This window comes from Ochotona curzoniae, unplaced genomic scaffold, assembly GCF_017591425.1.
Source record: "Ochotona curzoniae isolate NIBS_2020 unplaced genomic scaffold, NIBS_Ocur_1.0 scaffold_3835, whole genome shotgun sequence".
Classification (NCBI taxonomy): Eukaryota; Metazoa; Chordata; class Mammalia; order Lagomorpha; family Ochotonidae; genus Ochotona; species Ochotona curzoniae.
In genome coordinates, this window is record NW_024467114.1 from 14,401,725 (window position 1) to 14,545,903 (window position 144,179).

The following is a 144,179-nucleotide window of genomic DNA, read 5'->3' on the forward strand; positions in this document are numbered from 1 at the left end:
GCACAATCCTGTGCCGCAGGTGCGTCTTCATCAGGGCCTTCTGCTGCAGCTTGAGCAGCTAACACTCCTTCCTGCCACAGGCCCTGCTCAGCCGTCACCGCTGCCTCGCCTGCTGGAAGGACGTGTCCAGCAACTGGTCCAGGTCCAAGCCACGATGGGCAGACTTGCGAAAGGTCTTCCTCTTCCTCTGCCCTACTTCCGCCATTTTGTTGGCTTCCCGGAAGAGGCTATAGTGTATTTTAATTTAACTACTTGTATTTTTGACTTAAGCTCTCTATCTACCTTAAGCTTTGGCATAAATAAGACATCTATTTTTCAAAAGATTAGCAGGCCATAAATTATGTCTACATCAGGAATTCTTAAGATTTCATCACACTTAATGTTACAAAATTTATTTATTTTTAAAAAGATTTATTTATTTTTGTTGGAAAGGCAAATTTACGTGAGAGGAGAGACATAGAGGAAGATCTTCCATCTACTTGTTCCACTGCCCAAGTGGCCTCAATGACCAGAGCTGAGCTGATCCAAAGCCGAGAGCTTGTTCCAGGTCTTCGACTTGGGTGCAGGGTCCCAAGGCTTTGGGCTGTCCTCGACTGCTTTTACAGGCCACAAGCAGGGAGCTGGAAGGGAAGTGGAGCAGCTGGGACATGAGCCAGTGCCCGTATGGGATCACAGTATATACAAGGAAAGGACTTTAGCCACTAGGCTATTGCAAAGTGCCCAATGTTGCACAATTTAATTCTGTCTTGTTATAAGAGTTCACAATGTTTCTTTAATAGTAACTTCTACCAATATATTGTACAATTTGTTTCCAAGTTTCCTTTAGAGTCTTTTACAACATTGTATTTCCCTGTGCTACAAATGTTGCTACTCAATGTATATCTGTGGAATAAATGAATGAATTGAATCACCTTCACTTAAGGCTTTCTCTATTATTGGTATATAGTTTAAAAAAAAAACAAACAAACTATTATGGGGTTGGTGTTGTGGCAAAGCTGATTGAGCTACAACCTGCCATGTTGGCATCCCGTATGGGTACTAATTTGAGTTCCAGCTCCTCCACTTAGGATCCAGCTCCCTGCCAATGCTCTTGGGAAAGCAGCAGATGACCGCCCCCCCCCCATGTGGGCCCCTCACCCATGTGAGACCTAAGAAAAGCTCCTGGCTCCTGACTTGAGGCTGGCCCAGCCCAGACAGTTGCATCCATCTGAAGAATGAACCAGTGGATGGGAGATCTCTTTTTGTCCTTCCATCTCTGCAATTCTGTCTTTAAAATAAATCTTAAAGAGGAAATACTATTTCTTATTCTAACATTTAATAGATATGTGAATAATGCATGTGAATAAATGTGATATTTAAACTGTTAGCAACTGCCTTATCTGGTTGCACACAATGACCTTATGTTTTTAAGCTTTATACATTCATCTTAAAACACAAACTCTCTGGGATCGGTGCAGTGGTCTAGGAGGTAAAGCTGGCACCTCTGACAGTGACATCTCACCTGTGTGCTGGGTTCATGTCCAGGCTATTCCAATCAATCCAGCTCCTTGCTCTTAGCCCAGGAAAAGCAGCAGAAGCTAGGGCAAATGCCTGGGCCCCCACCACCCACGTGACTGATCTGAAGAAGCTCCCGGTCTTTGGCCTGTGTCCGTTATGGCCATCTGTGGAGTGAACCAGTGGATGAAGCTTGATTTCTTTCTCTCTGTAACCCTGATTTTCAAATGCATGTAAATCTAAAAAAGAAAGAAATTGAATTCACTAATTGGATGCAAGAAATTATTTCACTTTCATGTGATGCATTTTAAAAATTATTTAGTTTTACTGGAAACTCAGATTTACAGAGAGAAGGAGAGACAGAAAGGTCTTGGTTCATTTCTCATGTGGCTGGAGCTGAGCCATTCTGAAACTAGGAGCCAGGAGCTTCCTTAGGGTCTCCTGCGTGGGTGCAGGGTCCCAAGGCTTTGTGCCATCTTTTACTGCTTTTTAAGACCTCCAGCGGGGAGCTGGATGGGAAGTGGAACAGCCAGGACAGGAAGTGGTGCTCATATGGTAGCCCAATGCGTTGAAGGCAAGGATTTGGCTACTAGGCCATCACACCAGACCTGTGACACATATTCTGAAGGAAAAAACGCACAGGAATTTCCCCCTGGATGTGTTCCTTCTCCTTTTCTGTTACCAATATTACTGCTGGGTTTTATGTCTGTGCAAATGTCCATTCTCAGTATAATGGTTAGTTAAGAAATGAAAACTTTTCTGTTACATTTGTAATTTTGAAAACGGCAATCAGAATCTAATGTGATTGTCAGGTTACATCATTTAGTAGGAAGCATTTTTTCTGTTCCAGGATATTTTCAGAATCTAGTTTATGGAAGAAGGTGTCATAGCTTACTTTTCTTGGTAGTGATTTAAGACAACAGAGAACCCTTTGTGGACAGCTAACTGAGCCAGTCTGTAAAACACAAAAACCAGCAGTGGTGGGGGAGGGAGGCCAGGTAACAGGTACCAGCATATAGATAGGGTGAATAAGTTCATTACAGGAGGATGATCACAACATCGTATTGCATATTTTATAAATACCCAGAAGTCTGAGGATACGGCAACGCAAATTACACAAGGGTCTATAAGTACGAAACGATCACAACTAATTAACATGCACATCAATTATAACAATGAAAGCCACAAAAACCAGGAACAGAAAGCCTCCTCCCTGGGCCTTGGACTAAGGGGCGAAATTAGCCCGGGAGGAGGCGGGGCTGCGGGGCTGCGGGGCTGCGGGGCTGCGGGGCTGCGGGGCTGCGGGGCTGCGGGGCTGCGGGGCTGCGGGGCTGCGGGGCTGCGGGGCTGCGGGGCTGCACGGCTCTCCGGGGCTGCACGGCTCCGGGGCTCCAGGGCTGCACGGCTCCGGGGCTGCACGGCTCTGGGCCGCGCCCGGCCGCCGGCTCGGGTCCCGCAGCGCTCGCGGCTCGGCCGGCCCGGCTCGGTGTCTCGGCGTCCGCTCGGTTCGCTCCGGCTGCTCCGGGGAGGCAGCGGGAGGGCGAGTGGGGCGCACGCGCGCTCGGCCGCTGCGAAGGCCGCGCTCAGCCTCGTGTTTTCACTTCCTTCTCTTCCGAGCTGTATCCGGGTCGCTGCTTTCCCTATTGTCTCAGGCAACCGGCCTGGGGCCGTGTACCATCTGGGGGGCGTCTTCTGTGACTTCTGCGGCAGGCTAATAAAGATTTTCTTCCTGACATTTTTTTCCCCCCGTTCCAGTCTCAACGGGGGGTGTGTGCACTCCCGAGGCTGCCTCTGGCCGGGGCGGGGCGCGCCGTGGGAAGGGACCCGAGCAGCCGGGGCCGAGCCAAGTCTTGGGGGGCGGCGGGTGGGCCCCGGGCCGGACCCGGCGTCTTTGTGAGCCTGCCTCCGCGGCCTCAGCCCCCGGCCCGCCGACGCCTGGGCTCCCGCAGCCTCTCTCTAGGTCTCCTCCCAACGACCAGCCGCACGGATTCCTTAGTAAGTGTGCTTGAGGCCCGCGCGGGGAGAGAGCTCCACTGGAGCGGGTCGGGGCCGGGGGTCGTGGGGATGAGGGGGACCGGGGCCCTGGGGCGGGTGGACACCCGGTTCCGCGGTCCTTCCACGGGCCCGCGATGAATGCCCTGCCCTGGGAGTTGGGTTTCCTTTCTTCGGGTTGCCAAGGTGTCCGACTCGGGGAGTGGCAGGGACAGCTCGGGGGTGGGGGGCTTGGCACGGAGAGGTGGGCTGGGGGCTTGGCGGGTGGGCCCCGCAGGGACAGGCGTGGGCCGCGCCCCCCGGGGTGGACTTGGGGCTTGGCGGGCCCGCGCGTGTCCGCACCCCAGCCGCACCCCTGCGTGCAGGCCTCCACGGGGCTCTCACCTGCGGGGACTGTCCTTGGAATGACGCTGGCTGTTTCTCTCCTAACAGTGGATCGCAGCTCCAAGAGGAGGCAGGTGAAGCCCTTGGCAGCTTCTCTCCTAGAAGCTCTCGATTACGATAGTTCAGATGACAGTGATTTTAAAGTTGGAGATGCTTCAGGTAAATGCTTCCTTCTCTTTCCCTGGCCCGGTTTTCCGGAGTTGGGCTCGACTTTACACCTTTTTTCCCCTCTCTTTAAAGAATCAATTGTGAATAAAACACCCATGTAAAAGTGAAAGCACATACACTTCATTTGTTTTGTCCATTTGATTTCCCATAGTTTCCTGAGATCTGTCACTCCTAAATCCTATCATTGCTTCTGTTTTCATTACTATGGAGCCAACAATAATTAGCGGGCAGGGGAGGGAGGACTTTTCCTTTTGACAAAGATGCCAGGGCAGTTTCTCTATTCTAAACCTTAAAATATGTTTCTGCTTATTTCCATGGACAGGGGAAAGACTGAGATAAATCCCAAAGTAGAATAATACTGGGCAGTGATGTGGACTCTACATAGCCCTAGGTAGATGGGCTGTGATGGGGAGGGGGGTTGTTTTTTTCCCTTTATTCTCTAGAATAAAATTGATCCAAGTACTTTATGTTGTACCAGCTGCTGGAACTTGTGAATCTGGGCCTTTTCAGATATCTCTGAAATGTCTCAGCGTGCATGCTTGCTCGTTTTTTTAAGATTTATTTTTTATTGGAAAGTCAGGATTACAGAAAGAAAGAGACAAAGGAAAAGATCTTCCATCTGCTGGTTCACTCCCCAAGTGAATGCAGCGAGGGGGCGGGGCGGGGAGCTGAGCTGATCTGGGTCTCTCACGTGGGTGCAGAGTCCCAAGGCTTTGGCCCATCTTTTACTGCTTTTACAGGCCGCAAGCAGGGAGCTGGGTGGGAAGTGGAGCAGCCTGCATACCAACTGGTGCCCCTATGGGATGCTGGCACATGCAAGACGACCTTAGCCACTAGGCTACCGGGGCTGGACCATGCTTGCTCATTTTAGCGATTTTAAAAACAACTTAAGAAAGATGATTTGCTTTGTATCAAACTGGGGAACAGAAATATACTTTTCCTTTTTCTCTTCTAGTGAACATACCTTATGCACATATTATAAAGTTTTAGGAGGAATTACATAAAATGGTTTAAACATATGTGAGAAAAAAACACATGAACTTACTCAATATTCTGCATCTTTTGGTGGAAACAACTGAAAAATAGGTGCCTTTTAAATTTTATTCCTTTGATAGTTTGAAAATATCCTTTAGAGAACTTTCTATGCTTAAAGAACATCTCTTTTTTTCCCCCCATCTTCTTGCCTGTGTGCCTCCCCCCCCCCCTTCTGTTGGAGAGAATAGGGAGGGATGAATGGATTATATTGTCTTACTGTAGCTTTTTCATTAATAACAACAAACAAAACTTGTACTGTGGTTCAGTTGGAACATTTTGTTTACATAATATCATTTTTCTTTTACAATAACTATGTTAAGTTTTACTCAACTATGTATTTTTTGCAAATGAAAAGGGTAACAGTTTAAAGAACTTGCCTAAGGACACTTTTAAGTGTTGCACATTTAAGTGTTCACTGATTAACAAGAATGGGAGATGTAATCTTAAACTGATACTGCGTGGGTGTCACAGTTACAAACCAATTGACTCCAATAATCCAAAGCTGCTAACTTTTTCTTATTTACTTATTTATTTTTTAACTTTTGTCTCTCAACTCTGACCTCAAAAAACTCTTAGTTTATTGAGACTTAGTATTTCCCAAGAAAGACAGGGAAGGGATAGGAGGTAGAATTCTCTTACTTCTCTTGGTGAAGACCTGGGCAGATAATATCTTGGCTCGACTGTAGTTTTCAGTTTGTTAGGTTTGGGGTTGTGGTGTGCAACAAGAATAACTGAGCCTCAGAAGTTTCCTGTTTTTCAGATGCCATTATTGGAAAAATTATATAGCCAATTTCTGTAAGTGTTTCATAATTATGGTTCTGGTAATAAATTCTCACTGTGTATTTTTGTTTTTCCTTTCTGTTTATTGAGATGGAGTCATTCTTGGGTATCACTTCTTTTGGCAATCAGTTAAAAAAAAAAGTAATGACATGAACTGCTCTCCTAAAATAATTCATGGCATCAAGCTAATAGAGACTCCTGACCTTGTCATTAGACATAACGAGAGTTGTGTATTATTTGTGAAATGTAATAATATAAATTTTGTTAGCTTTATATATCTCCCCTGAAAATGTCCCATATGTGTTTTTGTTCCCTGTTGCTCTGTAATACTTTGTCAGCTGTACTCATAGTTGACCTTCACAGTCCCTGTGTAGCTTAAGCGATGGTTAATAGGAAAAAGAGGTTTAATAGAAAGTAATTTTGTTTAAAATAAATAATAGCAAGTAGAAATTGAACATTTTCCACTCTTGCTTTAGATCCTCCCCATAACTGAGATAACAGCCTGCTTTACGTTACCAATGTTTTCTGTTTGAATCCTTTGTTTTTCCTCTCTTAAAAGGTAAGTTTAGCTAGGCCTTTACAGGAAATAGGACGTTAGACCAATCATTGGCTTTCATACATTTTGAAATTGGGTAGTCCCAACCCTCGTTATGAATAGAAAATTAAACTGGAGATGGAGAAACAGCTCAAAATGTCCATTTGATAGTATGTTCTCTCATAGCAACCTCAGTAAAGGACTTCCTGAACAAATCGTTGACTTTTTAGGACTTCTGTTAAGGCAGCTAGAGTGGTTGAGCTCAATTTTTGATAAATGTATTCTGTGTGCCCATTTCTTATCTTCATCTTGAACTTTCGAAGATTAACACAGTTTATATTTTGGTTTAGCTTTATATACAAAAAACACCAAACAGTTATCAACATGATACAAAGGAGGATATGTTATTTGCATTTATGTCTTCAAAGGCATAGAGATTACAATAGTCCAGATTCATCTTGGATTAGTCCATCAGGGAACTAAATTGAGAGATATTTTAGATTTAATGGCAGTGTTGATGAGGAAAACCTTAACTGTTCTAGGTGTGGGGGCTTGGAAATGTCATTTTTTATTTATGGATTAAGATTGAGTAAAATAATAGAAAAGGTAGATTTGGGTAAGTAGAATTATGTCTTAGTGGAGTCTTATACAAGTGTAATTACTAGATGAAATATTTCTCAGCCTTGATGTTGTGGGCATTCTGTGTTGGATAGGTCTTTGTGTGGAGGCTTCTCTTGTGCATTGTAGGATGTTTAACAGCATCCCTGTCCTTTAGTCAGTGCCAGGGGCATCTTACCTCCCTGTCCACACTGTTCTTGTAGTAGCAGTTGTCTCCAGATGTTGCCAGATGTCTTCTGAGGGAAGCCTGTCCCTATTTGAGATTTACCCAGCAAGTGTAAGAAGATACAAATGGAACTGGGGTTCAGGAGTGGAGGGCGAATTGTGTTGACTGATGACTTTTATCATGAGGTATGCGGAGTTAGAGAAAAATGGTCCCCAGGGGTTAATTGAATGACCAGTAAACTAGTGATTTGTCTATTTTCTCTTGTGTGTACTTACGGTGTGAATACCTATTGTGTTAGATCAATAAATAGAAGGATTAAAGTTGGTGAAACTTATGAATTAAGATTGTTAATTTTGCAAAGTAAATATAAAATCTGAATTAAATCACCAGTGTTATAGTTTAGTATTTATCATGGGGAAGGCTTAAGCATTGGTTGCTAATGGTATTGATGGTTATTATTACACTAATTTTGTGTTAATATTTTTTGAAGATTCTTGTAGGTTACTATTGCAATTCTGCTAGTGTAATAAATAAATTACATAACTTGTAGTTGAAATAGTATTGCTTGGAGAAACTTTGGTATTATGTACTTGAGCAAGGCTACCTTTTATTTGGCCAAAAGAGAAGTAAAATTTCAATTATAAAAATATTTTAAGAACAGAATCAAAAGCTCAACTTTTAAGAGTAATTACTTGTCATTGGGATCAGCAATCAAAACAAAATTGCAAAAATCTATGACAGTTTGAAAAATTTACCAAGTAATAGCAAAGTTGAATCAGTCTCAGTTTTGATCAGGTTTCCATACTTTGGCACTAGTTTATCATACTTTTGTATTTATTAGTAAATTTTTTTTTATTGACACAAAGGCTTTTAGATAAAAATCCAACTTTAAATAAATCTTTCTTTTTTAAAGATTTATTTATTTTTATTGGAAAAGCAAATTTTGCAGCGTGAAAGAGACAGAAAGATCCTCCATCTGCTGGTTCACTCCCCAAATGGCCACAGTAGCCAGAACTGAGTCAATCCAAAGACCAGAGCCAGTAGCTTCTTCTGGGTCTCCTATGTGGATATTAAGGGTTCCAAGGAGTTGGACCATCTTCCGCTGCTTTCCCAGGCCACAAGCAAGGAGCTGTATGAGAAATGGAGCAGCCAGACCGTGACTGGTGCCCATATTGGATGCTAGTGCTTATAGGAAGAAACAATTGAGCTATCACAGAACCCTGATGTCCAACTTTTTACTCTTGCAATTATAGCAGTGCTGTGTTTCAGTTTTCCGTAGTTCCTGTGCACAAGGACTCTTATGCCTTCAGACTGTTTCGTCAGCTCTAGTTAAATGTCAAATCCTAGATAAACAAACAAATAAATAAATAAATAAATACCAAATCCTTATTTTAAAGGAGCTAGCCATTATTATTTTTTACCATTATTTTTCATTGGGAGGTTGTGTTTAATGATTATCTGGTTTAAAAATCATAAATTTTTAAATGAGTTGTAGCGTGCTTTGACTGAAATCATCTTCTGTAAGTCATACTCGCCTCACACTTTTTAAATCCAAGGAACTAAAAAAAATGCTGAAGTGTTTCTTCATTGGGCACAAACTTATTTGATGGAAAAACTTAACTAATATGAATGAGTTCATAGTTTTATTTTATATTCTTTAAATATTCATGCCTTTCTCTGCAGGAACAATGTGTTTCATTATAGATGTAATGCCATAGAGTTTACTGGATGTTCATGCCGTGCTTACCATATATGTCATGTTAACCTTCCAAATTCTGAAAACAAATCTGGATTCTGAAATATGTTTGCTTCTAAATACTTAAGATGAGATGTCTTGTCCTGCATGATACTGCTCTTGTGTCCTATGCAAGATTGTTTGGGATGAGAATGTATTTGAAGAATATTCTTAACTAACTGTGGCTCTACATGATAATCTTGAGAACATCCAATAGCTGTTAAGTGTTAATAATTATTATGTGCTTCAATTTACAGGCTACTTTTATTAACTGCCATTTATATAGGACATCTGGGGTACTTTAGATACTAGGTATTAATTACACCTTCCTTCGCCTTTAATGTCTAGTTAGATCTTTTTGAATTAAAGGAAATTGAAATGGCATGGGGACTGAATTTTCCCATCATTTGTTATTTTTTCCTTGATTGTGCTGATGATTCAGTATCCCGTAGATTTCATTGCTGGTATTTGTTGCTGAAGACTTGACTATTACTGTTTCCCCTCCCCCATCTCCTCATGTTTGCTGCTCTTTTCTTGTTCCTATTTATCCTTCCCTCCAAATATTTTTGAGTTTTATTTATTTGAGTGAGTTTATAGAAGATTAGAAACTTACTGAACAATGTTGTGTTTCTCAACAGAACATTATCTTCACAGATCTGTTGAGAAAGAATGAACCACGCTAAGCAACAATGGAAGAACTTTGATGGGAAGTTTATAGTCCTTGTAAAAGCTGCTTAAAGCCACAACCTATTTTTTAGGATTGACTCCTGGATGGATTACATTTCCATAAGGGCAAATTCATTTATTCAATAGTTTCTCCAGTTCTCTGGCTTATGGTCTAGAATTTTAAGAATATAAATTTATTTTATTGAGAGAGAAATAAACAAAAAAGGGAGTGTTCCCAACTCGTGGTTTACGCCCCAAATGCCTGTGATAGCTGGATACTTCATGGCTCATACGCATTTTGATTGCTAGGCCAATGGCCTGCCCCTAGAGTTTTTGAAAGTTTAGGTGAATATTCTTTTACTGGTACAAACTATATCCTAGTAAGTAGGAAAAGCAATAACTTGGCTTGGACCATCTATGCCAGGCCACTGCTTTGCCTCTTTTCACTCATATATTTGATACTTCTCAAATCTATTAGAATTTATAAAAGTACAAATAAATGTCTGTGCTTATTTTGCTTCATAAAAATTAAACTTAATGAGGTAAAGTGTTTTTCAGGGGCAACTATATTGTCTTTTTTAAAAGTATTTATTTAGTTGAAAGAGTTGCAAAGAGGATATGGGGGAGAGAGAGAGATCTTTGTCTACTGGCTCACTCCTCATATTGCCACATTAGTTGGTACTTGACCAGGCCAAAGCTAGGAAACTGAAACTCCATCTGGGTTTCCCGTGTGATTGGCAGGGGTCCATGCACATGGTTATCTTCCATTTTTTCCTGGACTATTAGCAGGGGACTGGATCAGAGAGGAGCTTCTGGGACTTGTACTGGTATTCATATAGGATGCCATTGTTGCAGGTGGCAACACAACCTTCTGTATGGTACTGGTCTTGTCTATTCATTTATTTATTTAATATAAACACAGAGCTGGAGAGAAGGACACACAGACATACATGTAGAATCTTAGAATCATGTTTTGGTTGTGACAAATGTGGCATTTCTAAGATTATGCTTTTTTAAAGGAAGAATACTTTTTTTGTGTATTATATACTCACTAAGTTAAAATCAAATGCCCAAATTTTTAAAAGCACCTTTGCCTTTAGAAAATATTGCATCAATAATTCCAATGTAGTGTGAGATATGTAACACAAAATACTGTTCCTCTCTTCAGAGCACATTTTAATTTTGAGTTGCATATATTCATCTTCATTAGTGCTATCGAATTAAACTGTTTACCAACTTCATTGATTTATTTAATCAGATGGGGAATGTCTACCATTCTTTGACTTGAATTTGTTCATATTGTTTTGCAAGTTATTCACCAATGTTGGTGGTTTCATTTGTCAGCGTTGTGTGTGTGTGTGTGTATGTACATACATATGTGTGGTTTTTTTTTTCTCATGTTTTCGACAGATTCTGAGGGGAGTGGTCATGGAAGTGAAGATCCTTCAAAGGACAGTGGAGACGGCTCCTGTAGCGATTCTGAAGAAAATGTTTTAGAGGAAGAAGTGAATGAAGATGCCAAAATAAAGGAAGAACTTAAAAGCTGTGGAGATGATGAAATAGTGTCATCAGAAAAACAGTTAATTAAAATGGAAAAGAAGGAGGAAGAAGAAAATGGAGAGAAACCTAGAAAGAAAAAGGAAAAAGAGAAAGACAAAGAGAAGGAGAAAGAAAAGTCAACGGCATCGGACAGTGTGGCTGCCTCTACTGCTGCCGCTGCTGCCCCAAGCACGAGTCCTCCTGCTGCCCACACCTCCCCTGCCACCCCTGCCACGACCACCGCGGCCGAAGAGCAAGTCAGCGAGCCCAAGAAGTGGAACCTTCGTCGAAACCGGCCGCTGTTGGATTTCGTGTCCATGGAAGAGCTAAACGACATGGATGACTACGACAGTGAAGACGACAACGACTGGCGGCCGACGGTCGTGAAAAGAAAGGGGAGATCCGCGTCTCAGAAAGAGGGGAGTGATGGGGACAACGAGGATGATGAAGATGAGGGAAGTGGGAGTGATGAGGATGAGAATGACGAAGGCAATGAGGAAGATCACAGCAGCCCCGCCAGTGAAGGGGGCTGCAAGAAGAAGAGTAAAGTTCTTAGCAGAAACAGTGCTGATGATGAGGAACTGACCAATGATAGCCTGACACTATCTCAGAGCAAGAGTAATGAGGTAGATCAACCCAATTTTTATGATATCTGTCTGTCTGGGGCAAAGGGAATTCTCTAACTCTACTGGTTATATTAGGGGCATTCCTTGACATCCTGTTTTACAAACACCTGTGATAGCGAATGAGCACCTTGCAATGTAACATTTATTCATTTGGTCAAGATCCATGCGCCACCGTTCTCAAGGCGCTCGCCAGCCGTCTTCAAGGCATACTAGTTAGAGATTTTTTGTTTTATACCCAGAGTTTTGGGAAATAGGAGAGTTTTCTAATCCCTTTTATTACCTTCACAACATTCCTCATAGGACCGCTGGATGATGCTGAGTGAAGTATGAAGCAACCTAGTTATGTCCGTATCCTCACACACATGCACAGCTTTAGGATATTTTTCGAGCAGGGCAACAAGCAACTTAATGATTTCCTGTAACTCGTATAGATTCATTTCAAGGTTAATTCCTGTTCCATTATTGCAACCCTCATCACCAGATTATTTGGTTTATTTATTGGGAGTAAATGTGAATTATGCATACATACGGTTAGTGAATAAGTTCTGTCTCCAAAGAAATGAAAAAAAAAAAAAAGCAAGCAATTCCATCATAAGACAAATATTTCTATCATAAAACAACAGTAATGACTGAGTGCTTCCACTTGGAGTTCTGCTGCTGAAAGTTAGGTGTGTCCATTGGGTCCAGAGATGCAACATGCAAGATTCTTCAAACACTTTTGTGTCCCTTTGTCTGTGTGTTTATGTATATGTTTTTCTGGAAAAGATTGTCTTGTTGTCTTACATGTAGATGTATCTGTTACATCACATGTGAAACTATGATAATTAATTCTGTCATTTCTGTTAATATGTTTATAGTCATCAAATTTACCTCTTTACCAAGCACTGTTATTTCATGTCACTAAAATAGATTAATCTGATAGAAATTTTTCTTTTTTATACTTTGTTCTTTCACATTTTTCTATTTTAATTAAATTTTATGTAAGATTTGGCCATTTTATTACCAAAATAACAAAGTGGCTCTCAGGGATAATATGTTAGTAATGATGAAACGTAAGTTTATATCTTGGATTATAAACTTCTAGATTTGCCCTTTTCATATGACAATGTTGCCTGCCCTCCAGGCTATCCTAAATCTTATCTTTATCTATGGAAGAATTATCATCTGGGGTAGAATGGTGTTTTTAACGATTTAACCTAGGCTGTTCCATATTAATATGCTGATTGAAAGAAATGGGTATGGAAAGCTTTAGTTGTTTCTTTTTAATTTGAGCATGCATTCACTTTATTTTATAATGCTTAATACTCACTCTTTATGTCTACTGAATACTCTTACTTTTGCCAACATCATTTTCTTCCATTTTATTAGGCTGATATTCACAAAGAAGTGTGGCTGATTAGAGGCAGTGTAGATTAGATTTATGCTGAGGTGTCGGAGAAGCCAGCATGTTTAGAAATTTGACATATAAAATGTATATAGTTGATTGTTAATTACCCGTAGATCATAATATATTGCTTAAGAGGTGGTAACCTAATGTTCGTGATGCAGACTTCAATACGTAAAGAGACCTTACCTGGTTTGGTTAATAGACCCAAGCATTCCAGGAATTCAAAAGTGTTTTTCTGCATATAGAAAGTTAATTTTCCATTTTCTGACATGACTAACGTTCACACTCTTCTTCAGTTTCTAGATCATTTTAGTTCTATTTAAATTACACCAAATATTTTGATACCAGATTTTAATTACCAATTGAGATTATTATATTTCTAAATTTCCAGTTCATGTGATTGTGCAAAACATGATGAATGTTAATCTTTGTTACATTGTGGCTTATGTTTTTGTTTCTTCCTGAATACTTCAGGAAGTGACAATCACTAAGCATTCATTAGATAATTAAGTGTATATTTGAGTATATTTAAACTTTTTGTTATATTCTGCTCTTATTGTTTTCAGATTCTACCTTGAGATTATCTGAAAATGTGGCTATAGAAACACATCCAAGAATTAGATCACATTTAATTTACAAGCAGATAGGCTGTTTTCTTGGTGGCTGGCAAGTGAATTAATGAGAAATTCTTGTTGACCATCATTTGTAGGTAAATGGTGCCAAGAAATCCAGAGTTTTAAATTTTGAGTAGGTCCCTTTTTTTGGCTACCTTTTTTTTTTAAAGATTTTTTTTTTTAATGTTTATTTTAAAGGCAGAGTTACAAGAGCAAAAAATGGAAACAGAAAATGAGAGAGAGGGAATGTTTTATCCAGTGCTTCATTCCCCAAGTGGCCACAGTGATTGGAGCTGGGCTGGTCTGAAGCCAGGAGCCAGAAGCTTCTTCCAGGTTTCCACGTAGGTTCACAGGCCCAAGCATGGGTTCCATCCTTCACTGCTTTCCCAGGAACATTAGCAGGAAGCTGGATTGAAAGTGGAACAGCTGTGACTTGAACTGATACCCACATGAGATGTCGGCAATGCAGGAGGAGGTATACCGTGCTATACCTCAGCACTGCCCCTTATGACTATTGTTTTAAATGTCTTGGTTTCAGAATCCTTATTAAAAATTGTGAGAATCTATATTATTATATGTAATGCAGATTATGTATGTTGATGTATAATTTTAAAAATAAAACAGGAATTTCAAAGAACAAGACATATAGAAACACAATTGTCAAATTGATGACAATTTCCCATTTCATGTAGCTTAGAGAAAGGCTTCATCATATATCCAGGGGAGTAAGAGAATGAAAAAGGATAATAACACCCTAATATCATTAACAAAATTGTCTTTTGTACTCCCTGATGGAGAGTTCACCTTGACTGTCCCGTGAAAACGACTGTTTTATAAATGAACATTGGATAACCTACATTTCTGCAGATGGACAGCTGTCTGTGCCAATGGCCTATGGGGTTTTCTGAGTTTAGTGTAATCTCAGTAATCCCCTTTGAATGTGGGTGTGTGTCTTTTTTAGCCTTTTTTTCCCCCAAATATGGATTCGCTTAGATTATTTAACTTTTTGAGGTAAGGTTTTTGAGAAGAACAATTGTAATATTGTTCAGAAAATAGGTTCTATTTTCCAGCCTTGAAGCTTGAATTTTAGATTAGAATTAAAATGACAGAAACCCATGCCAATAGAAATGGCAGTTTTGTTTTGCAAAAAGAAAAAAAAAATCCTTTTCATAAAGAATATTTAGCAGTGGAGACAACTTTGTGTTACTGTTTTAAAATATAATTTTATATTCTTAATAGAGAGTTGGTTTTTTAAAAGATTTATTTACTTTTGTTGGAAATTCAGATTTATGTGAAAAAGAGACAAAGATTTTCTATCCGCTAGTTCACTCCCCAAGTGGCCACAATGGTGGGAGCTGAACTAATCTGAAGCCAGAAGCCTGGAGCTTCTTCTGGATCTCCCATGTGGGTGCAGGGTCCCAAGGGTTTGTGCCGTTCTCACTGCTTTCCCAGGCCACATGCAGGGAGTTGGAAGGGAAGTGGAGCAGCTGGGATATGAACTGGTACTAACATGGGATTCCGGCGCATGCAAAGTGAGGGTTAGCTCGTAGGCTGTCACACCAGGCTGAGGTTTATTTGTTTATTTTTTAAAGATAGTCACATTGAATTAGATTTAATGGTACATCTACCAGCAAAAAAGTCAACTGAGTATTTAAACACAAGGAATGTCTTTGTTACAAAAACAGTTTGCTATCTTCTTTCTTAATCTGATTTTTTAACCTAGATGTGATATTAAGAAGAGAAAAACTTGTTTGGACTTCTTCTCTGAATGAATATTTCAAGTGGTAGTGCCTATTGAGGCTTCTAACTTTTCTATAAACTATTGGTGGTGTTTCTCTTTTGAACCACATGCAAAATGTACAGGGAAGCAAAGGGAACTACATGTTTCAATGCCCAGCTATGCAAGAAATATTCTCACATGTCTGGCTAATTCTCATAATAGCCTTGTTTGGCTTTTTTTTTTTTTTGGCCATCATGTGAAGTTGCAACATTGAGTGAGCTGGGGGACGTAACACAAGAATGCTTGACTGTAAGTGAAATCTACTTACCTTCGAAGCTGTGAAAATCTGGGCAGATTTTCTTTGCCTGTTGTACCAATGTAGGATGAAACAAAAGATGTTTCATTTTTACCCTATTTTCTAGGTGTTTGTTCACTCTAAACTATTTTATTTGATTTTTCTAATAAAGAGAAACAAAATATTAAACTTTGAAGTATTTCCTCCAGAGAAATGAGGAATGAATTTTTCTTACCGAATTTCGCATTTTTTTTTCTGGTTTAAGATTAGTTGAAAAAATTTGTTATGCAAAAAAATGGAAGGAATTAATAGTTTTGATTTTGGATGTGACATGTCTTTGTGAATCATTGTTGCAATGATGGCTTTAAATGCTTTGTTGCTATTTGTGAAGTTCATATATTATAAAAATAAGAAAAACTAATATAAAACCAAATATATTAGTAAATCTATGGTATGGAACTAATTCCTTAATTTTTTTTTCTGAACATGTTTAAGTTGCTAAATTATATAGACTGAAATGCTTTATGATGTGTAACATTAAGCCCACTTTATTAAATATGATGATTCGTTTTCCTGTTAACTTACATGAAGCTTAAATTCACAGTACAGAAATTGTAATGAAAACAAGCTGACTTTCCCCCTTCCTTTGTCTATTACTACCTTTTCCCCTCTCCTTACAGCTCTAGATGTCCAATACATTGCTGACATTTCGTGATTGAAAACCTAACAGATTACCCTCGCTTTTCTAGCCTCTAGCCATCCTGAATCCTATTTTAAGCTCCTTTCTGTCCTTGTCTACACAGCCCTAGCTGTAGAGGCATTCATGGGTCTGTCATCTAGTAGTGGCTAGCCCTGTATCCGTGACTTTGCCAGGCTTTAAGAGAATGTAGAGTTTAACTGCTGTATGTTATCCTTATCATTTATTGCTTCTTGTTTTGTATTTGTGTGCCTCGTATTTCCTGGGCAAAAATATAAGATCACAAATTGTAGGAATCATGTGTCATGTTTTTTGAAACCCGTGTATAGGAATGTTAATTACTTGTGAATTAATTTTTTTCTTTCTCCTGGTTGAAGGGGCGAAGCTGACTGGCTCCACCAATAAGTTATTTTTATGCCTGCTTTCATTTTCTAAAGGAGGGATACCATGGAACTAGGAGAGAAGGGTACTTAGAATGCTGTTCGACAAGGAGTTGTGCTTCTCAAATGTGGCAGACTTTGAAGTTACTGAGAAAGTGGAGAATGTGACATAAATTTCCAATGCAAAAATGTGTTGAACTAATTGAAAGTGTGACTTTCATGAACTCTTAATGTAAACGCATGATTTTTTGATATGCTTTAATATTTTGATGTTAGGACTCGCTGATTCTTGAGAAGAGCCAAAACTGGAGTTCTCAAAAAATGGATCATATTCTGATTTGCTGTGTTTGTCTTGGAGATAATAGTGAGGATGCTGATGAGATCATTCAGTGTGACAATTGTGGCATTACAGTACATGAAGGTAACTGCTCTATTTTGTCTACAAACGAAACGGCCGAGTTATTCCACCTTCAAACAAATAAAATCACTTCTTTTACATTTGTGCTGTCCTGAGGCTTTTCTACAATAATTCATGATGCTTCATCTGAAATCATGAATATTGAATTTTTGATGGATAGTGAGTTATTTTTACCTGAATGCAAAAATGCATCTTAAATAGATGCAATTATTATTATATAGAGATCACAGAATTTGTTTACAGATCATTGTTACAATATTCCCTTCATGGAATTATTATTTGTTTGAGGTTTATTTATTGGAAAGGCAGAGTTATGGCATGGGAAACCAGGGGAGAGAGAAAGGCCTTTCATTTGCTAACTCACTCCCCAACTGGTTACAAAAGCCAAGGCTGGGCGAGGCCAAAGCACGGAGCCTGGAGTTTCTTGCGGGTCTCTCATGCGGGTAACAGGGACCCAAGCACTGGAGCCACCTGTGCTGCTTTCTCGGTGCATTTGCAGGAGGCTGGATTGAAAGCAGAGCAGCAGCGACATAAGCCAGGCCTTATATGAGATGCTAAGCTACAGTGCTGGCCTCGCCTTTATTGAATTATGTATTTCTAGTTTTTTAGTGAAATTTAGAAGTAAAAAAAAAATAATGTTGCAGTCTAATAGAAAATATTAGTTGAAAAGTTAAATCTACATCTATTGATATCATTTTTGAAATCTCAAAGAATTTTCAGAGATTATCTTCTAGAATATGAAGTAGGAGCCACTGTAATATATTGAAAACACTCTTTTTCCCATTAATTTAAGACAAATGTCATGTATTTTTTGTGTACTTTTATGTATTTTTTAAAACTTTGATTTGACATAATTTGACTTACTAGAAATTTTTCAGACTAATAGAATTTTCATGTGCCTTCACTCTGACTTACTGTGATAACATTCGACTGTGTTTTATTTGTTCTGTCATATAAAAATTTTCTCTCCTCTCTATGTCAGTAAACTCTAGACAGACATAATGTTTTTAACCCCAGATACTTCAGTGAATATTTCTTACCCAATTCTCTTAAACAATTACATACTTAATCATAATCAGGAAGTCAGCATTGACAGGATATTACATTGCTCATCTACAGACTGTACCCCAGTTATTTCAGTAATGTCATTTCTGGCAAAACAAAATCGGGGCTCCTGCACTGTGTTCAGTTGTGGTGACAATTTGATTAACTTTAATCCAGAAGGATTCCCCAGTACTTGTGCTTCCTCCACTGATAGTTTGAAGACAATAATCCAGTTTTTTCTTCTTCTGTCCCTTATCCCCATATTTTCTCATGTTTGGATTCATGTCTTTGCTGTTGGCAGGGGTGACATAAGATTTCTGTTGTGTTCATATTTATTTCTGCAATTGTCGTGTTATTATTTTGTTCACTTGGTTGAGAAATTTTCTTCCTTGTCTTTCAGTATAAAGTTTTACTTTTTTTAATCAGGTAATTTCTTCCTGTCAGGATCATAACTACTATAACAGAATTTCCATGGCCTTTCCCTTTTCTCCTTTTTTAATATTTCATCCCTCCTTTCAAAATAGAACTGGCAGTTTTCTGGATTTGTGAGACCCATGGGGCCTGTCTTCATGAAATCCCCTTGCCTTCAGAAACAGGTGCCTTCTTGCTGACGAAGTCTCCTGTTACTCATTCATTTGTGTTCTCTGAGTAATAATTTGTCGAGTGTCCTCTATAAGTTAGTCACTGTATAATCTGTTTTTCAGATTTGTTTTATTTGTTGGTGGGTAGAATTACAAAGAGTGACAGGGAGTGACAGGGAGTGACAGGGAGAGACAGAGAGAAAGAGAAATCTTCCATTCGCTGGTTCATTTGTGCAATGGCAGGGGCTAGGATGAAGTCTGGAGCTTCTCCCAGCTGTATGATGTTATTGAGAAGTCCAAGTGCTTGGGCCAGCCTCTGCTGCTTTTCCAGGTGCATCAACAGGGAGCTGCATTGGAAATGGTGCAGCCAGATCATGAACTTGCATCCATTTGGGATGTTCACATTGCAGGTGGTCGCTTAAACTACCAAGACACAATTCCAACTCTGGCAGTGTATAAATTTTAGGCATGTGAAGCAAATTGCTTATGGAGCTTAATGTCTAAGACACAAGCAGTGAGCAAATAAACCAGTATATGGCTATCAGGTGATAGTCTAAGGAGAAAAATAAAGATAAGAACCCTAGAGAATCCTATGGATGGGGATGGTTGGGTGGGGTAAAGAAAGTTGATGCTTGTATTGATAAAAGATGGTAAGGAAAGTCCTCTCTGATAAGGTGATATTTGACCAGTGACTTAAGAAATTGAAGGAGTAAGTATGTTAATATTTTGGGGGAAGAAGACTCTAGACAATAGGAACAGGAATAGTAATCTTTGAAATTCATGAATTGGGCAATACTTGTGGTGTTTGTGTAATAGTACAGAGGCAGTATAACCAGAGCTGAGTGAGCTGGCCAGTGGTCAGGGTGATGGGAGTAAACCAGGTGGGGCCTTACAGGACATGGCACTTGGTCTTTTATGTGTGTTCTAGTGCTTGGGACACAAGTGACCTCAGAAACTGCTTAGTGGTCAAGAATATATTATTCTCATTTCTTTTTAATGAGAACTGATATTTTAATATTTCTTCAAATCATAATTTTTGGGGACTTATAAAGTTTTTCATTCCTTCGGTGCATTTTCAATGGATTAACACTGTCTTAAAATATTATTTAGTTTATTATGTTTGCCTCATTAGGTGAAAAAAATGTTTTCACCTGGTGATATCAGTTTTTGTTTTAATATCACTGATAGAAACCATTGATTTTTCAGATTTTTTTCTGTCTCCCTTCCTTTTCTTTTTTTTTTTCTTTAGTGATATTATATGAGTTGAGAAGAATCGTATGTTAATCATACTTTCTGTTTTCTAGGTTGTTATGGAGTTGATGGAGAGAGTGACTCCATAATGAGCTCAGCTTCTGAAAACTCCACTGAGCCTTGGTTTTGTGATGCCTGTAAATGTGGCGTTGCTCCCAGCTGCGAACTGTGTCCTAACCAGGACGGGATCTTCAAGGAGACAGATGCTGGAAGGTTGATGTCATAATTACGTGGGCTGTGTGTGTTACAACATGTCTGCTCTTGACTGTTCTTCCATTTATGATATTGTCACCTGAACACTTTATTTCTTGGCTTCTTTCTATCTTCTTTACAAATAGTAACTGACCCTGACCAGAAGGCTGCAAGTAGGATGGGGAGGAAAAAGGCCCCATTTATTATTAGACATCTTCATTTATCTTTACATCCATCATCCCATGAAGTCCCAATAATGACTGTGGTGTGGCAAGTGCTACAAGATTTCCCAATTTATAATACTGACTTAGACTCAGATCACTTAAGTATTTTAAGTAGTTTAAGGCCACAAGCTGGTGACTGGTCAAATTTGAGCTCAGATCTATCTGATATCAAGTGTATCATGGGGTAGAAACCATAAAATGATTTTAAAAAGAGAGAATTTAACATAATGGATTATTGGCCTATGATAAAAGAGTAACCCTGAAGATATAAAAGATCTATATACATATACTAGAACTGAAGGAATTATCTCCAAGAAATGACCTCTTCCCTGAGCCTGGGGCTCAGACTGTGTTGGAAAAATTGTAATTACAGCTTTGCAGGTGGCAGTTAGCTTGGAGCAGGCCTGGGCAGGTATAATGTGTAGAGCAAGCTGGGACACTGCTTCCACGCCTGGAGTGTGTGGCGCCTGAGTGGACATAGAGAATGGCAAGGAGTGCAGGGTCCCTGGGGTGGACGTACAGAATGGCAAGGAGTGCAGGGTCCCTGGGAAGCGTGTCCGCTGCTGGGACCAAGCTCAACTACATGAGCTCTGTTTCCGTTGAGAAGATCCCAAATCCCGCAGTTCCCCCCAGCCTCCCTGCTGAGTATCCCTAGGAAGGAGAAGTGGTGAAGGAGCTCTCCATTGTTGCAGGAAGGTGTTTTATTAAAATAATAATAATAAAGTAGAGTAAAAAAATAAAATAAAATGACAGTACACTATCTGATAATTGACATGATCTGTGGTTTCTATCATAGACATCTTGAATACTGCTCATATTTATTATGTTTGAATGACTTTGGCCCCAAAGTAAAGAATCTATTCAAAAAACTGAAAACAAAAACAGTACTTTGGGATGTATCGCTTAAATTATGATTCTAATTTATTTTATTGTAATTTTAGGCAACTGATTTAACCTTTTTATCCCTCAGTTTCCTTAACACTGTTGAGTTGATTGAATGAAAAGGTTCATGAAAAGCAGTTAGCACAGTTTCTGGGATATTGTAAGTGCTCAGCCGATGTCTCCTGCTGCTACTGCTGCTACTTCCGCCTGAGATTTTTTTTTATTACTAACATGCTCATGAATTATTCCTGGTAACTTCTACTCCTGACATTTCAACTGTAATGTGTTGTGATGGACAAGTAAGGCAGCTGTGGGGAAAACACAGCTTCTTTTTGTGGAAGAGAATTTGCATACTTCTTTTCTTGTTGATAATTTTAAAAACTCTGAAAGTGTTATGTCTTTTTTTTTGTTTCTTTTTTGAAAGGCAGAATTACAGAGATAAAGAAAGATTTTCCAACTACTGGTATACTCACCAAATGGCTGCAAGGGCAGAGCTGGGCCAATTGGAAGCCTAGAGCCTAAAGTTTTTCCAGTTCTCCTGCATGTGTGCCGGGCCCAAGGACCTGAAGTGCCCTGTATTGCTTTCCCAGAGCATAAGCAGGGTGCTGGCTCGGAAGCAGAGCAGCAGGGCAGTGCATCAGTGCCCTTATGACATGCCAGCATTTTAGGCAGTGGCTTAGCCTGCTATGCCATGATGCCAGCCTCAAAAGTTTTATGTCTTTTTGTGTTTTCATAGTCCGTAAGAAATATTGTAATGTTGTTTTTGAATAAACAGAAAGCAGTTCTTAACTATGTAAATATGCTGTGATGTATATATTGGCGACTGTGTATATTAGACGCATACATCAGTGTCCCTTGATGAACTGGCTGGCAAACAAATCATTTAAGTTCACTGAGCACTTTGCGTTGATTTCTACAATCTGTATGCTGTATTTTGATTCAAGTCATGGAAAACCAAAGAAGTTTGGCAAGCCTTTGAGTTTTTTAGCTTCAAGTGGAAAATGGGGGGAAAGAGAGAGTAACGTATGGAAAGAATAAAACAGATTTTGAACTTGAATTTTATCACATGGGATTCATCAGACTCTAGCCCCTCGTCACTGCTCCTCTGTTTTCTGAAGGGAACTACAGTTTCCACAAAGCAAATAAGGAGGTGTGACATGAAAAGACTACTAGAACGTACTGGCCATTCCGTTTTCATTTCATTCCTTAAGGAGAGTAGTTTACCTCCTCATATACATCTGATTATGGGAGACCCAATGTGCTTTACTGGCTGTCCTATCTGTTGGACTATGGGATAATTGCTTTTATTTTTTAGTTCAACTGAAGATGGCATTGAACTTGTGCTCAGTTTTATCTTCTGCTAGCCTTCTTAATGTTTGAAAATAACTCAATTCTCTGAGCCTTTTTCTTAGTATGAAAAATGAGGGGAAAAAGTCTCCCACAAACAGGAATCTTTCAGGTTTTATCTTCCTGTAGTTAACATTTCCTGAGCTAAGCTAGCTAACCTGCTACGATGTTACAAGCATGTCACAGGTATCTAAAACTCCTAAAGTGCCATCGGGGTGCGCTGTGCATGGTAAACAAGGTTGGTGGTGGAATAAGGGAATAAGGTAACAAAAAAAGAAAATGCTCTAGAAGTAAATTTGTCTTATGCTAAAAGCACCGTAAATTCAAGATCCGTTGAATTTGTTTTATGCTAAAAGCACTAGAGATTCGAGATCTGTTGACTTTGATTGAAAAGTCAAATTTAAATGACTAATTTAGTATTCATTCTGAAATGAGAATCTTTTCCGAAATAAATTTGTATTTAATTGCTTTACTAAAAGCCTTGAATTTAAAATGTATCAAGTTTTTGTGGTAGAATGGCAGTTTTTTTGTGAGTGGTTTTGTATGCTGCTCAATTTCTGCTCCTTTACCCAATCAACTTCTGTCATCATAGCATCAAGCAAAGTGGATGATGAAATAACAAAAAGATTTTAATTTCCTGATGATTTGTTCTACTTACAAAGTTCTGGAGTGTGTAAAGCCAAACTGATGAATAAAAGCTGATATGAAAGAGGACTAACCTTAGTAGCAAAGGTTGTAGAACAGCTGTCACTTTGAATCCAGGTTCCTGCCAGTGCATCCTGGGAGCTAGCAGAGGAGTCTGCCGTGCCTGTGGGATACCTGGGTGGACTTCCAGCCTTCTGGAGCCACCCCTGGCAGTCAGCATTCGGAGAATGGAGCAGGAGATGGAAGATCTCTTTATCACTGTTTTCTAAGTTGTTGAAAATAATTAAACAATCTTTTAACGAAGAGCTAAAATCATCTGAGCTGTGATTTTTACTGACTTTTGTTATCTGTTTTAATGAAGGATTCAAGTTAATGTTCTCACAGTTGTAGTGGTGGGAAGTGGTACACTTGTGTGCCAATCACACTGAAATGGCAGGCTTAAATCTGTTGTGTGACTTGTAAGTTAGAACGTTTTCAGAAGGTCAGTGTAAAGCAAGCAGGCAGCTGCTGGGTTTATCAAAGATAAACTCCTGTGGACTACAGCAACATTTAATATATCAGTGGAGCATGAAAAAACGTGCAAATTAAATTGAGAAAGCAGTTGCTTGTTGAAGATGTGTGTCTTTATTTTGAACTCGATAGGCTGCATTGGGGAAGTTGGATTAAAACATTCGCGGTCAAAGAAATGTCAAATCCTTGAATTTTTTTTTCAAGTAAGAAAGATAATTTCGTAGAAGATTTGTTAACTATTTTCTCCATTGTTTCTATAGAAGAATTCTTAGTCCTTTACATCACAAAAGCCAAAACCTTGCAGCATTTCCAGCCCCTAGAGCTGTAGGAGAGCAGTACTTGTTAATATATTCATGAGGTTAAGTGGAGACTTGCCATCTCATTTTTACCACCCTTGTTACGAGAGGTGGTACTAATCTGGTTAAATTTTGGTGATTGATCCCATATCATTTTGTTGCCATAACAAATAGAAAAGGCAGCTGAGACCTTAAAAATGGATCAGAGCCATTTTAGTAAAATGAACTGTGAATCTGCTTGTTTTGTTTTTGTGTTGTATTGAAACTGAGCATTCTTGCTTTAGTCATGCAGTGTCCCTCAGACTTAAGAAGAAGTACATATGGAGCATATAAATTGTGGCTCCTAGGTTGTATGGTGAACACATGAATGAAAGTTTGACTTTCTTACATAGCTGTAACTTTTCTGTATAATCAGTTCTAACATACAAAAATGAAGGTCAAGCCACACACCAAAGTTCTTGAAATGTTCCTTTGAGTGTCACTCAACACCTCTTGGAAAGGATTAACAAGGAAGTGCAATTTTACAGAATTTCTTTAATTTTCAAACTGCTTTCAGTAATGTAAATACTCTCCCCTGCATGTGAAAATGTTTCTTTGAAGAGTATTTTTATGCATATATATAAGAATAAGGGATCATTGCCAAGCACAGCCAAATTTTAAGTGAAAAACAATTATAGTTGTTCACTCTGTTTTTGGAAACTATTGGAAAAGTAATGCTTCTTTTTCTATGATGACATGTCACTTTTTTATTATTAATTGTCATTCTATAGGTGTTCCATTACCTTTAATTTTGTGTTTGAAATTAAATTTTTAATGTCTGATCACAGAATTCTTTCAGTAGTGTTTTGAGAAGGCACATGTTTTACAAGTTGGTTTTCTGTCTGGAAACTTTCTGTAAAGTGTTAATGACAAAATCATATTTTTTTGTCCCTATAGATGGGTTCATATTGTTTGTGCCCTTTATGTTCCTGGGGTAGCCTTTGGAGATATTGACAAATTACGACCAGTAACACTGACAGAAATGAATTATTCCAAGTATGGTGCCAAGGTGAGACAAGATTTCTTTCTTTCTTTCTTTTTTTCTTTCCTTTCCTTTCCTTTCCTTTCCTTTCCTTTCCTTTCCTTTCCTTTCCTTTCCTTTCCTTTCCTTTCCTTTGTTTCTTTCTTTCTTTCTTTTCTCTCTCTATATATTTGTATATATATCATTGTTGACTATATTGAAACACTTATTTATAAGTCCTTCTTAGCACTAAATTATGTGTGTTATTTGTAGTTTTCCTGGAAAACAAGAAATGAAGAATTGCTTCCATGTATTGCTAATTCACTCCTAGCCACACTTTCACTCCCCAAATGCCTGCATCCATTAGGCTAGGCTGGGCCCTTGGAGCCAGCAGCTGGGGTTGCATTCCCTGGCTTTCACAAGAATGGCCAGGACCCAGTTCTTGACCCATCACTGTTGCCCCTAGGTTCTGCATTTGTGGGAAATGAGAATCAGGAGCCGGAGCCAAGCACCGAGCATGTGCCTGGGGAGTGGGCGTGTGAATTGTTCCCATCCAAGGATTCCTGATTTATAATACCCTAAGAGGGAGCAAACGGTTGATTCTATTTTTATTTGTCTGACCATTGGCCTTTGCCTAGTGCATAGACCAAGGTCTTACTTAAAATCAGTTGAATTAAAAATAAACCTCCTTTGCATTTATCCTTTGAGGTGGAATTTATCAAAATTATTGCAAAGAGTTCACAAAGCTCCTTTATTTTACCCAACTTTCAGGGACTCATTTTATCTTCAGGGTTACATAACCTTCTGCCTGGAAAATGGTTCTCACCCTTGTTTATAAGTCAGTGTTTAGACACTGAGCCCTTCAATTGTAAATGCACATTTATTAACTTAGGCTTATAATGACTGCACACAGCTCTGGAGCACCTAAAGCTAATTAAGCTCTTTAACATACTGGATATGAATATTAAATGACTGCATGAATGAATATTTTTAGGTGACATAATAAGTCCTCAAATTTATATGCTGCTATTATTTGCTAGCGTGGTCATATAAATGGAATTTTGCTTTATTACAATTATCTAGATAATTCCTTTTTCCATATAAATATTTTTAAGTATGTAGAGAGTAATTCTTATGAGCATCCAGACTCCCACCTGAGGATTTTCCTGTTATCCTGATGTAGGAGTGCAGCTTTTGCGAAGACCCTCGCTTTGCTCGGACTGGCGTTTGCATCAGCTGCGATGCGGGCATGTGCAGAGCCTATTTCCATGTGACCTGTGCCCAGAAGGAAGGGCTGCTTTCAGAGGCAGCAGCGGAAGAGGTGGGTCTATGTAGGCCTTCTGTTGTTAAATATCTTCCTAAGACATCTCATGACTGCGTGCCATGTGACAGGTATAAATCATTGAAGAAGTTTCAAAGCTGGTTAGCTTTTGAAAAGCCTGTTAAATTTGTGAAATCCAACAGAGAAGATGGACCATAATCTATGGCATTTTAAAGCATTAAAGTGTCAGCTGATTGCACAGGAATTTCAAATTATATATGAGTAACTTAGCTGTATTTCTCTGAGTGAAATCATTACCATATGTCTGTTATTTGTGTTACTGTCTAATTTTTTTCATTTGATTCCTTATAAATTCTAGATTAAACAGAAAGTTGTTTGTGAGCCTTATAAGACTAACTTTTGAGGTTTAAACTATTCTTATAACAATATAATGTTATTTACTTTGAAACTCTGTGCTCTCTTGAGTAACAGTGGATATCTAGGAGAGTACATACACGTCTAGAATGTAAGACATTGAATGTAAAGAGTTGAGAATCTAGCAGTCTTTTATGTCAGTATTGAGACATAATAGATTTTTATTAGAAAAACAGTGCCATTGCTCTCACTAAATCTTGTAAATAAACTGTCTTTATGAAGTGTATGATATGTGATAGTCTTGCTGTTATTAAATAAATTAATGATTATTTTCAAAGTCCAAGTTTTAATTTACAGCATGGTAACTATGTTCTCAGTGTCATATAACATGTCTAATAGGAAACTATTATCTTAGTAGGTTATTAAGTAGTCAGGAAGCAAGTAATTAAAATAGGATGAAGAACATTTGTTGAACAAAATTTGAGGGATATAGTTTGTGAATAAATGGACCTTTTTGAAAGTAGTGTTTCCATTTAAAAAAATTTATTTATTTGAAAGGCAGAGTTAAGAGGAAGGGATGGAGGGAAGAGAGGGGAGAAAGTGAGAGAGAGAGAGAGAGAGATCCTTTACTGGTTCACTCCTCAAATGACTACAGCTGCCAGAACTGGGTCTGTTTGAAGCCAGCAGCCAGAAACAACTTCTAGGTTCCTTCCATGGATGCAGAGACCCAAGTGCTTTGTCCATCCTCTGCTGTTTTTTCAGCCGGACTAGCGGAGAGCTGGATCAGAAATGGAGTAGCTAGACCTCGAACTAGTGGCTGTATGGGGCGGCAGGGACTGCAGGCAGTGCTGGCCCTGAAATGGTATTTTCAATTATGTATCTGTTTTTGTTCAAATCTCTGATTTGAAATTGTTACTTGATTATTGATGAAGGGTATTAGATGAACACGAGGCATTTTCATGGCTGCTGGCAAAGGTACAGATATAGCTGTACCAAAGGCTTGTGTGAGTTACTCATGGCGACAGTTGATGGTGACTGATAGAAGTGCAGAGTGTCAACCCAAGGCTCAGAGTTCCAGGAGAGTTCCAGTGGGATGCTGGCTCTGGGTGTTGATAGGCTAGGGTCAGTTGTCTAATCCTGGAGCTTTTTAGGCATGAAGGCTCTTTAGTACCCCTTCCCCCGCCTTTTTTAAAGATTTATTTTTATTGGAAAGTCAGACATACAGAGAACAAGAGAGACAGAAACAAAGATCTTCCATCTGCTGATTCACTCCCCACGTGGCTACACTGACCTGAACTGCACCCATTTGAAGCCAGGATCCCAGAGCCTCCTCTAGGTCTCCCATGAGGGTCCAGGGTCCCAAGGCTTTGGACCATCCTCAACTGGAGCCAGATGGGAATTGGGGCTTCCAGGATTAGAACCAGCGCCCATATGGGATTCCAGTGTGTGTAAGGTGAGGGCTATAGCCGCTAGGCTATGGCTCTGGGCCCCAAAATTTGCATTTTTATACACAGTACTACACTGAGAAATTTGTGATATAAGTTAGATAAAAAAGAAACTATATAGTTGCTTATCTTGACTGCTTTTCCTTGGAGCTGACTTATCATTTTGCTAATAATCACATTGACAGTAATATTTTTGGACTTCACCTTTGCAAATTGTTTCTGTTTCTCATATAGTATTATTTTTTGTTCTGTTATCTTTAAATGAGTAAAAATGAAATGTACTTTAAAGTAGTGTTAGTTCCATGAAAGATGTCTGGGTTAGAGTCATGTTCATTTGAAATTTTACACTAATAGAAAGTAGTAAGAGAGATGCTTAATTTTTTTTTTCTTTTTTTAAATAGACAGGGTCCCTCCTGCCACTTTTTCTTCTTCCTTTTCCTTTTTTTTTCTTTTCTTTTATGCTTCTTTGCCTTTCGCCTTCCTATCTCTTCCCTTCCTTCTTTCTTTAAGATTTATTTGTCTGAAGGCAAAATGACAGTGAAGCAGAAGCTGAGAAAAAGCAGACATGTTCAGTCTATCACTTCCCTCCCCAAGTACCCAGAGCGGCCAGGAACAGGCTGAACCAAGGCAGAAGCCGAGAGCTCCGACTGGCTGTGCTGTGTGACCGGGGACGCACATGCCTCTGCAGTAGCATGCACTGCCTTCCAGAGGCGTTTGCAAGGAGCTGGTTCAGAGGCAGAAAAGCTGGGACTGCAGGAAGGGATGCTGGAGCCCCACGGAGGGGCTTGCACTCCTGTCTCCCTACAGCCGCTGCAAAGATCTGCCCTTCTTTGGAGTCTGTCCATGCATTGTTAGGAACTTGAAATAACTCCTTTAAGCAGGCCTACAGTTTTTAGATATATTTTTGTTTTGCAGTTTGAGTAGATCTAGATTAAATAATTAATGATAGTTTTTCCTCAAAGTTGTTAAAATCCCAATTGTTTTATGCAGTGGTTTAAAAAAAAATAGAGGTATATTCAAAGACCCTTAACAAAGAGAGGAGCATTCATTTGATGTGGTTATATCAAATTAAGTTTCTAAAGCAGTAATCTTTATCCTTATGTGCAAAGTTTATTTTCATAATTTATTATAGAAGTAACCAATACTAGGATATTTGTCCAAAAAAATAAAAAAAGCAAATATCCTTTTGGGTTAGTTTTTGAATGAGCCTTTGAAATAAAAATATTGATGTTTATTTCTTTGGTTTTGTAACAGGACATAGCAGATCCGTTCTTTGCTTATTGCAAGCAGCATGCAGATCGGTTAGACAGGAAGTGGAAGAGAAAGAACTACTTGGCCCTGCAGTCCTACTGTAAGATGTCTTTACAAGAGAGAGAGAAGCAGTTATCACCAGAAGCACAGGTACGGGATTTATGTAGAAACACATATGAGTTTTCTGTTTATATTGTTGATTTCCACCCTCATATGTATTTGCCAGTCTCAAGTGAATAGTAATTGTGGATTTGTAGGATTGAGATTAAAGAAAATGATGAGTATCATTAGCTATTGAGCGTCTTGTCATCTGGTTGACGAAGCAGTCTTTTGTCACGGCATTGTCAGTGCAGTATGTTGATCACATCCTTGTTTTCATTCTTTTTTTTGAAGCTCATTTATGCAAAGGATCTGATCAAGTTTGCTCCTTCTTTAAATGTATTATGCTGCATGTTGAGTACCTCTGGAGACTATTGGCTGTTATTGAAGAGAATGTTATCTTGATAAACTTAGATTTCTATTGACTCTGGTCATAAATTAGTACATTTATTACTAGGGATAGGTCTAGTTTATTATAACTCAAGAATTATACAATATACATTAAGGAGCTTTGATACTAAGGGTACTTCAAAAGGTTAGTGGAAAACTTGAAATAAAAGACCAGGTATATTTTGGGGTTGAACTATTTTTAAATTCATACACGGTGTTTCTCATACATTTTGCTTGAACTTTCTGAAGTGCCCTCATATAATTTGCTTTAAAAATAGGAGATTCTGGCTGTTTTTACCTTATCTAACTATAGAAGTTAAAATCACAAGGAGAATATATATTCTGTTTTCTTTTATACTTGCTTACATTTCTTTTATAGGCAAGGATCAATGCCCGGCTACAACAGTATCGTGCCAAGGCAGAGCTGGCCCGCTCCACCAGACCCCAGGCCTGGGTTCCCCGGGAAAAGCTGCCCAGGCCCCTCACCAGCAGCGCTTCAGCCATTCGGAAGCTGATGCGGAAGGCTGAGCTGATGGGGATCAGCACAGACATCTTCCCGGTGGACAATTCCGACACCAGTTCTAGTGTGGATGGGAGGAGGAAACACAAGCAACCCGCGCTCACTGCTGACTTTGTGAATTATTATTTTGGTTAGTATAGTCACTGATATTTAACCTCTTCACTGGGAACAGTTTCCTAATGAAAATATTTATTATGTTTTTAATTCTTAGAAATTGGTTAGCCATGGTGTGTGTATATAAAAACATGCATGTTTTCTTAATAAGTGGTGGGTTTTTGTGAACTATTTGGCTCATGTGTTTTTTAATATATTCACAAGTGTTTAAACGATGTGGGTTTATCCTTGTGCTTCTCGCCATGGTTGGTGTTTTCCTTTGGGTATATTGTGTATCAGCTTTTACTTCCTACTAAAGTAAAACTGGATATTTAATTTAAATAGAGAGAAATATGCGCATGATTCAAATTCAGGAAAATATGGCTGAACAAAAGAATATAAAGGATAAATTAGAGAATGAACAAGAAAAGCTTCATGTGGAATATAATAAGGTAAGCTGGTTCCAAAACTAGCAATGTGAAAGGAAGAAAATCTTACCAGTTACTTCTTTTGTGATTTCAATAGCATTTCTATATGTTTTATTTTGAAATTCTAAGTATTTTATGTTCTTTGTTTCAACTCTGTCTTCTCTATCATCTCCGTCTCTGACTTAGCATCTTGTTATGTGCCAAGTGTAGTTGTGACCTCGTGACTTGTATTAACTGACATAGTCCTTGTCTTACTTTTGTAGGATGGGCTGGAATTCCCATTCTCAAAAGAGGGAAACTGAGTCTTACACAGATTAAGTAATTTGTCTAGGCTCACGTAGTTGAGAAGTTGAGGTTTGTGGCTAACCCACTGGACTTTTTTTTCTTATTTCTAATCTTAGTAAATAACACTGTAGAATTTCTCTAAATTTGTAGAAAAATTTAAAACCTAGTTTTAAATAACTGTTAATGTTGACATGTATTATTAACTTACTTTTGATTAAAAAGTAATTCCTTACATTTTTGTTGTACCTCTTCATTCTAATAAAAAGAGATATATAAGAGAAATACAATTTACCTGAAAAAGCAAGATGTGACTATAATCAGGTATTGTGTAACATGAGCATTTTAAACTGGTATAATTGTGGGAAAACATGTTAAACGACAACATTCGGTAAAAAGTGAGATTCTGATAGTTGGTTATGTTGTAATGAAGAGTCCTAGGATTAAATTCAGATGACCTAGGGATTCTTGTTCGTGATCTTGACCAATTGACAGAACATTAAGATCCTGTGTTGTCTCAATGGGAGAAGGTGGAAGATGCATCTTGGTAAGGATTAACTATAGGATGTGTGAAATGATACAGCCAATTTTAATGGAATGTATAAATCTATATATTATTAATAAAAATAGCAGCATATACCAAAAATTTATTCACTGTTGGTACTGTTAAATAGTTGGACATCTTCTCCAGTGATATAGTGTGAGAAAAATATCTGAAATTTACATGCAGATACTCTATTGATAAATTATTTACATTTTCACCCATTTTAACAAATTTGGTAATTTATTTTCTTCACTTTTCAGCTGTGTGAATCCTTAGAAGAACTACAAAACCTGAATGGAAAGCTTCGAAGTGAAGGGCAAGGTATCTGGGCCTTACTGGGCAGAATCACAGGGCAGGTTTGTTATTTTCTATTTGCTAAACTGTTCTTCAATTCTTGCTCTGTATAATTTTCAAAATTACATTTCTCACAAACTTACTTTACTAACTGAAAAAGTCAGTTTCGTCAGGCCCTAATCCTCTGAAGTAAGCAGTTTTTCATGATGTACGTTTAGAAAATTAGAAGGCACCTACTGAGAATGTGTAGCTTAACTTGGTTATTTTAGAAGCTGTCATGGTTGCTAAATTTTTGTTTGTTCTGGTTGACCCTCTGTTTATGATGAAACGAAGATTTATAGCATGAATTGCTTCTTTCCTTTAATTTAGTTGTTTTACATTTCTTGCCACATTTTTTTTCTTTCCTGTTCTTGTGGTATACTTAGATCTCATTAAAAATTTAAAACATAAAAAGGTAAATTGGATAGATTCGTTTTCCTGTTAACTTGCTTTTCAGCCATGTACCGCGTAATGTATGAAACTTCATTATTAAAGGGCAATTTTACTCCTTCAGCAGTGCTCTTTATTGCAGTTATAAAAAAAATTCAATCTTTGAGCATTTGTAATTTGTTAAATTATCGTTGTTGAAAAAAAAGCACTGCAAAATAAATTTCTTTGAATGCTGCTTTTGTAATTGATCCTTTAAAATTTTTTTTCAAATGCTTTTAGTCATATTTCTTAAATGTGAGAGCGCTAATCTTTCCTTTCACTAAAAAATTAGTTTTCTCCATGAAGGAAGCCATTCAAAAGGCAAATATTTCCCTTTGTATATTCTCAGAGGTTTACAAATTAATATAGGTATTTTATGAAAAAAATACATCTAGATGTGTTGTATTATTCCAACTCTGAAGATGCTTCTTGTGAATGGTGTATGCTTAGCTTGTGTTGTAATTGGTTTATTTAAACAGTGAGAATGAATAATCAGTTCTTGAAGGATTAGTCTTTATTTTCATTGATAGGTTATTGATGGAGTTTTTGAAGATCATGTTTTCTGTTTAGTATTTGCCTCAGTTTAGTTGTCAAGCTTGCATTAGCTTTTGTCTTGATTTGCAAGTTTGCCTCTTGAGAACCTTCTGTGTAGTGTAAACCATAATCTATCTATAAAAGACATTTTTATTTATTAAATGACTTTTAACAGAGGCCTACATATTTTCTTGTGCAAATTTGTAAAATACAAAACAGAAATAGAATTCATTTTCATGATGCTTTTTTTGCAGTTGGTTGGACAGATGTGAACCCATTGGGCCACTAAGAAACGACTGTGATAGATGGCCGCTGTCTCAAAAGCCACTACACCATAGATTACCATGAATCCAAAGATAATCTTGTCTGCTCTGTGGGAGAGTTTGGTCCAATAAGATAATTTTTCTAATTAACCTCTGGCGTACCAGTGTAGCTGGAATGTTGAGGAAAAGAAACAGCCTCAATATTCTTTTTATTGAGTATTCTGTTATTTTTTTAAACTCCACTCATGCTTGTCCTCATCTTCCAGATTTTAAAGCTCAAGTTTAATTTTTGTTATGTTTCAGTGTACCACTGCAAACTGATGAAAGTATAGAACAATAGGTTTCTGATAAAAGTAAATGTTAAAAGTCATTTTGATCTTTTTTTTACCAGCATAATTGCCAATAAAATAGATCCCACCACCCCTTCCCCTGTCAATCCCAGCATATCCAATAGTGGCAAATAGAGGAAAATTTTTGCTTTTTCTGCCTCACAATAATATATAATGAATTTGTTCAAATTGATAGAAACTGAACATACCAGCAATTTTACGAGCACCCAAGGAGAGAAAACCAAGTAAGAAAGAAGGAGGCGCACAGAAGACGTCGGCTCTTCCTGCAGTACTCTATAGGCAAGTCGTGAAATGAGAACAGTCACTTCGGGTTTCTTATAAACTAACGCTGTCAGGAAGAAGAGAATGAATTATACCTGCACAAGAGTTTAAGTTAAAGGCATTTGAAGTCTATCAAGTAATTGGGGATATTTCTATATATAATACTGTAATTATTGTATGAATGACAATGGTATAGTAGATAAATAAATATGTCTTATTTTATCGAGTAGATTCTCAAGATTTGTTTGTGTTCTCAGGGAGTGATGGTTACCTTTTATACACCGTGATTCTGTTGCTGCTGTGGGAATCTGTTTCAACTTTGTTCTGCCAGACTCAGTTGCAATAATTATGTTTTCAGAAGTATTTTTGTAGTTTACTTTCTTTGCTTAATATTTTTAAAGTGTTCGTTATTACAGTGATTAATCAGTAATTAATCATTAATAGCTCAGACTTTAAATAAGTTAGGATCTCATTTTTCTTCATTGCTTGGAAAATTTGGACTTTGAGCTTTGTGATTACATTTTTGTATTTGTGTATAGCTTGCATGTATATTTGCATATGCTTGTATACTCACACACATAGGTACATATATTATACACACTTATGAAAATAGGTTTTCTTCCAAGCTATTTTTTTTTCCTTGGGCAAGGATGGGGCAAGGTGTTGGAGAAATCATGGGCAAAGTTCACTATTAGTGCACAGTGTGAACATTAGTATGTTCTCTTTTCAGCTTTGCTAACCATAGTTGGTTGGTCATATCACTTTACTAAGGTTCCTAACCTTCATGACTGTAACTCACTTTTGGGTAAGAAATATATTAAGTGTTATTTAATTTCCACTTAAATTTTTATCTTACACTTTTTGAACATTTTTCATAATTTTTTCCAAGGTCTATTTTAAAACATCATTATTGTTTTGTAACTGTGCATGGTTTCCTTTTGTAAGTTCTCCACCTGATTTTTCTTGCTCTGGGTTCTCCCAGTCTAAGTACATACTAGACTTTAAAGTCATACTGCTTACATTCTCAATTAAACTGCCTTTTTGTTTAGTTTACTGAAAACAAACGAACAAACAAAAGATAATAGTGACTTCTTAGTCTCTCCAATGAAGGACAGTGCATTGCTAAGAATGAAATTCTAATTTTTGAAAGATTTATTTCTATATGTGGCTGATGTATGTGTTGAAATAATTTTGAGTAATTAATTTTAGAAAATAAACTAAATGTTGTTTATGAAGTACCTTAACTTCTTTTCTGGTTTTATGCAAGTATTAAGAAATTTGGAAATTTTTTTTTTCTCTCATAATCTCTTTTTCTGGGGAAAAAAATGACCCAATTTTAAACAGGTTTCAAATAACTAAGATAAAGATCATACTGAAAATAAATATACAGATACCCTTTTCTGAGAAATTGAACTAGCAATATTTAAATTTATACTAGATTCAAACTGTGTTTTAACATTGTCAGAAACATTTTAAAAGAAAATCTTGTTACTGACAGTGCAAGAAAATATGTGCTATAAATACACATCTCTACTGAATAGTTAATCAAGATGAAAACTTTAAAATTTCAAAATATGCTAGACATGACCTGTTTTACTTGATAATTATTCTAATTTGTGCTTGGTATCTTTTTCAAAGTTGTGGAATCTGTAAGAAAAACCATGACCAGCATCTGCTTTTGTTGTGTGACACCTGTAAGCTTCATTACCACCTCGGCTGTCTGGATCCCCCACTCACAAGGATGCCACGCAAGACCAAGAACAGTTACTGGTAAGGCAGATGGAGAGAGCACACAGTTTGGAACTAGTTTTGTAGTTTCAGCTCTATAGAATGAAGCCTTAGAACGACTCGTAAGAAAGGGTTGGTGAATTGGGAAGTTGAAAAGTTCCTAAATGTTTATTATAGTGGTGAATGATTAGAATAGGGAGAGGCTTTTTGAAGTGAATTTTCAAATAGTTATGATTGTTTTGGCAACTTAGCAAGGATTTCCTACTTCACGTATGAATTATTCGAGTGTATTTATGATTCTCTTTTATTGTTTAGAATTTGTCAAATGCCTTCCTTTTGCTTCAAAATCCAGTGAATTTATCAAAAATAGCCTCAGCAGTCATGCTTACAATTGTGATTTAGCGTATTACTTCAGATTTAATGTCACTGAATGCTTTTTTACGTCTTATAATTGTCATTTGTGTTGGGTATATTTAAATTCGGCCATTTCTTTGTAACTCTAGAAACATTTGACAAGCATTTCTAAATTATTTTGTTAACTTAGGCCTGTTGGATCATTATTGCTGTCTGCTAAAAGCTTATAGTAATCTAAAATGAGTTTCACTCTTTCATTAATTTCAGTCCTTGGGAAAGACAGATATTCAGATTCCTTATAGAAAGCAGAATATAGAAAATGGAAAACACTGGGATGAATATAAACTTTTTTTCATGCAAAATCTTTTTATGTTTTGGAAAAGAGAGAACCCCAGATTATGCACTGGTGATCCAAAATGGAAGAGTGTGTGCATTCCTTAAAAGTTCAGTATGTTTCTGACCTCATTATTTTATCTTTTTTTCCCCATTGTTTTTTCTCTATTTTTGTTAATCTTTACATAGTTAATTAGGTCATAAAGGTTCAAGGGCTACAGGAAAGTGGGTAAGACTATTATTTCCACAGTTTTTTTCCTGTATCTGGGATACAGGGGGGATGGAGGGAGAAGCTCCACCCAGTGTCCCACCAATCCCAGGTCCCTGATGTGGGGCATGCTCCGAGGGTCTTGTTCAAGTGGTTTTGATAGTTCACCAGTTCTGAATTGCTGCCAATCTCGCCATTCCAAGCACGACGAGGTCACAGCAGAATCCACCGATTGACATAGTCCATCTTAGAGTCTCCATTTCATTATTTTATCTTTTAAGGATATCTCATTGTATTATGATAAAGCTGACTTTTTGGCTTTAACCATTTTTACAGAATTCCTTATGGTGTTTATCAGTTTGTTTTGAGTTACTCAGATTCGCTTGTTCATACATGTATAATGGGTGTATCTCTTTTGGCATTTATTTTCTTTAGGAACTTGTAGAAGTTAGAAATTACAGCAGTGGCTTAGACTGCCATCATTTTAGTAAAATGTCTGGATGGGTTTCCTGTAGAAAGGTTGTTGGATAGTCTTTAGAATCAGGGTACCGTGTTATGAAGTTGAACGAGGATGTATGTTTGTAGTTCTTTTTTAAAATGAGGTTTTGTACCTTCCCAATACTGCCTTGTCCATAGGGTTTCCAGTATGTGAATTTCTGGGAGAACTTCAAATGAAGGAGTGTAGACTAACGTGTTTTAGTGGAAGCACTCCCCAAAGCCCTTCAACTCCTTGGGGCAGTGTCATTAGATACAGTGGTTTTTAGTAAAAGCAGAAGCAAATAATGGAAGAGTGAAGTGTTCAGTCCCCTTAGTTTATAGTGAGCAGATTCTTTTGACCTCTAAAATCAATTTAGCTTTGATTAAAAAAATTAATTCAGTGTGTGTTAATTTTGACCATTGCAACTGCTCTGACCATTGCAACTGCTTGGGGAGTGAACCAGCAGGTTGAAAATCTGTCTCCCCTTCTCTGTACATCTGACTTTGCAATTAAAAAAAGACCAGTTAGTGAGTTACTGAAAGAAGCCAGGTATGTCATCTGTCTTATGAAAGATAATAACTTTCTCCTAGAAAGGTCCCTGATTTGATTGGGCAGACAGGCCATGGCTTTGTCCTGGAATATAATTACTTAGTGTTTTGTGTACTGATGCTTGTATATACCTTACAAAACGCTTTACGTTGGATCTGTAGTGCCTGATACATTGCTGCAAAACTGGAAGGTAGTAATGTGTCTTCCTGTTGTTTAAGTTTTTTTTTTAAATTTTATTTATTTTACTTAATAAAAATGCAGAGAGAAAAGCAGATCTTCCATCTGCTAGGTCGTTCCCCACATGACCACCACCACCAGAGCTAGGCTGGTCAGAGCTGGGAGCCAGGATCTTCTTCCAGGTCTCCCACATGGGGGCGGCGCTCCAGAACCTAGGTCATCCTCTGCTGCCTTCCCAGGCTGCGAGCAGCGAGTTGGATCGGAAGTACAACACCTGGAACTCAAACTGGAGCCCTTATGGCCTTATGGGATAGCAAGGCCTCATGTGTGGGACTAGCTCACTACACCACCATATAGTTCCCCACCAACTCTGTGGCTTTTAACGTATTGACGGAATTATGTGGTACACTCTTGAAATAGGAGTGGATAAATTCTGCTTTGACAGTTACATTTTCTTTTGGTCTCCTTGGTGTTTCAGTATTTTGTGATAGTCAGAGCATAGCGGTTCCATTATCTTGGTGTTCCAGCGAGTTTGTCACACAAATGCATGACTTCTGGTGGAGATGTGAGTGAACGAAACTAGAAAATGTTTTGACAAAGGCAATAGCTATACAAAGAGAAACAAAAGGAGAAATATTTCTTTCTTTTTCTTTTTTAAGCAATTCATCAGAAAGTGGTATTGGTTTCTATACTCCAAGAATTCCATTAATTTAAAAACGGATGTGAACTTATTGAGAAACCTTGGCCACATTTTACTTAACTAATGGAAATGATCACTTACTATTTATTACATAGTTTAATACCATAAAGATAGGCAATTGATCTTTTTGTAATTAGATAATTGCTGTAGACATATCTAGTTTTATTTACTAATAGCATCTAAAATTTCTAGTTTTTCACAGTTTAGTTTTTTTTTTTAGATTTATTTGCTTATATTGTAAAGATAGATTTACAAAGAGAAGAAGAGTTACAGAGAAATATGTTCCATCCATTGGTTCACTCTCCAAATGGCTGCAAAGGCCAGAGCTGAGCAGATCTGCAGCCAGGAGTTAAGAGCTTTAGGTCTCCCATGCCAGTGCAGGGTTCCAAGGCTGTGTTCTATAGCTTTCCCAGGCTACACACAGGGAACTGGAAAAGAAGTGGAGAGGCAGGGACATAACCTGGGACCCAAATGAAATCCTGCCACTTGGCAGTGGAAAATTTGCCAGTTGAACCATCGTGTCATGCCCTAGTTCTGTTTTTAATTTCAAAATATGTTTATCATTTAAGTTCTGAGACTGTGTAAAATTTTCTGGTGTTTTCATATGAGAGGTTTTGTTTTTTTTATGTTCGATATATTTATTTGTTTCAAAGTTAAGAGAGACACATTTCAAAGTTAAGAGAGACACAGAGAAGTCTTCCATCCTCTGGCTCACTCCAAATAGGTGGTATGGGAACTAAATGGAACTAGATATGGAAAGCCAGGAGCCAGACACTGCATCCTGATCTCCATGTGGGTGGGAGGAACTCCAGTTCCTGAACCATCTTCCTTGGATCCAGGGAGCTGGATCAAAGCAGAATAGCAAGGTCTTGAACCAGCATTTCAGTGTTTGATAAGGGTAGCCCAGACTGCGTGGTGCCTACTTTAGTTGTGTTTTTATTTAATTGGCAATCTGTAATCTCAGGAATAAAGTACTTAATCACTCTAGCAATAGGTACATCAAAGTTTTCTAAGTAGTACATGACAAAGCATTTCCTTCACTGGTCAATAATTTCTTAGTGTTAACAGTTTTGCTGATTTGCTATGCTTAAATAATGGGCATTCAATATCTAAGTATTCTTCACACAAAAAATCTAAATTTTGTGTTGATAGAAACTGGCTGAAATTGAAGACAGTAGTTAACATGACGGTATTACAGAATGTTATTGGGAAGATGAATCTAAAAGATAAATTTATTTAAGTCCAAAATTTTTTTGAAATCCACATACAGTTGTTTCAAAATACATGCTTTCCATAATGTTTCTGAAAATGTTTGCATATAAGTTATTTTTTTTTCCCTTTATGTAGGCAGTGCTCAGAATGTGACCAGGCAGGGAGCAGTGACATGGAGGCAGACATGGCCATGGAAACCTTGCCAGATGGGACGAAACGATCCAGAAGGCAGATTAAGGAACCAGTGAAATTTGTTCCACAGGATGTGCCACCAGAACCCAAGAAGATTCCAATGAGAAACACGGTAATGTATTCCTTCTTCAGCATAATCAGGAAAAAAAATTCTTAAAATCTGAAATTCAATAGGGAGAGAAAGACAAAGTGTAAATAAAAACCAAATAAAGAGACATGTTTTACTATTGGTTGTTCTTCAACATTTATTTTTCTGTATTATGAAACGTAGTTTCCCAATAGTTTACAGTTTCAATGTTTAGTTGAAAACAAAATAATATGATGATCACTCAGTGTGGTGGTTTAAAAGAGAGACCATACCCAAAGCCTTTGAAGCCCCTATAAATTTCTCTCCAATCTCATCCATATCCATCTAGTCTAGGGGTTACAACCTCTTTTCTCAGCTTTTCTCAATTTGTTTTTAAGATTGTAGCGAAAATATGTTGTTACTTCATATGCCTGTCTGTACAAAGGTAGTCCTCTTATGAAACATGCTTTTTCTAGTTTCTTTATTGTTTAAATAAATCTTCTTAGCCAGTATTCTCATCTCTAACCTTGAAGGTTAAGGAAGATTATGAATACTATGGTGCTATTTATATGCCCATATTTCAGTAGTACTTAAAAGAAGACCCTTTAATAGCTTAACACATCATTATATGTTTTTGTCATCTGTTTGCTTTTTTATTCTAGAATTATGATAGTTTAAGCTTTCTTAGTCTGTCTCCTTTCATCCTATTATTTTTATCCAGCTTTCTTGTTTATTAGTTTTATAGTTTTTGCAGATACTGGTGGCTAAAACACCAAGAAAGAATTTTATGGCCAGTAATTTGTGGAAATGCAGTATGATTATTTTCTTACTTGTGGAAATTCAAATGTGTTGTGATAATTCAGAATGTCCTGTTTTTTAGTAGCATGACTGTTTTTTTCCAGCAGTATCAAAGAGTAGCATCTTGACAACTGGTTGTGGTATCATGGTGGGTTGTGTGGCACCAGATTTTGAAGTGGTGCCTTGGAGCCCTCGGATTATTTGCATTGGGATTATTTGTGGGTTTTATTGAGGTGTAAACTTTGGATCAGCTTAATGCTAGTGATTTGCAATTTATGAAACACAACTGAGCAGATTTTTAGATGCTATCCTTATTTAGAATATATGTAGGTATATATATTTTAACTTCTTGTTTATTGTAATTTTCTTTAAAGGGCAAGGAAACAGAGGGAAGGAGGGAAGTGTGGAAGGAGAAAGAGATAGAAATACACCGTCTATCCACTGGTTTGCTAGAATTTGTGGATATATCATGTAGCAAAACTTTGTAGAAATGATTAAAGTTAGGGACCTCAAAGAGAGGATGTGTGGGGATTACCTGGGATTATCTATGAGGGAACCATCTAATCAAATGAATGCCTGACTGGCAGCTGTCAATAAGAAGAGAGGCAACCACAGGCAGCAGCAGGGCAGAGCCAACATTGCTGCCTTTGAAAACTGTGGAATGGGGTAGCAAGCCAAGGCGTGTGGACATCACTGTTTTATGTTGCAGCTTCTCACAACTGTGGTTAAGTTTATTGCAATTTAATAAATGAAGGCACAAAAGACCATTTATATAATATTGTAATAGTAATTTTTCTTTAAATAGCAAAGTCAGTAGTTGTGTGTTCAGATAGTAAAAAAGAAAAGGGAGTGGCAATTAGAACCACATACAGTGGAAAACACTTGTTTTGTTCTAATAGTTGAAGCTGAGTGATTGATTACTGCTGATACTGTCTATAAACTTTGCTGTAAAATTTACTGAAGCATTCATGATTATTACATTAAGACCAATTTTGATAAATGGATTAAAGTTGACCTTGAACGACTTGAGCAGTGTATGAACTTATGTTTCACATTAGTAGTATTGCTTCGGTAGAGGGCGTGCCTGGAGGCTCAATGTAGAAATAAAAAGTCCAAAAGAGAGTACAAAAGCAAAAGCAAGTTTATTTGGAAAGAAGCAGCAAAAGCTCCCTTGTGTGTAAGAGAATCTGGGAGCTGGGAATAGGGCAACCAAGTTAGGGCTGATCTCTTTCTGAGCTTCTTCTCCTTTCTGCCTTCAGTTAGTGCACACAGTAGTTCTTTTTAGGGTTGGTTCCCCTAAAGGACTGGTAGTTGGCTTCCCCAGAAAGGTGAAATTTCCCAGGGTAGTTGAAAAAAAATTTTTTTTTTAAATTTTCTAACCTTCCGTCAGTGCTTCTTTTCCCTACAGTTGTTTCTGCTGTATTTCTAAAAATTATTGATTTAATGATTGCTGGGTGTTTGCAAACTCATGGGCCTGAACTCTAGTTACACAAGAACTGTTCCTGTTTACTTTCAAGGAAATTGGACCCATTTTTTTCTTTGTGTTGATTGTATTTCATGGAAGAAACTATGAAATTATTGTAAGGCTAGCCCAGGAGACTTCTGCTTAAATACCTTGCTATTTAGATATTTTCTCCATTATTATTATTATTCATGTGGAGACTTTTTACTACCTTTTAGTCTAGGAAATTACTTTTGAAGAAAATATAAAGTAGCTTACCTATGTCCCCTTTGAAGTTACTTTAAAATTGATATTTGTGCTTTTGGACACATTTTGTAATAACTTTAATGTAACTTGAAAGCTTTCAGATTTTTTCCTCTTTTTCTTCATATTCTGTAATCTGGAGATTTTTCATCTTTTCATATAAATGTGAAAGGACTTGCTGGGGCCCCTCTTCCATAGCCATACACTCACATGATCTTTCTTTGAAGTTCTGACTTTCTTCCTACTCATCCATTTTTGTTGTGTTTTATAGAATTTGCTGTTTTGTGGGATAAGATCAAACAATAGTCCAAATATTTTTTAGCAATTTGGGCTGGAAACAATATTGTTTTTTCATGATTCACTATTTTTGTTCTTAAAGATTTATTTATTTTCACTTAATCTTAGCCAAAAGGCCGAGAAGTGATAAAGATTTATTTATTTTCAATGGAAAGGCAGATTTACAGAGAAAAGGAGAGACAGAGAAAGATATTCCATCTACTGGTTCACTCCCCACAATGTCTGATGCTGAGCTGATCTGAAGCCAAGAGCCTCTTCAGTCTCCCATGCATGTGCAGGGTCCCACGGACAGCATCCTCCATGGCTTTCCCAGGCCACAAGCAGGGAGCTGAATGGGAAGAGGAGCAGTGGGGACACATACCGGTACCCATATGCCATCCCAGTGCTTGCAGGCAGTGGATTAGCCAATTGAGCCATTGCACCGGCCTGATGCACTAATTTTTTAATATCATTATTTGGAAAGGGATTTAAACAGATGTTTAATCTGTTTTACATTTTACCTAATACTGTGAGTTTTTAGCCTGTTCATCTTTGAGAGAGAAATTCAAGTAATTTAGAATCTACTTCCATCACATTTATGTTTGAATTAATATTGTATGCTGCAGAAGCTATTTAAGTGTTAAGATGTGAGGCCTCAGAGTCTGAAAGCATGAAATGTTCCAAATGTGTACTGTTGGGTGCTAGTGTAGGAACAAGTTAAACTAGTGAGATTTACTGACATGACAAAACGTTACTGTATTTTGTATCTCCATGTCTTGTTTTGCTCATCTGTATGATAGCCTTTTGAGTTGTTGCAATTATGAAAAAGAAAGGTGGTTGATGAGGGTTGTGGGTGTCCATCAGCTGTTGTCACATTAAGCAGGTACTGAACAGATTACATAAGGTCTATCATAAATTCTTAGACGAAACTCTAGCAGACAGTGTTGTGGTGAGCTAAAACATCCTTAGCTCACTTTGCCTAGAGATCTGGAGGAGTTATTTTGTCTGATATAATCTTCAGAGGCCAAGAGGCTTCTTTTTTGCTTTTTTTGGCAATCCACCATCTTATTTATTTCTTGAATTATGAAATAAAGAAAATGAAAACAGATGTAGCTTCAAACTTTAACTTACTTTACATATATTGTTTTATATTTATTGATATTGTGGGATTTATTGCATGAAATGTGTATTTGTATATTTCTATCTTTCGATTTTGGTTACAATAATTTACAGTAATAGTGAAATCAAATTTATTATGGTTTTCTTTTTGTTATTGCATGTATTTTTTAATCCCCATAATAGGGATTAAATTAGGTAAAAATAAACTCCACAGCCAATTGGCCAGAAGGGAGACACTCTTGTTTGCTGACGAACAATCCATCTGTTTTTTGCCAAAAGCCAAAAAAAACAGATGGCACTTGTTCACGCCTTATCTGTATATCACAGAGACCGTTTTTCTTTGCATACTTTATGACTTTGATGTAATGATTTAGTTTCAACATAATTTTTATAATTTGAGAAACCAAATCTACATATGTATATGTAGATACATAGATAAAATGAATAAACTTTATAATAAAGCATTTCTGCTTACAGAAAGCTTCTGGCATTTGTTCTCCACTGTGCAGTTTGACAGATTTAAAAAAAAATCAGATTTTTATTTAAAAGGCCAATTTTACAGAGAGAAGCAGATGGTCGTGGTGGTGGGGGGTCTTTCATCTGCTCACTCACTCTCCAAATGGCCACAATGACCCAAGCCCAGCTGATCCAAAGCTGGGAGTCAGAAGCTTCCAGTGGGTCTCCCACGTGAGTCTCGCTCAGGTCGTAAGCAGGGAGCTGGATTGGAAGTGGAGCAAGCTAGTTGATGAGCTCAAGGCTGAGGATTAACCTACTGTGCTGTTGGCTTGGTCCCCTGATAATCTTTAAGGTTTGATTTAGTTTTCCCAATTGACGTTGAGTTTGGAATTTTACCTGTGAATTAATCTGTTCTTATATATAAATGAAATAGGGAAGCTTTTCTTAGGACTCATCTCATGAAACATGGCCGACTTAATAATCATTGATGTGTAAACATTGATTTGCTATTAAAAAATTCAGTTGTACATTCAAAAAAAATGGTGAGTAAATAGGTGAAGCATTTTTAGTGATATCAAAGATATATGGGCACTAATTGTCTAATTTTAATTTATTTCTTTTCTCAAATGAATTGTTGTAAATACACTTGGGAATATTATTATGTCTTAACTTAATTGTAAATTAAAATAACCCCAGCTCTTAAAAAAAATAGATAGATTTAAGTATTTAAGTATTATACATTATTAAAGTGATGTCTAGGTGCTGAAATAGTTTTAGTCTCTTTCAGTACAAATCTGTTGTCTGTAATGCTATGCCCGTCTCACCTGTCAATCATTTTCCTGCCTTTTCTCCAGTCAGTGTATCGGACACAGACTAACAGTGACGTAATATCAGCTGATGACATTTTCATTGTTCTGTAGACAAATAATAAAAATTAAAAAAAAAAGACAACAATTGGAATGTGTCAAGATTTGGAGTATTTTAAACTTCCGTTTAGCTTTTTTTTAGCTTACTAATTACTTTTCAAATGTAGCACAATTTGAAATTGAGCCCTTAATGAAGGAGTCATTTGGATCTTCTATTTAAGGTATCTGTATTAGTTCTAAAGAATGTGTTTGTTAGGTAAAATTATTACATCTTCATCATGCTTTTCTTCTCCTGCTACTTTGTTTCCAAAATAGTTTATATCAGCTTAAATATTTATCAGTGAATGAGCACCAAATTGTGAATATTTGTTAAATTAGCCAAATACATGTGTTTCTTTGAGCTTTTTTCTCTTTTTGTTTGACACAACTTTCCTGTCTGGTAGACTCCTGTGTCTTTCGATCCATTTTGGTGTACCTTATTTGCTGTGGTCTTTGACTTCTCATGGTTACAGTTTTGCGACTTCATTAAAACTGAAATAAACAAATGGTGTAACTCAATATCTTCTTGCTTGGAGGATTTTATATTTTGAATAGTTTGGATTAAGTCCTCTTGCTTTTTCCCTTGGTAATATTAGTGATATAATAAATACTAACAGAGTGTGTCCATCACTTTCATTAATTCTGCTTATCTTTTCTTGGACTAAATTATAAATCTTATATTTAATATGGAAGGGAAAAACCAGTGAATTTAGAATTTGAACAAACATATTTGAGGTTTACCTTTGTGTCTTATTAGGTATATCAAATTAGCAAATCATTGTATCATCTCTGGACTCCTTTATCATAATTCTAAGATGATTTTATTTCATATTCTTGTAATTTTGTGTCTCAAGCTGGAAATTATATTTATGTTGCTTGCGTTATTTAAAAATACTACATGAATGTATCCATTATTATCCCTTGCTGATAAATGCATTTATATTAAAATGATTGCTTTAAACTTTCCAAGTCATACTTGCTCATTTTAATTCTAGCATTTCAATAAAATAAATACCTACTCACATAGAAGGAGTTTTTAAATATAGGAGAGATGCAACTGTAGCACTGTGTGATAGAATCCTTAGTTGTCGTATTGTCATGTCACTAATTGATATATGGTATGAAACAAGCACCACTCGTGGAATCACAGTTGGTGTGTGTTAGATATGTTAAGTTTGAGTGTAAAAAGGTGAATATGCTGTGGTCCTTAGAAGTTTGGTGATGAATTATATCAGGTGACAGAAACCAGGGCACTAAAGGGTAAGAATGTCATACAAAGGGAAGAAATGAATATAGAAAGAGCTAGCTGTAAGGTTTCTGTTAGAACTTGTGGAAGTATTGTCAGCATCGAGGACTGTTCCATATTAGTGTTTTTTATTTTTCTTAATTGATTTATTTGGAAGACAGTATTACCGAAGGAGGGAGGGAGGAGGAAGAGGAGAAGAGAGAGAGAAAGGGAGAAAGGGAGAGAGAGGAACAAACTTCCTCTTGTTTCACTTCCCTGAATTTCACAATAGCAGGCGCTGTGCTTGAATTCGGGCTATGGGTGTCTTAACCTGTGTATTAATCTCTAGCTGGACACCCAAACTGACTCTTGATAATCTAAGATATGATTAAACAGCATGTAATTAATCATTTTATTAAATAGCATGACACTGGAAGAATTAAAATGATAGAACTTAAGAAAACCTATATATTAAAGTGATATAACTTAAGAAAATCTATATATTAGAAAATAATTGCACTAGCAATTACTGAGTAGTGATTGTAACTTGTGAATATTCTGAGATCTCAACTGTTAAAGTCATTTCTGAGAATTGTACCTGTTTTCCCATCTGTAAAAGATGGTGTTCTGCATATAGGGATTGTAAATCTATGGAGGCTGTGCTGGGTAGGTGGAGATTTTGATTGCATTGACTGAAAATGCGACCATGCTTCCATTCCTTTATTACCATGCACACACATGGACCAGTGGTCAGTTGATGCAGCTTGCCTCCGGGTTTAACATTCTAACCTTTTACGTGTCATGACAATCATGAAGTATTGAGAAAACCTTTCAAGATAATGTTACAGAATTTATTTGTCCGATAGTTCTGTTAAAATTCTGCAAATTATATATAATTTGATTTGATTTACAATTTTTTATGCAGGTTGTAGAAAATGCATAGAGTAATGCAGTGTTAACTAGAAATGTTAACTTTCCAACAGTATACCTTAAGCAGTAACATTTGACAGACAAAATTTAATTGTATTATTAATTTAACATTCAGTATTTTTGTGGATTTTCCTTTAGAGAACCAGAGGACGAAAACGAAGCTTCATTCCTGAGGAGGAAAAACATGAGGTTGGAATAAGTTAAGCACTTTGGACACAGTCTCAACTTTGAGTAACTTTCTTCCTTATAATTGTCTCCCTTATATTCTAATTTTGTTTTGTTTTGATTTGTTTTCTTTTCCTCATGTGGCAGGAAAGAGTTCCCAGAGAAAGAAGACAAAGACAGTCTGTATTGCAAAAGAAGCCCAAGGCTGAAGATTTAAGAACTGAATGTGCAACTTGCAAAGGCACCGGGGACAATGAAAATCTTGTCAGGTATGTTGGATACTTGTCTCTGACTTTAAGGGAATTAAAGTTCCATGTTCATCATTTTCTCATCATGGAGGGAAAAAAACATAGTATACGAGCTGTTGTTAAGATCTTAATAAGTAAGCACAGTACGTTATAGAATTCATCTACTTATTAACCTGCCACACATAATTATGTCATAGTTATAGATGTAGTAAAATTGATAATCTTGCTTTGAATACAAGAGAATTTTCTCTTATAAAAGGAGTGGACAATAATACTCTGTATGCAGAGGTCACAAAAAAAAAAAACTTCTGAAAATTTTGTGCTAGGATCACTGTATTTGATCTCATAAGACGCTAGTCACTCAGCTCTGTAGGCATATGAAGAAAGTTGACTTTTTATTAACAGTAATGAGACCGATACGCAAAAAGCCCATCTGCACTTCCTTAGTACCAATCAGACCACATGTATTAAATGCTTCTCTCTTATGAAATAAAGAAAGGTGAAAAGGTGGCTGAGGTCGATTTTGGTTTTTGTTTAATTTCTCTTTCTTTGGTTTGTTTTGGCACTTTAAAAAACATCAAACATGCTGCTAGCCCAGAGTCACATCTGAGTCCACACGTTGGCTGTTCGTGATGGTTGGTGACTGTTAATTTTGGTCATTCGCTTCTTTTGCTGCGATGAGGAAACTGTTTGGAACACTGAATGAGATTGGGGAATGAGTTGGTAAACAAAAAGAGCTCATTTAAAAGATGCATTAGTCTTCCAAAGCGCAATTGCACAAAGTTCATAGTATGGGAGGGAACTCTTTTAACCGTTGTCATTTGGTAAAACTGTGTTAAATTGGCTGAAGACACAGAAAGGAAGCATTCCAAGAGTAATAAAGTTATATTGATAAAATAAATGTATCAGTATGCTGTAAGGTTTTAAATATTTACTCCCAAAATAATGTCAGTTATTTTAGTCATTGATAAAATAAATTCTATTTGTCTTAATTTCTCAAATAAAACTGTGCATTTAAAAATTTTTGTGAATTTTAAATATTATCACTGAAGATTAGGAGAAAATAATTATTCTAATCAAGACAGAAAAGGCTTTAACAAAGTTTAGGAAGTCTATATTATTTGGACAGTATTCTTTTGAAGTGATTTATATAGAATGTTATAGTTACCATCTTGAAGATTAAATTTATTTAAAATTAGCGTAAGATAATAGCAAGTTCAAGAGTTATATGTGAATAATTCTGTTTACATGGTATTTTTTTAATATCAAATTAATGTCCCAAGCACCAGCAAAATAAAGACAAATAAATGAACAAATAAATGAACAAATAAATAAAGAAACAGTGTATAAGCACAAATTCTTATATTATATAAGCACAGATTCTTTACAGAGAAGTTCCTTCCATTTTGAAATTTGAGTTGAGGAACTTGATCCTTCGCAGTTATCACAGAGAGCTTTAGAACCAGTGCTCTACTTTTAAAGTGTTTGTGCCCTCATGTGCCTGTGTTATGTCTGCCCTTGGATGCTGGGTTCAGTCAGGCCTTTTTACCATGGAATCTACATGTTTCTACTAGGTTCCCCGCAAACACACACTTACTTTAAATAACCTAGAAAATGACTAGAATTTATATTTGAAAAATTATTTCATCATATATTTGCAACCTGTTAAAGTTTAAAAAAAATTGTCGTATAAAAATGGGTACCAGTTTTCATCTCATCTGTCTCAGGTTTCTGAATAGCCTTTCTCACTGATTTCATTATTTTTTTTTCAAATAGAATTTTAAGTCTTGATTGCATGATTACACCTTCTAGAAGGTAAAGACTTTTGGTATAACAGAAATTATGAATATAAAATGTCCTTTTTCTTGGTTTTGTTGTAGGAACTTACTATCACAAATTTTTCTGAAAATGCTTTAAAGAAGTAATGAAAAGGGAGTTAAATATTTTTACTTACATTCTTGAAGACAAGATAAGCTGGATATAAAATATTTCTGTAGAATATTTCATGGTTTTAATGGTGTCTTAAAAAATTATAGCTTAAGCCCTGTTGCTCTCGTATTAAGTGAAAATTTTGCATTATGTAGAATTTTATGTTTAATAAAAATAACCTTATAGCTTTATATTTTTATCTTTTGTAACATCTCATTAATTTGGTAATTAGCACCATTATTGCTTGAAAAATCTACCCCTCCAGGTCCACATTTTTATGATAACATTGCAACTTAAGTATTATATTAAATGCTACCTCTTTATGACTTTAAGAGGCTTTAAATAAAGCTTAATTTTTTTCAAAGACATATTTGATGCTTGGTCAGGTACATAACACAAATTGTGTATGATTATTAAATCATTTGAATCCTGGCAAGTAATCTTTTATAGAATATGCTTTAATGAGTTTATAAGTTTCTTTGAACTGAGGCACGGAACACATTAGAACCTCTTCTGGAGCTCTGACTTTTAAACCACACTTCTCTATGTAATTCAGGCTACACAGAAAAATGTCTCATTTATTTTCATTGCTTTTTCAGTTATTAACATATGTAAATTTACATTTTTTTGTGTCTTGGGAAAGTGCATGCATTTGATCATTAAAGTGTAAGTAATGGGTCCTTGTTATGTTTTGCTTTGTTTATAAGTTTTTTTTTCAGGTCTGTGACAAATAATTAAGCGTTTCTTTACATCAGTTTCTCTTCCAATTTGATGTGACTAAAATCTGTGCTCCATACTGTGCAAGCTGCGAATGCTTGCCGAGTGGCGGTCGAAGCCTTTCTCTGTGAGACAGTAGGACAGTACTGTTACATACCAACCCACAGATACAAGGATATGTGTGTGTTGAAATAAGGATCGCAGCTGATAATTACAGTAGATGCTTATTTTTACCTCTTAGAAAATATATGTAACTTGCTTCTATATATGATTATTTTAGAATACAGAGAACAGTTCAAGAACAGTTAGTGTGCATTCTTTAATATGATTATACTGGACTGTTTCTCCTAGATGTGAGAAATATGAAAATTATCAAAATCTTAAACAGAAAAATAATTTGTAGTATCTTATGGAAATAAAAAACATAGAGGTTGCATTTGTCAGTCAGTTAAAATGTGCCTAGGAAGTTCCAGTTAAAATACATATTATGTTATTTAGTACAATTTAAATGCTGAAGCCTGTATTGAAACTTTTTGTTGGAATGATTTTTTTTTTTTAAGCAATGCATTAGTTTGCAGTAAATGGTTTTGGTTGGAGGTTATGTGTCCATTTGTTCATGACTTTATTTTTATTTCCACAGCTCCTGGCACATTTAATACTCAGAAAATACTTAATAAGTGAATAATGATAAATCAATGATGGTGCATAAGTTCAAATAGGGAATGATTAATTGATCTTTTATCAAATCACCAAAAACTCTCACCATTATAATCCAATCACAGAGCCAGATGAGCAGCTAAATATAAAATAAATATTTGAGGAAGATGTTCAAAGGCTTTACTAAAAAAAGATTGATTTTAGTAACTAAAATATAATGAATGACTTGTTTCTTTTTTTAGCCTGTCTATTAGATGTAAAGTTAGAGCCACAGATTTGACATTGGTTGCTGCATCTGTGTAAAATTAGAAATGAAATCATTTCTCTCCCTGAATTTGTTGGATTTTCAAAGATAGATTTTAGATGTAAGTCAGACTCTTTTCTCCTTTTCTTTAAAATCAAATTAGCATTCAAAATTTTTAACCTCAAATACAGTCTTTACTGTGTAAACTCACTGTGGCACATTTTGTTATCTAATAAGAGATACAAAGGAATTCCGTACACCTGAGAACCTTGGAATACATATACTGTCTCAGGTGGGATGCTTCCCTTTATTTTGCAGTGTGGTCACTTACCAGAATGAGCGGTGAGTCTCCTTCACAGCTACTTCCACATTATTAGCTGCTTGCCACACCTGCTCTTTATTGGAGCAAATGGCAGATTACATCAATTTTGAACCACTTTGGTTTCTAAATAATATTATTACTGCTTTTATTTATTTCTCATTTAAAAATATTTTTAGTTCTCTCAAGGGCAGAGAAAGAGAGAGATAGTGGAAGGCACACAGAAATTTTCCATCTGCTGGTTCACTTACCAAGGGAAGAACCTGGCCAAGCCCAGGAACACAGAAGCCCGTCCAGGCCTCCCCAAAACCGGGCCTGTTGCTTGCCGTTTCCCAGAGTGCTGAAATTGGTAGTGGAATTGCTGGACATACGGCAAGTCTGTGTTTAGATGTTTAAGAAATCTGTACAGTGCTTTCCGCAGTGGCTGGACTGATTTAGATTTCCACTAAGGCTGTAAGGCATTTCCCCACATCCTTACCAGCATCTGTTCTGTGTTTTTGCGGCTTAGCTGTTCTGACAGGGATTAGTGTAGTGATATCTCATTATACTTTTGATTTGTTTTTCCCTGACGCTTAGTGAGCATTTTCTCGCGTAATTCACGTTTGCCGTTTGTATTTCTCCTTTTGAAAAATGTCTGTTGAAGTGCCTTGCCCATTTCTCAACTGGATTGGTTGTTTTTTTGTTGTTAAGTTTTTAAAACTTGCTGATATATTCGAGATATTAATCCTTGGTTGGGTCTGTGGTTTGCAAATATTTTTTGCTGTTACGTTGCATGTCTCTTTCTTGTTTTCTTTGCTATGCAAAAGCTTCTGAGTTTGATAAAGTTCCATTTGTTTAGTTTTGCTTTTGCTGCTTGAAATGTGGCGGCCTTAAGCATGAATTCATCCCCTATACCAGTGTCTTGGAGTGTTTCTGCTACATTTTCTTCCAGCAAATTCATAATCTTAGTTCTTAAATTTATGTCTTTGATCCATCTTGAGTGAATTTTTGTAAATGGTGAGATCTACTAGCAACTTTTAAGATAGGTTTTACTTTGTCCTGTTTGTATTCCTAAGTCATTGATTAACATTGTGCCATTATTTTTTATAGGATTGAAATTATCTTGAAATTATGATCATTCTTTTATTAATCTTAGAATAAATGTCCTTAATCCAAAACACTGAACAGGGATGCTCTCCGTGTTAGCTAATGGCTTGCACACTTCATATGAAGTCTTATTAAGAAAACTTTGGAGAGATATTTAATCTAACTACTTTTAATGTTAGATTTACTATAGAAGACAAAGCTAAATTAATATATTATAGTATACCTGATTGTTTCTTGGCCTTTTGGCTAAGCTCAAGCATCTCTGAAAACATATGGGCATCCATAGGCCAAAAAAAAAAAAAAAGTTTTAAAGTCTTAAGGTTTACATCAAAAGGAAAAAAATGTTCTTCATTCTCAATGCAGTTGATGGAGTACTAGAAATTATTTGCAAACTTAAGCAAAGAAATAGAATCATAACCTTTTTGATATCTTATTATCTCATGTAAAAAAATTAATGCGAGTCCTTTTTACAATACAAACTGGGTATCAGTTTTCTAACATGCTTGAAAGCACAGGTGTTTTGGTATTTTATATTTTTTAGTGAGATACCTTGGGGATTGTTGAAGAAAAATTTTAATTTCTTTCTGTGTTTGACATTTAATTTATATTAAAAATAACCACTACAGAGCAGTTGCATTTTCAGAAAATTCTGATAGAATTACCAAACAAAAGCACCACTTAATATTTAAAAGTAAAATGAATTAGATAATGTTATTCTTTGTTACAATCTGAAATATTGAATATATTTTATCCCTATTTTAAAATAATACAGGTTTTAATTTTATTTATCAAACAGTTGCTTCTAAACCTTTGTGTAATCCTTACAAAAATAAATTACATTATGCAATATTCTCTAGTTTTGAAAGTTTATTGTACTATGCTTTTTGAAATCTGTTTATTTAGTGTGTTAGTCTTAATAAGCGACATTTGTAGTTGAATCATCTTAGCAATAGAAGTAAAACTTGTAAGATTGCTAATATTTAATATTTAATATGAATAGTGATCGACTATGTAAGTAAATCAGCCTGAAACAAAATAAACAGAAGTATTTCTAATTAGAAGGTGAGTAGGAAAAATCAATGCTAACAGGCTGTTAGCACTGTATAATAATATATAATAATGTATAATAATACATTGTTATGGCTGATTTTCTTAAGCTATTGTTAATTTATTCTAAAGGTAAAGTTTTATGAGAGGGGGATTCTGTTCGCTCTTCAAATGACTGCATTGATGAGGGCTGAAAAAGCTGAAGCCAGGAGCTAGAAATCCCATGTGCTCTTCCACCTGGGCGACAGAGGTCTCAGCATCCTGGCCATCTTTCTAGATGCATTTGCAGGGAGCTGGGTTGGAAGTAGAACAGCCAGAACTGGAAATGCCACGCATATGGGAGGCCTGCATTAGAGGTGATGACTTCACTCGTTGTCCCACTATTCTAGCCCCTTGCTGATAGTTAGGAGTGAAGCTAGGATTTAAAATGCACCCTCTGATATGGGGTGCAGGTTTCTCAACTGGCATATGAACTGCTAGGGCAAACCCTGCTACTAAGAGGACTTCTAATTTAGAGAAATGTTAGTGGTTTAGTGGGCTAACCTGCCACACGGGATGCCCATATTCCTGGATTCTGTTTTTCCTCTGCTTCCTGTTCAGCTTCATGTTATTGTTATTATTGTTTACATAGTTGAGAGGGATGCATGCCCAGGTGGACCCCTGATTAGGGTGGGGCATGTGGAGGTATGGAGGAAGGGAGGTGGCTCATGCTTCAGTTCGGTTTATTCTCCTGATCTGGAGAAGTAAAGATGCTATCAAACTATATCAGTCCCCAGGGACTTGATGATGCTTTAGAGACTGTGAGATGAGGAAGAGTGTTCCGACTCTATTACTTCAGTGGTTTTGATAGTTTTGAGATGTCATTGGATTTTTTGCACCAGGGTTGAGATAATCAGAGGTCTGTTTGCTGACCAAGTCCACTTTAGTGCAACACAGACCAAGCACATTGCTGCAAACCTTGTTCAGGAGAGTTGTCCAGCGTGTTCTACTTTCCATCCTCTGACATGGCACCCCACATCCTCTACTGGCCTAGATGTGCTGGCTTCCATGTCCCCAAGTACATCTGGACACACGCCCTCTGCACAGGCATCAGTAACTGGGGAGACCAAGTCTGAATATATGTACTCCAAGGTTGGAGCATATATCTTGTCATTTTCCTCTAGCCCAAGTTTGAGTGCAATTGGGGAGTCCTCCCAAGAAACCTCACCTGGAGTGACCTCAGGCTTAACTCTGTGTGTTCTAGCTAGTGCAGGGTCAGGTTTGGTCTGCCACCTGCACCAATCAAAGCACATGTTGGTAGTTGCAGCTGCCTTATTTATTCTACCTCCAGCCCCATCTCTCATGCAAACCAACTGGTGGTGCTGCAGCCCAGCCCAGCCCAGCCCTCCAGAGGCCTAGTCTTCATGCACACCAGCTGAAGCCAGTAACCCTTCACAGGCCTGCCCTGAGCTCTGGCTCTCGTGCTTACCAGCAGGAGCTGTATCCTAGCAAGGGGGTTCCTGAAGTCATCCTAGCAGGCCTGCTCCAAGCCCTGGATTGCATGAACTGATGTAGCACTTGCCTTTGTGGCCATCTGGGAGGTAAACCAGGAGGTGGATTCAATTTCTCTGTTTCTCTATTTCTCTCTCTCACTCACTCACACACACTGTTTTTCTCTCTCTCTGAATTTGTCAAATAAATAAATCTTTGAAAACTGGGGTAAAAAGGCTTGGGAGAGACCAGAAGACTAAAACTGGAAGGTTGAATTCTTGATAATGCTTTCCCAGAAAGACGCTTTGTAACAGTCACAAATGTGGGTAACTCTTCTTGAAGCCAGTTCTCATCGATGAAATGAACATTGTCTTAGCCTGATTTATTTTTTAAATTCTTATGTTTCATGATTTTGCAATACCAGAGATTTCAAAATAGTACAGAAAATCTAACTACATTATATTCTGGTGCAGAAAATGTTCAAATCTGTGCACAATATTTTTAATGATATGCATGGAAAATTGGAAGACCCTTGGACTGTAGGAATGAAAAAGAGAGAAATTTATAAATAAAATATTATCAAAATTCTGAGTCACAAATAAGCTTACCTCCAACATGATATTTTCAGTTATATTAGTAACTCCTAATATTCCTCCAATTTCAGTTTTAATTGTGTATATTATAGGCCATAACTTACCAAAAATATGTGAAGTAATAAGTGAGTCATCAGCTTTTAGTTATTTTAAGTCCAAGAGATGGATTGTGGTATAAAATATTTTCTTTAAATCTGAAGCATTTCTCTTTGTAAAACAAAACGAATTGACCTCTTAGAATAAAATGGCTTATATTATCTGAGCAAGTATTTGTAACACTTCTCGTATTTAATCTCCACATAACTACTGATTATTTTGTGTATATGACATATGATTCCTTTTCTTTGTCATTTTTATATGCCCAAGTCTATTTTGCAAAGCAGTTGCAAGGAGTAATCACTCTTATCCTAAGCTGAGATGAAGTGAGGTTACTAGTTTCCAAATTGGCTCTTTTTATTACAATGTCCTTAAAAGGATTTCAAAAAAATATAGTGTGTGTGTACACATACACACAGAGCAGGCTCATTTCAAAGGGGTTTCCTTTCATTGTGTTCTTTCTTTCCAGACTGAACTCATATATTGTTAAGAAAATACATAATCAAGAATTAGGTTGACATTGTGAGATGGCTCAGTAGCTGGCTTTCACCATTGCACATAAACAGAGTGGTTATTCTAAATCAGAGCATCACTTTCAGTGAGATAACCACTAAAATTGCTGCACCGTGGTTTCCCGAAAATGCCATAATCCTTCAAATGCCACATTAAGCTGAGAGAGAAAACCATCAGGAGAGCCGGCACTGTTACACAGAAGGACGAACCAAGTGGAAAGATGCTCTAGAAGAACAGTAACCTTTCCTTCGATGTGTGCATTCCCCATTACATTTTTGACACAAAATGTTGCAAAATGATTTAATAGTGGCATTTTGTTGTGCTGACTTTCATTTTCTTCATTAAAAAGGAACTAAAGCTAGAATAGGAGTGTGCAGGAAGAGTAACCAAGCCCTGAATTCTATAATAGGAATCTCTTCTCAAAAAAATTGATAAATGATTTTCAAAAGGTGTCTTTTCCTCTTTTGCATTGTATTTTACCGTCATATATAAAGTCATTTAGCTCTGCTGTCAAACATGTTTGTTTTAAAAAGTTTCCCCCCATGTTCTTTCTCCTTTTGTTTTTTCCCCCTGGTAACCTTGTTCAAAATGCTAGGCTAATCAGGTGTTAGTTTCATGTAACTCAAAGTGTGCTATTTTGGGTGAGCACTTGTGTGTGTCTTGCTAGATCTAATTGGACTTGTACGATGAAACAATAGCCCCAATGATCTAAAAGATGAATGCTTGTGGACTGTGGAAGAATACATTTCTATTATGAATGAATGTCTCATAGTTATCTATCTACATAGATTTATTAGAAATCTTACCTGTACCATTGAAAACAAGTTTCAGAGTTAAGGAGAGTAGCCCATAAAAGTATAGTTTGTCGCAATACTTTTGCAGTATTAGGTTTAGTATTAGATTTAGTATAGAGTACCTGGGTATAGGCCCTGTAATTAAAAAAACATTTGAAAAATCATGAGAATTTATTTTGCAAATATATATTTGTTAGCATGCCACTTTTTAGAAATTAATCATACAATGAAAATACATCTTTTGTCTCCCATAGGGAAAAAAAAAATTCCCGACAGACTAGCTGACAAGAGTATTCATGAAAGTTGCAATTACAATTTAGAGAATGGGAATGTAGCTGGGATTTCTCAATGAATGCGCCACCAGTGGTTCCTTTTCATGCAGCTGAGTTACTCTTTCAGTGAGAGACTTAATTGTTCTTCATGAACTCTGTTTAAGTTACATAATCTTTTTAAAACAAGTACTAACTTTGCTATTTTTCCTAAGTGTCTCAAAATAGAAAGTTTTGCACTTTGTTCAGGAGTTCCCTGTCTTCATTCTATCTTATTTAGTTACTTGGAAACAACTGTCTTGCCAGTCCAAAGAACTGATTAGTACAATAAGAAGTATAGATAAAAGTCCTGGGGGGAGAGGGGACATTGTTAGTGTTATGATTGGAATGTGCCCTATTGAGCAAATCATTGGAGGACCATCAGATACAAAATATTAGATTTTGATTTTACAGGAAATTCCAAAGATTTGAACCATATATTTTATTCATTGATCTCATTTAATAACAAGTTGTATTCATATATTCTGTTTGTGAATGGTGCTCCAACAGCAATGAAAATGATGTCTTTGAGACTGTTATCATCCTCCGCAGAGTGCTGCGAGGGATTTGACCCAAGGTGTTCGCAGAAAATGCACAAGAGGTACTTGTTATATAAAACAAAAAAGTATCCTCCTCCTTTAGGAAATGATACTTATGAAAGATAATGGAACCCTCAGAGCCAGGTATGAAAATTAAAGAAAGGTCACTTCTCTGGAGTGTAATTAGCCATGTCAGCCTCATGCAGCATGTCACTAATGTGTGTAAAGTAACAGCAACTACAGAATTGTTTCCAAGGGGATATACAGGAATTAGTACACTTTTTTTTTTAAGATTTTTATTTTTTATTGCAAAAATAGATATACAGAGAAGAGGAGAGCCAGAGAGAAAGTTTTTCCACCTGCTGGTTCATTCCCCAACTGGCCACAATGGCCAGAACTGAGCTGATCTGAAGCTAAGAATCAGGAGCTTCTTCTGAGTCTCCCATGCGGGTTTCAAAGGCTTTGGGCTGTCCTCAATTGCTTTCCCAGGCCACAAGCAGGGAGCTGGCTGGGAAGTGGGGCAGTCAGGATACCAATTGATGCCCATATGGGATCCTGGTGGTTGCAGGCGAAGACTTAAACCGCTAGGCCGTTGCGCTGGGCCCTAGTGCAAGCTTTATTTAACATTCATAATAGTAGTCAATGTAATGGTGAGAACTATGTGGAATTAGCATAAGTGCCTAATAATAGGGAATGATTAAGTGATTTACAGTAAACTGTGATTTTCCCCTGCTTTTAGACTACTTACGCAGTCATTTAAAAAGAAATCAGCTGTCAGGAAATCTTCATGTAAATTTAAATAAAAAAAAATTTTATGAACCTGATATAATTTTTATAAGTTACTTTACTTCAACCTCGTCTGTAGTTTTATAGATGCTTGATAAGGACTGTCTTATTTTTATAATTGGATAAAAATATTTGCAAAAAATTAATAAGTATATGTGGAAATCTGATAGGAAAATTTCAGTATTAGATGAGTAGGTATATCAGATTTAGGAAACCTAGAAAATGACTGAGCTGGAATCTCAGACTGCCTTAGAAACAATTTAGTAAAGACATACATGCAGAGCATGAAATAAAACAAATTTTATGTCTTAAATTACACAATTCATAAATTCTATTTTTTTAGTATTTCAACACTCATTTTGCATTGTTTGTAGTTAATATACACACTAAACACACTTTCCTCATTTGGTCAGTTCTGTATACCAGTGTTTAGTACCTTTTTTAAAAATTAAAAACATATTATTAGCCTTTTCCTAGTCTGATATATCATAAGTATAAGAGATAGCTAGTTTCTGAAAATTTTGTTTAAGAAGCAGAGTTAACAGAAAGAGAGAAAAAAAAATTCTCCACTGGCTTCAACAGTTGGGGCTGGTCCAGGCTGAAGTCAGGTACCTGGAATTCCATTCTGGTCCTCAGCGTGGGCGTCCAAGTACTTGAGCCATCTAGCAGCTTTTCCAAGTGTGTGACAAGGAAACTGGTTTGGAAGTGGAGCAGCCGGTACTTTAACCAGTACATTTGTATCCCCCATCTCCCCATCCCATTTCTATTGCCTCACAACTGCCTTCAAGGTTGGAAAGCTACATAATGATACTAAAGATACTAGTTTTCAAGATTCTGAATAATGAAAATTCTTCATTAATATAGACACCCAGAAAATTTTTAGCCAGTTGTAAAAATGCATGGTAGCCAATAAAGCCAATGGGCCTGGGCGGTCATTGTGATATAGCAAGCTCAGCTACTGCCTGTGATTCCAGCATGCCATGTGGGTACTGCTTCAAGTCTGATTGCTCCACTTCCAATCCAGCTCCCTGCTAATGACTTAGGAAAAGAAGTGGATGAAGTGCGTGAGCCGTGCCACCCACAGGGGAGGCCCAGAAGAGGCTCCTGGCTTCTACCTGGCCTAGCCCGGGCCATTGCCACAGGTTGGGAAGTGAACCAGCATGTAGAAGATGTATTGTGTCTCCCTGTCTTTCTCTCCCTATCTCCTTCCTCCTCTCTCAGTTTCTGTGTAATTCTGATTTGCAAATAAGTAAATCTTAAAAAAAAAAAAATAAATGAAACACCACCAATGGGCCTCTGAAAAGGATGGTAGGTTATATCAGGAGAGAAGAACAGGGCTAGGCATCAGAGGAGAGCAACTGCATGAACATGAGCTGGGAACCCAGAGGTTCTGCTGGGGTGCTAGTTGGACTGAAGCAGAGACGTCTAGAAATGACATGGTCTCAAGACAGCAGACTTTGTGGTTGTATTTACTCAACATAAGTAAGATATGAAAGGCTGCTTTATAAGATGCTGTTTTTCTTATAGCTATTACTGTTTGTTAAAAATATAGTAACAATAATTATAAAACTAAAACTAGAAAATTGGGGGTTTATATTGATAAGTATGAAATATTTTCTTCTTATTTCCTGTAAATCTGCCCCTTTAAGGAAACAAAATTGATTTTGCGTACAGTAGGTCACCTTTACGCACGGTTTCAGTGACCTATGAATCATCATGATCTGAAGATGTTCAACGAAAAACATTTAGAAATAAGCAATTCAAAAATTTGATGTTACCTTCTGTTCTGATTAACATAATTGTATCCACACTGTGCTCCCAGCTCAACTGTATCAGGGTGCTTGTATTCAGGTAACTCTTACTGTGCTTGGTGATGACTTTAAAGTGTGAGAATAGTATTCTAAAGGAAGCGGGACGTAAGTCATGGAAAGGCAGGTTAAGCATGCTAGTTGGTAGTAGAGGTGCAGGGCATGTTAGAAAAAATCTTATGGGGTTTGTCAATAGCTCTAGTTTCAGACATCTTAAAATATATTGCTTGGACATGAAGGAAGGCCACTATATAACCATTCATATGTTTTTGCTCAAGTTCAAACAGTATATTCAGGGATTTGGGGCTGGCCCTTTCTGTTAAAGCCATTATTGCTTTTACTCTTAACTTTTTTTTTAAAGCTTAGGATATAGTGGACTTCTCTTTGTGAAAATGTAGCACTAAACCATTTTTTCAGGTAGCCATTTATACAATCAGCCATAATTTACTGTAATATTTCCCTACTGATGAAAATTCTTTTTGTGTTTAATTTCCATTCCATGGTGATATCCTAAAGTATATGCATATTTAAATTTTTGTGGGTAATATTATTTCATTTGTCACTGGCATGAATGTGTGTGGATGTTATTAAAGAGATTTTTGTTAAACTAATGGGTAGAAATTTGTATTCTAATTGTATTTTCTAGCTGTGAAGTTTAATAGTCATATGTTGATTAGCCATTTGATTTTTTTGTGAATTGACTTTCCATATCTACTTTTTTTTATATGTTACTTTTTTTTAAAACAAATGGATTTCTCATGTCTTTGTATAAGTTGTAAATGTTTTCTCTCAGCTCCTTGGTTTTCTTGTTTCTTTGCTGTTTTAGCTTTCTTTGCCAATAATATGTTTTACCAACTTGAAAGTTTATGTATTGTAATACTTAAATCTTAAAAAATAGAAAGCAATCTAGTATTATTAAATATACAACTAATACACATTGCTTGGGCATGAAGTACATATTAATTACTTTTGGTCTTTAGATAATATATATGCAGGTTTTCTGAAGTATTTCAAAAGTGGTTTGTAAATTATGTATCTATACAACAAAATGCTATTTCATCTTACTACAAGATATATTTGATTAATTTAAAAGCTGCAGGTGAAAAAGACTGTTTCAGACTTGTTACTTTCATTATTTTTCATTTGTTTTGTTTACTTAGTCATTTATTTGAAAGGCAGAGAGAGAGAACTCTCTCACCTGGTGCTTCATTCTGCAGACCCAAGCAGCAGGCCTGGGCCGGTTGAGCCTGGAGCTCGATCTGGACCTCGCCCATGGTGGCAGAGAGCGAAGCCATCACCTGCAACTCCTAGGATGCACATCAGGGGAACTGGAGTCTAGAGTGGAGCCAAGATTCAAACCCTTGTAGTCTGATATGGGATGTAGGTGATACAAGCAGAGTTTTAACCACCATGCCAAAAGCCCACCTCAGAAGTCCTTACTTTAAAACAAAGCTGACTACAACTTTTTGTGCAATGTTCTAGTCTTTGAAGATGTTACATATGTAGTTGATGTTTTCAAAGACAAATATTATTGTTTCACTGGTGGAAGATACTGATGACCTCTACTTAAAAATTTATTTGTTTTTATTGGAAAGGCAGATTTGAGAGAGAAGATCTTCCATCTGCTAGTTTACTCCCCAAGTGGCCACAGTAGGTGAAGCTGAGATCATCCAAAGCAGGAGCTAGCATCTCCTAAATGGGTGCAGGATCCCAAAGGTCTTGGACCACCCTGCACTGCTTTCCAAGGCCAAAAGCAGGGAACTGGATGGGAAGGGAGCAGTTGGGACAAGAAGCAGTGTACATTATGGGATCCTGATGCTTACAAGGAGAGGAATAGCCAATTGAGCATTCATACCTGGCCCAGTGATCAACTCTTAATTGCTAAATTCAGTGGCCTTTAAGTATTTTAAATACTCATCCTCTTTGACTTCATGTCAGCATTAAGCATTGGCAACCAACAGTCCTCCCTAAAGCTGTGTTTTTTTAAAGTCACATTTTTAAAATTCCTTCACCTGTTATGACTGAACTAATTATGTTGTCCCAGTGCTTTAGTACCTTCCTCTAAAAACTGAACATAATAATTTCTGCCTCTGTAATTGCTTTGAGAATTAAATTAATATGTATTCTTAAATACACAAGTTAATTATCAGTTACATAACGTAGCTAAATGACCAATGATTGGATTAACATATGTGTTGAGGGTAAATTCCTTATGCACGTTCAGCTATTCTGTCCTGGATTGATGCAATACCAGCATCTGAAGTTTAGATATATCTATTTTCTATCCAGTTATCTTAATAAAATGTGACCCTGGTGCTGTTATACTTGAATTTGTCTTAAAGTTTCCTGTGTCTTGTAAGATAAAACTGGATGTTATAAAAGAGCTTGTAAGGCCCTTTAAAGCTGGTCTCTGTTTTTTGTCTTTATTCTGAACTACTCGCAGCTTCAGAATATTTATATATAGATCTTTACAAGCTAGTTTTATAATAATAGAATTTAACAAAAGGAAATATTCAAAGAAAGGAAGAGTATATATTATTTTAAAATGGTAAGTTTAATTTGTAGTAAGAATATCTTCTTCACCACGACCATACAATTCCCAAACTAAAAATTACTTGAAACAAGGATGTTTAAGTAGCCAAGGTACTGTTTATCTTCTGCAGATTGTAAGAGTGCTGCATAGGAATGAAAACATTTATCTTAGAACAAAAATGTGTGTTATCAAATTGTTATGTTATAGATGGCTTGATACTGGCAGGGAAGCGTATGGCTTTGTTTTAAGGATGTTAGATGAGTAAAATGTCTCAAGTCTTACAAAAGTTTGAATAAGTTGATTTAAGTTTTGAGAAGGTGTTTTTTTTTTTTTTAATTGGAAGGGCAGATCAGATTTATGAAGAGACACAGAGAAAGATCTTTCATCTCTGATTCACTTCCAAAATGTCCACAATGGCCAGAGGTGACCCCATTTGAAGCCAAGCACCAGAAGCTTCTTAATGGGCCTTTCTTGCGGGTTCAGAGTCCCAAGGCTTTGGGCCACACTCTGCTGCTTTCCCAGGACGGGAAGTGGAGCAGCCAGGACGTGATCTGGTGCCCATATAGGATTGTGGTGCTTGCAAGGCGAGGATTTAGTCATTGAGCCATCACGGCAAGCCCACAATGAATTGTAATTTTAAATAGAACCTGTTTTGAACATACATGCACAATCGTAAATGTTTAAAGATTTTTTTAATTGGAAAGGCAGATTTTTAGAGAGAGGGAGATACACAGAGAGAAAGATTTCCATCCATTGGTTCACTTCCCAGGTGCTGCAATGGGCTGGAGCTGAGCTGAGCCAGGAACCATGAACTTCTGCCAAGTCTCCCATGCAAGTGGAGGGTGCCAAGGCTTTGGGGCATCCTCCACTTCTTTCTTAGATCACAAGCAGGGATGGGATAGGAAGTAGAGGAGCCAGGCCACAAACTGTCACCCATATGAAATGCTGGCAGATGCAAGTCAAAGATTTAGCCACTAGGCTGCTGTGCTAGGCCCAATCTTAAGCATTTTTCAATGGCTGATTAGTATGTCACTGTGTATAACATGAGAAACCATGTATAACCTTTGCTTAGGAATTATCATTTACTTAGGAAATAAACATCAGATTGTCTCTTCAGAGACAGAATGTAACTTATGTATTTGTTTATGTATCTAATTTCGATTAGATCACCAGCGAACTGAAAAGAGCATCATGAAGTAGACCAGCAGTGTTTGATGACAACTTTCTGTGTGCCTTGTCACCTTGAACTTTCCGTCCTGACACCAGGTGTTTCCAGTCTCATGAATTTTTTTTTTTAAGATTTATTTATTTTGATTAGAAAGGCAGATATATACAGAAAGGGAAACAAAGAGAACAACTTTTTTCCATCCCTTGATTCACTGCCCAAATGGCCACCAATGACTGGATCTGTGCCTATTCAAAGCCAGGAGCCAGGAGCTTCTTCCAGGTCTCCCATGGGGGTGCAGAGTTCCAGGGCTTTGGCCCGTCCTCCACTGCTTTCCCAGGCCACAAGCAGAGAGCTGGATGGGAAGCAGGGCTGCTGGGACAGGAACTGGTGTCCATATGGAATCCTCTACTCCTAAAACTGTATTATGAGTATTTGAAACTTGTTCTTTTTATATAAACAAGTTAAAATATTAAAAAAAAATGCTGACACTCCTAGATGGCATAATACTAATGTTTAAGATATTTTTTAAGTAAGGATGTCTTCCTTAATCATATGATTTCCCTAGTCTTGCAGAGTCCATTTTAGTGCTTCTATTCTTCCTAAATATTGGCTTCTGTTGGTAGACGTTCTTGTAAAATTAGGTTGAAGACAGCCTTCTGAGGACTGACCACGCTTGCTGAACTAAAGAGCAAGATCATGCGTGTTCGTTATTTATTAGTAACTCCAGCCAATGAAAAGGTATTCATTTTTACCCTGCGATTTTTCATTTTTTACAAAGACCTGAAGATTCCACTCTGTGGGGAATGAAATTGGCTCTCTTTTCCTAGTCTTTTACAGATATGTCATACAGCAGGTTGCTTTTTGACCTTTGACTCTGCTATAGGAGTGTGATTGCTGTAATATTTTATCTAAGAGGCAAATTACATGACAGACTGAAAACAATGGGCCTGTAAATAACCAAGCATTGTTTGAATATATGGGTTTTTCTTAATCCTGTTTAAAAGGAATTAAGCTTCCTACAAAATAGACACAGTGGGAAACTGAAGGAGATGTTGTTTTTAGAGCCCACCAAGTTCTGCTGACGTTTCCTGTAAAGGGTTTCCTGGAATTCTGACTTATTTCATGCCTACCACAAGAAGCCTCATCTTCAGGTGATTTTAGCCAATTCAGTTGATTTTATCTTGATATCTATTTGTTTTATTGATAGTGTTATGTCTAACAATGGTAGGCCTGGAGCTGTGTGTCCTCTTTTATTTATATTCCCACATTACAGCGACAGAGAATTATTCTGATATCTAGAATAGATTATACATCCTGTAAGTAAAAGTGGATGTTGGTAGATTCCAGGTTGTACCAGTACCAAATCTATTATAGATATCCCTAGCTGAATCTCCTTATAAAGATGGATAGATTTATCTAATTCATTCATTTGTTCATTCAGTCATTTAAAAAGCAGTTGTGGGTGGTGGAGAGGGACAAAGATATCTTCCATCAATGGCTCAAACCCCAAATGGCCACAATGGTTGTGGCTAAGCCAGGCTGAAGCCAGGAGCCTTGTGCTCTGTCTAGCTCTCTGCATGCTTGCCAGGGGCCCAGACAAATGAGCCATCTTCTGCTGCTTTCCGAGGCTCATCAACAGAAGCTTGGTAGGAGCACTGCTCATCTGGGATGCCAGTGTCTAAGGCAGCTGCTGAACTTCTACATGGCAACGTTGGCTCTTGAATTTCTCTTTGTTTTTTCTTTTCTTTTGGGTATATTTAAACATTTATTCCTTTATTTTAAAGATATTTTTGGAAGGGTACAGTTATAGGAAGAGTAAGAGATAGGAAAAGATCTTCCAGCCATTAATTCACTCCCCCAATACCTGCAGTGGCTGGGTCTAGGCCAATGCAATGTCACCAGACTGAAACTCTATTTGAGTCAACCCCATCCATGGCACAGGTCCGAGTACTTGTGCCATTTTCTGTTGCTTTTCACAGAAACATAACGTATCACAAGTGGAGCAACCGACATTGGAACTGGCAATCATGTAGGATGGAGTTACAGATGGCAGCTTCCATCTGCTGGTTCATTCCTCAGATGAGCACACCAGCAGGTGGCAGACCAGGCCAAAGTCGGGCAGTTTGAACTTCATTTGCATTGTCCCCCATAGCTGCAGGGGTCTCCAGCATGGGTGGCATGCTGCACGTGGTCCTGCCAGGCTCTGCGTTAGGAAACAGCTGAATCACTAATGGGAGCCATGGCTTGGAACGGACACCCAGATAAGGGAGGCAGGCGTCCTAAGGAGCTACCGCAGACCTCCCTGGACATGTGTGCTTGTAACACATTTTTAAATTAAGTTTGATTATTTTATGATATAGTTCCGTAGTCTGGGATTTTTATATTTGTTACTTTACACAGATCGAGTTCCCTTGTTCTGAGGGGCCAGTTGAGTTTACCATTATGCAGTTTAATTTCTTGGTGAAATGTTAATTCATGGCTAGAGGAGAGTTTCAAAGATTCAGTTGCTCAAAAACCTACCTCAGTTTTAACCCTCCCCAGCAATATTCCTACCGTGTTCTTATGCCACAATTGTTCGAGTGCTTTTCCTTATTGAAGATCCATTGTTAATGCCAGAAGTAGGGTCTAGATTCATTCCAAGTTAAAAGTTCGTCTTCCATTCACATCCTCAAAGTTCATTGCTTTTATTCTTTGTATCTAGCACAGGAACTGGCTCAGTATCATTGCAAGGAATAATATTCAATAAAGTGCACACCCAATTCATGGCACATTTGTCTCTCTCTCTCTTTTTCCTTTTTTTTTTTTTTTTGTCTTCTTGGTCATCTTTACCCTTGAACTATCAAAGCATCCATCATGTGAAAATGAAGTCTTTAACATTTAAATATGACTTGCAAAGATGATATGTTTGAGTGTGGAGGAGGGAGTCTATAGTAATAGGTACATGACTGTAAACAGTTTTAGTTCTGAGAAATAAAGTGTTAATTTACTAAAAATTAAAATGTAAGTAGAAACATTTCTCTTAAAAGTTTTGTTTGTAAATAACATGCAAAAAATATTAAAGCTTCTGTCAGATCTTATGGCATCTTAATGTCATTCACAGATCTTTAATAATTGTCAAACATTTTTTGAAAGTCTAGTTACTAGATATTACTTGAAAGCTGAGAATATTAGAATTTTTTGGTAACAATTTTCATCAAAAACATTTCTTAATATTTGTTCTCTCCCTCTTACCAAAAAATGTCTTTTTTGTTAAGATTTTTTCATCACAAAGATTTACAGAAAAAGAGACGGAGATCTTTCATGCACTGGTTCTTCTCCCAGATGACCTTAGCTCTGTCACATGTTCTTAGTTCCTCTAACCTCCTTGTCTGGTAACAGTGGAGACAGTCTGAATTGCAGTCTCTGTGGGAAGTTCACTGGAGTCCTCACTGAGTCCCAGAGCAGGGTGGGTGTCTCTCTTCATTCCCTGCTCTGTCCTGCCCATCATGTTACTGCATTCCTTAAGTACCATCGTTCCATCTTGGAATAACAGAGAGGCCTCAGTCTAAAATTTAAAATTTATGTTTTATATCCTGTTTTGTTAAAGATGTATTTGAAAGGCAGAGTTCCTGAGAGACAGCAGGGGATGGTGAAAGAACTCTATTTCAGTCTGCAGCTTCACCCTTGCGATGATCACAATAGGTGGAGCTGGGCTGGGCTGAGTCTCGGGGTCAGGAGCCCCTGTATGGGTGCAGGAGCACAAGACTTGGCCCATCCTATCATACTCTGCCAGGCACATCAGCAGGAAGCTGGGTCAGAAGTGGGACAGCCAGGACTCAACCTTGTGCCCATGTGGGATGCTGTTGCTGCAAGTGGTGACTTTATCTACTTTGCTACACCACTGGCTACTTAGCTGTCCCTGTACTAAGAGCACTGTTACCTTTTTGCCTTTTACCTGGGTTTGTAAAAAGCAGTGCTGAGTAATTTAACCTAAGTATCTTTAGATTTAAAATGATGCTTCATTGTACATCAGGAAGAGATTAGAGTCTAAGAAGAAATTAGAAAATAAAGAGTGTTATGAATAAAATTTGTCCTAAAACTGTTTTGTAAAAATGCTTTCCTAATAATAAAAATTGGGAAAGGTGCTTACTTTTCACAATCCTCATATTTGGGTGATGAAGGTAGCCCAGCTACAATTGAATTTTTCCTACTAAATGGGTATTTTGGATAAACTTTGAAATAAAAGGAGAATATTTTGTTCTATTTTCTTGCTTAACTAGAGTGATTAGGTGTTGCCGTTAGACACAGGCATCGCAAATCTGCCTTACACAGTCAGTGTGTACTATATGACACTCATTGTGTAAGTCACAGTAACAATAAGTGTTTAATTGTATGATTTGTAAATAATTTGTATTATGTCATCAGTGTTTGCACTTTAACTTTTTTATTTTAAATAAGTATTTACAAGTCATCTGTGTTTAAAGAAAACAGAAGCCTGAATATAATACATAGTGAAGTGTGGTGTCTCTAGGAAATGCAGTTTTAGCTGAGGCGAACAGCATAATTTGATGCACATATAGGAAGGAAAAAGTTCTTATTCAATTATTTTCAATAAATATTTTTGTAAAGTTGTATCGATTTTCCATTGTAGTGTATTAATAGTATTACTTTATACAAGGGAGTGATTATTATTGGCACATATAGATTATAAATCATATGAAAAGACAAACTCTGCTGCTATCTATAATTCCAATTTTCCATTAGCTAATTAAATAGCCTTATTAGTAAAAATCTCTAATTTTTTCATCTGTAGACAAAGGGCGTTTATGTCTTCTTTTTAATCAAAAGAGTTTCCAAAACAAACAATATGCAGTGGTGAAATGAGTTTGAGTGTGAAGTTTGAAATCGATAGCAGATTTCTGTCTGTAGGGAAGAATATGTAAGATTCTCATATTTTTTAGCACTGTGACCGAACCCTAGGGAAACATTATTTTTTTAAAGTCTTTGGGCCCAGGAATTATACCAATGATATCTCCTTACTCCATCCCAAACTCTCCCAACTCTGTTTAGCCCTTTCATTTGTTGACTGTAAAATATTCACATCTCCGTTTTAGAGTTGAAGTCACTAAAATATAAAGATGCTAAACTGATATGAAAACAAATTGCTCCCCTTACCTGTTGATTACATTATACAATTACATATTAAAATGTGGTTTCGTCCTTTTTAGATGTGTATATGCACACGATAGTAGTGCTCACTAAGTCTGCTGGCTTAGTTGCCGACCTGTTATGTGCCCGTCAGTGTACTGTTGTTTTCCATATTTTATCTCATTTAATCCTCACTAGTTTCTAAGTTAGATGTTGATTTTATCTCACGAGTGAGGAAACTGAGAGCTACTTGCTTGAGATCACATTCTTGGAAAGCAACTGAGTTAAAAATTTAAACACAGGCAGTGTTGGCTCTGTAGCTCATGCAGTAATGATTAAATATACTGCCTCTTCACCCTACACTGCCTTGGCGTGCTTGACTTTGTAGGGGCAAAGTAGAACTTCCCCTTGTCAGGCACTTCCCACTGTACCGAGGCAGGATACACTGATTGTCACTGGCATGTGCATCAGTGAAGGCCTTTTTTTGATGTATTAAATTTTAAATAGGCTTGCCAGGTGTGTATAGAGAATTACAAAGTCAAGATATGATCTGCGATTTAAAATACACGGTATCCTGTCGTGGGATGATAGGAGCCTAAAGAAACCATATGGGTTGTTCTGACACTAAGAAAACATGGAATATTAAATGACATTTAGGATGGAACAATGGATACTTCTTTAAATTTTTTCAAACTTGAATTACATGTTTTATTTAACTGAGATTTCAAAGTAGATTCCCATGATACTTAACATATCTCTATTCAAAGCCATGTAAGTTAATTCCGAATATATCTTCTCAGTTTTCTGGCTTTTTCACATTATTTGTGCAGGCTAGCAAGAATGAGTTGCAGTTTTATTATAAGTTATATGGTTGCTTCCTCTGGCATTATGCTTCTTCATTAGTGTTTAACGTGTAGATGGTAGGTAGAGCATTTCTCAGAGTCGGTGTGACCTCACTAGCCAACACGAGAACCAGCTCTTCCTGTTCTCACATGTTGACGAATAGAGTATCTCCATGAAAACCACACTTCCCGCTGCACTCCCGTTCCCGTACCAGTTGCTTTTGGTTTCTTTGGAGCTTCAGTAGTTTTGCATGGCTGATCCCTTCAGTATTCTGTTTGTGTGTGTGTGCCACTTTTCACTTTCTTTTTCTCAAAGGAACTTAGAAGCATTTAATCACATCTCTCTAATAGTAACATGTAAAAAAAAATGATTCTTCTCTATGATGTGTGACTACTTCCCAGTTGTACCTCATCTTCTAGATCTAAGTATTCAAAGGAAATGGTGAATGTTTGTGTTTACTACTCTAAAAAAAAAAAAACCCTGTTAACTTCTAGACACTAAACTTCTAAAATTTCTGTTCTGAAAAAGATACAAAGGCAAATAATCAAAACTAAGCATTTCTGACATATTCTTTTTAGGAAGAAAGGTGGATTAGAATAACTTGAAAATTTTCTCCCTAATGCTATATTAACCAGCCTTGTTACAGTATGATTTGCTTTGGTGTTTTAGCAGTCACATGTGTTCTGAATTATTCTCAGAGCACCAGATTCTTTGATGAGAAACATGAGCTAACTGCTCTGTTTGAAGAATAATTTTGACCAAATATGTTATGTTTCCCTTTATAAATACTTCATCATTTATTGATGTATGAAAGTGTATATATGTATATAAATATATTTTACTTAGTTTTGACAATCAGACATTAATAATAATAATAATAACAATAATAATAATGGAGGCAACTGCTTCATCTGGTAAAATAGTTCCATTACAACAAATAAAGGCTACACAAAATCGTGGCATTTAGTTCTAGGGTGTCTGCTCTCTGGACCTGATCATGCTGTTTGAATCTATTGTAGTATTGTTAGTATGTTTCATAAGACATCGTGCAGAGCTGCTGTGATCTTTAAATGTTAATGTTCTTTTCTTATCACTTTACTGTGTAGATACCCTTCATGAGACCCAACTCTGCCACAGCTCAACCTCGGAGGCAATCCTGGAAACCTCTTTTATAAGAGTGATTTTTAAAATGTGGATAAAACTCTCAATAGCGTACATAAAGTAAAGGAGAACAGCTATCTTGTCCTTTCCATAAGCTTATCACTGCAGAAAGTTGCCTTTGCTTGTCAGGTTTGAATAGAACATAATTGATTGGTTTGTTGTTTGGACTGACAAGGCAGCTAGTCTGCCTTTGTGAATTTTTTCATCTACCTTTTTTTTCCTTGTATTTTGCACTAATCAGAAATATTTGGTATGTGCATTGCTGAAAAATATCTTTGGAGAATTGTCCTACTAAGTAACGCCTTTTCCTCTTTTGGCAAACGATGGTATACAGTGTTTGAACTTATGGAAGAGTGAGTTATGGGACTTTAACACAACACGCTGCTCCTGTTGCTGAACGATATTAGTAGGAAACAAGAAAGACAATGCTTTCCAACTGTCTGCTGATCTGTTTCATCTTACTGCTACATATACATATGAAATGCTGCATTACAAGACAACTATAGATTCTTAATATAAAGGTCATACCTATTTATAACATTCAGCAAAATTGAAAGATCGGTGAAGCATATGCCATTGTTTTTGTCTCAATTTTAGCGTAAAAGCACTAATAATATTAGCATGACATTTTTACAACTTCAGATTTTAAGCTCTTCGATACAAATATACATGTATTCATTTTTAGAGAATTTTTTAGTAGCAACCAAATTTATTCAGTCCTAATTGTTTTAATATGAACTTTCTCTGTTCAGTAGAATTGTTTTTCTTGAACATAAATATGTCATTATGAAGTAAACAGAGACACAAAGCTTACTGACTATCCAAACTGCCACCTGAAAGATCTTCATCAACATCTGTATCTTTGCAGAGATTTACAGAATTAAAACTTGGTCCTAATTAAAACTTAATTCAGTCAACGACAGAATGATGTTTACTGTTCCGTCATTCAATCTTGAACTGGTTTGGAAGAGATTCTCTTGTGAAACTGAAATGCACATATACATGTAAATTGTCAACTGTCTCTTGGAGTTTCCTGACTCACAAATGTGGTTTTGAACCTTTTTCCAGGTGTAGTGATAATTGAAAATAGATTAAGTTTAGAAGTAGAGTATTCAGCATTGTACAGCTAAAGCAAGTTATAATGGTATGGTTGCTGTGTTCCAGTAATCTGTTGTCAGAGTAAGAACCACTTGATCAGAATAGTTTAGCAAAAGTAAAATATGGATGAAATTACACATGATCTGAATAATTTCCATAAGGATAGCATAGTATTGGACATAAAAAATATTTTTTACAAAACCAGTAAGCTGTTTTTTCCCCTTAAAGAGTAAGTGTTATTTATCACTGCATAGTCTTAAGTGAAAGTTGATAATTCTTACTGTAGCTGAACTCCAGCAAATTTTAAGAATCATTTTTTTGGATGAAATATGCTAATACCTTAGGTCTGGACTCTCTTTTAATATAAAGGAGAAGTTACTAGTGATCATTTCATCTTAGGATTTTTTGGGAAGCAGTTAGACCAGTGATTTGGGTGCCATTTTGAATTACAATTGTTTTCACCTTGGTTCCAATTAGAAAGCAGTATATCAACATTCTGCATTTTCATGTTTTTTATTGGCAGAAATGTTTATTTCATACGTGGTGCTGTCACTAAGAATCTACATGATTTTACAGTACTGATTAAAATTCATAATTTACAAGAAAATGTGCACTGCCAAGGTATAGTCAACTGAAGGACTTTTGAAGAAAGTAGAATAAAACACGTTTTGCTAATAATGTGCACACTTTTATATTTCCAATGTGTAAAATTAATGCTTGTCCATAGTTGATCCATTTACTATTCAGTTAGTGTGCACGTGAGAAAATGTGTACTTATTGGCTCCTATCTTGCAGGTTCATGTAAGAGTAAATAACATATCAGTTACATGATGGGTATTTGTCGCGCTGTAAGAAAGCAAAACAGACAAACAAAAACAGTAAAACTTTAGGAAGGAAACTTCATCTCCTCCTTAAATACAAGAATTTTGTAGTATGAGTAGTGGTTCTCAAGTGCAACATGAAATTATTTTAAGATTTATTTGTACTTATTGGGAAGGCAGATCTACAGAGAGAAGGAGAGACAGAGAAAAAGATCTTATATCTGTTGGTTCGCTCCACAAGCGGCTGCAATGGCCAGAGCTAAGCTGATCCAAAGCCTGGAGCCAGGTGTCTCTACTGGATCGCCCACCCAGGTACAGAGCCATCCTCTACTGTTTCCCAGGCCGCAAGCATGGAGCTGGATGGGAAGCGGGGCAGTTGGGATACCAACTGGCGCCTGTATGAGATCCTGGCACATACTAGGAAAGGACTTCAGTCACTAGGCTACCACTCTGGGCCCCAACATGGAGTTTTTTTAGAACACAAGTGGTTGCCCCATTGTCTGTTGTCCTTCTTGACCATAGGATTCCCTCCTGCAGTGGGACTATTTAATCCAGTATGTCTGGATGAGGTGTGGAAGTGTATTTACATCCCTGGCAGCTTCTCAGTTGATGCTGATACTGCCGGTCTGGGATACTGCTTTGAGAACCATTTGTGTTTAGTATTGTGCTTGGCCTTGACTGCTATGGGAGCGTTGTTTTAATCTTCTTAAAAGGGTCCTTAGATTTTAAACCATATGAGCTTTTAGATGCAGAATAGTTTGTTTCAAGTACAACACATACAAAAAATTTATTTTCATGAATTCCACTGAAGGTTTATTTTACATGTGGAATAGAAACATTACTGTTTTAGATGGAAGAGAATCAAGGGATGCAGACTTTGTCCAGACACTTTTGTTTAAGAAGCAAAGACTGGAATTTAGAATTATGTTTGACATGAAAACAGTTCAGGCCTAGACTTTATTCATAACTTTAGAAATTAAATTTATATAATACTTACATATTGTGAATTGCTGGTTTCTTGAATGTTTTATAGGTATGTTGTTAAAATAGATTGGTGACTGATAATATGGTGTGACTGATAATATTTATGCTCATTGTCCTATTTCCCTGTCTTTACCCTCTATTGTGTGATGAAAATCACTTAAACACTGAAGAGTGACATTATTTCATAAAGGAAACCCCCCACTGTCTATTGTATTCCTATGTTCACAAAACCCTTTCAAAGGATTCAGAAAGGCTGCACAGCAGAGTAGGATATTTGAAATATGAATTTGTCTTTAATTTTCTGAAATAGTTGAACTTATTTAAGAGACTAATGTTAGAGTTGCCTGGCATATGAGAACAATTTTTTTTTTCCTACCTGTCTGAATCAGCAGTTTGTAAAATTATAGCATTAAGGATTGTGATTGCTAAGATAGGAGTGTTCTGCAGATATCTTACAGAAAGCGTTCTTTGCCTTAGTGTTCATGCTAAGACTTTGTGTAGGCCTGCCAGTAAGAGTCACTGCCATCCAGGGTACATGAAATGTAACGACATTGTATTTTCTTGCTGGGCTTTGTAAATAAAATAAGATTGACCCCAGCCATTATTTCACTTATCTCACTTACATTGTAAAACAAAAATCTGCGCTATTAATTAGAGCATAATCAGTTAATTATGAACAGAAAAATGCAAAGTTTTGTAGCACCCATGCCCAGCAGGTTGTACTATTGGAAAAAAAAATGTCCAAGGGCATGAACAGGTGGAAGTCAAGTGTATTAAGGAATAAAGCAGACGTGTGTCAGGTATGAAAATGTCTAATCATTTCTCATGCTGTGAAGAGGTGCTTGAGCTTACTACTTTTTTATATATAAAATGTTCGATTTCTTGATTTATTTTTTATTTCTACTCTGTGTCTGATGTGTTGAGTGACTCTATCCTCTAAGTGACTATTAAATATGGTTCTGAGTGTGCATAACTGTCCATGTTCTTTTACACATTATATACATTTATATGCAGAGAATACATCTTATCTTGCCACTCATTTACTCATTTCTGCTTGTGATAATGGTGTTAATAGGTTCAAGTCTTTCATATTAGTCTTATATTTGTGAAATATTTAAAGATATTTTCTGATTATTTTGTGAACAAAATGCTCATGTAGATTGCACTAAAATTGTGTATTATAAGGAATAAAATATTGTACTAATTGATTTGAAGTGTTAATCTAAAATTGGTAATGAAGAGTTTTGTGTAAGCTTGTATTATTCTAAGAGTGGTTTAACTCATGGGCTACTGTTCAATAAAAAAAAAATCACTACGCATTACGAGATTTTTGTGGGTGCTTAAGCTGCCAGTGAGACTGTTGTTTTAGTAATGCTAATAATCATGGCCAATTTTTGAATCTTTTGTATGAATTTTTTTTTTTTGTAGAATTGAAAAACTTTGAAAATTCAATTGACCCATCCCCTTGAAACTTACTTTGTTTTTCAGGTGGATTAATGTTATAGTGTATATTTCCAGAATCAACTTACTGTTTTATTCTGTGTAAGCTTGGTGGAGATCTAAGTAAAATTTTCACTGGTATATGGTCGACTTCGTTGTGAAAACGTACACCTGTAAAATCTTACTGTGGATTTTGCTTCTTCCTGAAGTTTCGCTTATCATCTAACTGTTAAATTGTGTGCGTAGGAGGTACACTTAATTGCTTCAATTGGTTTTTGAAGATGTTATTTAGTGCGCTCTCCTAATGATATTATCATTAGAAATTAAGGAATGAAAACTTTCTGGAATACTGCTTCTTAGGCAAAAGAGGAAATATAATTGTTTCTTTTTGTCTACAATATTCTAAGTGGTCAGGTAGACACCTGGCTGCCTGTTGTATGAATCATGGCACGTTTGAAGGCCAGTCATCTTGTTCCTCTTCTTAGTCTAGGATGCTATGCTTAATCATATGCTAAGTAAGTACTAAAATACTTAAGTAGTATGTTTATTTGATTGCTGCATTTTATTTTCAGTGTGTGAAAAATCATACTTAATCAATATATTTATAACTGATGTGAGTCTGATGTCCACATTATTGTGTTTGGTAAGAATTTAATAAAACAATGTTTCATTTTATTTTCTAAGTGAAATACATCTTATGTCATTTAAAGCTTTAATTTTAGCATGCTGCATAATGTCATGTAAGATAAAGGATACTTGAAGCATTCAGCTTGGATTTTATTTTAAAAATGCAACGTTCCTTTGCTGACTAGTTTTATATTTTTAGCACTGTGAAATGCTTTCTCTTTATCTCATATGTGCTAATGGTATAACAATGTGTATTTATTATATAAACATTTAAAAAGTTATTTAATAAAGTGTATTATGCTCATCATTATCATTTGAGTCAAAGACCACTTTTACATAAGTTTTTAAACCTTTTTTCCACAATTTTGATAAATGTACACTATTTATAGCTGCAATGATGTTTTTCCAGGTATAATTAAGAAACAGAGGTAAAGACTGCAAATAAAATTGGTCCATATTACAGCTTTTAGGTATCAGATAATTAAAGGATTTTATGTGAGTTTCTGACTTTAAAGTTTTTTCAAACAATTTAATGTAAAACCTAGCCTGAATTTGTTAACTAACAAGATTTGATAAAGTTTCCAAAGTGGCTAAAGCAAAATAGTGGACTCAAGTATTTCATAATTTTGACCATCTGCATTGTTCCTTAGATCAAAGGTTCTCAGTGGTATTTCTTACATTTCCCCATAGTATTACAGTTCTTGTAAATTCTACTAGAATTCATTAGTGTCATTCAGAATATTTTTCTTACCAGCATCTAAAGCTATGGTTTTTAAAATGCAGTGTTCTGTGATAAAAAATACAATCAAAATTATTTTTTCACATGGGATTAACTTTAGAAACCTGTAGAAAGAGAGTATGTATGCATATTTGTTTGTTAGCAAATCTTTTGAGTTCAAGATTGGGTTATTTCTTTTGGATGTTAATAGTTGTTAATGGTATTCAACTACTTCTTTTTACTATTTAGAGTTAAATTTTTTATTCATTGCTGAGTAAGATATTTTATAGAACTTTTCTATCACACCTAGTTATTTGGAAACATAACACACTTAGGCGTTACACCTGCAAATTTAAGTCTTTTTGAGAGGCCTGATTTATGAAGAAAATGAAAAATTAGATAATTTTAAATTGCATATGCTTCAAATTATCTTCTGACAGAGCTGGCATATAAAATCTTTATTTTCCTGTTTTCACAGTCTTGATTTGAATGATAGCATGGTTTTACAAGTAAATGGAAGTTAGTAATAGACTGGAAATTTGACAGTTTTGCAAAGTTGTTCTTAATATATTAGCTGCAAATCCATCCTTACCAGCAAGCATCATCCTTGTGCTTGAAGGTCATAAATAATGAGTATTGGTTCTTTTTCATATTTATCATGATTTTTGCCTGGAGTTATTCCCTAGAAATCACAATTTGTAAAGGTTACTATGCAAGCACAAAATAAAATCACAGTAGTTAGGTTGGAATTTGACGTGAACCAGGAAGATGCTAATATTCTAAGTCTGTTTGTGTCAAAAACTTAGATTATTAGCAATTGAATCCACTTGGAACTTTGCCCATAAGACCTTGAAGTAATGGGGGGAAAAGATGATAATCAACAAACAAAGTTGAGCCAGCCAGTGAAATTCCCTCCCTCTTTCTCTCCCTCCCTCTTTTCCTTCCTTCCTTCCTTCTTCCTTCCTGTCTTTCTTATCAGTTTACCTACCTAACCTCAATCAGTTTTGGTAATCTGCAATCTAAATGCACAAATTAAGTTTGGATAAATGGTGTTTAGATAATTACAGTGACAGTATCAGGAAGCAGAGGCTAATAATTTCCCACAAGTAAGGAAGAGCCTGAAAATTTTCAAACATTGAATATATGAACTCAAATGAAATACTAATAGTGCTTCATGTAGGAAAGATAGACATTCGTGTATAGCAGAATCTGTATTCAGGCTGAAGACTGTGAGATGGCAAAAAAACAAAACAAAACAAACAAACAAACAAAAAAACAAAAAAAACCACCCTGTGATTTATTCTAATACCGTATCCAATGTGATTGAAATATTAGTTTTCATGCATGAAAGAGATGTGAGAATCAGCCATCTGAAATCTCAGCCTGTTAATATACTTAGAAATACTTGTGCTATGTGGATTCCAAAATCCTCATTTAATGTAATAGAAATTTTAGCTGCTGACAGGTGAATAAGATGTATTGAGAAAGGACATAAAGTTGTGTGGACTTAACATTTGATCTCTACACAGCAACATATTTGTTATTTTCTATTACATACCTGGGACAACAGGTATTTGAACATTTCAGCTATTTTTGATGGATTATTTTTAATATTTTATACTAGTTAAAGTGCTAAGTTTATTTTTCTCTTCTTATGGTTGAAGGTAAAATAAACACTTTTTTCCAAACTTGTATTGAGTTAAATGGTTTTTGGAAAAACACATATGCTTACTTTACTCCTAAGTAATAAGCTGTAGAAGAAGTGTGTGAAGTTTTGACGTGTGGTTATGTTCAGATAATTTACAACTGAATACATTATATGAATTTCTGAAATATCCTGTTTCCCAAGTGAATCCGAGATATTGAGTTTTTGTAGCATTATACAAAACTTTAATTAAACATAAAATTTTAGATACTGTGATCATTTGTTAAAATCTGTTGTTTTTCTCTGTGTGCTATTCACACAGCAATAATTTCTTCCTTTTTCCTAAAAGTTAATTGAATTGTAATTTTGCATTTTGTTTAAGTAACATGTGTCTTACACATTTTTCTCCTGTAAGATTGTTGGGTTTGTTGGCTGGTGAAGTTTTAAGTTAGTACGATAAACAATATAGAGAATCTGAACATTTGTAGAGAAGTATCATTTACTTTTAAAAACACACAAAATGAAGACTGTTACACTTCTGTAAGGTATTTACATCTTTGTCATGTGTTAAGTTTTGATCTTGTTATTCCAACTAATGCAAAGTTCTTTTTACAAACCATTGAAATAATACAGATTCTTCTTCATTGTCAGCAGGATGAGATTGTCTGAAACAAAGAATAGGTATGGTAGTTTTCTTAGATTTTGTACCTTCTAGGTGACAGAGATACTACCAAAACATTTATTAGTAATTATTTTTAATGTAGGCAAATCAAAAGCACTTTGAAAAATGACATCAAGTTTGAGAGACCAATATTCTTGGGTGGTTTCTTATCCTTTTGTGTATTTCAGTATTCTGTGATTTAACATGTATCATTACTTTATATAGGTTGTGTCAGCAAGTTTATAATTTATTTACTGTGTAAAGGAAGATGAAGTGTAAGTTAATAACATTGATTACAACTGAGTAGAATTCCTTACAGTACCCAAATTTTTAAAATAACCACAATGTGTTGCACTGAATTCATAACCTTGAGTATTACATAGGTATCTTATCTTATAATAATATATTATTGTATTATGTTATTAAATGCTGTAAAATTATCTGATAGGAAATGATTATTTATGTTCAAGACTGAAATGGTTATGGTTGTTTTGAGGACAAGTGAGTATACACTTGCATTCATTGTCATGCTTTCAACAGTTATGCCATCACAGTGGATGGCTACTGTTTTGTCAACTGAATTGTAGTTGTATTTTTTTTTTCTCTAAGGCTTTTATTACAGGTTAAGATTGCGTCTCATAAATATTAAAGCAATGAGCTAATGAACCAAGGATAGAATTAACTGTGCTAAACCTGAAATGTGCAAGATTTTCTCTTTGATTTTGAAGCAGCTGGTTTTTATATTATTTAGATATGCCATACATTTATTTATCCTGCAGGTGTGATGAGTGTAGACTCTGCTACCATTTTGGCTGTTTGGATCCTCCCTTGAAAAAGTCTCCTAAACAAACAGGTTATGGATGGATATGTCAGGAGTGTGATTCTTCATCTTCTAAGGTAAGGGGAAAAACATCTGTGGGAAAAAAGCTGCTTCCCTGAAACAAAATAGCTTTTCCATATCACACCATCAGCGTTCCAACTAAACAAGTTTGGAATCTGTGTGGCCCATGCTTTAATTTGATGCATGTTAAGAATATATCACTTTATTCTGTTACTTTATGGAAAAAAAAAAACTTAAGTGATATAAATTTCCTCTGGGGAGAATTTTTATTTAATGTTCACTACAGTGCTGAAACACATTTAGTGGTGCTTTTACAGCCACAAAAGTAACCATGTGCTTGTTTGCCACACATCAGGAGTGGCAGGAACACGCCCCCCTGGGTCATACTAAATTAGGTTAGCCAAGAGAAAAGCCAGTAAAATTCAGTTGGTTTTGCATATGGATCATCTGAAAATACACTTGGAATTGAAATTCTTGTTCTGTAAAACAACTAGATTTCGTGCCTTAATTAGTATTTTTAATATTTGTTTTGTTTTTGATAAAGTTGTTTAGTGATTTATGCCTGAAAGAAACTTTTATTTAGAAAATCATCATGATTCACAATTTAAATGATAGCATTTTTTAAACTAAATATTTATTTGAAAGACAAAAACAAAAGGAAAACAAAAATATATTTTTGAGGATATAAATATATTTAAGGATATATGTATACACACACACACACACACACACGAGGGGAGAGAGAGAGTCCTGCTGCTGGTTTCCTCTCCAGATGCTTACTGCTCATGAATTCCAGGCTGCTCCTGAAGACAGAGGCTCAGTCCTGGTCTCCTGTATGGCTGGCAGCATGTCAGAGCTGCTAAGCCATCCCCACGGCCACCTGGTTCTGCGTTAGTAGGAAGCTAGAATCAAGAGCTAGGGCTGGGAATCCAACTCACGCATCTCTGCATGGGATGGACGTGTCTTAACCATCAGGGCTAGTGCACATTTGAATTGCACGTTTCATTAAAAGTGTGAGTGAATAACTAGATTTTGGTGCTTTGACTCCTTTAACAGAAATATTGAATATGTTTGAATGAAGTCATTTTGGTCAGCTGTGGCTTAATCAAGGTGTTCTTTCTTAAAAAGAAAATGAGTTAGGAACTATTACTGTGGCCTAACAGGTGAGGCCATTGCCTGCAATGCTGTAATCCCATGTGGATCCCATATGTCTCACCAGACGGCTGCAGTAGCTAGCCAGAATTCCATCTGGGTCTCACATGTGGGTGGCAGGATCCAAGTACCTTGACCATATTTTGCTGCCTTCTTAGGCAAACTAGCAGGAGACTGGATCTGAAACAGAGCAGCTAAGAAGAGTTTGTCCAGGTCTCTTGTGTGGATGGAAGAAGCTCAAGTAACTGGACCATCTTCTGCTACCCTCCTAGGTGCATTAACAGGAGGTTGGACCTTAAATGGAGCAAGAAGGACTCGACCTGACATTCCTATAGGATGCTAGCATCACAGGGGCAGCTGAATGTGCTGTGCCACAGTGCCATCCCCTCCTTGCATGGTTTTGATTTGAACAATGGATGATGATGTTAACTTTAACCACATGATTGTGTGCCATTCTTCTATACTTAGGAAAGTCACAATATCCCAAATGGGTCCCATTTTGCATCCTGCTGCTCTGCTTTCCATCCAGCTCCCTGCTAGAGGTCTGGGCAAAGCAGTGGTTGATGGCCCAAGTGTTTGGTCTCTGGCACTACATGAGATTCCCAGATGAAGTTCCAGGCTCCTGGCTTTGGCAACCATCTGGGGAGTGAACCAGCTTATGGAAGATTTCTCTCTCTACCTCCAGTCTCTCTATGTAACTTTGTCAAATAAACAAATAATTTTTCTTTAAAAAAAGAAAAGAGTGATACTCTTCAAGAAACTTGAGACTACTTATACAGTCTATTCCTCATCAAACTTTCATGTTCTGTTTTATTCAGTGGTTATAATTTGCAATCTTCAGTGGGTTGCATTCATTATTATTTTATTCAAATCACACCAAATTTGGTTACTGAAAGCCACTTCAAGTTGGTTTCAGGTTCCTCCAGATATGATTTCATTAATTTTTCAATATTTGCGCATTGAAAAATTTTCTAGCTTAAATTGTTCCCCTCTCTTCCCCACTTTTTGAGTCCATCATTTCTCCAAGGACCATGGTTCCTTTCAGTCAAGAAGGGTGTTTAGAAACCAAAATATTTAGTGCTCATTGGTACTGGGATGTTGGTTCTCCTTGTTCTCACTAGACAGCCATGAGGACTGTATAGATGCATACACACACATACACACAAACACACACACACACCTCTCTTATTTCTATGCTATCATAAATATTGAAAACTACTGCGCTTCTATCCCTTTTCATTTTTTAAGTCATTACCAAAAAAACACACCTCTATTACCTTTAATATGTGTTCTTCTGTGATCACGCCCTGAATTTGGAAAAATGTATTCCCACTCTCTCTCCCTTCCTCACATGGATACCTATTTGGTTGAAAGTCTGATGATTTTTAGACTAAATTATTCACGAAAAGAAGACAGAAGGTTGAGGGAGAACCTTTACACAGATTTATGTATGAATTTTTTTGAGCTCCCCAGCTACTTTTTGTGAGTAGTTGAGACCAGGAACTACCAATATACCTATTTTTCAAACTCTTCAGTTTTCAACAAATTTCAACAAATTAGCATTTCAAATTTGCACTTTGCATTTATATGTAACATATTAAAGTAGACAGTAGAGGTAAGGTATTTTTTTTTCAAAATTAAGACATGGTTCACTGTTTATTCTTTTCTATGATATACTTGATACAGATCTCGAATTTCTGTCTGCCAAAACTCCCCAAATGAAGATAACTTGCCTTGACATGGTTGAAGGAGCATGTGTAGATGTTTATTTTAAAGCTGCTTGCACCAAATCATTATGCTCATCACTGCTGCCGAGGACTTAGGTGTCCATCTTGTCACTTCACACTGACTGTGCCACTTACTCCCATGAACGTCTCATCCTTGCTTAGGCTCTGTCCTCTGAGAAATCAGTCTCCAGAGCCTGCCGTTATCTCACTCCCACAACGTGCCCGAGCTTGGAGATTGCCATTCGATTCACTCTTACTTGATCTTTTAAGTATACAGATGTTTTGAGTAGAAACATGTACATTCAAATGCATGGAAATCTCATCTGTCTCATGGAGGGTATTTTCTGGAACTACAAATGCATGACACACTAGCTGTGGCGAGTTTTTTTTTTTTTAATTAGAAATCTCTGGATATAAGGAATAGGATTTTAAAACTTTGTTTTATTTTCCACATTTCTGCATTGACTAATTGGAATGCTAAAACTGATATTTTGAAATGACATACATAAATATTTTTTTTTCAGATAGAGCAGACATTCAGAATTGTGCCTCTTTAAATATTGAACAGAAAACCTCTAAGGAGTATCTCTCCACAATACATTAAACAAGCATTTAATTGAACCTCGGCTTACTGAAAATTGAATGTCTGGATTTTATGTATTGTGAAGATTTATGAAAAATATAAAATTTAAATGAATTATCCTTTAAAGTTCTTTTAAATTTGAAGCATGTAAATGACCCATAAAAAAGGACTTTTGAATATTTTAACTGTGCGTTTGACCTCGGGAATTTTATATGACATTAGATTGTATTTAAAGTTTTTGATTTGAGCATGGTTAACAGAGAAGTTATTTACATGTAAAGCCTATTTGTGTAACAACCATTAATGCTTATAAAAGTGTGTTTTCTCAGCTTAACTGAGTTTTGCTTCTTTAGTGATATAGGCATATGCTAATCTGGAGTAAAGTTGCTTGTACTGTTTCCTGCATTAGACTCTCACAAAACAAACCGGTGGTTGCTTTCACACTAACTGAAAGACATGGTCTTCTTCAATGATAGCTGTGGTTTGAAACTTAAATTTTAGACTTTTCTCTTTGATCCACTAAGTAAAGTAAAGTTCACAAACTTCAAATTTGATTGTTGATTCTAAGATCTTGTCCTAGACTAAATGCAGACTACTGCCAGTAGCTCCAGTATGTCTCTGGCAGGCAAAAAAAAATTTTAATAAGTGTGTGTATGAATATTTCCTTTCCCTGATTTCTAATTGAGTGGTATATTTTGTGATTAGTAATAATGATTTATCAGTAACAGTTCCTGTAATTATAGTTACAACTGTGCTTTTAAAAAGGTGTGCTGTTTCTTAGACTGAACATACATTGCCTGAACTGAACTTACTGTTTAACTGTTGTTTGTAGCCCAGAGGCCATTTACTTGATTGTCCTCATTGTGTTTTCTGTAACCTATCCCTAAGCAATATTTTTATAAGGTAACAAGTTTCAGTAAAATATATGTTGCTTAGTGCCCTTCTGAACAGCAGAGTTGGAGTCAGTACTGATGTTTGGTTCCATAACCTAAAGCAGTTTTAATGAGGACTGAGTGATACATTGACCATGTACTTCAAGAAATCATGGTCACAGATTAAGAATCTTTTTGAAAATGTGATTTATTTGTTTCCAATAAAATTAGTTGATGACATACAAATTTTGCTATGGTTCAATATTGTATTCATTGAAAAGAATAATTGAAATCTCTGAAAATAGATCATTCTGTAATAATTTGCCATTTCTTAGTTACATTTATATAAACTTGAAAAACCAAACCACTCTCTAAGGAGGCGTGTGGCCCTCAGTGCTGTGGATACCATATGACGGAGACCGAATCATGGCTGAGCTAAGCAATCAAGTTACAGGGGTAGGAAACCATACACAGAAGTGCCTTTTGAAATTCACCAACTTGATACTCTTCATTAGCTACTTAAAAAAATGTTTATTTAATTTATTTGAAAGTTAGAGTTTATGCAGAGAGATATCTTCTATCCACTCATTCACTCCCAACTGTCACAGCTGAGCTGGTCCAAAGCCAGGAGCCAGGAGCTTCCTCCAGATTTCCCAAGTGGGTGCAAGGTCCAAGGACTTGTGCTATACTTTGCTGCCTTCCCAGGCTACAAGCTGGGAGCTGGATCAGAAGTAGAGCAACCAGCGCTTGAACTGGTGCCTGTATGGGATGCCAATGCCCAAAGCGAAAGCTTAGGCGATAAGCCCTGATGCCAGCCCCCTAAGGAGACTGATATATTGATGGAGAAGATATATTGATGATATTCCAGTAAAAGTTCATTATGCAGATATGATTAAATAAATATAACATTTCATGCCTAATTTAAATTAGAAAATGTTTAGTTATCCTTTAAATGAAATCTTGTTTTTAAAATACATAAAATACATACTTTTCATTTTTTTCCTTTTTTCTTCTTATTTCTACACTACTTTTCTAAAGTAAATTAAGGTCAGGGTGAAATTACCTATATTTTAAGATTTTTTTTTTAATTTCTTATCAAAAAGATGAAACAATCATTGTGGAGTACTTGAACAATTTAGAAAAAATAGGAAATGTATTTAAATCATGTGAATGTGTAGCATTTGAACATAGGATATGGTTCTGTATCTTACTACAACAAAGTTTTAAAAACTTGGAGGCATATCATACTCTGGTATGAAATGATTTCCTGTCATCTAATTGTATAGATGAAAAATTTCCATGCTATATACTTATCTACTTATTATGTGTTGTACAGTATTCCTTTTAACAAATATTTCTCATACTACCATACTACTATTGCTAACTATCAGTCAATGTTAATTAGGGACTGAAAATGTATAATTCAATCTAATCCTTACAATAGCCTTTAAGATAGTTAAAGTTCTCATCTCACTTGTACAAATTAAAAATTATGAGACTCAGAGAAAGTTACTTAGAAAATAAATGGTAGAACATTGATTGAAACCTATATTTTGGTTTTTTTAAAAAATTATTTTTGTTGGAAAGGCAGATTTATGGAGAAAGGGAGAGACAGAAAGATCTTGCACCTGCTGATTCACCCTGCAAATGGTTGTGATGGCTGTAGCCGAGTCTATCTGAAGCGAGGAGCCAAGAGTTGCTGCTTTCAGGTCTCCCGCAGAAGTAGAGGGTCCCAAGCTTTGGGCCGTCCTTACTGCTCCCCGGGCCACACGCAGGGAGCTGGAAGGAAAGTGGAGCAGCTGGGACACCAACCAGCACCCATCTGGGACTCCAGCGCTTGACGGGGAGAATCTAACCATTGAGCCACAAGCTGGGCCCTCACACCTATATTTTGGCAAATAGCTTTTACATATGCATTGAATTAGGCAGCTTCTATTCCTTTTTGCAAGAGGTTCTCCAGTTAGACTTTTGTCATAAGATCGTTTTAGGTTTTTATAAAGTAGAAATTCAGATTTTTCTTTTCAATACTATATGAAGTAGGAAAAAGGACAAAAAAAAAAAAAGAAAAATATTTGTATTAGGTAAGATATGCTTTGGTCTTCCTAATGGGTAGAGGGATAAAACCTCTATCCACTGTTTTAAAACAAAGAAATTGCTTCAAGATGACCTTGTTGTAAGTGAAATATGGAAAAGTAGACATTGGTAATGAGAACTCCTTGACACTCTTTGTCAAGTTCTGTGAAACAAGCCTCGGTGCTGGGGAGGGGTGCGTGTCAATGAGGACCATTTATGTAGACCCAGCACCTAGCTGGGGGGAGTTGAGGGAAAGGAATATAAAAGTGAGACTTTTTTTTTTTAAATTTTGAGTAGAGGCCCTGTGTTTTAATTGAGTCATAGGTTACTTTTTAACATGTGTCATGAGTTGTCAAGTTTGAAAACCTGTAATATGAGGCGGCGCTAAAGCCAGCTACATCCAGTCTCTGTATGGATAGTTTGACTTTCCTGATTTCTTCAGCCATTTTGTGTACATTCAGAAATATTTTATATTGTTTCAACATCAGCATTCTTTTACAACAATAGCTCTTCTTATTTGAAAATAATACCTTATTTTTATGAATGTTTAATACTAAGTGCAATGCAATTTATATTCATTTGGATTAGTTCCTTTGCTGACAATGTATTATTCTTGTTACACAAAAAGTATAAAATTACTGTCTTATCCCAAGAAAAAGTTAAAATAATTATTCTATCTCATTGAAGAATAAAATTCTTTATGTAACTATATTTATTTATTCTACCATAATGTCAGCTGTGACCAGTTTAGCAATCTTTAATGATTTCACACTTCTACAGCTTGTTTCAGCATTTTGTTTAGTCTTTTAGCTCCTGGACTGTGTTTGTATAATAAATACAAGTTCTAGTCACATAAGATGCCACCTGTGTTAATGGTTCCTCTGAAGGTTTCTTAAAGTTTTGTGGTGCAGTGTGATACCTTCGTTCAAGTTGATTTTCCATTAAATGTACCTGCAGTAACGGCTGCAGGTGATTATATGCTTCACTGGTTTGAATCTTTTTAAAGTATGCCAACAGAGGTTATCATTTTTAAGTATCACTTTGAAAACTTCAAGCTCTATGAAAGCATTTTTTTTTTCCAGCAGCGTGTTCACTTCTGTGCTCCTCAGGGCTGGACTAATCTCAATTTTCACAGACAAATATGTTTCTAGGATCAGGTTTCTAAATTTAGATTATCATTTATAATCCGTTTCTAAAGCAAAGGTGTGTATTAAGCAACTGAAAGCAACTCATAATACTGTCAGCATTATTTTCTTAATCTTGAAGTTTCAACAACCAACAGTTAATTGTTACTTCATAAGGCAATGTGAAAGTTACCCTAGTATTTATCCTAGTATTCTTCCCATTTTAGGGATGGAACTGAGGTGGCTATTTTTAGAAACCATTCTTTACTCTTTTATGCAAAGGCAAAGTATTGTAGAAGCCAGACTTTCCTCTGCCATTCTCTTCTCTGATAGCTTCTTTTCAAATTTGATTTCAAAGCCACAACCTATGTACAGCACAAAGATTGCATTGAGCACCACCTTCATCTTCGATTTCTTTTTGGAATACTCAGGTTTATTTCACATGAATCTAGGAGGGAGAGGAGAGACAGAGAGGAAGATCTTCCGTCCGAAGATTCACTCCCCAAGTCAGCGCAACGGCCGATGCTATGCCGATCCGAAGCCAGGATCCAGGAAGCTCTTCCGGGTATCCCACACAGGTGCAGGATCCCAGGGCTTTGGGCCACCCTCGACTGCTTTCCCAGGCCACAAGCAGGGAGCTGGATGGGAAATGGAGCTGCCGGGATTAGAACCAGCGCCCATATGGGATCCTGGCGCATTCAAGGCGAGGACTTTAGCCGCTAGGCCACGCCGCCGGGCCCAGATTTATTTTTTAAAATAAGATCTATTGATTTTTTTTTTAAAGATTTATTTTTTTATTATTTTTTCATTGGAAAGGCGGATATACAGAGAGGAGGAGAGACAGAGAAGATCTTCCGTGCGATGATTCACTCCCCAAGTGAGTGCAACAGCCGATACTATGCCAATCCGAAGCCAGGAGCCTCTTCCGGGTCTCCCACGCGGGTGCAGGGTCCCAAAGCTTTGGGCCGTCCTCGACTGCTTTCCTGGGCCACAGGCAGGGAGCTGGAAGGGAAGCGGGGCTGCCGGGATTAGAACCGGCGCCCATATGGGATCCTGGGCGTGCAAGGCGAGAACCTTTAACCACTTGCGCCACGGCGCCGGGCCCTATTGATTTTTATCTGAAGGGCAGATTTACAGAAAGAAGGAGAGACAGGAAGAGCTCCTCCATCATCCACTGGTTCACTCCCTAGATGACCAGAACTGAGCCCATCAGAAAACAGGAGCCAGCAGCCTCTTCTGGTTCTCCCATGAAAGTGTAGGAACTCGAGACTTCCAGCCATCCTGTGCTTTCCCAGGCCACAAGCAAGGAACTGGACTGGAAGTAGAGCAGCTGAGACATAAACTGGCACTCATGTGGGATACCAGTGCTTATAGATGGAGTATTAGTCTATTGAGACACTATATCAACCCCAAGTCACAATGTTTCTACCCACTCGTTTTTTATTCTTAATCGTCCTTTTATCCATTCCTTCAAACTCTTTTTGCCAGTTCTTCAACTCTTCCAAAGACATCCATATCACTTTCCTCCTCCTGATTTTATCTCCCTCCCCCTTTTTAAAAGAAACTATGACTTGGTATTTTAATGTACACTTTTAAAAACATCAGTCTTCTATTATAGCTCCTCAGTTCTGCCCACCTCAAGTGTGTTGATTTATTTTAGCTGTTCTTTTTTTGGCCAGAAGTAAGTGGAGAAATTTATAGACTTAGATTTATTACAAATCCATGCCTCCTAATTTAAACCAGTCTTCTTTGCTGTCTTTTGTGAATTCCTTATCAGGCTTTTAAATAGCACTTATATCAAATCTTGGTCAGATTTCTCCAGTTTACACTTTTATTCCTAGTACCCTCACTTTTTCAAAGATGGCTTTGTCTTTTAGGAAAAGAGAGGCATATTCTTATCTTTTCTCCTTCCTACCTTCAAAATAGTTTGTTACTTTTCCCATATCAGTCTCCCTGTTTTCTTTCTCAGAAGAAGAAAAAAGAAATGTCAGGCAGTAAATCCATTCTCATTTGTCTCAACGTTCTCCATGCTGATTTCCGTAGTGGTTGTACTAGCCTACACGCCCACCAACAGTGAAGGGTTAGTAGAGTTCTGAATACAGGCCAGTCTCACTGGGGCTAGGTGGAACCTCAGTGTGGTTTTTATTTGTATTTCCCTGATAAGTTGGGAGTCTGAGCATTTTTTGTATGTCCGTTAGCCATTTGAATTTGTTCTTTTGAAAAATATCTGTTCATTTCCTTCCCCATTTCTTCACAGTTCTGTTGAAGCTCTTTGTCATTCCTGGATGATAGCCCCCTACCTCCCATCCTCCCTCACCCACTCTTTGTTCTGTATTCGGGATAACATGTTTTTAACATGTTTTAATCGTACTTAATGATCCATCCAATAAAGCATTCAAAAGGTAAAAAAAAAAAGCATCCCAGTTTAGTAGGAACACAGGCAAAGACTGTTCAATCACAGCAGTTCACTCATATTCAGTAAATTTTATTTTAAAAATAATCACAGAGTTTGATAATCATTAGTTTTAATAACATAACATTTTAAATCATGGGTTTGACAAAGGCATAAAACAAAGATTGAGCAAACAACATTTGTGGTAACACTAATACCCACAGGCACGAAGAAGAGCAAAGTCCGATAACTGATACCTCCCCCGAAGTGAGAGCTTCAGTCTTTGTCCTAGGCTCTCCAGTGCCTGGAAGATGGAGAATCCGTTTCTCTTCCTGTCCGGACATAGAATTTGAAATAGGTCTTGTGGTTAGATTGAAACCCATTTAAAAGACTTCTGTGGAAAATGTTCTAAGCTTAAAATTACCATTGTATTATTGTATCTATCTAGTTTAAACACTGAGTACATCCTACATGCTTAATCCAAGAAAGACCTTAAACTCTATTATTAGAAAGCATGTGAGGATTTCCCAATTTTCTTTAATTTTTAACAATATATCTTAAAATATCATGGAATTTTATGTTTAAAATAAAAATGAAGATGAAATATCATTTAGATTGCTTATAAATGCTTAAAAGATAAATGCTTCATTGTATAATAATGAAGGTTTCATGAAATGGCGCGATTATGATTTTGGTTTTCTTCTCTTTAGACTAAGAATACCTTGGCACTTTATTTTTCATTTTTTAAAAAGGTTTATTTATTTGTTTATTTACTTGAAAGGTAGAAGGAAAGGAGATGAAGCGCAAGAGAAAGAGGAGATAAAGACTTCCCATCCACTGTCTCACTCCCCAGGTGGTTGCAATAATTCGGGCTGGGCCAGCCAGACACTAAAAACCCGGGGCTTCTTTGGTGTCTCAGCCCGGTCCATGGGCTCAAGCACTTGACCTGCTTCCTCTGCACGCCCAGGTGCATCAGAAGGGAGCTGGACTGGATGTGGGGCAGCCAGGTCTCAAGCTGCTGCCCATAGAGGGTGCTGGTGTCACAGGTGGTGGATTTACCGACTACACCACAATGCTGCCTCCTGATGTTGGATATTCACTCAGTTGGCTTTCCTGCTACTTACATGGTTATGGTTGTTTTTTTTTTTTTTTTTTAATGATCTAGTTGGAGTACTTTACAAACGAGGAAAGTGAGACCCAGTGGAATACACTCAGGGTAACCATAGGTTTTCCCAGCTAGATGGTGACAGCTTTGGGTCAGTTTCGATTTGTGCTCTTTTGTAACATTTATTAGTCTACTCTATGATTGAGTACTTTGGAAACTTCCATAATGTTTTTATTAAATCTGTTCAACTTTTGACTGTATCTTGCCAATAGGATGCTGGACATTTTACCATAGTCTCTACCCACAGTATCACGATACACTTAAGTAGCAGAATGTTCTACCTGAGGCTGTTGCTAAAAGAGCAGGGGTGGGAGGGCAAATCCCTGTGTCTATGGTGCTGTATCATGAAGAGTAACAAAATATATATTAAAGCACATACAACATAGAAACTTTATTGCTAAAGTAGGTAAAATAATTTTGCATATATACATATACATAGATATATGAAGCACACACGGGTGTTTGGGTATGGCAACGTGTGTTCCTCTCAGTAAGTATTGTGAAAGACTGAAAGCAGTCTTGTGTCGGTGTGTGTGTGTGTGTGTGTGTGTGTGTGAGTGTGTGTGTGTGAGTACTTGCGCAGACACTCGCTCATGCGTCTGTCCACCAGCAGTGGAACCCGCGGCCTCCAGCTGCCAGTGCCTCCTGACATGTCCCAACCCCGTTTCCTTCCTGCCCTCCTCAGCGTCCCTGATTGCTGCTCTGATAAGGAGAATGCTGCCTGGGAAGACCCCCTCTTTGACTTACTCCTAGTTCTTTCCGTTCAATAGTCTCCTTGAAGAGTGCGACTCAGAGTCAAGTCATCCAGCTCACTGTGAAACTTGGGCAAGTCACTTAACGTCTCTGTGCTTTAGTTTCCTCTTGTTAGTGATTAAAACAACAACAACAACAGATCAGTGCTTCCACCTCAGACATTTTTAGTCGGCTTTTCTTTTTCCTGGTGTTTGAGTCTAATGATGGTGGTGTGAGTCTAACCGGAACCTAAGCTACACTTGTGTTGGCTTGCGCGAATCCACAGGAAACAAAAAATAAAACTGTTCTCATTAAGATAAGTTATTGGTAACACATGTGGTTTGGTACATCAGAAGCACCGAGGATAACGTGCTGTCTATTTTTTTCCTTTGAGGATCATTTTAAATTCTTCAATATTGTGGAAATGCTCTTTATTTTAAACTTAATTTTTGCGTATTTTGGACAGTAAAGAAATGTCTCTTTCTCCCCATTGAAGCTCAGCTTTTAAAGGAGCAGTAATTTCCTGCATTGGCACTGTTAAATGTAACTTGAACTTTGGATTCATTGCTGTGGTTTCCAGGGCCTGCTGTAAGAGATAAACCCACAGTAAATGAACACAGCATTCGTTTTCCTCCCACCTCAGGCCACACAGAATTGATCGGGGTAATAAAATGACAGCCACTTATAATATTCTGAAGGCTTTTTAATTCAAAAGTGAATTCTAACCTGATTTAGAGCTTGTTTAAAGCTAATTTATGGCTTACATAATTTTCATCTGGATGACCAAGTTAAAGATGATATGTGAAAATTGACGAAGAATCCACTTCTGATACATTCAAACGTGTCTTCTTACATTATTTTTTTTTAAAGAGAGAAAGCAAAGAAATGGTGAAAACAAGTCATTGGTAAGCTTTTGCTTTACATAGGTAACGGTTGTTGACACCAATTTCAATTTCCTGTCTTGTTTCAAGCCTAGCTTCTTGTCCTCATCTGTGCAAAATCCGTTCTAGTTGCCTTTATTTCTCATCTCAACGAAGCGTGTGGTGGGGGCAGTCAGTGGGTCCCGTGGCTTTGCTGGTGGCCCAGCTCGTTGTCTGCTGTGCTGGCGGTGCTGCTGTTCCCGAGGTCTGTTCAGTCAGCTCTTAATTACAAATACTCCGTTATCGCATGCAGGCTGAAGGGGTTTGAACACTCACTCATTTGGGCTGAAAAGCCAGTATTAGGCTTTTGTTTTGGTGGGCTATTTTTTTTTTTTTAAATCAGTTTAGTCTAACATATTTAATAAATTTTAACCCACAAATAAGATAACTATGGTAGTATTCTCTGCTATGAATGAAAATATTTTCAGAAATTTTTTGTCTGCATACATCAGTGAAAAATAGATTACACTTTTCTCTTTTTATGTTTAAATCATTTGCGTGGTTATTTTTCCTCAGAAACAAACAAAAAAGACTGGAGAATGGGTATGACTGTAGCATATTCTATAACATGCTAGAGAATGCCAAATTTTCAGCAGTACGCTCACCATTCTCAACAGTGTTTTGCACTAGAATACAACCGATGTTTTGGATATCTATGCTAAAGAAAAGAGCAAATAAACAAGTATATACAAACATACAGTTATATGAGGCTGAGAAATAATATATATTTTCTTCAGTGTAGCTTTTCTAGATATTTAGCTAAGCATTTGGATCAAAATGTTGTCAAATTATGATCCCTATGCTAAAGTTGATCATAGTTATTTTAAATATTTAATTAGAAGTTACAGAATCATACATTTTTATTATAGAAACTTGGAGAACATTTAGTATGTACAAATTAAAACAAAAGTTATTAAAAAGAATAACTACTGTTAACATTTTGTTATTTTCTTCTGTGTATATTTCTAAGGAAATTATCTCCTGTGACATGTCCCAGTAGAGGCAAATCGTGGCACTTGCAGATTCAAATAGCCAAAGTTAAATTGAGTGTGACCCTCTCTCCAAAGTTCAATCTTTCTTGACAAAATTCCAACATTTAATTTATAAGATTTTCTTGGGTATCAGTGTAGGATCACTAGTGGTGAATCCATTAAAAATTCACAGAATACAGAAAAGATCAGTAGCACAAACACTGGCAAATAGATGGTGGAGATGGGCACGCGTTGGTGTGGCTGCCTGACTTTGGAGTTATCTCAGCCCTGGTGGCCTGTCTCTGGCTGCTGGCTCACTCTGCCTCGTGAACATTTTCTGTGTCTGTTCTTCAGTCTTTCCTCTCTGTGACGACTCAACACACACCCCAGTGAAGAGGTATTATATCAACCCAGACATAAAGTTTACATGATTTTGATTGCATGTATTTAATGTTTTCAATTACATTTGTTAAAAATAAAAAAAAAATTCTTGATGATTAGAGTTATTTTTGAAAATCTGATTCTACTTTGTTGTTCTGAAGATTTTTAGATTGATCATTGGTGTAAGCAATTTAGTTTACCTTCTGGCCTATTGTATATAAGTAGGTTATAATGCCACTTGGAAAACTAGATGTTATTAACTTTAAATTTTCAACTTAAAATCATAGTCATTCTTGTAATAAATAAAAACAGTGAACTTTTTTTTTCTCATGTATAAAGCATAGGTATACATGATATAAAGCATAGGCATAGATAGAGCTTGTAGCATTAAAATCTCAAGAGGAAAGAGTTATGGAAAAAATCTTTCTGGAAAGCAATAATGGGACAAATGTTCAGAAACAATAACAATTTGTGTTCTGATCTTTCCCTTAGTATTAAATGTAAACATTAAGAATAAGCAAAGTAGGGCCTGGCACAACAGCACAATTTACTAAACCTCCCTCTTCACGTGCCATTATCCCATATGGGCACCAGTTCATGTCCTAGCAACTACTCTTCCCATCCGGCTCCCTGCTTGTGGCCTGGTAAAGCAGTAGTTGATGGCACAAAGCCATGGGACCCTGCACTGTCATGGGAGATCTGGAAGAAGCTCCTGGTTTCTGGCTTCTGTTTGGCTCAGCTCCAGCCGCTGCAGCCATATGAGGAGTAAAGCAGCAAATCGAAGGTCTTTCTGTCTCTCCTTGTCTCTATAAATCTGTCTTTCCATAAAAACAAATAAATCTTCTTTAAAAAGAATAAGCAAAGTCTATTTTGCCCTCTGCACGCAATTGGCATACTACTGAACTATGAGGATTCACTGTTACCAGCACCAGTTATTATAATCAGTTTCACCTGAGATTTCCATTGATGTGATAATACATAAATGCTATTGCTAATCCACAAATACCCTGAAGAACTGGGTAACTGTGATTTAGTGGATGAAGAGAATTCTGAATGTCAGTAATTGCAACATCAATAAATGCTCAGCAGGATTCTTTTTCTAACTTTTAAAAAATGTATTCTTACTGGAGAGCTTTCAAATGACTTGACCTTTACACATAAAATCTTTCCAGTTTGTGTATATATTACTCATTCTCAGAATTATTCATGTCTACCCATTGACAGTACTAATTTAGCACCTGTATCCTTACCTAAACAAGCTAATTGTCTTACTCTGCTGAATCTCACATTGAGAGGAAATTAAAGACAAACAAAAACCATCAACTTTTAGTCTGAAATCAAATTTACAGTCATTTCAAATTTAAATGAAGACTTTGGAGTTCACACTAACCCTAAAGTATTGATGATTTAAAATGTTAAAAGTTAAATATCTAAAATGTGTTAAGAACATAGCTTTGTTTTTGAAGTAAATGAAAAATAAATTTACAAAAATGGAAAATATATGCCAAAAAATGTTGACAAGCAAAGACAAATGTGTATGGAATTGATACACCTTGGGTACAAATTTCTATAGAATATAATATAGCTTACCAGTCCTATGAATGTACTAAAATGATTAGTAAGTCCTTAAATTAATGTTTCTGGAATCTCATTGGAGTGGTAGGGATGACCTGGCCTTATGGTGTTTGTAGCAGGAACTTTTCTAAGATTCTTGACCAACTCACAGTAACAAGTAGTTGTTATCCCACAAATATGCTCATTTCCCAACACCATCGCATGCATATTTCTGCATTCACCTCCATCTGCACACGATGTACACCAACGCCCAACAGGCCTGCACGGTTCCTGCGTGTGCTGCTCCGTGTTCTCCTGCAGACGGCACACGATGCATCTGGGTTGTGTACACACACACATTCTCCCACACTAAGGTAAAGCTCCTTGCTATTTCATTTTTTTATTGAATTTTATTTATGAAAACATTGACAACTCACAAAATTGTTTGTGTTTTGTTTGTTTGTTTCTTGTCAATCAGAAGAATAGACACTCAGGTCTCATTTCCACTGGTTCAGTTCCCAGTTGCCTTAAAAAAAGGGCGAGACCAGGCTGAAGCCAGGAGCCAGGAACTCTTTTTGGGCCTCCTGTGTTGGTGTCAGGGACCCAACTTTTTAGTTATCCATCTCCTGTCACTTCCCAAAGTGGGAACTAACAGCAAACTGAAATCAGTGGGCATTCTAAATGGGACCTTGACTGTACCAAGTTCCTGCCCCAGATTCCCCTTTTGTTAAGACTAGAGAATATTGGATGTTATAGTACATTTTATCTGTACATAGGTTTGTATCTTTGGCTGGGTGTCTAGTTGTAAGAATGCAAGTACAGAGGCAAGTATGTGTAATGTAGAAGAAAATCATATTATGTTGAAAATTCTTGTGTAGGGCTTTTTCAAGCTTTTGATATGTGATCTCATTGTTTGACGATATTGACACCAAAGATTAACAATTATTTTTCACCATATGCCATGCAAACACTGAGTGGTCAATGCTGAAATCTTTAGTCTTGCAGTTTAAACAGAGGTTCAAATAACACAGTTAAAATTCCCCATACTGTTTGCCATACAAATAAAGGAATTCATGCCAACAGAATAGCAGTGGACTGCAAATGCTAGCCTTATCAGTTATTTTCCCAGCTACTTTATGACTCTGAAAAATGTTTCATTTCTGAGGAGCACTTTTGATATATAATCAGTCTTGTAATCTACATTTCAGAAAGATGTATTTTCTGTTATACTTATTATCTGCAAAGTGACCTCATTTTTTCATGTCTGTTTCCATGAAGCTAAGTGGGAACATGAGGCTTGTCATTGGGCACACCTCATTTTCAGTGTCTGTACTTCCACTTAGTAACAGCGCCACCATGGACAAATCCCTTCATGCTCCCAAGTTTAAATTGCTTCATCATGGAGCAGAAATGCCTCTCGGGTCATTTGAGGAAAAGGCCAATCCAGTTACATCCTGAGGAGTTTTAGGCGAATTATACTTCTCATTTATTTAGCATAATTGGAATCTTAGAATTTAAATCTCGAAGTGGCTTTCATAAATCACTTGATCACATTCTTTCAAGTCTTGTTTCCTTCAAGGTTATCTACGTAGTTAAGAAATCTAGGGCTCACAGGGCTTATAGAGGAATTGTGTTGAGCCGTTAAGAAGAGGTTCTTGCTTTGCTCTCCCACTGTACAGCACTCACATTGGGTGCTCGTTTACGCACAGTGATGGGTCAGTCTCCGAGCAGTGCCTACCTGACCAAGGAGGATGTAATTCCCATGATTATGCCAGTCTGGTTGTTGCTTGTATGGACAGAAATGAAAATGTACAGAAAAGAAAACCTTTCTTATTGCTGTGATATAAAAGAAAGAAGTTAATTTGACATTGTCATTGGATGCTGTTGTATCGTGGTCTGTTTCATCAAAACTACAATTTAAAATATATTTCCCACAGGGAAGTTTAATCTCATGTGCACATTTTATTCTTTGTTATTGGTTTCACATTGCATTGATACTGTATGTTAATATCTACATGATTTTTCAGTATTTCAGTGTTTGATTTTGAAAGTCTGGTTTGAACTTGTTTCTGATACATATAACTGATGCAGATGGTTTTTATTCCTACTTGGTATTTTTTTTCCCCTTATATTATCGACCAAAATAGAAAAATAGTATCTCAGAAAAAGAAAAAAAGTATTATTTTCCTCAACTTATCAGATGAAGAGAATTATTTACCTAGTTGATTTTAGGTGATCATAATTGAATATGTAAGTATCAGAAATATCAAAGTAAGTGATTGATTCTCCCCGCAGACCATTTTTTAGGCTGCAGTTCCCTGGGTATGTTCTTTAGCTTGTTTTATAGCTGAAGAGGTTTTTCTATTAGACCGAATAATTATTTTGAGTTTGCTGTTGACAACAGTGTTAAATTTGTCAGTATCAGTGAACAGCTTGAACTGCAGACACATATTATTCCAAAAACCTAAGATTTCAGTTTTTTTAATTTTTATGGTAAACTTACATGTCTTCCAATTTAAAACTGATTCGAAATACTTAATATCCATTTCTGGTCTGATAATGATTAGATAGCAATTATTCACTGCTGTGTAATGAATCATCGTTTATCTGTATCTTGTGTCTGTTCTGTTTATATAGAATAAATATGTATGTTTTCTCATTTTTCTGTACTAAGAGATACAGGTAGAAAAGGTTTTAAGAATCAGCAATAATTCATTGCTTCGGAAGATAGGCTTTATACTGATAATGTGTGGAAAAGAAAACTATCTAAATCATTTCAGCAGCAAGCATATAAATAAGATAATATCAGCATTTTCCTTCTTGAAAATGTATCTTTTATATATTAAAGTGGAAATTATAGCAAAGCTACTTGTGACAAGGTTAGCCTATCATCACAGACCTATTTTAAAGGCAACCACTGTGCTTGATAGTGATGATAAACTTTAATTAAACATATTTTAACTATGCAGGATTTCCATATAATTCCTAAGATGTGATAAAGTACAAGACAAATAGTTCTTGTGTTACTAGTTCGTAGTTTTCTGAGTTCTCAAAAGCAGGTTTTTATCCTAAGTTAATAGTAATAATGCTGTCTTAATGGATAATTGACCAATATCATGCATCAGTTTGTCTGTTTTTTAAAAATCTAGAATTTTTCTTTCTTTGTACAAATTTATATTCTTTTAATTTGGTACTAACTGGATTTTTGTTATATATTTAAATGTTTGTATAGCAATGTTGAATAGGAATACATAATATTACTTGATCCATATTCCATAAAAATTAGGATTATAAAAAGTTTTAGTTATGTCAGAAATATATCTCACCTTGATAATGTAGATTTGCATTTCTTAAATGTGATTTGATGGTTTTCCACCAATGAGAAACATAATTTTACTAAACTATGGTCTGTGTAGTATTCTCTTATGTAATTTTTGAAAATGATATGCTGCAGTAATTTTGAATGACATATAAACTTCATTTAGCATAAATGTTTTCTATTAAAAATTAATAGGCTATTAATTTATTGTAATTATTACTATTTTCATATTCTCTGTGGTTTATTCAGTAGTAAATTAAGTGGAAGGTTATTTTCTTTAAGGATTTATTTATTTTTATTGGGAAGGCATATTTACAGAGAGAAGGAGATACAAAGACAAAGATCTTCTGTCCACTGGTTCACCCCCCAAGTGGCCACCATGGCTGGAGCTGGGCTGATCTGAAGCCAGGAGCTTCTCCTGGGTCTCCCATGCAGGTCCCAAAGCTCTGGGCCACAAGCAGGTATCTGGATGGGAAGTGGAGCAACCAGGACATAAACTGGTGCCCATGTGGGATTCTGGTGGGTACAAGGAGAAGATTTAGCCTCTGGGCCATTGTGTTGGGCCTGGAAGATTACTTTAAAGGTTGCATTTTAAAAATATATTATTTTTGATTATGTGAATAATGGTTGTTCAATATAAATTTTTTGCAAATTAAAAAAGAAAAGGCAAAAGAAATAAGTGGTGGTTTATGTGTTGTGATCTTAACTCCCCAAACAAAATATCGTTGGGGAATAGGTTCTAGTAAGAGATTAGCAGGATGCTGAATGGATGAATGTGATTGTCACAGTTTAGGCTAGTTACCGCAGACACGGACTGGACTTTTTACCAGTCTGAGCACCTCTTACCCTGTTGCTGTCACATACTCCCTCCCCTTTGGTGGTCAGTCATAGGATGGTGCACCATGAAAGCTTTCACCAGCAGTGAATCCTTGATCTTGGATTTCTCAATTTGCAGAATTCCAACAATTTCTTTGTAAATTATCCCATCTGTAATATTTTATTATAACAATATAAAACAGGCTAAAACAACCATCATTAAATGTTGATGTACTCATACTTCGACTTCTAGTTTTTCTTCTTGCTTTCATTTAACAGGTGTTGGTTGAGTGTATGATAAGGATAACTCCCAGTGGATGTTTCGGGGACTACCGGGGCAGACCTGTCAGGACAAAATCCCTGTCCTCTTGGTACTTGTATTCTGTCAAGACACAGTAGGCATGTGATATGAAGGCTATGAACGACAAACCCAAGTAATTGTGAAAAATGAGTGAAAGGGAAGCTGAACTGGTTTGGTGATTCCCAACAAGTGTTCTTGATATTTTCAAAATGTGGATTGAAGTTAGTTTTTACCTAATTCCAGTTCTTTCCAAGTGTATTTTCACACCATAGGTCAGTGCCAAAACAGGATTCAAATATGCAACCAATACCTGTGTGATTCCTGCTCTACTAACGCGGCGCCTTGTGCAAGAATATCCCAACTGTTTTTAAATACATGATCAGTTCTACACATCAGATGTACACACACAAACACATTATTCTCTATCTGCTGTAGTAGTCATCATTTGATTTAAAATCTTACTTGTGTCAGTACTGACTCCTCGGAGACAGCTCCAGCTATAACTAAGGAGGCACAGGGACAGCTCTGCCAGTAATGACTGTGGACTCTGGAGACACCAGTTACTACTCCTGCAGATGGTTCTCCAGCTGCAATGAAAAAACAAACAACTTTGAGTAGCGTATGTTTCAGTTCTAAAATCGTATGGCTCTTAAGAACAATTTATATATCAAAAGAGTAGAATAAAGGAGCTACCCTCCATGTATTTTCTGTTTTGTTTTATTTTATTGTTAATATTGTTTGCATAGTTGAGAGAGATATGCGCCTGGGCACGACGCTGATTAGGGTGAGGAGGGTTGAAGTATGGAGGAATGTGGGCAAGACAAGTGTTTCAGGTTTTTTGTTTGTTTGTTTGTTTTTCTTGTGTATGCTGGAAGACCTGGGTTGCTCCTTGCTGTCAAACTACATCAGCTGTCAGGGATAGGGGGAATGTTCTGAATGCTTCTTGAGTGGTTTTGATAATTCTGAGACATTAAAGGCTTCATTGCACCAGGATTGAGAAAAATCTTTTTAAGGTCTGTTGACCGACAGAATCCACCTTAGTGCATCCACAGACCTAAACCCTTGATACAGAGCTTGCCAGGAGAGTTGTCCAATCTGGAGCTGGCTGTCATGTTCCTGTGTGAATTTGGGCATGGTGTGCACTGCACAAGCATCAACAACTGAGGAGGCCCAGGTCTGAATACATGCACTCCAAGGCTGAACTACATATTTTGTGATTTTCCTTGTGTCCGTGGTTTGAATCTAAGGATCTAGTTGGGGAGTCCTCCCAAGAAATCTCTTCTGGAATGACCTCCGACTTGAATCTTGTGTGTACCAGTTAGTGCAGTGTCAGGCTTGGTCTGTCACCTGCCCCAACCAACAAAAGAACATACTGGTCAGTTCTGTCCACAGCCCTACCTCCCATGGAAACCAATGAATGCTGAACCCAACCCAACCAGCCTGCCACAGACCCAGTCCTAGTGGGGGTGATGGTGCCACTGCCTTGTCCTGCCTGTCCTACCCCCAGCCCTGGGTGCCCAGCAGGGGAATGCTCACAGATCCCCTGCAATGACCCATTTCCACCCCTGATCTTGCACCTGCCAAGAGGTACTGTGGTCTATCCTGACATGACTCACACCCAGTCCTGGCACTTGCCAACAGGTACTGTGTCCTAATGAGTGGCCTGTAGCCACTCTACTTCTCAAGTGCGCCAGTGGGTGCAGCAACCTATTCCAGCCTAGCTTACCTCCAGACCAGCCCACTTTCAGTTCCAATGCTCACATGGCACTATTGGAAGCAGAGGCTCAATGAAAGTCAACCACAGTTTTTCTACTCAGCCCCGGGTCTTAGGCATGCCAGCAGGTGCTGCAACTAAGTCTGAGATGGCCCACTGAAGGTTGTGGTCCAACCCAGCCTGGCCTGCACCTGTCTTGGTTCTTGCTTGTGCCAATGTGTGTGTGTGTGTGTGTGTGTGTGTGTGTGTGTGTGTGTGTGTGTGTGTGTGCTGCAAACTGACCAAGCCCAGCCTACCAGCAAATCTGGCTCACACATATGCTTATGGATGCTACAGCCTATCCTGGCCTGGCCTGCCCCCAGCCCTGACTCATGCTCACCAGTGGGAGCTTTGGCCTGGTAGAGGAATTTCCCTAGCAGAACCACCCCTAGCCCCAGATACTGCATGTGCTAACAGGTGCTGTGGCCCAACCTGACATGTCCAGCCCCCAAGCCTGGCACTCACTACCAGATACTGTGGCCTATCCTGATTAGCCCAGTCCATTCTAGCTTTCAGCAGTGGGCGATACAGCCAAGCCCAGCCTGAAACACTCCTGACCCCACTCTCATGTGAACTGATGGGTGCTACGGCCTAGCCATAGCTGTTCCACAACCATTCTGACTCTCAGGAGCATCAGCATGTACTGAAGCCTAACCCAAGCTGGCCTACACCAAACTCAGCCTACTTGGCATGTTAATGGTGGGTGCTCTGGCCTTGTCTAGCCCAGCTTGCTCCCAGCCCCCGGCACTCATCTCACCAGTAGGCGCTTCAGCGAAGCAGAGGTATCCTCATAGTTCCACAACCAGGCCTTTCCTAGCCTTACATCTTTTGCATGCTGCAGGTACTTTGACCCAGACTGGCATGACCCACCCAGAGTCTCAGCTTTTGCTGGCAGGTGTTGCACCCTAGCCCAGCTAAGTGTGGCCTACACCCTGTCCTGGCTCTTCTGTGTGCCAGCAGGTGCTATGGATGACCCAGCCCAACCAGTCCCCATGCTCCTCCAGACCTGGACCACACAAAGACTGACAAGTACTGCAGTCTTGTCTGGCCTGTCCTGTCCTCAGGCCTGGCTCTTGTGCTTCCCAGCAAGAGTTACAACCTAGTTAGAAGAGTTTCCCCCAACTTCCCCTACAAAGCCCACTCCCAGTCCCAGATCTTACAGGTGCCAACAGGCACTATAGCCCTACTAGGCATGTTGTGCCCCGAGTCTGGCCTTTGCAAGTGCCAGTGGTTGCTGCAACCTGGCCCAGCCAAGCCTTCTCTTGGACCTGGCTCCCATGAGTGTCAGGTGAATTCCTTGATCCAGCCTGGCTTGGACTGTCACCACCCTCAGCTCTCCAGGTAAACTGGCAAATGCTGCAGTCCCACATCTCAAGCCTACAAATCCACTACAAAATCTGCCCCTTGATCTGGTTATCTTCATTCTAGTGGGTGCTTTGGCCCAGCCTTACGTGGTCCAGCCTTTGTTCCAACATCTGTCTAGCCCATCCAGGCATGCCTCGAGCCCCAGCTTTTGAGTATGCCAGTCAGTGGTGGGTGATGCTACTTAGGCCTGACCCAGACATGCCCTCCAGTTTCCCCCATCGAAACCACTCCATCTCAACTCCCTTGCATACCTGTAAGTGCAGTGGCCTGGTCTGTAGAAGATCCCAGATGTCATCCCCTCAACCCTGACAAACATGTCCTCAGCTACTTCCACTCCAATATGTCCTAGACCCTGTTTCCCCTGGGGCTCAAGCAGCATGACCCAGCCCAGTGTACACAGATTTGGCATTAACCAGGCCCAGAAGGTCAGCCAGTTATTGGCTTTTCTGCCTGTTATCTAACATTTGCCTAGGAACAAGGCAACCTAGGCAGTTGCCTACAGCTGGGGATCCATATATTTTCAATGATGGACACTAGTTCAGTAATCTAAGAAATAAAAGAAAATTAAAAAAAGAGAAACTTTGTATAAGCAATGGAATTATTAATTTATATGTCCTAGATGTTGAATACATCTGCATTGTGAAAAATAGCAAGTTAAAGTTTAAAAACTATTTATTTGAAAGGCAAAGTGAAGGACACAGATGGAGAGATCTTCCATCCACTGTTTCATTTCCCATGTGCATAGAATAAAAGCTGGGCCCAGCCAGTGTGAAACTGGGAGTTCAAACGAGCTCTTCCATGTGGATGGCAAGGTGCTACTTCCCAGAATGTGCACTAGCAGAAGTAGGAACCCTAGAATTTAAACTCAAGAACTGTAATGTGGTAATCAGAAGTTGCAAGCCATTTCTCAACTGCTGTGCCAAACAAAACTCCAGCAGGTAACATATTTTTGATGATATGGTGTGTTTGCCAAATAATGTTTCTATAAAATAATTAACTTTTGTATATTTTCTCATTTCTATATGTTTGAATGCATTTTAAAAAACTGAACCATTGTATCTAAGTTTTATATTCAATTTCAAAGTATATTAAATGGCAGGAGTTGGCCTAGCAGTTAAGATACTGCTTGGGACCCCCACTGTTCATGTCAGAGTTCCTGAGTTCTAATGCTGACTTTTCTTCAAATTGTAACTTCTTGCTGTTGTTCACCCTGAACAACAAGAGAGATGGCTCAGGTAATGTCGCTGTCATCCATGTGGGAGATGCAGATTGAATTCTGTGCTCTTAAATTCCCCCTTGTCCAGGGCTGGCTGTTGCAAGCGTCTGGGGAGTACATTAGTGTGTTAAGGGAAGATCCCTGTCTGGTTGGCTGAGTCTGTGTTTCTCTCCATCTTTCTCTGTGTGTGTGTCTGCTTGCCTTTCAAACAAACTAATAAAATCAATACATAAAAACTTCTAAAAATATGAGTAAATTGGGATTTTCCCCATAAAATCCTTGAGTTTGAACTCTCAACATTCCCAAGAGCTTCACTGAAAAAGAAATTAAGGAATCACTTGTGGAATCTGTGGTTAAGCAATTGAACCACACACACTTCTCCAAGGATGAAATGAAGAGTTTAACCCAGCTTTCCAAGGTATCCTTGGATTTATTGTAAGTTTATGTAGACATTCAAACAGTGCTTTGTAACTGTAAGGTTGAGGCCTATTTTCTTCAAAAAAGTTATTATTTCACTTTGTTAAACTGTATTTGTCTAATTTCTTTTTTTATTATTATTGCCATTACTGTCGTTTACAATTCCACAAGTCCTGGGATTTCCTCTATACCCTCCCCTAATACCCCGTCCCCCGCCACTAAGTTCTCCCATATCATTACAACAGCATAGTTGCTCATAAACAGTCATAAGCCAATCATTGCAGGTATGGACAATGGCAGAGTCCAGCATCCCATTGTCAAGACACTGAGAGTCCATCCTCGATCAGGAAATACAGAGGCACACTGCACCGAATTCTCTTATCTGGACATGTCAATCTCCGTCATACAGTCACTATAGATCCCCCCTCCCCCGCCAAGTGAAAAGCCACAAGACAAAACCAAAAATAGGAAGAAAAACAGAAACTAACAATGCCATGAAGTTAAACAACATGCCACTGGATTTGACAGTCTGCATGATACAGTCACTGCACATTCCCTTAAATGAAAAGGCACAAAACAAAATCAAAAGCAGAAAGAAAAAAATTTACAATGCATCGAAGTTAAACAACATGCTACTGAATGACTAATATGTCACTTAAGAAATGAAAAAGGAAATCAAGAACTTTCTTGAAGAACATGATGCTACTGTATGATCTATGAATCGGTGAGGAATTTAATGGGACCTCAGGATTAGGGAGACACTAGCTTGGTTGCTTATTGAAACCTTTTGGCTTTTAGGTCTGAGGGCCACCTGGACTTATTTTGAATCATAAGATGTCAAAGTCGGTATTATTTTCAATATGGGACCAGTACAATGTACTGAGCTCAATGAATTTGCTCCCAGCTCAGCACATACACAGCTCACTCTTGTCCCTGCAGTCTCAACTCATGGAGTTTGCTGCCCATTGGGTCTGGAGGCTACCCAGACTTATTTTGGGTGGAACCTAAAGGATGCCAAGTCATTGCAATTCACTGAGCCTGAAATGAGTTCACTCCCAGCTTGGTGCATGCACAGTCCTGTCCCATTGCCATTGCCTCCTTACACGAGATGGCGCCCAGTTTGGCTCTGCTGGGGGTTTAGACTGTGAAATCCACCCTGTTCCCACACCACCTGTTTGGTTTCTGCTGCTCTGTCTCTGCTGCTGGTCCAATCAAACAAACCAGCAGGATGGGCAATTCTTTGTCTGGGTTCACTTCCTGGGTTCCCAGTGAACTCTCCTTCCCAGCTGGCTGCTGGTATAGCTCTGGCCACAGGTGGAGCTCAGATTGCTGTTTGCTGAATGCCGCTGGCATATCAGGTCACTGCAGCACCACACCGTTGTGTCCACTGTTTTCCTGCGTCCATCAGTTTCCAGGTGACTCTACCATTGGCCTCTCCTCTCCTATTTCTGGGAATGTGAACTTTCTGCTTCACCCTCGGTAACGTTTCTCCTTCTATTTAAATGTGCCCTTACCCTGTTTCTCCATCTTGATTCTTATTTGCCTAATTTCTAAATCAAATCATTCTGTTTATTTTTCTTATATCGTGGTCCTACCTAAATTTTCGATTGTTTTCATTTCGGTTTTACCACTTCACTAGCATTGTCGCTTGAATTAGGGAGAAAGGCTGTTAATGTGCATTCCTCAACAGTGGCAAGATTATGCAGATCCTAGGGTAACTCTGGGAAGAACTTTAACCAAAAATGCTGATCAAATGCACGTGGTACGGTTTAGAGGAATTATTGAATTCTTAGCTCCTTCCTATTAATGCATATAGGTAGGTATGTTTGAGTGTAATCATTCACATAGCTAACTTATTTTTCTACTATTGTCTCTATTCTCATTTGTAAAACAATTGAATAATGAAAACAATTGAAATTGTGAGAGTAAGAATTTACAGGGACAGAGTTGGTGCTGGATTTTGTTTTTAAATTATGCTCTTACGATTGTTCGACTAAGAAGTGGTGTGTTGAAGAGGTTCCCTGCTGCCCCCCTCCTTCTCAGGACTCGATTTTTAGTTAAAACTTATCATTACATTAACCTGGGTGGAATGGGGGAATAGAGTTTATTTCCATGGGCCAGTTTTGTGTTATGCTTCTCACATTTTATACCATGCCATACTTTTAGCCATCAAAAGTAGTTATGACGGTTTTACAAATGAGAAAAATGAGGTTCAGAAAAGGTTAATGACTTCTTCAAAGTACTTTTCAGTGTTGTGTGTATCAGTAAGGATTTGAACCTAATTTGCCAGTCGCTGACCATAAAGCCCAAACTTTCTCCATTACACAAATGACAGAAGAAAAATGACAAATACAATGACATCATAAGTAATTGAGCATTGGGTAAGAACTACTGAAGGCAGCATTGCCTGCCTTTTTGTTTCATTTCTCGCTGTCTTCCTGTCTCTCATTCGGCCTCAGCCAACTTACGTTTCCATCATTCCCTGTATTTTAAATGTTCTTCCCATTATTGTTTTTCTGGCCAACTCCTTTTCCTGAACTTCAGATCTCCAAGAGTTTTTTTATTTATTTATTATTATTTTTTTTTTTGGAGTGTGGGGCAATTTCGCTGAAGCTTTCAGATCTTTAGACACTTTTTGCCTTCATTTAATGTATCATAACTGCAGTGATGCAGTTACTTCAGTAACTGATATTAGTCACAGCCTATGGGCCCTATCAGGCAGGAACTATGTCATGTATATGGCTTTTTAACACCTAGCACAGTGCCTGACACATAGTTAATGTTCATTCCAAGAGAAGGGAATAGCTAATGTGGCCTACTGGGTATCATTTTCAAATAGAATGTTTGGAAAAATAATTATGAAGCAGTATTTTCCTAATGTAGCCTAAATGAAGAAATATTGGGAAATATATAACCCTATCAAATATTTGACTGGTTGTAGAAATTATTGGTTAAATGAATACATTTCAGACAGCTCTGTATGTGATTTAATGCTTGCCATGTGACCTGCTTTTTTTTTTTTTTTGACTCATTTAAGTGTATACCAGTGAATGGTTTTCATTATGGTGGGAATTTAAACCATTTAGTCTTTTCCTTCCTCCCCACTCCCCCAAAAACCCAAACAAAATTGAAGCTAAAAAATATTTTGCAAGTTCAAGATGTAGAAATATGATTGTTACTTTTGAGTATCATAAAATGCTGGCATTAGAGAATTTCTTTCCATGAAATTTCCTAAAATATTACTTTTAATTTTTCTTCAAGCAAAATCAACTTTTTTTAATTCATGAAAAATTAATGTGCCATAGGAAAAGCACTACTTGAATGTCTAATGAGCTATTAATTTTCAATAAAACCATAGAGATTAATGGATTCACTCTAGGGAAAATAGCACTCAGCTTGAAATGAAGATATTTTAAGAAACATAAGCTGTTCACTTGGGAGTAAAGTTTTAACAATTCACTTTTTGAGCACAACTGTATCCCTGAGATGAGCAGTCTTTGTTGTCGTGTTTATCTTAATAGAAGAGCAGCGTAAGTTAAACTGAGAAACATTTGTTGTGATGATTAATGGCACTAATATTTGAGCATGAAGAAAGGTATATTATTTTGATGCCATAGCTGAACTCTGTAGCATATTAATCATTAAGAAAAACTCTGCTTTTATATTGCAGTGGTTTAACTTTCTTTATCACATTTATATTCCCAATATACTTTATTATATTCTTTCTCTGTGGCATTGTAATTATTTGCACACCTGTCTGCCACATTGTAGAATAAGATTTTCTAGGCAGTATGTCCTCTTATTCATCCCAGTTACCTCCACCACTTTGCCTGGCATCTGGAATACACTCATTGCTGAGCGAAGTTCTGTGGAAAGAAGAAAGGAAGGGTTCTAGGTTAATATCATCTCTCTCTCTCTCTTTTTCTTTAGCAGTTCTTCAAAGTTTATTTATTTATTTATTTTACTCAGATAAAGAGAACAGATTTCAACAAGTTAAAGATACAGTTATAAGAAGCGGTATCATCTTTTAAAATGTTTGCGATGAGTTAAGAAACAAAACTTTTTTCCAGACTATTCTAAAATGAAAATATTATTTAATGAACTCAGTTGAATCTGTCGGTGGGTTGTCCAAAAAAAAAAGGGGGGAGGAAGGGCAAAAATGGCTCTTCAGAAAATGATGTCCAATATTTTGACTTGTAATATTTAATATACAATTAAGTCTATCCCAGCTCAAATGAGGTTTCCATGGAAAAATTTCTTTTTTCTTTTCTCTCTCTTTTTTAGCCTAAGTACTTAAAAACTGCATGAATCCAGAAAATACAACTGTGAGTTTCATGTGTGAAATCTCATCATTATTACTGAATGAGTGTGGTTATATTGGCAGGCAGTAAATACTAATTTGTAGTGTGCAGTCAGTTATGAGATGTCTCCATCATGGAAATGCTGAAAACCCCGTTATCCATGACTTTGATTGCCCCTGTGTATTGTTTTTGGCAGGTACCTTCATAGTGCTTGTATTATCCAGGAAAGATTATTTGGTATTCATCTGTTTTACTTTTTATATTAATACTTCAGCCTTTAAAAAGAGTTACAAAAATAACATGAAGAATTCTCATATACTTTTTATCCAGTTGCTCCTTAAGTTGACATTTTATATGTAAGCGTAAAAATTTTATAAAGTTAAAAATAACCTTAGTGCAATAATAGTAAATCAGGGCCCCGCGCAGTAGCTCAGCGGCTGAAGTCCTTGCCTTGCATGTGCTGGGATCCCATATGGGTGCCGATTCTTATCCTGGCAGCCCTGCTTCCCATCCAGCTCCCTACTTGTGGTCTGTGAAAGCAGTAGAGGACAGCCCAAAGCTTTGGACCCCTGCATCCACGTGGGAGAACTGGAAGAGGCTCCGGGCTCCTGGCTTCAGATTGGCCCAGCTCCCACCATTGCTGTCATTTGGGGAGTGAATCAGCAGACAGAAAATCTTCCTCTCTGTCTCCCCTCCTCTTTGTATATCTGAGTTTGCAACAAAACAAAGCAAAACAAAACAAGACAACACATCATAGAATTTATTTGGATTTTTACCAGTTTTGTCAGTAGTGTCTTTTGTCTAGTCTTGGATCTAATCCAGGATCGCCCATTTCATTTCAGGATCATCTGAATCGGTCTGATACTCTTCCATGAGTGAACCTGGGATGCCCATTCCGGGGACAGTTGCCAGACCCCAGACCAGAGGGCATGCCACCTCACAGTGCATCCCATCAGGGCACAAGATGACTGCTTTTCCCTTAACAAAGTCTTTTTAAACCATTTGCGTTCAGAAGACAGTTTGGGGAATAGTTTTAAGTCATTAGATAGCTTGAAGAGTCTGGTATGAAATGTATTTCATATTTTTGTCAGTCTGGTGGTGTGTATTTTGCTACATAGAATAGAGGCTTAGAGAAGATCTCAGGATTGTTGCTTTAATATTCAGTGACTTGATAACACTAACCAGAAACAAGAAATGTAAGAGAACAAGAATTGCCCCATACATCTTCTAGTTTGTCAGTCTCAAAATGAACAAATTAAAATATCAGCTCCCATAAGTAATAATACTGGAACAATTGTAAGTATTGAAATGATTAAAATCATATGATTTTATATAAATCTGAATTAATCTTTGCATTGTATAAGTTTGATTCAGTGAAATTATAGTTATATAAATAGTATACTTTTCATTAAGTAGTCATTTTCATTGTTTGAAGACACTTTTTTCTATGCCAGCTTTAAGATTGTATATGCTATTATTTAGATGCTAAAACTACCTAGATTATTACAATTCAACAATAAAATATGAATTTGTAGTTTAATATTTTCTCTTTTTATTGTGGTATTAACTAAAATGGTCTATGATTACTTTTCTTTTGGCTCTATAGAAGTTAGTTTTGGTTAAAAAAAAAAAAAAAGAACATTAGACCCTAAGTGAAAAAAACAAAAACACCTTTTCTTATCTTTCTTATTCTTCTGATCCATGTAGTACTGTTTCAGTCTGTGCCACTTTCTCGCCCGTCTTCTGAATAAACAAGGACCTGTTACACTCTATTAAAGAAGACGCTGCTGCCACAATGGCCAATCCTGTACTGTAGCTATCGCTTATTAAGTACGAATGAATAAAATATGTAAGATATTTTCCTGCTCATATAATCCATGTAGTTTTTACAAATTTCTAAGCATACTGAATGTATATATTTCTAAGCATGTTTGTGTTTGAAAATTTTAATGAGCCAGTGTTTTATAATCCAGCTTGAAAAATCGCTCAATACAGAAATCTATATTTTTCTACTCACAAGCACGAAGTAGGAGATTCATTGCTGTCCTCTTTCTTATTTGCTGTTGAAATCATGGTTTGTAATGGTGTGTAAAGGCAGACTTGTGACTGCCTTTGTTGTATGGGGATCACTAAGTAGGGAAAACCAGTAAAAAAAAAAAAAATAGAAGTAAGTCTGTTCTGCTTAAGAACAAATGTGCTAGAACTGGGCTTACTAAGAAGGCACCATGTTACTTTAGTTTTTTAACATCATTAAATATACAACTTCCGTCATTACTTATGCTTTTTACAGTAAATTTAATTAAGCATTTCTTGTAGGTTCATTTCAGTATCTATCGTGGACCAGTAAAGTTGGAAAGCAGTTGTAAAATGGTAGATTAATTGCCTTTTGTACTAAATGAAATAATAACCTCAAATATGCAAAGTCAGGAAATTTAATTGTGATCTTCAATTGCTTATTCAATGCCTTGGAAAACTGAATGTAGAAGTACAGAAAAAAAAAGGGCCAAAGGTTGTTAAATGTAGCACATCACACGCGTTTTGCATTTTACTTAATGACCCAAGTGTTTATTACTATGAAGTAAATGCACCATTGAAAGAATTATGGTGGAATTGCAACACATTAAAAACTCTAATTAATTTTAGTCTGAAGCATGCAGCTTGCTCATTTTGCCTAAAACATTTTCATTATCATCAGTACTTCTCCAGTTATTAAGATAAATTTTTTTTCTCATTGTGCAGCACTGGCATATTTTCTGTATTAAACCAGGGTCTTAAAACCTATTGAGAGTTAAATCTGGTATATAGTTTACATGAATCAGGGAAGGTAGTTTTTGACAATAGGTTGAAATAATACAATGTATATTGCTGGATTTTTTTTTTTTTGCATATTGCTTTTCTTCACTTGTTCTATAATGCCACTTGTCAGAAGAGGTGGCATGTAACACAATTTTTTTTTCCTAAAAACTGTCTATATACATGAACGTTTAAAGATTTGTTAATTTATTTGAAAGGCAGAGTTACAGAGGAGGAGAGAAGGAGGAGAGATCTTTCAGTTGCTGGCTCACTCTTCAGTTGGCCACACTGGCCAGGCGTAGGCCTGCCCAGAAGTGGACCAGGTTGGAGCCAGGAGACCAGAGCTTCTTCCATGTCTCCTGAATAGGTGCAGAGGCCCAAGCACTGGGGCTGTCCTCAGCTGCTCTCCCAGGCCGTAAGCAGGGAGCTGGATAGGAAGTGAAACAGCCGGAATGCAAACTGGCACCCAGACGGAATGCCAACACTGTTGCCAGAGTCATAACTCACCATGCCACAACACGGGTCCTCCATATTCATGTCTTATTGGGACCGTTACTAAAACATACAGGCAATTTTGAGTATGATTTTTGAATTCAACTGTTTTGAACTCTTTTTTCTCTGATTAGCCTACCAAATGTTCAAAATAGAAAATATTATAAAATAGAGACATTTTAATTTAGTGGTCAGCACCTTCTTGCTTCATTTTACTATTTTCCCATTGTTTATATTTGCTATAAATAGTACATTAGATAAAATAAAAGCAATTGACATCATTGTTTTTGTAAATGTAGATTATAAAGCAACTTAAAAGAAAACTTTTGTTGTCTGATTGTGAAAGTGACCGTTTTCACAGCGGAAGTGTAAGAAAATGTGGGAAAGCACAAAAAAGAAAAAAAGAAAGACCAGTAACATTTGTCAACATTGATAACATCTGCATCACTGTAAACATTTTGTTTAGGTGCTTAGGAAAGTACTTTTAAGTAGAATGATAGAAAGCTAGCAATTGATTTTAGCTGTATATTTCAGCGTAGAGTATACAGGTTTGTATTTTTTTTCCTTGCAAAACCTTTTTTTTTTTAATTTCCGATTCAAGAAACACATTTTAGTAAAATGTTTAATTCAGAGGTAAGAGAGATTTGATTTGCAAGGTTTGACTTATTTCCCAATTAGAATAACTTGTAATCTCATATCGCCACCTGGAGCATTGGACAATCACTACATGGTTCATGTGTTCTGAATGTGATCATTCCGTTCAGTGCAGTTCTGTTAGTGTGCAAAACAAGCAAGAAGGCTAAGGAAACTCATAGTTCCTGTAGAGAGAAGGAGAGACAGAGAGATCTTCCACCTGCTTATTTATTCCCAAGTGCCCTCAATGGCTGGAGCTGAGCCAATCCAAACCTAAGGGCCAGGAGCTTCTTCCAGGTCTCCCATGTGGGTGCAGGATCCCAAGTCTTGAGGCCCCCTCCACTGCTTTCCCAGGACACACAGGGAGCTGGATGGGAAGTGGAACAGCTAAGACGGGAACCGGTGCCCATAAGGGATCTTGGCACTTGGCAAGAAGAGGATTAGCCAGTTGAAGCATGGGGAGGGGGGGAGCGGTGTGGGAATGTGCTTTCTTGAAATTTCCTGTAATAGACTGGAAGAGTTGCTATAGTCAACATGTTTTCTGGAATAGGATTTACCAAGCTTAAACATTAAGCTAAACCTATCTGCTTTCTGATAGTCTCAAAGGGTAAATATTCTTGCTGGCTGTTTCAGAACATTTCCTGAAACAAATGTCAGACTTGTCAGGACTTGTCACTAGGGAAATGATCCATATAGTAAGGGTCTTCTTTCACTGGGAAACAAACAGATGTCTTGTCTTAGCAATAATAATAATAATAAAAAAAAGTCCTGCCATCTTGCCCATCTTAACTTTCAGTGGTAAAGAAATGCTTTGATTAGAAAAAGCTTGTGTTTTGCAGTTTTACTCATTTGGAATCACTTGTCCATTTTGATAGTTGGCCGAGCTACTTTAATTATTCATCTTGAACTGCATTTCGGATTTTTATATAAATTAACCTGTGCTGTTAAACTCATGGATTAACATTTCTAAACAACAGAACTGGGCCCGGCGCGGTGGCGCGGTGGCGCAGTGGCGCAGTGGTTAAGGTCCTCGCCTTGCACGCCCGGGATCCCATATGGGCGCTGGTTCTAATCCCGGCGGCCCCGCTTCCCTTCCAGCTCCCTGCCTGTGGCCTGGGAAAGCAGTCGAGGACGGCCCAAAGCTTTGGGAGCCTGCACCCGCGTGGGAGACCCGGAAGAGGCTCCTGGCTTCAGATCGGCATAGTATCGGCCGTTGCGCTCACTTGGGGAGTGAATCATCGGACGGAAGATCTTCCTCTCTGTCTCTCCTCTCTGTATATCCGCCTTTCCAATGAAAAAATAATAAAAATAAATCTTTAAAAAAAAAAAAAAACAGAACCTTTTCTGGGGCTTTACTGGGTATAATCCTAACACTTTTCCTTACAGTGTAGTCTATTAGTATTATCTAGATGATTTTCTACCATGGCAATTGTAATGTCGTGATGCAGTAATTAGTATTAAATGCCTTTATTCCTCTCCTCTATAATCCTTTTTACATCTAGATCACAGATATCATTGTGTAAAGAAAACAAGAGATCGGCTCATGGTATTTGTATAATCATTTGAATGCATTAGAATGGCAAGATATTATAAAACAAATCTTCAATATAAAGAAAGGTGTGAGGCAGTTCTGTAGCTACCCAGACCAGGAAGCAGGGTTAGTGCAGGCATGCATTTATAAAGTCTATATGACTCCTAAGCAAAATCCAACAACCAAACCTTGATATTAGTAACAGTAACTCTGTTAGCTTACCGGCGTCTCCCCACGTATCTTGTCATTATATATTAAGCCATACCCGAATGAATGGCATTTACAAAATTTTATTTTCATTAACCATGTGGTTGATACTGTGATTTGTGTTCATAGGTAAATATGAAAGTAATTGATTTGTGTGCAGTTGCTTCTTAGTCACCAGTTATTAGTAACCCTTTGCACTTCTACTTTGAAAGTTTCTAAGCAAAATTCCCAAACCAAGTAATCATATTGGTCCATGAGATAAAGACGTCATTCTTACGGAAGCTGGTGTTGTGGCTCTGCGGGTTAAGCTGCCACCTGCAGCAACAGCATTCCATATGGATACCAGCTTGAATCCCATCTGCTGCACTGCTGATCCAGCTCCCTAAGACACCCAGAAAAGCAGCGGTAGTTGGCGAAAGTACTTGGGTTTCCTCGACCCATGTGGGTGCCCTGGATCATGCTCGCAGCTCCTGGCTCCCACCTGGCCCCGCTCAGCCATTGTGGAGTAGACCAGCAGACGGAAGATTCTCTCTCATTTTTACCTCTGTCTTTATATTGCTGTCTCTATTTCTGTCCCTTTCTGCCTTTCAAATAAAATAAATAAACCCCTTTCTTAAAGGCTCCATTCTCCCAAAAGTTAAAGGAAATGAACCAGATAATGGTTGTATTGGCTTATGTTCCTTCAAACAATTTTTCTTCTGTTTTTCAGTGCTGTTTTAGTAAGTCAAGATTGTTATGGGAAATAAACAATATTTTGCTTTTCCAAATTACATATGAATCCTGATAAACCTCTGTTGGATTCATTTTTCACTGCATACTGCAGTTCTGAATTCGGCTGCTCTATACCCAGAGTCCCCAGGTGATGCGGTTGGGATATGACGTCAAGCGTGCGACCTGAGGGAGACATTGGCAGCGTCAGTTCTGCTAAGCGTTGTTTCTTGCCACCTTTAGTTGCTGGTTTGTCCCTTTCTGGCACTGACCCAAAGAAAACCAGCGTATGTTCCTTCATTAACACTTACTTTAATTAACAGTATTCAGCAATTAATCAATTCGATTGAATTTGGCTTTATAAGGCACGGGGATATAGGATGATGTGTTTAATGATACTGCTATTTGGTTACTACTCTTGGATATTTAATAAATTATTATCCATTCTTTAACTCAATGAAGATTTAGGAAATGCTTTTAATTTCAGTTATCTCATGAGGTAAACCAAATGTATTAGAAAGGCAGGCTGCTTTGTATGTGCACGCTGTTCCAGAAGCACAACTCCTGAAGTGGGTTACGGACTGTAAAGTGAAGTATTTTTCCAGACTCTCATTATCTTAACGCTGAAGGTGACCCTTTAGTATTGAACACAGCATGCACTTCATTCCTGCAGCAGGCTTTATGATGTCACTTCATTTATTCATCGCATTTCAGAGGACCCTGCTATGAGTTATGAGGCTACCACTTTGAATTGAAACTGTAGAAGATTGTAAGCATTTCACAGCCTGACATGCCCATGCTTCCTATTTTAGACCTAACTGATCTTCAGATAACGTATGGTGGTGCAAGTAATTGGAAAATTGGCAGACCCGTCACTAGAGTGTGTTAGATGGGACCAAAATACCGTGCTGGGGCACGTAGAGTGTCTTACAAGTTAGATTTATTGCTTTTTATCAAACAGTGAAGTAGACATTTCTGGTTCACCCCCAACAAAGAACACTTTTCAATGGCAGGTGCTTCAAAAGTAATGTTTAGAGCACTGATAAAATGATTTGCTCTTGGAAAAAAAAAAATGCCATGAAAGGTTTTAGCCAGCGAGTAGTATACAATGCCACTTACTGTAACTATGTAAACGCCAAACTGTGTTGCCATTTTTGTTTGTAGTTTTTTTCCCCCCAGGATTACTGAAATCACAATGCTTCATAATCCTACAGGTAAAAATGAAATTAAAATGTGATAACTGTAGTTAACGAATACCCTGAAAATTGTGTTATAACGTTTTCTAAAATTTCTTTCACAGGAAGATGAAAATGAAGCTGACAGAAAAAATATGTCTCAGGCGCTCGGAACGGAACAGAGAAATCCAAAGAAATGAGGGCTTTTCTGTAATGCTATGAAACATTTGCCACTATGTAGTAGACTAAATTTCTAATGTAAAATGTTAAGTTGTAAAATCTAATTTGCAAAATATTCTCAATAAAATTGTTGAAAATGAAGAGAAATCTGTGCTTTTATTTGTGTTTGGAACGGTTTGACCGTTTATAGATAAACTGGACTTAAAGAGTGTTTTTAAAGAGAGAAAAATTCTTAACTGATTTTTCAGAACTATATATATGTATTTTTTTCAATAAGTACTAACACACCGGGGGACCTAATGGAAGCCTCTGAAAGTCTGTTCTCCTTACTGGTCTCTGTCTTCTTGTTCGTGGACTTGGCCAGGTTTCCAGTTACCAAGATCAGGAAAAACCTTCACGGGTCAGAGGAAACAGAGAATGCTTGCAAGTGGAAACATTTGAAATCAACCAGTGATGTAAGATCAAATAGGTTTATTTTCTCTTAGTGTAATTAGCTTATGATCATTTGACACTCTAGGGTCTCAGGGAAGGACAAAAAGAAGTTTTCATATAACATTCTCTACTGCAAAAGTAGTGCTGGAGTTTTTGATGAATAAGGTTTTTTCTTAGGACCCACTTTGTGACTTCCACAGCTTTCCAAAACATTTCAAAAACAGCGTCTCTCTTTGGTTTATGCAGTTTCCCAAATTCCTCTGGATTCCTCTAACCATTCATTTTACTCTCCATGGCTCTGATTTCCAAGCTGTCAGTTTGCCAGCCATAGCAGCAGCAATGAATCCATTTGCTATTTGCAGAGTGAAATGTTTTTGGCAGATGTCTTTGATTATTTAAGGCAGGGTTTCTTAAAATGAGAGAGCGCTCGGATGGCTCTGAGAGAATGGCCACATATAAGTTCCTCCCTGTGAGAGCAGAATCAGTGTTTGCCCGGGAGCCGTATTTTTTATCACATGCATCTGATGAGCTCAATATACACGTGACAGTAGGATATGCTGGCAGCTGTGATGTACACCAGGCTGAAACGAGAAGCTCCAACTAGTTAGCAGACCATCACCGAAGGACAGACTCTGATAAGCTCACTGTGGATAGCAGGAAAGACTGATAGGCCACACGACAGACTTTCTGGATGCGTCTTACGCTAAAGGCTGTGAGCCAATGACAAGACGGGAAAGTCTGTGCAGGGCGCGCTGGGGCTTTGCCGTAAACAAATACTAAAATGAATTTGATATTTTATTTTTCACATCAGTGTTTCAAAATACACACATTTACACAGCTTGGCACTGTATCAGTAGTGCCACTTTTCAAAAGAAAGCATAACAGGACTCATGTCCGAGCTAACAGAGTGATGGTTGCAGATCGTAAAGGTCCAGTGTGAGTTGCACCATTTGCCCTTTTGAACCTAGGAAACAGGTACTAATGCTTTTCCCGCGTTAACTGCCATGAAACAGGCTCCCATGAGATAATCAAGCTTAGGTAACTTGTACTTGGCTGAACAAGAGTTAAAAACCCAGCAGTCTTACTTCGGAATTTCACATTAAATCACTATGTAGTAGCTATTTATACCATATGTCTTTTGATCTACTGTCTTCCCTCATTAATACCTCATCCATCATTTGCTGCATCTTCAGGTCTTTCTGTTCTCCAACTTGCTAGCAACACTTTAATTCATTTTGAAGATTGGTTTAAATGAAAACATTATAACAATCATTCTATCTTCTCCAAATCAAGGAGAACCTTTTATCTTTTTTTTTTCTTTCTTTCTTGCATTGCATTCTTATGGAAGAACTCTGAGTGTATCTACTGGTTGGCTTTGATTTTTCAAGAAATCTGTGTATTTTCCAGTAGCGTGTTTGTTATCAGTGTGCTGCCACCTCTCTCGGAATGCTCACATTCCTAAAATAAACCGCTCGCTGTGTGAAGCGCAGTGACATTCAGCTGTCCTGTTTTAAATATTTATATTCAAGTAATATCTCTATCCATTTGAAACCCAAGCTGTCTGGTGTGAGCATTTTTTTTCAGAAGTGCATTCAAATGTTTAGGATCTGTACCTTCCTGCTGTGTGCACACACAGATAAGTCTCATAATGTGGAAAAGCTATTATGTGATTGTGATTAAGCCAGTCACTTTACTTAAACTAAATCGCGCATGATTTATATCTTTGTTATGTAAAATGTTACATACTAACTCAGATTCACTTTATTTTTTTTAAAGATTTATTTTTATTATGATTATTTTTTTATTGGAAAGGTGGATATACAGAGAGGAGAGACAGAGAGGAAGATCTTCCGTCCGATGATTCACTCCCCAAGTGAGTGCAACGGGGCCAATACTATGCCGATCCGAAGCCAGGAGCCCGGGCGTGCAAGGCAAGGATCTTAACCACTGCGCCACTGCGCCGGGCCCCAGATTCACTTTATAAAATATCTAAGACTAGTTGGGTGCCTTAAACAGCAGAAATGGACTTTCTCGCTGTTCCGGAAGTCAGAAACACCAGGTCAAGGCTCAGCATGGCGTCCGTTCTGGTGTTGCTTTCTCCTTGTCACATCCTACACAACCTCTGGCCACGTGAACACAGCATGCACACACGTCCAGACAAGCATGAGAGCATGGCAGTGTATCTTATAGGTACACTAGCCTTGACTGACCAGAGGGTAATCCTCCTGACCTCTTTTAACCATTATGACTCTTGCCTCAAATAGAGTCACATGAGCAGTTAGACACAGAGGAGCCAGGGCAGGGACGCAGCACCCTTAAGCTTCTTCTGTGATGTTGGAATCCCATGTGGGTGCCAGTTTTGAATCTTGGTTGTTCTACTTTCAGTGCAGCCCTCTGCTGATATACCTAGGAAAGCAGCAGATGACCCAACCTCTTGGGCCCCTGTACCCACATGGGGGACCCAGATAAAGCTCCTAGCCCCTAGCTTCATCCTAGCTAGTCCCAACTGTTGGGGTCACTTGGGGAATGGACCAGTGGATGGAGGATCTTTCCTTCTCTCTCCAATCCCTCTCTATAATTCTGCCATTCAAACAAAATACATTTTTAAAAATTAAATTTAACTCAGGATTTCAAATTTGGTCAGATATGTGGGAGTTTATTGAGTCCAGCATGACATATTGCTTAAATTTCTTGAATGCCTGCTTTGCGTGCTTCTCGTTGATAAGAAGTCTTATAACAAGTGTTTTGAATTCTGTATCCCCCATGTTCTCAATATCTTCCTCAGGTTGGCAAAGGATTTTGCTCCTTTGCAGGGGAATCTTCAGTAATATCCATCTTGCCTTTGTCTCTTCTTTTTCTCTTGGTCATTGTATTTCCAGTTAGCACATCCTTCTTCTTAGGGCAGGTTTCTAAGCTGTGTCACCCACAGCTCTACAGTTCGATTTTACTCATTGCAGTTGGTACACGGCTCTTTGTTTGCAGTCACTTGTGCCACTCCCTCCAGCAAATTCCAGGTCTGGGTTCTTTTTTTTTTTAAGATTTATTTTTATAATTTTTTTATTGGAAAGGCGTGCAGGGTGCAGGGTCCCAAAGCTTTGGGCCGTCCTCGACTGCTTTCCCAGGCCACAGGCAGGGAGCTGAAAGGGAAGTAGGGCTGCCGGGATAGAACCGGCGCCCATATGGGATCCCGGGTGTGCAAGGCGAGGACCTTAACCACTGCGCCACCGCGCCGGGCCCCAGGTCTGGGTTCTTGTGTTAGATTTTATCATGGTCTCCGTAGCCCCAGCTCCTGGCTCACCACTCTCCACCTCCTGTGATACCTTGCTGAGGCTGCATCATAGTCTGTACAGCCCTTCTCCCACTCTCTGTTAGAGCAGGTCCCAGGATTAGGGAGGCACCAGCTGTCCTTATATAGCTCGGTTGCTGTTGGTGGTGATCTCGCCGGAACCTATTGGCCGTTGGGTCTGAGGGCCACACGGACCTTTTTGCTGGTGGAGTTCCGGCCGCCAGTTCAATTCATACCGCCGCTCACAGAGTGCTGCTGGGGTATCAGTCAGTGCAACCCCACACGGTTGTTTTCGCAGTTTTCCTGTGTCTGTCAGTCTCCAGGTACCCCTCTGCTGTTGTTCTGTCCTCTCCAGTTTCCTGGAATATGTCCTCTCTGCTTCACACTGGCTAATGTTTCTCCGTCTGTTTAAACGTGTCCTTGCCCTGTTCCGCCATCTCAATTCTCATGTTTTTTTTTTTTTTTTTAAAGATTTAGTTATTTATTGGAAAGTCAGATATACAGAGAGGAGGAGAGACAGAGAGGAAGATCTTCTGTCCGATGATTCATTCCCCAAGTGACCGCAACAGCCGGTGCTGTGCCAGTCTGAAGCCAGGATCCCGGAACTTCTTCCGGGTCTCCCACACGGGTGCAGGTTCCCAAAGCTTTGGGTCATCCTCGACTGCCTTCCCAGGCCAAAAGCAGGGAGCTGGATGGGAAGTGGAGCTGCCGGGATTAGAACCGGCGTCCATATGGGATCCGGGCATATTTAAGGCGAGGACTTTAGTCACTAGGCCACGCCGCCAGGCCCCCAATTCTCCTCACGTTTAAACGCAGTCCAAGTACCTCTATTGTAATAACAGCTGTGTTAAGGAGCACTGGACGAAATTTTCAATGAAAGATCTATGTCATATAGAGTATATAAATATTTAGAGAGGATCCTTATAAATACTAATGAATATTCTATAAATTGTTTCGAAGGAAGATAAATCACTTAACAAATTACTTCTTCTGCTTTTCTGTATCTATTTCCTGCCTGAGTCTTGCCTGTGCTGGGTGTTAGTAACCTGGCTTAGACATACTTTTTGACAGTTGTGTTCAGGGTCAGACTCTTTCCTGCGGTAAGGAGAGACAGCAGGAGTAGGAAGGGATATTGTGCTCCTGCAAAATGGAAATTAGTGGGCACTGTGTTTCCCAACTTCTGAAATTCATTCAACAAAGTTTTCCTGGGACCCGTGGTATACTGTTGGTCTAGCACTGGGGATTCATGGACAAACTTCTCCTGCTACCATTATCTTGAAATTCTTAATAATTTTGGAACAAATGGTCCTCTAGTATTAGTTTCTACTAGGCTCACACCTTCCACAGCAGGTGCTTTGATTGTACATTATTTTTATTCTTTCAATCCATTTTATGTGAGTATGTGTGCATAAAATTTTAAATGTGATATTTGACAATTTTTGCAAAACATACTAATCCACTCAAAAAGTAGCATATTTCTATTACTCCAGAAAGTCCTTCTCTGCTCTTCTGAAAGTACTGACACTCCCCTGCTTTAGCCACTTGACTTTCTTTCGCTCTTGAGTTTTTTTCTGTTCCAAAATTTCGTGCAATCAGAATCGCATCATGCATATTGCTTATGTGTAGCTTTCCTTATTCGCCATGTTTTGGGATCATGCATGCTACTATATAAATCTGCAGTAATTTTTTGACTAAGTTATTCATTTGTAACTTCTTTATCATCCAAGTGAAATCAGGTGAGTGGACACTTTTATCTAATACTTTTTAAAAATGCAATGATATTGCTCATTTGATGTCTGTAAACAGTAAGTCAAGATTTTCCTCAGCGTGTAAACAGTGGGAGGCCTTTGATAGATTTCTATTCTCCTGGATCCATTTCAATTTGTCTTGTTTTTTTTTTTTTTTTTTTTTTTTGCCCAGGTGCAACAAACCTTTACTTTCAAATTGGATGCCTACAAAACAAAACAGGAGACCGTCCTACCAATGTGCCCCTCACGTGGCTAGGTGAGATTCTTTCCAGCGCCCAGTGGTCAAGAAGGAGTCAGTTCAATTCACTGTGTGCCTAATTCACAGCTCACGCCTGGGCTTCCTGAGGCCCGCACACAGTCCTATTGGTTGGGTGCTAACTGCTTGAGCCTGAAACAACTTGCTCCTGAGAGGAGGCTAAGTAAGATTCACTCTTAGCTGTGAAACTTAATTAGAAAGCTACTTCATTTCTTGGTTTCCTAAAGAAAACAATCTTTTTGCATAGCTATGAATAAACAAATTCTATCCCCAGCTTGGACTATCCTAAGTAATCATAGCAGGTAATAAATGTCTCCCTATGGTGAATTCAATGCAGTGTTCAGGGCTCTCTTATCTAGACAGGAAGTTAAATGCTAACAGCAACAGCATGAAAACTGCATGCAAGTGTGGTATAATTCTGATTTGCTTAAAAAAAAAAAGACGATTAATTTCCTTGTTACAAATCCAAGTAGCAACAACCCTTTAAAACTGTTGAGCCATGAAAGCCATTTTCCTAAAGGGTTTTAAATTTGGGAACAGACTCATGAAATTTATAGCTTTGCTGAGATGTTCTTTGCCTGCAGCCAAGATGAGAGCCACATCATTGGCTTCCCAGCATGACACCTGTGTATTCTTTGTGCACTAGATGTCATTGGGTTCATAATAACACAGTCAACCTCACGTCTAAGTTTGAAGGTTCAGTGATGTCTCTAGTTTACAAATTTCTTCCATACCTAAAGCTGCTAAGTATCTCATTCTGAAAAATGAGATACACTCTCTACCTGTAGTGCTACTATGTGTCAGTGGAGCAAAAGTCACAATCAGTAGTATGGCTTCTAGAAATAATAATAGATCATTTGAATTGGATGCTTTTGTTAGCCTGAATTCAGCAAGTATTTGTTGATAAAAATGGAAGAGACAGTGTGGCTGTCCGTGATGCATGTAACTTCTGCACATCCTCACTGGGAACCCCCGAGTCTCGCTGTTAAAGTGATGCAAGGCTGCTGTGGGGTGTGCAGGTGGCTGTGCTGTTGCAGCACTTGCAGACCTCAGGTCACTGAGAAAGGACCTGATGATCAGGAGGAGGTCTGAAGCAGCTACGGGAACTTGTCATTTTGTGTTTGGTGATGAAATACCGTAGGTCATGGAACCCTCAAACCATAGCGTGTTGTTTGCATGTCATAGTGAGTTTTTGAAAGTAGTTGATGAAATTCTGTGATTAAGTGTGCTAGTGTTTTATGTGTGAGCTTCAATCTGTGCAAATGTTTCAGAGCATTTTCCCCTGTAAGAATGGTCCCTCTACCATTTATTAACAATGTGGGGCGTACACAAGAAGTGAGATTCAACTCATTAAGATTTCTACCATGTCTACTTTATCCATCGTATTTCCTCTATTCCCTGAAAGCAGATCCCAGACTGCTGTGCTTGTTAACATGTGTCTTTCTGTTGGCAGGGATTTATTTCAGTATTATAAATATACTGAAATATATATCTATTTTACATATGTAATTTATTATAAATCATATCATATGCATATTTTATATAGGATATAATGCATATATAATCATATTAAAGATATACTTATGCATTTTATAGCAAATGAATCTTTTGTGTTTTTTAATAATGTGAGAGAGTCAATAGATCAAAATAGTGAGGGAAGACTGGATAACAGGAAGTGTAGTCTGGCTCGTGTGATTTGGGTATTTTTAGTGAGCGTCAAAAGAAGATATTGCTTTGATATTTTTTTAATGGCAGTGATGTAAGAAGCTGAAATTAACACAGACTCTCAGCTCACATTTGCATTTTTGCACCTTAGGCGGAAAAATAGAACTAATCAGAGCTGGCAATCATAAAGGAGAACACATTTTACCCTCCAGAGCATGGTTGAACTGAGATAGCTTTCTGATTTCACTAACAAGGAACAAAACTGGTACAGTCAACAATGCCTTCAAAAATGTTATCTTGTTACTGAAACCAAATTAACAAATGGAACATCTGTTCAGCATTATGATTTATCTTTTCTCCTTGAAAATGCCTCTTTTTTTGAGAGAAAATATTCTCAGCAAGTTTTGATCTGGGATTTATATTTGATTATGTCTAATCAGAAATAGGTTTTAGTAGGCCATTTGCCTTCCTTGTCCCTAGACTGACCCGGTTTGGATGTCTCTTCCCTCATCCCAGCTCAGGTTTCCCTCCCTAGAGAACAATTTCTGCCAAGCCTTTCCTTCACGCTGGTCTCTCCCCTGGGCCAGGCTGAAGTCAAACTCTCTTTTCACCTCTCTGCAAAGCATGGATGCTCTTTTTCATGGCATTCCTCATTCTCCTTCCAGGTACATTGCAAGCAAACCACTGACAAAGAAATGGTGGGTAGATTGTTTGTCACTATGATAAGCTACTCTTGAGTTAACATGAAGACAATTCCTAGATCTCAATGACTTCAACCATCAGAAGTGTACCCCTCACTCACATCACTCTGATTGGATTATGTGATTCCTCTTGGCAGTTTTTGAAAAGGAGTTAACTGTTGGGTTGATGTACTCACATTACAATCTCACATGAGTAATCTCTGTAGAGTACAGGGAGGGGAGATTGGGAGAATGAAGAATTAATTTATACATCATTGCTTCCATCTTGGGTTGCATATTTCTGCTCAGAGTCCTAGTGGCAAGAACTGGATCACGTAGCTGCACCCTAAACACAAGTCTGAGAAAGGCAAGGTATGCATTATGGTTTGAATACAGTTTCAGTATCTTCCTAATACTTTGTGCTAGAAGCTTGATCTCTCAGTGTGGCAATGTTAAAAGGTAGTAGAATATTTAAGAGGTGGCATCTAGTGAAAGAAATGAGATTATTGCAATTTAGCCCTCAGAAGGATTAACGTACTTCTCTTAATTCCTTCTAGATGCAGCCATTTCCTTTTCTGCTTTTCCAGCGTGTTGTGACACTGTTCTGGCATCAGATAGGTGGAGCTACCTGTTCGTGGACTTTCAACATATGAGTAAGCCATTTGTGTCTTCTAGTTCATGCTTATCCAAGTTGGTCTCCAACCCTCCCTCAAAGACTGGGAGAGATGGGCCCTATCTTTCTAGATGTCTGCATTTCTATTTTTTAAAATTTGTTTATTTATCTGAGAGGCAAATTTATAGAGAAGGAGAGATGGAGAGCTCTTCCATTCACTACTTTAATCTCCAAGCTGAGCTGTTCTGAAGGCTGAAGCCAAGAGCTTCTTCCAGATCTCCCATGTGGGTGCAGGAGGGTAAGGATTTGAGCTAGCCTTTGCTATGTTCCTGGACCAGAGGTAGGGAGCTGGATTGCAAGTGGAAGCAACTGGGACTAGAATCGACACCCAGATAGGCTGGTAGTGCTACAGGCAGAGGATTAGATGGCAGAGCCACTGCACCAGCCAGGTGACTACATTTCAAAAGGATGGCTCTTAGGTGTTTGAGAAAGAGATTATTGGGGATAGGTGCAATGACTCAACTGGCCAGTCCTCCACCTGCCAGTCCCAGGATCCCGTTTTGGCATTGGTTCATGTCCTGGCTGTCCCATTTGCCATCCAGCTCCTCACTTACAGTCTGGGAAAGCAGCAGTGGATGGCCCAAAACTTTAGGACCCTTCCTCTGCCTTTTGCCTTGAACCTGCAAAAATGAGAACACATTACTGATCCTCTGGCATGTGGCACTGGCGTCCCACATGACACCAGTTCGTGTCCCAGCAACTCCACCTACAATTCTACTCTCTGCTTACGGCCTGGAAAAGCAGCAGAGGATGGCACAAGTCCTCAGGCCCCTGTGCCCACATGGGAGACCTGGAAAGGTCTCCGGGATCTTGGCTTTGGTCCTGCTCAGTTCTGGCCATGGTGGCCATTTGGGGAGTAAACTGTGGGTAGAAGATCTCTCTTTGTGTCTCTTTTTCTGTAACTCTGATTTTTCATGTAAAAATAATTTTTTAAAAAAGAATACATTTTTGTAATTTCCTAATCACAGTCTTCTGGTATTTTGGTATAGTAGTTGGAACTAAGATAAAGCTGCTCACTGCTGGCTGTGATAAGAGACACCCAAGTGGCTAGGAATTAAAGAGGATTTTTAAAAACTGAGAACTGCTTCCATCTAATGGCCAGCACACACAGACAAAAATTTTTAAATTTAAAAATTTAAACATTTAAAATTAAAGGTTTTATTTCTAGAGAGAAAGTGAAATACATTTGCTAACCAAATGAGTTAGTGAGTTTGGAATACATCCCTTGTGAGACACACAGATGCAGCACAGCCCTGTGTATGATATTGAAGAGGAAGAGGAAGGCTGTGGCCAGACTCCTGACCCTCTAAACTACACGGTCGCAGAAGTACGTCGTGTTTAGCTAGCCTGCAGTCATTTGTTACACAGCAAAGGACAGCTAAGACGGTGTTTCCAAAAACATATGCAGTTAAACACTATTTCCACATTAGTCTCCATGAGAAAACAAACAAGACTCTCAGATTCAAATCAGTTTGAAAAATGTTACTTTCTATGTTCCCTACCCTCTTAGAAATGATGTTGTATTCTGAGAAATGCAGAGAAGGAGCAGTGTTGGGTCTAGGTTCTATTATCACACCACAAAATCGGGCTTGCAAATAGCAGCAGCCCCCCCCACCACCACCACCACACTGGACCTGCAACACAGACTTTCCCATGGTCGTTGTAGAGGAACCAATTCTTATTGCCCAACTTCTTTCTATTTTGTTTTCTACTGACATAGCAAAGGACACTTGGTGGTGTCAATGAGGGGTGTCTTGGAGTTGTCTTCTCATTACCCGAGAAGGTACCCCTCCTGTCTCCACCACCAGACATGCTGATGGCAATCAAAACAGTTGAAACATTGCTGTCCCTGCTGAGAAAGCAGAGTGATTTCTCTGTGCTTCTCCTCCTAACTTTGCCCCTTTACTTTTCAAATAAATTTTTAAAAAGTTTTTAAGAAAAGAGTGATGACTATCATAGGTATCACATCCTTTCACCAACCTAGATGTCCTGCCCTTTATTTTTACCGTGCGGAAGAAGTCACGGTTTTTGTCTTAAGTACAGTCAGCCTCAGGCAAATAAATCCAGAGATGGAGAGTTCGTTAAGGATACTCCTCGCACAGCCAGGCACCTCCCAAAGGGCAGAGCAAGATCTAAAGTCTTGAGCGGCTGTTACTAAGGTCTGCCTGAACATGACAGTCCTGCGGAAGGAGATTGAACAACCCTGGGGTCTGCATGATTTGTAAATCTCCAGTTGGAGTACAGGTTTTGGGCTCCAATCCAATGTGCTTGTAATAGCATCAAGCCTGCCTTACCCTGTACTGAGGAACGAGGATAGCAGAACGCCTGCCCATTTTCCTTTTCTGAGAAGGAAACACTTTGGGTTCCTCTTATGCAACTGGAGAGCATGGGCTGTTAGGCAGCCCAACCTTATGAGGTGTAAACCTGTTCATTTGCAATCTGAATCTGGACACACCAGGGCAAGTCCTTGATTTGTTTTGTTTTATATTTTAGCCCATGAAAAGTCAAGAGCATTCCACCAGTCTTTGGATTCTGGTGATCAAAAAGTGCTCTTCTAATAAACTGGGAAGAGTTTAAACAATGTGAAATATAGTATCATTTAAACCATGTGGGAATCAGCACAGCGACTGGGCGTTATCAACTGAATTTGCCAGGAGTTTCAAAAATCCATTTTGAAAACATATGAATATGTGAACACATGAACAAATTAAATAGATACCCACATGCAAGTGCTTCATTGTCTTTAAATGAAACAGCAGTAATGGTACAAATTGTGATGTTTTCCCCAGAGACTTTTCTTATTACATGCAGAGCTTGTGTGTATACTTGTTTCTCTTTATATCTGACCAATTCCCTAAACAAGAAGAGATGGCTTATCCAATGAATACAATAAAATGGAAAGAAATAGATCTAAGTAGGTAAAACCAGAGGCAGATAAAATACAAAGCCAAGAGTGGAGAAAGGCAGAACAGACCGGCAGATCCCGCTGACTTATTAAACTTGAGTCATAAATTTGGCTCTGAGCTTCCTGGAGGCTAAGCAGCTAGAAATTAATGTGTAGACTAACAGATTTTGATATGTTATCAGTAGGAAAAATGTATTTTCCATTAGCTCCCTAATTCTTTAATACTTCACACTAAATATCCTTTGCAGATAAAGTTTAAATATAAAAATTTCATGCAAAATAAAGAGTGCTAATTAGAAGAAAAGATATAAAGAAGTGTGTTTATAAAAGTGTTTCGCATTATGGAAACCAATGGTTTAAAAAAAAAAATAGTCTGGCAAGAAAGAACTTCAAAGTGTTCCCAGGTTAATCTGGAGAATGGAACCAAAAGCCTGCTGCTCTGAAGGTTTAATCCAAGATGCTTATCCAACCTCTTTGTTGAACAAATCTTGCAAATAGGCCTTTCTGTGGGAGCTGGAAATGTCAGCAGCGCAGGCTTCCCGATGATCTTGTGCAGGCATACCATCCTAACAGTTGGGGTAAGGGTGGGAGGGGAAGATAGTGGAACCGTTGCATTGCCTGGTTTTTATGATGCACGACATGACAGCTTTTCTGGCAATGATGATAGGCATAACTTCAAGAGAAAACAAATGAATGCCCCAAGAATAGAAACAAGATAGTTTGACAAGAGCTACCCGCACAAACGCTCCACAATTACTGGTGTTATAGGATACATTTCAAAGGAGGATCGAATTATGCCTTTTCACACAGATAAAAAACAGACACATGTTAAAGAATTCATTTAACTCATTGCTGGCAAAGGAACGCGGCAGATATTACAACGGGCTCAAAGGAGAATTCACGGAAGAGATACAGGTGTATTGACATGAGGCTTTTCCGCAGGAGAGCCTTGCCCTCCACTGCCTGTCAAATCATTTGCATGCCCATAGACTTATGTGGCTTGTTTTGACATCAATTATCAAATAGCTCAAAGATAACGAAAGGCTAGAATCAGATAACCTTGTAAAGACATTTTTAAATGACTGATTTCCATTGGACACACCTAGTAAATGGCTTTTTTTTTTTTTAATTGGAGACACCTACTAATCCTATTGGCTTTTTCTAAATGTACTTGCTCTGATAAGTCAATATGACCTCCAACCTGGACACTCTGCTTTTGGAGCATTTGGAAACCCATGATGTTCCTTACCATTCTTCCTGGGATTCATCAATGACACAATTGCCTTTGATCTTCAAGTAAACGAGAGAGGGTCTAACCCTAATGCGGAAGCTAAAGATTTGCCCTAATGACAGATCTGCTGATATCTGACTTCAGTCTAAGACTAAAGCATCTGATGAAAGATCAAGATGAGTTCATGTGAATGTTTCATCAATGTCATCTATGGCAAGCTCTGTCATTGTAGGAGTACCAGCTTTTGTACAATGCCCTAGCTATAGGGTAAAGGACTAACAAATCTGGAAAACACAAGTTGTTTTTCTATTCTTAGATCTTTTCTCTAGTGTCAGACACCGATCACCTGCTCACTAAAGTCATTCCCAGCTTCCTTTGCAGTGATCACACGGTTATTTCCTGACCAAAGCAACACGATCCACAAAGCTTTCACCACCTTTAGGGCATGCTCCTTCCCCCCATCCCTCTGCTGGATGCAAAGTTCTCCAGCTTCCTTAGAGGGTGGAGACTTACACTGAAAGAATCTTGGGTTCCTGAATGATCATGAGCTTTTGACCTGAGTGAGAAACAAGCATATATTTTGCAGTTTGCAACACCAAATCACATTACCTTAAATAGCACACATCCCAAATTCCTTTTGAATTAAAAAATTGAAAGTAGCCAATGTATTCACAATATTCTAAAATCAAAACAATTGAAGTGACAATCTCACTTCTATCCTGTTTGTATCCATCTTGCTCCATGCTCACCATGCCCCACCACCATGTGAATTATTATAATAGTGTCTTGGCTATCTTAGCTCTGTTTCTTTAAGCTATTTTACAATGCTCCTCTTTCCTAGAGCAAGATGACCTCAGCCTCTCCATGTGTGATAATTCGTAAGATTCCTCACTCTTTCACAGCTGCCTAGTATTTCACTAGGGGTACTGCTTTAGATTATGTAAGCGGTCAGCTGTTGATGGACAATTGTCAACCTACATTCTTGAAGACATGATGTAAATGGAATAGGCCAGTGGGAATTGACTATTTAAGCTCAGTTCTTCTTAACTGCAGATGGAGGTTCTACATCACCATCTTCAGGAAGAGGCAGGTGCCTGGAAGAGTCTCTGCATTTATTTATTAAATACAACCATACGAGGAGATTTGAAGAAGTTTGTGGAGAAAGGTAAATGACTGATAAGTTTATTCTGGTGGGAAAACATTTTGAAGTCCCTTTATAACTGTGGTAACTTTTTCTGCTACTTAAGCATACCATGGCATGGTAGGCTTAGACAAAGGCAGAAAATCTAGTGCTACACTGTAAATGTATATTTAAATGTTTTATTGAGAATGCAACTTTTATTTGGGAGCAGAGTCACAGGCTGCAAAATATCTTTGCTTTCTAGTATGCTAGTCTCCAGTATAGAGTTCATTTATGAAAATGCACGTATAGACTTGATTGCCTATATCTATTTATTTTGTACCTTGCATTGACTGTCTTATATCAGAAAGAGCATACAATAGTTGTCCTTTTGTGACTGGCTTCTTTCACGAAGCATAATTGTCTCCACTGGGGACCATTTTGTTGCAAATGGTAAAATTTCATTCTTTTTGATGGCTGAGTCGTATTCCATGCAGTACATGTATCACAATTTCTTTATCCATTCCTTTGTTGATGGTCATCTGGGTCGTTTCCATGTCTTTGCTGTTGTGAATTAGACTGCTATAAATAATAGAGTTGCAGGTCTCTTTCTGGTATGCAGACTGCATTTCATTTGGCCATGTTCTCAGGAGTCCGCCATTCCTATTACTGATAGAGCACACTGAGAGTACACAAAGGTCTCGACCCTATAAAAGATTAGCAATTGCACAGTCTAACAAAATCACACGTAAATCTTTGGCGATTATGTATGATTCCTAGAGATGAGCTTGCCAGCACATTGCTCCCATGGATGAGATCACAGCTCTGCTTCTGATTCCAGCTTCCTGATGATGTACACCCTAAGAGGCAGCAGGTGATGCTCAAGCACTTGGGTCCCTACCATTTACAGGGAGACATGAATCGAGTTCCAATCTTCTGGCATCAGGCTGACCCAGCCCTGGCTGTTGTGGGTATTTGAGTGAGTGAACCAACATTAACTGGGGGGGTTCTTTCTATCACTCTGCCCCTCGAACAACCATAGTGACAACTTTGTATTGTTAGCCAGACTTTTAATTGCTCTTCATTGAACATTTATATAAAAGAATCGTTTTGATTTTCCTGAATTGTTCTTGCCTTAAGCTAAGCTGGAAGAACACATCCCTGAACAATAGCTGACCTTTGCAGCCCCACACACCGCTGCTGGCTCTTGTGTGTGCTAAAACTCCGCAGAGCTTCTCGGGGGATCCCTGGCTGCGTGGGTGAGCTCAGGACAGGCACTGCCCGTGCTCTACTCAGGCTGTCCCAGGAGCTGCCTTCTCCCACGGTGTCTGGAACAGCACTGACGCCAGTGCTGACAACGCTGTGTGGGATTGCAGAGCATACAGGTGCATCCCTACGGTAACACTGGAGATGAATGACACCCATTTTGTATTCTCACTTGGTACTCAGCCAGATTTTTTTCTACCCCAGCATAATTTCAACCGATAGGGTTAATTTGTCCAGATTTCTTTCTTGTCTTTTCTTTCCTTTTTTTTTTTCTTATTTCATCCATGTCCTGCCAGAAAGCTTGTCCAACCCACACCATCTGAAATCATGACTTAGAAAGAGAAAATGGTGTCAGGAGTGCAAAAAAAAAAAAAAAAAAAAAAAAATTGTTGGGGAACTCCACCCTTGGAAGAGACAATGAGTTGAGGACAGCAGATCCAGGTCTGGTCATCATCTTTGTGGTTTCAGAGGTAATTCCAGCTATTAATGTTCCAATGGACATTAGGCATGATCTGATCCTGATCAATAAGGGTGGAAACACTGGTATCATCAGGCCGAACACACAGCCTTGCTTCAGCCCCAGGTTTTGCAGTAGGATTCCCTCCTTTTGCGGACAGCTTCCTTGCACACTGGCCCTCGCATTGTGTCTCATCCCTTACTAAGGAGCATATCCTGCAAATCAGGACGATCGTAGGGTTTTTCTTTTGTTTTTGTTTTTTTTTTAGAATTTCCACAGAGATGACTAGCAAAATAATTTGTTTGCTTCTTGTTTGTGGGTTCTGAAGTCTGAGCGCCTTCCTGCAAGGGGACAGAGCTCCAGACAAATCCCGCCTGCCTTGCAGCAGCGCTGTGGCCTGTCAGTCCACCTCTGCCAGCAAAGCCCATTTTTCTCCAGGAAGCCCTTTTGTTTAGATCTTGTAGGGCTCCTGAGACAGAAGGAGTCCTGACTGTATACTAGATCCCCAAGAGTTTATTTTATAAACTGGGTTGTCAGTTTTTACATTTATGCAAAGGCATAAGTGCCAAGCAGATGGGAACATCACCATAGGCTGGTAGCTCATTTTCTTCCCCAGAGAACAGTTTATGTGGGAAACCAAATTGTGATGAAAAGGTTGCTTTGCTAGTGTAATCTCAGGATGAAAGGAAGGGGATGATCTCGAGGGGCATTTTTTTTTTTTCTGAAAATCCATAACACTTTCGGGATATGATGCCTGCTAAGTAGGACAGAACAGTTCTGCTACATTCAGCTATATGAAGCTCCAATCCTCTGCTGCCTTCTCCCGACTTCTAACATGCCTGTCTTGTCCCTCAGCTGATACTGTGTGACTTCTATCTATTGATGACATGACCCATGACTCTCTCCTCCCTGCTCCCCACTCAAAGCTCGTCACTGCCACCTCTCTGTCCTCCTCTCTGATTGAAGATCTTACGTTCTCTGTGCCTTCCGGAACCTGGCAGTATACTTCAACTCATTTCTGAGGCATTCCTATTTTTGCCTAAATCAGAGCTTAGCACACCGTACCTGTGGAGCAAATGGCACTGTTGTGCGTGACCTGAGTGTGTCTTGTGTCTCCTGGACTATGAGCTCTTTGAGGATAGAGGTTACATCTCACCCATTCTCTGATGCCAAGCTTCTCCTCGCATCCATTACAGACAGGAGATGTACACAGCATATGTTGTATGCGGCAGAGTTGGCTTACATCACTGTGGCTTTGAAGGGATGCCGTGTCACTTGGGTCTTCTGTGGGTGACATTTGACGGACTCTAGAAGAAACCATGAACAACCAAAGATGGGAAAGAAAGGGACACTGCTGAGCCTCGAAGACAGCAGGAGCCAGGATCCTAGGTGTCCTTAAAAAATTCTCTCAGGTTTTTTGGTCCCTACTCTGCCTAAGCCTCAACAGCCTCTGGGCCTCAATGAGAAACCTAAGGCTGATGAGCAGCTGTCTTCACATCTCCCAGTGTTAGCCACCTTCTAAGAACCAAGCACACCCTGGCTAGAGACGGTGTCTCAAACTCAAGTAAGCCACACGAGAGGTCTCCGTTTCCACCAGGGAAATAGCTGTGGGGCAGGGAGGAAAAAGCCCAGGGGGAGAGCAAAAGGGAGAAGCATTTGTTAAAGCCCGGTGGAATGGGGGGGAGGGAGCGCAAGGTCAGGGATTGGCGGATGCGACAGTAGGTGGACACAAGGGATGAATGCCTTCAGGGATTGGTGGAGTGCTTGGTTTGAATTTAAAGGGCCCGAGACCTAGGGGATTTAAGATAGTGCTGGGTAAGTAGGTACTCCAGATGGACATTGGGTCCAGGATGGTGGGGTCAATCTGGGGTCACTGAGCCGCTCCTGACAGGAAATGCCTAAAGAATTCTGGTCAGGGTGAGCGCTGGTGTGTAAGCTGGTAACTGCAGGCATTGAGCCCGGCTCTTGCCTTCTCCTTGTCTCTCGTTGTTGTTGTTGCTCTTGATGATGAAGCTCTTCCGCGGGACAATCTTTGCCACGTGTCACCTTCACGTTGGTGGCAGTGAAACCAACAGCAGCATGCTGACATGGACCCTCGCAGGGGCCCTGGAGGCTTTGTCAGCGTCACCTCTGTGCCCCTGCTCTGTGGCTGCTCAATGACAAGGACATGCCTGGACCTGTTCCCAGGTGTGAGGAGAGAATGAAATGGCTGCTGGTCCACATTCCAGCGTACCCCATTGCAGGACTGCCCTCAGCGGAGACCCTGAGAGTCAGGCAGCTGAGCCCAGCAGTGCCCCGTCTCACCCCTGGGCCTAGGAGAATCAATGGTGGCTCTATTACATCACTAAGTTGTTAGTCTAGAATTTCGGTGGCAGTAGCTTTGCAGCTTCCTAGCTAGGTGAGTTGGGGTCAGGAACCATCCATTAATATTTCACTCCCTACCTCTGTCTAGTGGGGGATAGGAGCAGCACCTGCATTAAACAACTGTGGCCAGGATAACGAACTCAAACATAAAGTATTTAGCTCATTAAAAATAATTTTTAAATTATTTCAGTTATGACTGCCACAGATCTACTTACAAACAGTTGTAGTCAGAGAATAGGAAGAGTCCTTGTGACTGGTCTTGCCAAGTAGATGTGTCCCCCACCCTCCTCCGGCCCATCCAGTGTGGACAGTGGGACTGAAGTTCTGTGAAAAGATAGCAGGTGCTATTGAATGAGATGAGTGGACGAGCTAGCGGAACATTCTCAGAAGACACACATGCTAAGTCTACACTGAGAGCGAAGGCAGGTTGGGCTGATGAAGCAAAATAAATTTTATTTGGAGCATGCCGGTTATTCCTCAAATCATAGTTACACTGTGAACTGATTCACAAGAGTATCCACTTGCTGCCTAGCATCGGGCTGAGAGCAGGAGAGTATCCTGTGTTTTCTGCTTACTAGGCATTTTAATTAATTAGTTAGTTAGTTAGTTAATTTTATTTGAAAGACAGAGAGAGTGGGAGAGGGAGAGACAACGGCTAGCCAGCACAGAGCAGCCAGGGTTGGGCTATTCTGAATCCGGGAGATTGGAACTCATTCGGTGTTTCCTATGTATGTGACAGGTCCCAGGGCGTGCAGGTACAGTTAGCAGAAGCTAGGATCAGGATTCTAGGAGATCATTCCTGAAGGATTTCGATGATTAAAACTGGAAAATGGTGATGTCCATCTCCCAGGTGGCTTGGCAATGAGCTAATAATACACATGAAATCAGTGGATAAGGGCGTGGCCGTGGCTGGCCCTCGGGAGCCACAGCTGCTGCTGCTGCTGCTGCCACGCCTGGCTGCTCTGTGCTGTTTCGCTTTGTTGTTCACAGAAGGAGCTGAGCCTTCTGGGGTTGTCTCCCCTTAGCGCAGCCTAAAGCTTATCCTAACTACATCACGTAAGGGGCACCCATTCCAGCACAGTTCCTGCTGAACACATCTGTGTTGCTGGCTTTTTTTTTTAATTTAAGATTTTATTTATTTTTATTGGAAAAGCAAAGACAGAAAAATCTTCCATCCACTGGTTCACTCCCCAAGTAGCTGCAATGGCCAGAGCTGTGTTAGTCCAGAAGCCAGGAACTTCTTCTGGGCCTTCCACGCAGGTGCAGGGTCCCAAGGCTTTGGGCTTTCCTGTACTGCCTTCCTGGAACTGGATGGGAAGTCGAGCAGCTAGGACACGAACCAGTACTCATATGGGATCCCGGCTCATTCAAGGTGAGGATTTAGCCACTAGGCTATCATCGTGCTGGGCCCGTCTCTGGTTTTTTAAACATGTCAGACTCAGAAGAAACCTGGTGATATCTGATCTAGAATCATCTTGGATGTAGACTCTGACTTTTGAGGTTGTTATCAGAAGTTGCAGTGGTAGACAGAACACATTCCCTGTCTTTCACTTGCCTTGTGTCGCTTTGGCAGACACTGGAAATGGTGAGCAGTTCTGTGGCCGGGGTTGTGATTAGCATGTGCCTGGAAAAGTAGATTTTTACAAATGGAGTTTTTTAAGGAATTGCTTATTATTGTCATGATATTAAGAAATAAAGAAAGAGCTATTAGTTTTCTCCCCACTTTGTCCCTGTGACAAGTGGAAGGGGTCCCTCCCAGGTTTAGTCTACAAAAGTCACACCAAGATCGGATGGAGTGCCAACCCCCACTTTCCCCATCATGGAGGCAAACAAGTGCACCCTCCGCCTGGTGTAGAGGCAGAGGTGTGCCTTAAGGGCTGGCATTTCCAGGCACTTTGTCATGCCATGTGGCTGCATCTACAAGCAGGGGAAGGTGTGCTGAGTGGAAGGCTTAGCCTCAGGAAGAGATGAACAGAGAGAACCTACTCAGGAGCTCCAAAAACTGCCAGTCATCATGGCAGACACGTTCTCTGAGTAAATGACGTTTTCGGCCTGGTAGATGTAAGTGTGATTGTGTGTGCGCGCTGGAGTGGAGACAGGGAGGTTGGGAGTAGTAAATGGGGTACAGTGAGGTGGGATGTTCTATTATGCTGCTGAATGTCAGGGAAACGGAATCACGAGCATGAGTTGTCCTGGTGCTTGGCCGTTGATTCGTCAGCAGTGAGGGGAAGGCATCTCAGCGTGTCAAAGGAAATGCCACTGCACTTGCTGTCCTTCGGAATAATTGGTTCATCCTCAGCCTGCAAAGTGGACGCCATGAACTACGGGGCTGCTGCAACCAGCCAGCACCAGGCAGCCAGACCCACGTGCAGGATTCTTCACGGGTGTTGCAGAGCCAACATGATCAATGGCTGTTTTTGAAAGATCTTGATTTTAGGTAAATTTAGTTTCCCATCATGAGTGCCACGCTATCAGAAAGACAAATTAATTTAACGTAAGTGACTTACTGGTCCCTTATGAATTACTTTCCAATTCTTTTTAATAGCATCTCTTTATCTCTAGCACAAGAAAACACAATTGACCTTTAGCAGCCTCTTTTATAAATGAACCCAATCGCAGGGCTGCTTTCCCACTCTCAGATCTTTATCTCCAAACTCATCTGGATGCAGGTCCAGCTGTCTCTCTAGTGGTATCTACCCATTAATTAAACACTCTGTGGCTAACAGCTTGCACGGCAGCAGCTGCAAAGGATGAGGAGGCAGTCCTCTTTTAATCTACAAATATTTATTTTCTTTGGTGGGGAGGGGAATTGGTTGGAGAAAGATGAAGTGTGTAGGAGGATAAGCGGCTTCCAGAGCACGTGCGTGCTGTGGCGGAAGTTTCCTGGCAAGTCGCATCAGGTGCAGTTAGTAAGCAGGAAGGCTGGCTCTTAATCCCTGCAATCATCAATTATGAAGTGCTGGATTCAACAAGCATCTTCCTCCATCTGGCTGAGGGATGTGTCTTTGTTCTCTGAGTATTGTAATGAATGCACATGAATGAGTTTGCACGGAAAAGCGAGTAGAACTCAAACAGGATCAGACTCTGATATTTATGGAGTCCTTTGTGCACAGGAGCCTGGTCATGGGTTGTAGATTCTTATCCTGCCACAATGCATTATGGGCCTTTCTCTACTCCATTTACATTTTTCCCTGTTTTTCAAACTCATTCATCACTGAACTCCATGGAAACTTGTCTGGAATATCAAAACAATGGCTTGGAAATTGGGCAAAGCTTTACCTTTTTAAAGCATGTTTTAAAACAGAAGTAGTACAGACGTATATGATAGTTTTAGAAAAAAGACTAGTAAAATGAAGAGAATACGAAATTTATGTGTTATTGTAGCCTTAGAATTATATCTCAAAGTACATTGAATCTGTTGTTTGTAATATCACAGTAACATGGAAACTCAAGAGAATTTTGTAGTAATTATACATTTTCAGTGACCATAATGATGTAAAATTTTATAAAATTCCTTAAAATATTATACGGTAAATGCTTAGAGATTGAACAGTTAGAATCTGAATGCTTCTATATACATATTTCTGGATTATTTTTAAGTCTTTTGGGACACATACACACACGCTTCAAAAAAGTTCATGGGAAATGCATACTCACCTTTAATGCCAGCTTTCTGTCTCTTTTTAAAGTCCCCTTGTATGTTATATATACTTATTTCACGTGATCTCTTTTATTTTTTGCTTTTCCTCTCTTCTTATGCTGAATGTACGAATTAAACTTTAACCTGGAAATGTATGTGTAGACTTGGCTGTGGCTTCGGGTGCGCACCTGCGGCCTGCCATCTATGAAGCTGTGGTTTAAGATATCTTGTCCAGAAGGCAGCTCCAGAAGTCCTCACAGTTCAGTTAGTAAAGACTCCCGATTATCAATTACTTACTTACCACATTATTTACAAAATTCAGTTTGCATATGGATCCATTTGGCCATCATGCCATTACATCAGATGCTAACTGTGTGAAATAGAAGCATCTTGAGAGAGGGACAAATGACCTTCCATTAGGATTGGGATGCCCAAGCCTACGAACGAAGAAGATGATTGCCACAAGTCGAAGTAGACTGCAGGAAAGAAGGAACGAGTGGCAGAGGGGGCCGAGCCAGATCTGTTACTTTTTGTGGCCTGGGTCATGGAAGCTTTCAGCGTGTGCCGTGCAGAAGGCCTAGAAGGTGAAGTTGATGGAGCTGTTTCTGTGTGGGAACCAGAAGCAAGGGACAAGGGTTGTTTTGCCTGGGAGGCCAAGTGCTAGAGTGAAGCTTGGGATCAGGGAGGGCAGCATTGTGCTTTCCCAAGGAACACAGGGCTACTAGAGTTCTCTGTAGGTGGGGCAGACAGGAAGCTTCTGCCTTGATAGAGAGATCAAAGCTACTGCAGCCACTTATGGCAGGTACCAGTTGCAAGAGAAGAGCATTGAGCAGATCAGAGAGAAGTGACAGATGAAATAGTATGACTGTGGGTGGAACTGACAACTTGGGATGTGAACACAGTAGGCTGAGCCCTGGGAGGTACCCCATAATAATAACTGGATCAAACTAAACTTTACAAGGAACTGTGTGAGCAGATGAACTCAACGAATGAGAACCCTCTTCATTCCAAACAACTAGCTCTACTCAATTTGTTTTGCCCTCTTCTTTGACATATTTTGCAATGGAGGCATGTACCTGGTGTTGTATGGTTCATGGCCCCTAACCTATACCTGTAAGCCTGCTTTTCTTGTGTCTACGACACTTGCAGGACAACATGCATTTGTGACTTTATCCTCTTTGAATGTGGAGTATTATTAGAGATGAAACTATGGAGGTTGGAAGCTCCTTAAAGAGGACGCATGGTTATGGGGAAGAGCTGGCCGTACTCTTCCATCCACCATTTTCTCTCTGGCTTATCTCTTCACAGATATTGATCACTGCTGGGGGAAGAGGCTGTATATTCAACTCCTTCTGCCAAAGAGAAGAGATTTATCTAAGCACATGTAATGGAAAGTGGCAGGGAGAGGGGAAATATGGCCCGAAATGAGCAATCTTTGATGAGACAGTGATGTCTGGAGCAGCCTGTGACAAAGAGGAGGAACAGCAGAGCGCTGTCACCCTCCAGACCGTGGCCAGCAGCACCTGCAGGTGATGTATGACGATTCAGGCCACCGAGCGCTACCTTCCTGACCTGGGCTGTGACAGGCTCGCGCCAACAAGCAGATTTATTGTATTGTCATTGGTGCATCACCAAGCAGAGAGGGTGTACGGGATTGTGGGTAATAGAAATTTTTTTTTTATAGTTGAAACCAGCAAACTGCCTCCTTTATCTCTGCAAGCACGGAACTCACATGGGCAGAACAAATTGGAATTCACATACACGTCGATGATGCTCCTGCCTTCCCAAGTTGTTAGAGCGTGTGTTTGATGTTTATTGTTACAACAGTAACGAGAAAGTAGGACAGACACAGTCATCTCTGAGAGGTGAATAATTAACTCCAGCTCCTGTCTTTCCTGCCATTCCTGCACTTTAAAAATTATGAATACTTAATAGTATTTTCATAATGAAGAACTAACAATAAAATATACCTTTTTTCCCCCGTAACAACAAAACTCAGCTGCCAAGGAAGCTTGTCAAGGTTAAGCTTAGAGTGTTTACATGCGAGGTCCTGCGATGTGGGCGGTTTGCCTATAGGAGAGTTTAATTCCCTTCAGTAGTATCGCTTTCACTATTGGACATTTTTCTTTCCTGATGTGCTTAGGCAAATGTGCAAAGATGAGTGGAACAATGAGTGCAGGGGTAGCATTTAGAAATGATAAACTGAGAACAGCGTAAGCCATCATCAAAGAGGGATTTGATTAGGAAATTGGGGGCAATTCAATCATGAAATTTTTCTGTGTATTAAAATAATATGCGTTGAAAGCAGCACTCCTGAGAAGAGTTTGCGGTGTATAATTCAATGTTTAAAATAGACACATGTAGGTATATGTGTATGCTCACTTATACCTGGAACATTTCTGGAAGTAAATAAGAACTAAAATGCTTTTGGGAGTGATTGTGGGAGTGGAAATTAGATACTCTTATACAAAATGCAAAAAGATTCTTTGCATGTTTTATGTATGCAAATTTTAAACACATTCCAATGTAAAAAGCAAGATGGAATTAATTAGCTTTCATAGCTTTTTGAACACAGTATACCTAATTGTGCCCCATACATATATCATGTGACTTGAGTAAGGTTTTTCTTACTTTTATATTTTCAGTTTGATTTCTAGACACTGCAAAATATGTCAAAGAAGAGGGAAAAATAAATTGAGTAGAGATATTTGTTTGGATCATGGGAAAACATCTAGAAGACAAAGGGAAAAAATCCTGTTGGCTGCCAATAATTAAGGGGAATGTTCAGTCTATTTTTTTTTTTACATTGGAGAAGAAGTTGTTTGTGCATTAGTAAATAAGATATTCACAGCAAACCTAAAATTCGGACAGCCAATACCATGTTAGTAATCCAGAAGCACGCACGATGACTCTGAAGAGTTGAATGTAGCATGCGTAGCAACGATGGCAGAGGCGAATCCAACACACATGGCTGTCATCTCATTTGTACTATTCACTCTCAGAATGACTGTATGTGACTCTAACTGGGGAAGTGCAAATCACAAATTAATAAAGGATCAAATATGAAGCCCTACCAGCCAGCGGAGTAAAATCAAAATCTCTTGGGAGGGACTGTCCTCTTCGGGGGGGGGAGCCAGCCACTCTGGAAATTGTGACTTCCTGGTTGTCAGTGCATCCTGCTGGCTTTCTGGAGAGGCTCCCTGCTCCATGGACGTTGCCATAAGAAGTGAGTGCAGTCGAGAGCACTTCTCCCAAGTAGTCAAGAAATATACGTGTACATATATACATATTCTGGATGAGCAGAGCTAGATTTACTGAACATAGTGCAAGGGGGCGGCGGGCAGGCACTGCGGCCAGCAGCCTACCACTGCTCCCGGGAACATGCTTTCCTTCTGAATATTGTACAAAAAACCAATTCGATTTGTAGGGAATTTTGAAGCAAAACATAGCAGTTATTAATGAACAATGGTTGACACCATGATAAATTGCTGCATTTTTCCTGCAGTCTAAAGTCTTCCACACCTATTAGTTCCTTTGGCTTTTAATGATAATTGTGAGGAAGTCACAAGGAGAAACAACATATCTGTGAATGTAAGGTATTTTTTGGACCTGCAGTGTAGTATTTGAGGCCTTTCCAAGTGTGAGCTCTTTCTAGCCTTCTAGAAGGCTTTGCAGTTAGCCGGACGCCATCTGCTGGGCTGTGGTAGGATTTGCAGGTTCTCACAGAATAGCTTTTGTTCCTTCTCATGGCGGTGTATTCTTTCCCTCCCAAGTGGCAGCATTTTCCGTGAATGTATTCTATTTTCCCTTTGCATTTACTTCTGGACAGACAAAACTAAGAAACTACCACTAATCTGATGTGGCTGAAGTACGGCCTCAGCCAACAATTCAGACTGGGGGGGGGGGGTAGTGGTGGTCCCTAATTGGCTTGTGTGTGTTGTGTTGTGTGGGTTGTTTTGTTGCATGCGGGGAACAAAATAAATAGCTAATCCGAGCTACTTCTGTCTTATTCTCTTCTCTCAAATATCTTGTAAACAAAAGTTTACACATAGTGTTTACTCTGACAAATCAGCTCCGATATAATCAAGAAGTAGATGACTCGGTAAAGGAAAAAAGGAATTGATTTAAAAAAAGCATATTTGAAATTGTTAGTTTATGGAAAGATCAGCGCTTGAAATGGTGACTGATGCTTTGTTTATTATTCTAGGACTAGATCGGTCTCGAAATCAAATGTTGTCTAAACATTCTATGAAATCCTGTCACAAAATTGAAATGAGTTCCAACATAGCTTCATTGTTACCCACAAAAAGCCAATTAAGCAAAACTGCAGAAAAATACCTCAAAAACATTTATTCATTAAATGGACAAGGGAGGCCTGATAGGTCATGGATTAACTACCCGACATAGTTTATATTTTGAAATTGCTGAAGCATTCATGAAGGATGTTAATACAGCCACTGGTTCCACCATAAAGATTTTGCCAACATTTCTTTATCCTTTGCCATTTTGTGGGCCCTGTGGTGCCAGTGGTGGGATATTACCAGTATTTCTAACAACTCCTTAAGCTTAAAATATTGCAGTACTGTTCAACTGATGAGCTAGGCTTGCTTTGTCAAGTTAGGAAAAGAAGTGAATTTGTGACATTGTGTTGCTGTTCTACAAATCGTGGAGACTTGGGGCAAACACGGAGTGGGCAGAGAGCTAGCACTGCGTGCTCTGAGGTTTCAGACGCAGGGTCAGCAGGCGTGCCGCCTGGGGGTGTGCACAGAGGTCTAGGGCGCAGGGACTCGCAGTTCTGACAGCAGCTGTTCAAGATTGGATCTGTTCTAGCCCACATTTCCTTCTGGTCTGTCACCAGGGTTGGCCACTCTCACGGGTGTAAATGACAAGAGGAAGACAGCTGTAACTAAAGAGAACTTTGCCTGTCAGGGAAACTTCTGTTAGGGCCCCCTTTTTCTTTCACTTCAAAACTAGGGCCAGTGAGAGGGACCTTCCTATCATTTCTGTATTTCTCAGTCGCTTTGCTCCAGAAAAGACAGAGTTTTCGGTAATTTGGGGGAAGAAATAGAAGATTCGTCTTTGGAGGTAGGTGTTTAGCCTAGCAATGAAAGCATTGGCGAAGACAT

The 144,179-nt window shown here is 38.2% G+C and overlaps 1 protein-coding gene and 1 long non-coding RNA gene across 9 annotated transcripts; both read left to right on the forward strand.

Annotated features, from left to right (window-relative positions):
- Window positions 1-3,017: 3,017 nt before the first annotated feature.
- Window positions 3,018-117,462, forward strand: PHF14 (PHD finger protein 14). 8 transcript variants are annotated; one of them, XM_040965006.1, is made up of 18 exons: window positions 3,018-3,489; window positions 3,919-4,029; window positions 10,984-11,738; window positions 17,108-17,252; window positions 20,179-20,338; window positions 25,158-25,269; window positions 26,405-26,542; window positions 29,557-29,703; window positions 30,422-30,692; window positions 31,001-31,107; window positions 32,170-32,265; window positions 33,994-34,097; window positions 35,718-35,849; window positions 39,954-40,122; window positions 47,630-47,680; window positions 47,804-47,925; window positions 80,416-80,533; window positions 117,276-117,462. In XM_040965006.1, coding segments are annotated over exons 1-18 (2,814 nt in total). In that variant the 5' UTR covers window positions 3,018-3,488; the 3' UTR covers window positions 117,351-117,462. The 8 variants fall into 8 exon arrangements, with proteins under 8 accessions (XP_040820940.1, XP_040820941.1, XP_040820944.1 ...); XM_040965007.1 differs by lacking the exon at window positions 117,276-117,462 and adding an exon at window positions 91,182-91,370; XM_040965010.1 differs by lacking the exon at window positions 117,276-117,462 and adding an exon at window positions 83,881-84,822.
- Window positions 117,463-120,453: 2,991 nt separating this feature from the next.
- LOC121145865 lies at window positions 120,454-127,533 on the forward strand. Its single transcript, XR_005882092.1, has 3 exons — window positions 120,454-120,547; window positions 124,238-124,240; window positions 127,523-127,533. It is a non-coding gene; the product is annotated as an uncharacterized LOC121145865 (long non-coding RNA).
- Window positions 127,534-144,179: the final 16,646 nt, after the last annotated feature.

Bases quoted from the DNA above. Each gene is read 5' to 3' on its own strand.
- PHF14 (XM_040965006.1), top strand. The intron at 35,850-39,953 runs GTAAGGCAGATG...CCCTTTATGTAG, and splicing joins AAGACCAAGAACAGTTACTG to GCAGTGCTCAGAATGTGACC. The intron at 47,926-80,415 runs GTATGTTGGATA...TTTATCCTGCAG, and splicing joins GACAATGAAAATCTTGTCAG to GTGTGATGAGTGTAGACTCT.